This window comes from Dipteris shenzhenensis, chromosome 23 (genome assembly GCF_047967505.1).
Source record: "Dipteris shenzhenensis isolate YYH24624 ecotype China chromosome 23, Dip_SZ_1.0, whole genome shotgun sequence".
Classification (NCBI taxonomy): Eukaryota; Viridiplantae; Streptophyta; class Polypodiopsida; order Gleicheniales; family Dipteridaceae; genus Dipteris; species Dipteris shenzhenensis.
In genome coordinates this window covers 12,075,088-12,219,266 of record NC_141618.1, presented here as the reverse complement: position 1 = coordinate 12,219,266, position 144,179 = coordinate 12,075,088, and the positions used below count along the sequence as shown (strand labels likewise).

Here is a 144,179-nt window from a genome sequence, read left to right as displayed (position 1 = left end):
TTACAACACAATAACATAACTTGTAGCCCACAAGGTTCTAGCTTTCAAGTACGAAATGAGACGAGATGGATACGAGCATATGCACTCTTCCATCGCTTGACATATTCTCCTATCCATCCCCTCACATACAACATACCATCCTATATATTTAGAGCTTCATCCACCACTTCCATGTACAACACAACAACATTACTTGTAGCCCACAAGGTTCTAGCTTTCAAGGACAAAATGAGATGAGATGGATATGAGCATATGCGCTCTTCCATCGCTTGGCATATTCTTCCATCCATCCCCTCACATACAACATACCATCCCACATACTTAGAGCTTCATCCACCACTTCCAAGTACAAAATGGGATGAGATGGATATGGGCATATGACTCTTCCATCACCTCTCATATTCTCCTATCCATCCCCTCATGTGTAACATACAACACTCTATAGTGCATTTAACATAGGCACAATATCATCTATCTCTTCGACTTCACTGTTGTCACTGAGTAGCTCAAGCTCATCTTCTTCTCGCTGCATGCACCCTTGGCAACTAATTCTATAGTCAATCGTTGTCTAGCAATTCTTATTATAGTAGCTTTGCTTACTGCCCTAGCTGCAAAATTAAACCCTTTTAACAATTGTAGATTTCCAAAGAAAAATACTAAATCTGTAGCTCTTGATGGCTTTAAACGATTGTCTCTTAGAATGAATAAAATCGTATGCACTCCAATTTCGCTCACATGCACTCGATGATGCAACAACAGAGAGCACATGAGTTGCAACATGTTGCAACTCCAATGTCTCTCCACCATATTCCTTCCACCAAGTAGGTGTAATAGTCATCTTAATAGCATCAAGATTCTAGGGATCTCTAAAAGAGCCTTTGCGATTCGTATACCTCACTTGTTGGTAGGCCAATTTGCCTTGATCTCCCGGAAGCAAGTTCTAACAAACCTCTTGAAAGTTACTTATGACTTTTGGATTCTATGATTGAGCATATATTTGATATTGTGGATGTATTGCAAACACAGCTCCATGCAAAGGAGTGTGCATTTGCTTCCATCTCTTATCAGCCAATATACCACTTGTTGCTTTTCCCTAGGTGCAAAGCACACGAATTCTTCAACCTATTGTATTGCTTCTGACATCTTTCAATACACTTTACCCATAACAAAGGCATCAGCGTCGACCATCCTCAACACTGTCACAAATGGCTCCACAACTTCTTTTATTCTTTCTACATTTTTCTAGAATAATGATGATTATACAAGATATACACATTTACTACCTGGTATTGTGTACTACGTCTTTTTCTCGAGCCAATTCGCCCATCGTCTATCAACAACAGTCTCGACTAAAGCTTGACGCACTTCCAACAATCTAGCAAGAACTAGAAAAGAAGTGGCATATCTATTTTGACTTAGTTGCTTCACAGAGTGCTCTCTGAATACTGCATGCAAGTATTCATGGCTCTTTATAAAATTCACTATGGTGTTAGCATCTTGTAGCACTAGTTGCACAAATGGCTATTGTCCAATATCCTTCAACAATAAGTTGAGAGTATGAGTGCCACATGGCACCCATGTTAGGGTGGGATACTTTTCCATGACCATCTCACCCGTGGACTTGTAATTCGATGCATTATCTGTTACTAATGCATTAACTTTTTCACTGCCACCAGCTTTACGAATTGCTCTTTCGTATATTTTTACAATATATGTTGAAGTTTTTCCTTTTATAGATATATCAATACTCTCCAAAAACATTATTCCCTTGGAAGTAATGCACATTAGATTTATCAAGGGTCTGGCTTGCTTGCTAGTCCATCCATCAAAAGCAAGAGTGCACCCATATGTAGGAATAAAATCCAATATCTTTTTTTTCAAGCAATCTGCCACAATTTGTTTAACTCTATCAAGATGATCTATACGCATTTTATTATAATCCGGCAAAACAAATCCTGGTCTAGCACATGACTTCAAGGCATTATGAAATGTCTCATCTCTCATGGCATTGAATGGTATACCATTTTTTACAAATGCTTCTATCCATCTTAAGTTCTCTTCAAGAAATCCATCCTTCATAGATGATTGTTCTCCCTTTTTTCTCTTCTTTATCAGATAGACATTAGTCACATCAAAACTCACGTGTGACCTACTTGCTAGCAAATCTACATCACCTTCATGTATTGATACACCCCTCGCATTTATTGGTGCTTCTCCTTTAACCATCTCATCAACCTTAGTGCTCACATCTTGTTGACTTGGACGATTCCTTATCAGGGTCGAATTAACCACTTTCTTCACTTTCTCTTGCATAATGGAAGAACATCAAACGGAGTGCATGAGCAAGCTTCAATGTCACTACCTATTTCGAGAATATTTTGCTTGATGCGAGTAGAACCGCCTGTGAACTTGTGTCCACAATAGTTTACATTGCACGAAAGAGATTGAGGCATGTACTTTTCGTATCTCCATCACATATGACCAAATCTTGCCACCCATGCTTTTGAAGTTGCCCAAAAAAAAATCCAAAAATATTAATTTGTGTATGCAATAGAAACATATTGCAATACACATTTTGTCAAAAACAAGACATATACTTTAAAAAACACTTTTAAAAATGCAATATATTAATTATCATTCATTCACATTCTATTGAAAGAATATTAAATATTCATTCAGAAGAAACTGTAAGAACGAGTAATGAAAATTAAGAGACATGGATTCATTTCTATTGAAAGAATACACTCAAACTGTAAATCACATTCTATTGAAAGACTATTAAATATACATTCAGAAGAAAGTGTAAGAACGAGTAATGAAAATTGGGAGACATGGATTTATTTCTAATGAAAGAACACTCAAGCTGTAAATCATTCATTCACATTCTATTGAAAGAATATTAAATAATCATTCAGAAGAAAGTGTAAGAATGAGTAATGAAAATTGAAAGACATGGATTCATTTTTATTGAAAGAGTATACTCAAACTAAAAATCATTCATTCACATTCTATTGAAAGAATATTACATATTCATTCAAAAGAAAGTGTAAGAATGAGTAACAAAAATTGAGAGACATGGATTCATTTCTATTGAAAGAATATACTCAAACTGAAAATCATTCATTCACATTCTATTGAAAGAATATTACATATTCATTCAAAAGAAAGTGTAAGAATGAGTAATAAAAATAGAGAGACATGGATTCATTTTTATTCAAAGAATATACTCAAATTGAAAATCATTCATTCACATTCTATTGAAAGAATATTAAATATTCATTCAATGAAAGTGTGAGAATACAAACACAAAATAAAATCATATTTCTCACAAGAGATCTAAGAAACTCAACAAGGAGATCCTAGAACTCCCACAAACAAATTTCATAGACAAAAAACAAGTGCATTTCTAAGAAGATGTCTAAGGAATTCAACAAGGAGATCGTAGAACTCCCACAAACAAATTTCATAGACACAAAAACAAGCACATTTCTCACAAGAGATCTAAGGAACTCAACAAGGAGATCTAGAACTCCCACAAACAAATCTCATAGACATAAATCCAAGCACATTTCTCACAAGGGATCTAAGGAACTCAACAAGGACATCCTAGAACTCCCACAAACCAATTTTCTCACAAGAGATCTAAGGAACTCAACAAGGAGATCCTAGAACTCCCATAAACAAATTTCATAGACAACAAAACACCAAAAGCACATTTCTCACAAGAGATCTACGGAACTCAAAAAGGAGATCCTAGAACTCCCACAAATAAATTTCATAGACACAAAAACACCAAAAGTACTTTTGTCACAGGAGATCGAAGGAACTCAACAAAGAGAACCTAGGACTCCCACAAATGAAGGCACAAAGACCAAAACCACAAATCTCATAAGAGATCTCAGGAACTCAAATAGAGATAATAAAGCTTCCACAAACAAAATCCATCTTATTTCAGACTTCTAGATTGCTTTCACAACCTTGAAGGCTCTTTCTTCTTTCTTTTCCTTGTTTGATCTCTTATGCTTGGCTAGGGAACCAAGCGTGAGATAAGAGAAACTGGCAAATAGTGACCTTATATACAGAAACATAGCCACATGTTCGTCCTAATACAAGTTTATTCGCACGAATAAGTTATTTGTACGAATAGGTATTCGTACAAATAAAATCTATTTGTACGAATATAGAGGGATGATGTGTCGATTTATGTAAAAAACATGACGTGTCGCCACCTTTCACCTAATTTTTTTCTTCATTCAAATCATTCGAGCGATTTTCCTGCATTTTTCAAATCACGAATTTGAATTTTTCTACTTAGAATTTGAGAACGGTGAGGACACTGTAATTTGGTTTGAACATGAGGAACAAGATTATTACTTGAATGTAGCAATGAGTATGTGGAGTATCATTTAGGGAGTATGAAAATTTATAGATCAGCCTTTAAAAACATTCATAGCTTGGGGAACGCAAGGCTTGCACATGTACAAAAGAGAATAAGATGTTTTAGGAATCCACATCTAATTGGGCCTATTTTACATATGGCTATACCATGGATGGAAAGCTATTTTTCTTTGAATGCAGAAGTGATGCCCACAATAGGAAAACTACACTTGATGGATAATTACACAAGATTTGAGGTTCTCACACTCTACAAGGAGAAGATGTTAGAGACCAATGAGCCGTTTGCTACCTATAGTCATTTCAATAGATTGTGGAAGAACTTCTTCAATAATGATAAGATCCCCAAAAATGTGAGAATGGGGGTATGTAGTGTATGTGCAAAACTCAAGAGTTGATGATAAAGGGCAACAACCAATTCTCTAAAAAATTTTGGGTTTTTGTAATAATATTTGTATGTTTTGACATGCATATCAAATCAATAGTGCTCTTAAGCACCATAGAGAGCAACATGCCCAAGAATGATCAAAGTTGGCAAAGCTAGCCTGTTTCACAAAGAGTTTAGCTGGATGGGCAATTCATCTATCTTTCCTATCCCCACACCAGCTAAGGACATGGGAGAGATATTGAGGACCCTAAATGACAGATGGTCATTACAGGACTACAAGGAAAGATGGTATGAAAGATTTGGCAAAGTTTGGATTAAATAAGTCCCTGAGAAAATGTCCTACCTTGCATGGCTTATACTTCACAATATAGTTTAGACTAATGCCAGAGGATTCAAAATTGGCAAGGGGGATGGAAAGTGTAGAAGATGCCCAGGAATGCTGGAGGACATTTTTCATTTGTTTGTTTCTTATCCACATGCTAGGAACGTTTGGAAGTATATTGAGATTGAGTGTGGGGAGCTAGTCTCAACTGGAAGGCCATACTTTTAGGCGATGCACAGGAGCTTTGGTTTCTCATATGGGCACATGCATTATGGTTTATATGGATCTTTAGGAATAGCTTTTAGTTTAATGAAGTTGAAATGTGTTTTAATTCTCTTTTTGTTGAATAGGCAAAAAGGAGGCTTGATTTTCAAATAATGCTTACAATGTTGAACATTCCAGGTTATGTGCTAAGTTGGATGTCCATAAGTGTAGATGTAACATTGATGATGAACATGTTAAGCTACCACCCTATATCTTATCAGAAGACCTCCATCTCAGGAGGGAGCTAGTCACCCAGATGCTCAACTTAGAGCTAGTCATGGAGGTGCTGAACAATACCCTGCCTCTCACAGGCAGGGCTTAAAGATTTTTCTCAGGACATCTCACTGGATCCTATGTAGGGAGTCCCCATGCAGGCTGCTATACGGATTCTTCCTCATAGAGACATGATGCTTCTAGGGAGGAGGATGAAAAGAGCTTCTCTTTTCATGTTTCTTCACATGTTCACAAGAATTGTTGAAGTGTTTTAATTGGTAAGCAAGGTCTACTGTTTTATGTTCAGCTTATGTTATTAATTTTTGGAAGGATGTATGTCTTGGTAAGTAAAATCTAGGGGCTTCTCCAAGTTTTTGGGCTATATTTAGAGCTTCAAATTTGATAAATTCACCTAAAAAGAATGGTAAAAGAATATTGATGCACCATCCATTGTTGAAAATGGAAATGTCCCACCATACGTACGATTTATAAAGTTTAACGAGTATATAGATTAAGGAATAATTAGGGGTGAATTTAACCCAAATGGAAATTAAGAGGCTTCTCGAAGTTGTTGGGCTATATTTAGATCCTTAAATTTGATAAATTCACCTTAAAAGAACACGTGGGTCTATAGACCCATAAAGTTGATAAATTTTCCCTACGAATGCTAGCAATGCTAATTTAGTAAGTCTATATTGGGGAAACATTTGCCGATTGATCAGCTCTTCCATAACTAAGAGGCTCTATTATTTTTAACTTGATATGGAATTTTACTTAATAAATTATCCATGCAATGGTTCATGACCATTAGAAACATACACCCATGGTATAACAATCTTGCCCACATGCCAAACTTACACAATAATCAAGTATGTCCATAGCTATAGAAACATTGTTTGAGACATAATATGAGATTTAATAAGTTGGATTAGCTCAAAATAAGGCCTTGTAAATTTCTATGACCATGATCTATATAAAAATCAAACTAAAAGAAATGAATTATAATATTTTTATAATAAGTAAGCAGATTATTGAGTCTTGAGAGATTTTTAAATAATTCTTACTATAGCTCACAAAGGAACCTTAGGAAGGAAATGGTGCCAGAGTTTGTTCACAAGATAGAAGTGATTTTATGTTGTAAAAAAGAGGTATTTGCCTTTTCTAGAATCCATGATAATGACATTTCATAATGCTTAACAAAGAAGACTTACCAATTATGGTATCAAAGATTCTAAGCCCCACATGTTGAGTTGATGGAATTTAGGGATGTGACCTTCCGAACTTAATTTCTAACATTGGGGAGCATCTGCCACATGTTCCATAGGCCTTTTTTCCCCCACTTGAAAGACATTCATCAAGGATGGCTCCTTTAAGCTCCCCCAAATTTCTAGGCTTCCAAAAACACCCCTTTTTGTAGCCCAAGACCCATTTTTATAGCCCATTCTTTGTTGTATTTTTTTTCTCCCAAGAAAATTGTTATATCTTTTTGAACCAAGAAACCTTAATTTCTTTGTAACATTATGTCCCTCTATTTGAGAGATGTTGAAGTGACAAAAGCTGGTTTCACCAAATTTCTCTTTGAACTTAAAAGTCTTTCAAGAATCCAAAAAAATGATATTTTTTAAAAATTTAGGTAGTCCAAAATTTTAAAATATATTTTAAATCTAGAAGGAATTTTGAAAATCTATCAAAAAGAGGTTTCTTGGAGACTTACGTAGTCAAAACTTCAAAACTTTATTTTAAATCTAGAAGGAAATTTGATTTAGATTGTTTGATTCTCTAATTTGCAAGCCATGGAAGCAATCTTGAGAAGTGACAGTATGCCTCGTTTTCACATTGCCATTTTGTTGGCATTATGTTTGTTCATTACAGTGTGGGACACAATCTGAGAGAGGCATTCGATGGTCTGATGGGTGATTGCTTTCCAAAAGGAAGAGTAGGCTTAGCTATTGATGTATCTAGCAAACTTGAATAGATGACTTTTTGCTTTTTGAGCTTGTATGGGTTTTTGGGGTAGTAATTGTAGGCTTGATCCAAAACTCCACCTTTTTGGTGGTGCTTTGCACAAAGTCACCCATATGCATGTGCCTCAAATTGTCAGGCACAAATTTTCCTTATGTAAAATTTCAACTGGCCAACTCAGACGACACGTTGCTAGAGAATCTCATAGACAGGGAGAGGAAATGGATCGAGAGCATACAAGATTAGGATTGAATAAGGGGAGAGCATAAGAGATTAGGATCAAATAAGGGGAGATGGTACAGTGTTCTAATAAGCCTTCTTTTCTAGTTATGCTTCCATTTTAATGGTTTGTCAAATTGACTCTTTTGGTATGCTTTCCCATAGAAAATGATTGAGGGGGTCATCATGAAGAGATCAAATTCAAGAAGACCCTTAACGTAAGGGTGTAGGAGTAGTCGACCAAGGCTAAGTGCCCAGAAGAAGAATAAGATGCATACCAAGTGCAAATGAGGAATGTTGAAAATGGTTTTACATGCTTGCAGCCATTGCAAATCTTGCAAATGGAAAAAGTTTATTTTTTAGTACAAGGGCTGGCATGTCAAAGACACTCCAATGATATGGAGCTTCTGGATCATGCCAATCTACCACCGAAGAAGTAAGTGTAAAGGAGAAAAGTTAGCTTGGGCACATGTCTCTTTCATATTGCACTTACAACTCCTTTTTCATAGATAGGAAAAGTTTAGCTTTAGGAACACGTCTCTTTTCATGTGATCTAGGAAAGCAAAGGTTGTGGGAGTGCTTGCACTAGGGAAGAAGGTATTGATAGACAAAGGCTTTGATCACACGAACCACACATTTCACGCTTTCATGGTAGGGTATGTATTCTAGATCTTGCTAAAGGAAAATAATTTGGATACCTTATTGAGCATGGAGCAAGATTTGCAGAGGTGCAAGAGGCACATGAGAATGCCCTATAAATTCAAGGGAGTCCATATCCCAAGGAACGCAAATGTTGGTACTCTTCCCAGGCATTTGGGCATAATGTTTCTATGATCTAGCCTTCATTTTTAGTAAAAGCAGTCCTAGATCTAGTGGTCATGGCACAATGTGTTTTATAATGGTAAGAGACCATATTTAGTTTCTATTCTTGATGCCTCCACCTCAATTTTACCATTTATAGCTCTTTGTTTTTGTACAATTGTCCAGTGATGAAAAAGGCAGTTGGCTGACGATATGAGCCCTTGTTAATAGAATAGATATTAAGTATTTGATGAATGATTGGGTCATGAATGAGGATGAGGAGATCGGGATTTATCTCAATGATTGGTTTCCTAATATAGAATTGATGGAGGAACCATAGCTATGTCCATGGTAGTTGGACTTTGATGAGAACACATATCTACCGGTTGAGGAGAAGCTATGGAAGAGTAAGTCTTATATCTGATTCTCATTTCTTCACTACATAGCATGCTATCATATCATAATAATTATGCACCTATCGTCACAGGGCTTCATCTTGAAATTCCAAGAAAAATGTCCAAAACAAGAAGTTTATCTACAAGCATAGGGAAAGATGTAGGGAAGGACTTGGAGCAAAAGGCATAGGGACAAAGAAGAATTGGCAAAAACCATAGGCAAAGAAGGGAAGCACAAAGAAGATTCTCACTTTAATCTAGTTGTGCCCTCGGGGGGATGTGCAAAAGGTGTGAAATCATGACGTGGCCTCTTTGGGGGATGCACAACTAATTCTAGAACATAAGTCAGGTGTGTGAAAAAGAAAGAGGTGGTTGTGGCTATGGATGTGGGGGATGCAGTGGTTGTGGCTATGGATGTGGGGGATGTAGTGGTTGTGGCTCTGGATGCTGTGGTTTTGGTTGGGGATGCTATGGATGCAGTGGTTGTGGTTGTGGAGGGGGGGATGCAACGGTACTTGAGGAGATGGGAGATGGGGGCATGGGTGCACAAGTAGAATGAAGGATGAGGCAGCTCCCTTTCCCTTGAAGGCTCACCAAGCATTTTTTATGTACAAGACTCTAGCTTCTACGATAGGAACCTCCCACTTTGTGTCACAGGAAACAACATCACGATATATTTGACCAAGACATCTCTGACTCTCCAACACAAATTGGTGCATGAATTGATCTCCATATTGTCATGAAAAAACGTCTAAAAATCATTCACGCAATGTCCTCACTCCACCCTCAGCCATCATCCGTGCAAGATTTTGCATGCTTCTTTCACCATAGTTCAAAGTAGTCTCAATGGTGTCCTGATCGACATTCATTCAGAAGTGCACGTTCTCATTCTTCAGCACATTCTTTTGAAGTTTAGTGAGATCAGGCCTTATCATCTCTCCCGCATGAGCCATGGAGAGCAATACTAAAGCTACAACATAGAATTCAAAACCGATTCAATGCCAGCAATGACATAACAAAGCATGCAAATTCACAAATGCTCAAGCTACATTTTTATTCATCTAAAAATACAATCAAATCATAAAAAATATATTATGAGGCCTTATGAATGTGTTGACTAACCATTCATGTACATCTAATACTAAGCTTGCAACACACAACTATTAAGGAATAGTTGAGTGCTAGACCTATAGTGTCTATGAACACATGGCATCATACCAACCTTAGAATGCAGCACACAATTCTCAAGGGAGACATGAGAGCCAAATTAAGCATCTATGAAAACATCTCTAAACTTAGACTTCAACACACAAGTCTCAAGATCAAAAATTGAGAGTACAACACAATTCTTGCAAGAGAAATGAGTGCCATCCTTAAATAAACAACAAACATTAAAATCAAAGGGGAGACTACAACACACAACTCTCATGAAAGAGATGAGTGCTAGCTCTGAATGCAAACATGCAAATATGAATTTTGAAACCGAGACTGTAATACACAACTCTCACAAGAGAGATGAGTGCCAGCCTTAGGTAAAAAACAAACATTAAAATCAAAGCGGAGACTACAACACAAAAATCTCATAAAAAAGATGAGTGCTAGCGCCGAACACAAACATGCAAACATGAATATTGAAAGCGAGGCTACAACACACAACTCTCACACAATCTCGAACATGGAAGATAAGTTTACCTGTGCAAGAGGAAAATAGGTGCATTTGTAGGTAGGTGGGGGAACTAGTAGGTAGGCGGGCAGGAAGGAATTGATGGAGTATTCATCTGAATATAGGCTGCAAATGAAGATTTATTGTGTTATACTGCTTTTATTCATACAAATTAATTTATTCATACGAATACTAGGTTATTTGTATGAATAAAAGTATTCGTATGAATAAAATTGGATAATTCGATTGCTCCATCTTAAATCGAAAAAAGCGTGAATGGCCCATTTTTTCGAGTAAAAAAAAATTCAAATGAATTAATGCAACTAAGTCACCAAGTTTGTAGGAGAAGGAGACCAAGTCTCCCATGTTGAGAGATTTGAACAAATTTGTGAGACCTTTGGAGAGAGAGAGAGAGAGAGAGAGAGAGAGAGATTGCATGCAACAAAATGTGTAGGGAAACACGATTCAAGAGGTTAGGGCCTACCCTCCCAAATTGCATTCTATTGCACACTAACCATTGGTAATGTCACCTGCACGTGCTGATGAATCTAGAACTGAGTATCTCTTAGACACGGTGATCCAAATCTCCCTAGGTAAGGTCCCAATATCCATTTTGAATACTAGATCTAGAGGCTTGAAGGTGAGCTTCTAGATTTTTTGGGCACCATGATGATGACTAGCTTTAAATAATTGTAATCCGTGCACCATGATGCTGACCTATGCAAATGTAAATACCATTTCCAATTTTTTTTCTCACCTCTTTGTCATTGTGAGAAGTGTTTCACATTTATTGCTCATTGTCATCTCCTCATCTCTTGGTCGTTGCTAGAATCATTTCATTGTCAAGCACTTTCCCTTTGTCTTCTCCTCATCATCTTTGCTGCTTACTTCCACTTCAATCTCACCTTATATTTTTTCCCTTCATTGTCTCCACATTCTCCACTCCTTATGGTTGCTTTTCCTATCAATTGCTCCCTTTTTCCACTCCATATTAGTGTGGATCTAATCACACTCATATCTAAATCTATTGCTCCCTTTTTCTATCAATTGCTCCCTTTTTCCATATTAGCATGGATCTAATCACACTCATATCTAAATCTATCTGTGAGCTCCCTCAAAGGGATTGCTAGCCAACAAAGAGTTTGTGAGGAGCACAAGTGTAGTGCTAAACAATATGAGAAAGAGGACTTCTTTGCTCAGAATTACCAGGACTGAGAGGAGATAGTCAAAATAAAGAATTGCCAAGAGGAAATAAACAGCTTAATTGCAAACTAAGCAAAGGTATATTCATTGCTCTCTATTATAAGAGTTAAGTGCAAGTGAAAGGGGCCATACTCTCAAGCTAAAATTGATGCCATTTTACAAAGAGAGAACGGTGTGTGTGTGTGTGTGTGTGAGAGAGAGAGAGAGAGAGAGAGAGCTTGCAAGACAATGAGAGAGACTACAAAGAGAACGAGAGGAATAATTGGATATAGAGGTTAGCTACAATAGATAATTGTAAAACAACACATCTAATGTTGCCAGATGCGGATGCCCAAATAATACAACTAGAAGCACCAATCTGGGACGAGGAATTAGTAGTGGAAATGCCAATCTTGATGATAGGCGAATGGGACAATGACCCTAAAGAGTCCATAATAGAAGGCTACGGTGCTGACATAGAGTGGGATATGGAAACAGAAGCTGATAATGCAACCTTGGAAGGCCAAGTGTTTAACAATGACTTGGCAATCCTACAAACACTCATGGCCATTGAATACCCCAAGATCGATCCTCCAGCACTATCCCCCAATAGCAATCAGTCCAGGGAAAAAAAGGAGGGAGTACAGTGCCAAAAGGCCAAGATAGAGCACTTGAACCAATTCAAAAGAATGTAGAACATAGTGGTAGAATTGTACTTAAATAAGCCCACAAAAGCACCTGAGTCCCCAAATTTTTAATGGGATCCTAAAGGGCTTGAAGGTGTTTGTATGGCCAAAGAACCACTCCTTGAAAGTGTGACTCCTATTGAAAATCCATCACTGGTCTCACAAAGCAAAAAGCTTAGAAAGTTCAAACCCAATGTGAGAATGAAGAGTGAAATGGTGAATAGTAACAAAAAAGAAGAACAAGGGAACACAGGTGAATTGGACTAAATATCTTCCAGTGGAGCTAGTAGCCAAGCAAGCACCTCAAAGTGCCATGAAGGACTAAGGGAAATTCCCACTTTAAAAACTACACTAGAGGAGAAGCAACAATAGTAATGCCTAGGCCAATCAAGGAATTATCTCTCAAAGAAAAGCTCACTCTAGAAGAAGAAATAGAATTGAAAGCATTGCTGATGAAATATAGAGATTGCATGGCTTGGTCCTACAAAGAAATGAAATGGATTTCCCTAGAAGTTGTAGTACATACCATACCAATAAGGGAAGGATCCAAACTAAAGGTATGTGGACCTTACAGGACAAATCCCAAGTATGGCACCCATGTCTATGAAGAATTAGAAAAATTACTGGATGCTGGTTTCATTTATGAGATCGCGAATACTGATTAAGGGTCACCAATTGTGATTGTTCCTAAGAAAAACAAGAAGCTCAGAATATGTGTGAATCTCAAGAACATCAATGCAGCAACAATTAGAGATCATTATTCCCTACCATTGATAGAAACAGTTTTAGAAAGGGTAGTGGGATATGAAGTGTTTAGCTTCTTGGATGGGTTCAACAGTTACAACCAAGTACAAATTGCACCTCAAGATCATGCAAAGACAATGTTTGCCATAGAATGGGTCATTTTTGCATACAGAGTCGTGCCATTCGTCTTATGCAATGCCCCATCTACTTTTCAAAGGGTAATGTACACTGCCTTCAAGGAATCTATCAACAAGTTCCTAGAAGTCTTCCTCGACGTCTTGTGCATACACTCAGGAAAAAAGGATCACTTGAAATGCCTTGAAGAAGTCCTTAAAAAATGTAGGGAGTATGGAATCTCTTTGAATCCTCTAAAATGCCAACTCTTGGTCACACACGGAGTACTCTTAGGACACATAGTCTCTCGACATGGGATTGCAACTGACGTGGACAAAATAAAGATCATCATGGAACTCCTCCCCCCACTAAATGCCAAGGGAATCCAAGTCTTCATGGGACATGCCGAATACTACAGAAGATTCATACTAAGGTATGCCATGATTGCAAGGCCCTTGGATAGACGAATGCGAACAAGCATTCAAAACCCTCAAGTGGAGATTGATCATAACCCCTGTTCTAATGGCACCAAATTGGGACATAGAATTTCATGTACATACTAATGGTTCCAATTATGTAGTAGGGAGTGTGTTATGTCAACCTTGGCAAACACAACAAAGACTACCCAGTATACTTTGCAAGCAGACAACTAAATGATGCAGAGGTGAATTACACCACAACAGAAAGAGAAGCCTTGGCAATGATCTACAGTGTGAAGAAATTTCGACACTATCTATTGGCTATTGACTTTATCTTCTACACAGATCATCAAGCCTTATTATATCTTATTAATTGGCCATGTTCCATAGGTCGGATCACTCGATGGCTTCTATAGGTATAAGAATTCAATTTCAGAATCATAGTGAGAAAAGGAGCTTAACATTTCATTGCCGATCACATGTCACAATTGAGGACAGAAGAAGAGCCAGAAGGAATAGAAGATGACCTACCAGATGTCGCATTATTTCAAGGAGAAGCTGTGCATGATTGGTGTGCAGACATCATTGGGTACTTAATGGCAGGAAAACCACCTCCTGAAATGAAAGCAGTGGATGCTAGAAACTAATTTTTAAAGCTACACTCATTGCAAGACAACTATACAAGATGGGCAAGGACCAGGTTTTAAGGAGATGTGTGATGCCACATGAGACCATGCCAATCCTTAGTGAAGCACATGAAGGCATTGCAAGTGGACATTTCCAAGGGGAAGCAACATCAAGAAAAGTCCTTCTCGCAGGATACTGGTGGCCAACACTTTGGTCAAATACCTATGAATATGTCAAAAGTTGTGATGTATGCCAACGAACTTCTAAACCACAACACAAATACCTCAATAGTCATTGTAAAAATACCATTTGAAAAATGGGGGATTGATTTTGTGGGTCCCATCCATCTAGCAGCAGCAAAAGGAACACAAGCACGCTACATCATTGTGGCCACTGATTACTTTACCAAATGGGTGAAACTAAAGCTATTAGAATGGTAGATGCCGGAAGCAAAGGAAAGTTCTTGTACGAGAATGTGATTACTCGATTTGGATGTCCCATTGAAATTCAGAGAGGCATACATTTTATCAATGAGGTCATTCAAGAACTCTTGTTTGGCTTTATGGTGATCCATAGAAAGAGCACACCTAACTACCTCCAAGGGAATGGACAAGCTGAATCCACCAACAAAATTTTATGCATTGTCCTCACCAAGGTAGTAGAACCAAAGTCTTCTGATTGGGCAGAGAAACTAAATACAACCTTATGGGCATACCAAACCACACTCAAGGTCAGTACAGGAAATACACCTTTTCAATTGGTGTATGGCTTTGAAGCTATGGTCCCACTAGAATTTGTAATACCTAGTCTATGCATAGTAGTACAAGAAGGGTCGGGAGATCATGCATCGCTAAAAGAAAGAATCTACCAATGAGAGAAGCATACAGAGACGAGATTAGTTGCCTACCATGCCATGACAATAGAAAAATAAAGAAGGAAGGCATGGTTTGATAGAAACCTCAAAGACAAAGACATCAAGGAAGGTGACCTGATTTTGTTATACAATACCAAAGTCCATAAGGGCAAGCTCAAATTTCTAGGTCAAGGACCTTATAGAGTCAAAAAAAAGAATCCCATTGGAGCTGTGCTACTAGAAACATTGGATGGAGTCTAGTTCACAACAACAATAAATGGGAGCCGCCGACTGAAGCGCTACTACATCAACATGCAAGCCATCCTCGACAATAATGAAGATTTGGGGGGCCTAAGTCTTCCATATTTAGATTGTATCACAAGCACTCACTAGAATATGTATGCCTTCGCACATATAGGTATTTTCAATCGATTTCAACTTAGGGCTCAAAGGTGATTATTGAGCCCTATGATTCCCTTAGCAAATTAAGCATATAGGAGGAATGACCACCTCATTAGTCATGCATAGTGCACCCACATGTTTCGAGCACCACAAATAAATTGCACAAATAAAAGCCCCAAGGGATACTTGTTTTGATCCACACACACAGCACCCTCATCACAACAAGAGTAAAATACATTAGTCACTCACAAAAGAAACAGGCACTCTTAGCACATGGCACTATATTGGCACTGTCAAACTGGGACCTGATTCATGTGTGTAGTGCCAGGGTGAAGATAGTCCAATAAGATGGGAAAAATACCTACAATGCCATCGACAAAGTGACACCATGCCAAATGGCCCAAGCCTCAACCTCAGTAGCCCTCCTCAAATCACCAACCTGAAGAAGGACATGGTCCAGAATCACCAACCCAGAGGTCAACACCAAAACGACCAAGGCTAGTGGCCTTGGACAGTGATATTGATGAGCAAACTTTCCTTTCTGTCCCAAACACTCCCCCACCCCCCCCTTCCTCCCCCCTCTCACCTCCACCCCTACCCCCCCCCCATCTCCTCCCTCCCTCCACCTCCACCACCACCCCCCTTTTTTTCCCTTTCCCCCCCAAACACCCCCCTACCCCCCCCCTTTTTTTTTCCTTTTTGTCTCCCTCTCCCCCCCCCCCCTTCTCTCTCTCTCTCTCTCTCTCTCTCTCTCTCTCTCTCTCTCTCTCTAATGCTACCTATAAGAGGCAAGACCCTTGGGGCCTTGGCCTTCGCTACAACCAAGTGCAACGCCCATGCCTACTAGCCATTTTCAGGGAGGGGTCATTCAAGTAGTGATTGACGTCTTGAATAAATGGGTGCTACTCAAATGTCTTATCAAAGGTAATGAATTTTCTCTATGCTCTTTGTATGCCCCAAACATTGCAAATGACACAAAATTATTGTGGGATTCATTAACTTGTGCAGAAGGGAAGGGAGGGGTTGCTATTGCTATAAATTTTTAGGGAGGAGCCATTCAAGTAGTGATTGATGTCTTGAATAGATGGGTGCTACTCAAATGTCTTATCAAAGGTAATGAATTTTCTCTATGCTCTCTGTACGCCCCAAACATTGCAGCTGAAAGAAAATTATTGTGGGATTCATTAACTTGTGTAGAAGGCAAATGTTTTGCCATGGGGGACTTTAATATGGTAGAAAGGAAATGTGATAGATGGCTAGAAAAGGGCACATTAATCAGAGGGACTAGGTTAACATCTTGGGAATAACTCAAAGAACATTGGCAGTGGGTCAGAGGGTGACTTTACTTGGTGCAACAGTCAAATGGGAGTATTTAGACGAGAAGCCAGATTAGACATATTTTATCTCTCTCAAGGATTATTGGGTAACATTAGCTCTATGAAGGCTCGGACATTTTCTTCTCTTTCCTTATCATATCACAAACCTATTCGTCTTACTTGTGATTTTGGTAATCCTTAGAGGGTCTTCTTGGTTCAAGGTAGACCCAAAGTTGTTTGCAATGAAGAGTGTTCAATGCATGGTGAAAACAATTTGGGATGTTGCTTTTGGTGAGGGTAGAATTATTGCAAACACTTGGGATTTGGCAGTAAAAAATACTTAGAATCTAGTGAAAATAGCTAGAAGGAGCAGGGCAAAAATTAGAGCTCAGAGAATAGATAACATCCAGGTTAGAATTAAAAGACTAGAGGAACCTGCCAGGCTAGGGGATGAAGATGCCCAAAGGGATCTGTTGAATGCCAAAAAGGATCTTAGGATTCAGGAACACTTAAGATTAAATGACTCTAAAGTATATTATAGAGATTGGTGGGCAGGAAAGATTGATAGAACTAGAGAGCAAATGAGGGAGTCCATCTCCTTAAGAAGGTTGATCATACTACAGTCTCCTCTACTTAGGAAAATATCAGTTTGATTCAAGATCATTTTCAAACACTCCTATCTTCTAAAGTGACACTAGATGAGGAGGTTCAGAGAGCTAGGGAATTATGCCATGTGGTTAAAAGTAGAGCTATGGAGGGATTTAATATGGATTATCTTGAGAAGCCTTTGACTCTTGAAGGACTAAAGGAGGTAGTATCAGTAATGGCTGATGGGAAAACACTAGGAGAGGATGGGTTGCCTATGGAATTTCATAAAGTTTTTTGGGACACTATGGGGCCTTACCTGCTTCTACTATAGCAAGAAAGCATACACAATGGAGCTCTTCCCTCTCATGTTAATGGAGGAATTATCAAGCTCAAAAGGGCTCCAAAGAAGAGCTCAAAAGCCCTCACAATGCTTAATTGTAGTTTCAAAATCTTTGCTAAAGCTTTGGTCCTTAAAATACAAGGGAAGATGAAAGACTGGATCTTGCCAAAACAGAAAGGATTTATAAAGAGTTGTCATCTCCTTGAGACAATTATAAACATATGGGAGGGGTGTGAATATGCCAAGGAGACAAAACAAGACACTTGTTTTCTAAAGCTAGACTTTGACAAAGCTTATGATAGGCTAGAGTGGGACTTTCTTATACAATCTCTATAGGATATGGGCTTGGGGCCTACTTTTGTTTCTTTTGTTCAATTACTACTTACAAATGCCGTAGCCAAAGTCTACGTTAATGGAGTAATGAACCATTCTTTTCCTTTGAGGAGGTCAATTAGACAAGGTTGTCCCCTTGCCCCTCTGCTTTTTGCTATTGCTATTGTTGATTCTCTTGGCTGGTTACTCAAAAGTCAGGTCCAAGAAGGAAATATCAGAGGGATAGAACTAGTGTCTAGTAAGTAGTTGTTGTGCTTGATGACACAACACTCACTCCCAAAAACATAGATCATGATATGGGATGTATAATGCACTGTTTGGATATCTTCTATCAAGCATTTGGATCAAAGATTAGCCATGCAAAAATAGGGTATGACACCCTAAGTGGAGAGGAGCATTGTGTTTTAAAGAACCTTGGTTGTCACAAAATTGAAAAGGGTCCTGTGTTCAGATTACTGGGTATACCTATGGGATTTGCAATAACCATGAAGTAGAGGTGGGAATGATTTATGGAAAGATTTTAGAAAAATCTTGACAAGTGGAGAGGTTTACAAGCAAACCTGGTAAGGAGAAGGTTGGTGCTTAACCATTGCATTTACCCTATATACATCTTTTATTTGTGGATCCTTCCTAAACCTTCCTGGAAAGATTCAATAGAATGTGCAAATCCTTTCTGTGGGGAGGACACTCCAAAATTTCAACGGTTAGATGGTCCTACTACTTGGAGCCTAAAAAGGAAGGAGGGCTAGGAGTTATAGATATAGCTATTACAGCTAGAAAGCTCTCTGCCACCTAGATTATTAAATCTAGAGAGTGATTGGGCTCAACTTCTATTAAGAAATGTGAAACATGCTAGGCCAATAAGAGCTTCCAAATGGACAAACTACCCTCTGCTCTTTGCTATTTGTAATTTTGAGCCTATAAAACTAAGGGTAGTCCCCTTTGGCAGTCTGTTTGGAAGGCCTTTGAGAAGATCAAGGCCTTCTTATGTTTCTCTGGTAAAGGTTCTTTTATGGACTTAGATTCTATTTGGGTGTCTTCTATTCACAATTTGAATCATATGTAGCTCACCATTTTGTATATATGGTGAAGGTGACTCATGACAAGGAGCCGAAATGCTTTGAAGAGGTTGTTGGAGATGCCAAATAGGAGGTAGCTATGGATGAGGAGATGGCTACTATGGATTCCAATGAGACATGGGAGTTGGTTCCTTTACTTGAGGGAAAGAAAGTATAAGTGGGTGTACAAGATGAAGCATAGTCATTCAGTCGGTATAAATTAAGATTGATTGCAAAAGGCTATGCACAATTGTGTGGGATTGACTATAAGGAAATGTTAAGTGTGGTTGCAAGGATGGCAACTGTGAGGTATATTGCTATGGCTATTGCAAAAGAATGGTATTTACATTAGATGGATATAAAGAATGCCTTCTTACATGGAGGTTTGTAGGAGGAGGGGTAGATGATGCAACCACCAGGTTTTAAAGATTTGGATCACCCTACTTTTGTGTGCAAGATGTGCAAATCCTTGTATGGCTTGAAGCAAGCACCCCAAGTATGGTTGGACAAGATTGCGGAATAGCTTGTCACTCTTGGATTTTTTTTTTCACATGTGGATCACTATCATTGATAAGAGAAATCGAGGGATTGCAAGTGACCACTATAATAGCTCTTGAGTTCACAAACATAATAAGAGTAACATAGATGAACCCATAACGCATATATTTTATCAAGCTCTCAATCGCTTGCAATATCCCATGTTCTTTACACTACGCTATGCTGTAAACATAATATTCATAAATATAATATAGGAAATACTTCAAGTTTATTTCCCATAAAGATAAGAATACATATTGACAAGATGATCTGCACTGATGTTAGGGAATGCTTCTCCATAGGTCTAATCTTTGCTGCAAGATAGGAGCAACCTATCAATACAAAACTACTTGCCTATCATATTCTCAAATTTTAACCTTTTCTCTATAAAGTTAGGCCCAAATTTTAACCTTTTCTCTATAAAGTTAGGCCCAAATTTTTCTAGAGAGTCATAAATATCAATATTATCTTCGCAACAAAAAAAATAGCTTTTAAATCTGAGTTATGGATCGAATAATTATTGTAAATAGTAACTGATGCTTTTTTAATCTCTCCCATTTCCTAGTCTTCATACTCTAGCTCTCCATGCCCATAGGTAAAGGGGTGGACTCTCATCTCCATAGCTGTAGTATGTCTATGCTTATCCCAAATTCATGAGGAATCTAATTTAGTGGTCATTCCATCTAAGTATCCTTTATTTAGGGGCTAACCTCTCTCATAGAGGGTTCCTTCAATTTTTGTTCCATTTTTAAGGACCACCTTCCTATTACTTCCCATACATATATGGGTAATAATTTTCATAAGGTCCAATGTGATTGTAATGTTATTAGTTGTATCTCATTGGTATAATACCTCAAGGCAAAATCAGGATTTGATGGTAAATGAGGTATAATCCATTATTTTATCTTCCAAGTTCTATCTAGTACAACCCATGAGGGTTCCCTTTAACCATGGTTCTCATTCTAATCTCTATGGTATACCAAGGGGCACCCTAAATTGCCATAGTGCTTGGTTTAAAGGTCTCATTAATTGATTAAAATCAAGTTTCTCAACATCTACACGTTTATGTGTATTGAAGTATAATTATCCCAATAATTATTTCTCCATAGATAGTTCTAATATGTAAGGATTTTCATTGATCAATATTCATAGGTAGCTCTAATATTTGAGGGTTTCCATTGATCAGTAATCCATTAGGGAACATTAGGTAGCTCCTTTATGTGAGGGCTTCCCTTTCCTAAACTACTAGAGTTAAAGTTCCAGGGGATTATGACTAATCCCTTCTTATTAAAGGCTCCTTCTCATGATGTTCTATTAAAGGATCCTTCTTTATATATACCAAGTTTTTGAGAGTAATTATTTAACTTTTTGTGGTAGATATATCTCAAATATCATATTGTAGGGTCCAGGGCAAATTTTCTTATTGCATTACGTGTCCAAAGCTTTTCCCAACAATTTTTTAGGGGAAGAAAGCACCTTTATTTTAGGTTCTAACTATACCGTGTCCATTCGAGATGTGTGTGTGTGTGTGTGTGTGTGTGTGTGAGAGAGAGAGAGAGAGAGAGAGAGAGAGAGAGAGAGAGAGAGAGAGAGAGAGAGAGCTTTTAGAGGTAGAGAGTGAGATCAAGCATCCTTGTTGTGCAAGGGAATGATTGGAGATCACACAATCCTCAATGTGCAGGGGGATGGATTTTGTCTTTTACATGATACTACTATACTATTTAGTATTATATATATTCTTAGAACTCCATTGTTTTTTGCCCAAAAGAGTACTTTTCATATACACCATAGCATGGACCCATTTCCAAAAGGGCAGCCGATGTCTCCCCTGTTTCTTGCCTTATATTTTAAAGGACATCTAAAGGCCACCTTATTTCCTCTACATGTTGCATGGCCACCCTTTAAGTGGTTCAATAGGGAAACCTATCCAAATACTAGCTTTGTCTGGCCCTTTCAGACCATTATTCTTCTAGTGAGTATCTACAAAATGTCAAAGAGGTTTTTAATGCTCTCAGTGGTGGCCTCATGAACATTTCATTATCATCAGCAAAAACCTAAGCACACTGCTTGGATCCATTTTGGAGGGTGAGCTCTTTGAGAATGCCTTCTATTGGAGATGATCTAGCTTTTGAAGCAAAGGTAAATTGATGATAATGGTAAACATCAAGGTACTAAAGGGTAGCCTTGACAAACATATCTATACAAAGAACAAAGCATCCATCATGCTAGCCATTTATGCACATCGAGGCTATGCCATTGGTGAATAGAGCCGTGGTCATGAAGTAGAAGCCATTTCTAAACAAGAGCTCAATGTGCATAATTTGCAAAATGAAAATGCTGTTAATGTTAGTTGAGATATTTTTTAAATTGCTCAAGTTTCATGTAATTTTGGCTTTGTAGGTAATAAAAACTTTCCTTTTCTCAATGGGAAAAATTTGATGCAAACAACCCCTTTCTCTTAGCCCATGTATTGTGAAATAGAAAGTCAAAAGTCAAGCATGAGGAGAGAAAGGTGAAAGGGTTAAGTTTAAACCTTCAATTACACTCAAATCATTAAAAGTGTTTTTTTCAAAGACAAAAAATAACATCCATGGCATAGCTTTGCTTAAGGCAAGGAAAAACAAGGCAAAAAATTTTAACTTTTAATACCACATTTCTTGGATGTGATTTTCTTATAAGAGTGTTCACATCTATTAAGCCACACACTTTAACTATCTTGTTAAAGAATGTCAATAATAAGCCTAATAAAAGAAAGAAAGTTCAAAATCATTTTAATGGTTGTGACTGATGTGCTTTGCTATATAGCATGTTACAAGCAGTGTGTATCAAGATTTAGCCATTATTGGACTAATACATCATGTCCTCTAATAAGGCCCTTTTCATGAGGGTAGTGGGTGTTTGATATAATAATTCGAGAGATTTTCCAAAGAGTATCATTCATGACATGTGTCTAATTGGGAGAAATTTAAAACCCTATCACCATTATAACTATGTGAGAGAGAGGCAGATGTGTTAAAGACTGCTCATTCATACATGGGTGCGTACAAGTGATTTGGTAGGTTTCATTATTACAATCTTGAATTATCATGTAGGGAGATTACTATTCATACAATACACGAGGGCTTACCATTATCAAGGAGAATTTTGAATCCAACAGCAAATAACCATCTAAGGTTGTCGATAGAGTTGACCACTCCATGTTTACTATAATATTGATAGGCATTTTTAAGCATTCCATGATGACTTAGATTCATCTTATCTATGACATGTGTGACTATGTTGCTGAAATAGTTTACCATTACTTGTGTTTTAAAAGTTGAACACCCTTCTAAGAATCACCTTCAAGAAATGTGGTTCTTTTTGCCTTTCCTGTTGGAAGAAACATTCCATTCCCAATAGATTTCGATATTGGTTGGCAAAAGTTAAATTGTTTTGCCTTGTTTTTCCTTGCCTTAAGCAAAGCTATGCCAAGGTTTTTCTTTCTTATCGTTAAAAAATCACTTTTAATGATTTGAGTGTAATTCAAGGTTTAAACTTAACCCTCACTTAACCCTTCCACTTTCTCTCCTAATGCATGACTTATGACTTTTTGTTTCACAATACTTGGGCTAAGGCAAAGGTATTGTAATGCATCAAATTTTTCCATTAAGAAAAGGAAAGTTTTTATTACCTACAAAGCCAAAATTACATCAAAATTGAGCAAATTAAAAAAAATCTCAACTAACATTAATGACATTTTCACTTTGTGTATCCCCTTCTATGGGCTTTAGTACATTGGTAGGTACAGGGGATGCATGACTGGTGGCTGTAGTGGAAGAACTATCTTCAACATTTCTAGGAATAGTGGGTTTGATTTCCCCTATTCCCAGATTTATCTTGACATTGGTTTCTCTATTTTGGATAGTGATCCTATCGGTGCCCCAATCATGGAGTACTGACACTTCCCGAAGCCATTGTCTTTTCAATAATATCTGGTATGCTATGGCTCCCTTGGGAAGATCCAAGATAGTAAACTGGAGTGTGAAACTTACTCCAGCAATTTTTGTTGACACATTGTCAATGATACCTAATGGCTTCATTTTCGTGTGATCAACTAGGCGGATGTTAAATGTGGCCTTCTGCATTGGAGGTAGGCCCCATTCTTCATATAGCTCTCTTGCCAGAATGTTTACTCCGCCTCCGCCATCTACTATTGCCGAGTATTGACCAAAGGCTTTATGCTCCAGTAGGATGGTTACATTTTTTATGTCATCCCTAGCACCAAATTTTACTAAAATTACCTTTTCTTCTTCTTCAGATGGGGGGAAATATTGTGAAGATTCGATCCATCCCTTGAAACTCTCCCACATTGTAGGGAAATTTCTTAGTAAGGTCCCAATTGGCATCGTGACAGGGTAGCTTATCAAGCTTGCTAGTGCAATGCCATCCAATTGGGGATGTTTTGCATGTTGCTCTATTACCTGTTGGAAGTTGTTGGGATCAATCACCGTGTCAATGCTGGGTGCTGATGGTGGTCTGACCTCTGTTGCTGCCATCCTGTCTGCCTCAAATTTGTCTTGTTCTTGTTGTACCCATTACTTCAAGGCTTGGTAACGTGTCTTTTCATTTTCAGCATTGGGGTATGCTTCCTTGGCTCCTTGGGTGGCACTTTTCGTGGATGTGCTGGGCATGGCCGCACTGTGTTGTGGGATTGGCATGGCTTGTTTTGCTAGATGGCTCTTTGCTTTTTGAGCAAAAAGGATTTTTTTTCGTGCCGCTTCTTTCTACAGTCTTATTATGATCAAGGCTATGATGCCACACTATGATTTTTCACACTTATCATCCCCAGGGGTACATGAGATTTTACTTTTGTGGTTAGTTGAGGCCTTGTTCTTAGTGGACAATCCATGCAAGCATGCCCAACTTTGCATTCCCTGCTCACAGGTTGGAATGTAATGGGGTTATCCTTGTGTGGGCATTCTGCTATGTGGTGGTTTTCTCCGCAACCAAAACACTTAATGGGTGTTCAATATGTGGTGGGCCATACTTGATTAGCATACATGAGTCCTTCAGCACCATCCACGTTATACATAGGGTATTCTGTTTCATACTCATAGTGAGGTTCTAGCTCTTCAGGTTGGAGTTATTGCACCAGAACTACTGTAGCAAGATTGGGAGCCCGTGGATATTGCGAAGGATTGGGATTCCTTGTTCTCATCGGAAGTGGGTTAAGACATGGCACTTGTGCATTAGGTGCCAGTGCCGGTTGTCTATACAATAGGATTTGTGGCTGTTGGTATTGTTAGGATCGGGGTTATGCTATCCTCATATTGTAGAAACAAGTATTTACATCATGCCCTGCAACATTGCAAATGAGACACCATAACCATGGGGGTTGAGCCACTTCTTGTGGGTTTAGTCTGTTCCTTAAGATTGGGCATTCATTGGATGTATGGTTGGTTATACAATGTGGGCACCAAACATTTTCTCTCCGTGGGTACTATGGTGGCTGAGAGACATGCAGCTTTTGCTCGATGGCCTGCATCATTTCATCTTTTATCATTAGGGCCATGGCTTCCACTCTGTCCTCGATGGTGCGATCTTTGTTGGAAGTGCTTTCCTTCTTCGAAGATTTCTTGTCGCGTTGACTTGATTTATAGCCATCATTGTCGCTGTCAGAATCAGTCATGCCATCCTCAATGTCAATTGCAGCTTCATGAGCATCGTTGAAATGTGCATAGCAGCTGACTTTTTTCATGTCCTTGCAAATGGATTTTTTCAAGCTAGAGATGAACCATGCTATGAGGTTTTTGTCGTCCATTTGCTATTAATATTTTCATTCTTCCTAAGTATGTTCTGACCTTTTCTTTCTTGCGCATATATTGCCTAGTTGTAATGCAGGGTCATCTTGCAGACTTTCTGTTTGGAATCTTCTTCTGAACTGCTCAGATAGCACTATAGCTCTTTCCCTTATGAGAAGGTCGAGATACCATTCCAAAGCCTCATCGGTTAGGGCCATCGGGAACCAGGCGGCTGTGGTTTCATTTGATTGGTCACCTCTAGCACAACATGCTGCGTTGAAGAGTTGAAGGAACCTGGCGGGGTCCCCTCATCCAATACTTTGGCATTTCTAATTTGCCAAAGTGTCGTCTACCATTATTGTTGTTGTGTTATTCTTTAAGGTGTTCTGAAGGATTTTGATCGTCGGTACTTATTTCTTCAATAATTGTCCTCCATGCTGCTTGTCGATGGTGAGAGGTTGAATTCTTGAAGAGCGTCAAGGGCCGAAGAAAGCTCGCGAAAGTATGCAGGGGCTAGTCTTCTTCAGTTCTGAGGTGCATACACAATGCTTAAGTGTATCCTTCAAGTGAGTGTCTTTGACTTTGAAAATTTGCAATTGATTTCGATCTTCGTAGCCCGATAATGGCAAAAAATATGCAATTGACAAGTTAAAATCAATGCCTAGGTAATGGCGACTACCGAGATTTAAAACGATGGTAAAAAGACTTGAAAATTATCGTTGGAGATTGGATTTTGCATGAGTGAATCTTGGCGTCAATTGGGTGCCATTTGGTCTTCAAACGGCCATGACACAAGCTTCTAAAAGAGTAAAAATTATTAGGAGGGTTACAGATGCGTTAGTGTCGTAGGGACTGTCGTGTTAAAAATGTGTCTAGGAATGTTCCACGTGAGTGGGAAAATATGCCGGTGCAGACGGATTGTCAATCGGAGCTCATGGTGGAATCTTATCAGCGAAATAGTATGCAAAAGGGGTCCACACGGGGGCGCAATTCGACGAGTGTTATGGATGCCTAAATGGTGTGGCATTGGCAAGAAAAAGTTTTTGTAGCTCAATGGTTTCATGTGTGAATTTGTGGGTCAATCTGGGTCCAATTCGGGTCCCAAACGGATAAGCTACGAGGGGTTAAAGTAGGGGTAAAAATGGTCCTTTTTTGTGTGTGTGTGGGGGGGGCTTGGCCTTAAGTATGGTGTGAATGCTCCTAAACTATAACTGGGATGGACTAACTGAACTAGAAAAGTTAAGCTAATTGCTAGTTAGGCTAACTATGTAGTTACAATAACTATCCTAACTAACTACAGCTAGACCACTAAATGGAGTACAGTTAGTCTAACCTAACTAGAACCTAACTAACTAAATCAAGGTTTTCCTAACCTAACAAGAGTCTATCTAACCTAACCCTAGGTTAGGCTATGGTTAGGATTATGGCTTTTTTCCCCCAAAAAAATCGGGAGGGAGGGGGTCGCGTGGCGACCGGTGGCATGAGAGGGGGGGGTAGCGGTTGAAGATGCAGGAGGGGGGGTTTTGCGAAAGGACGGGGGGGGGGGGGGGAGGAGTTTTGAAAGGAGGGCCATATGGCCTTTGGTGGCTAGGGCATCGGGTGTCACTTGGCTGGCTGGCGTCGCCATCGTCGCGTGGTGCACAAGCGTCGCACCTGGCTACAGCCAAGGCCAAGGCCCCAAGGCCTTGCCTCTTATAGGTAGTGTTTTAGAGAGAGAGAGAGAGAGAGAGAGAGAGAGAGAGAGAGAGAGAGAGAGAGAGAGAGAAGGGGGGGGGGGGGGAGACAAAAAGGAAAAAAAAGGGGAAGGGGGGGGTTTGGGGGGGAAAGGGACAAAAAGGGGGGTGGTGGTGGAGGTGGAGGGGGGGAGGAGATGGGGGGTGGAGGAGATGGGGGGGGGTGGAGGTGGAGGTAAGGGGGGGGAGGAAGGGGGGGGTGGGGGAGTGTTTGGGGGGGAAAGGAAAGAAAAAGGGGGGTGAAGGAGATGGGGGTAGAGAGACGTAGAGAGATGGTGGAGTGAAGGGTGATATAGATTGGTGGATGGAGGAGATGAAGGGGGGTGGAGGGGGGGGGGGGGGGAGGGAAAAAAGAGGTGTGGTTGTGGAGGTGGAGGGGGAAAAGGGGAGATGGGGTGTAGAGAGAGATAGAGAGATAGTGGAGTGGAGGGTGATGGAGATGGAGATGGGGGATAGAGAGAGGTAGAGAGATAGTGGAGTGGAGGTTGATGGAGATGGGGGGGTGGAGGGGATGTGGGGTGGAGGAGATGGGGGATAGAGAGAGGTAGAGAGATGGTGGAGTGGAGGGTGATGGAGATGGGGGGATGGAGGAGACGGAGGGGGCTGGAGGGGGAGGGGTGGAAGGGAAAAAAGGGAGGTGGTTGTGGAGGTGGAGGGGGAAAAGGAGAGATGGAGTGTAGAGAGAGGTAGAGAGATAATGGAGTGGAGGGTTCCGAGGGTTACCCAATTGCAGGTTATAGGGGTGTTGGTCACCTACAGTTGTATTGCTGCTCGTTGTAGCATAGGTGTTAACAAGTGTAGCATAGGTCCTCGGGTCGTGTTCCAGTTAGAGGTGTAGGCTAAAGCATGGAAAGCAGATCTCATGCGTGTGTGAATGAGAAAGAGAGATTTATCATAACAATTGATGGAGGCTCTCACCTCCACGGGAGTTCAAGGGTTTAGAAGGGGATTTCAAGGTTCGAAGGGGAGACAGGGTTGAGAGAGCTAACTAGGAGTTCAAGGGTTCAGAGGGGGTTGTAGGGTTTAGGAGGAGTCCAAGTTGAGGAGTCGAGAGCTAGTCTCCTTTGTGGATTCGAGGGGAAAGGGTTAAAGAGGAGGGACAAAGAAGGAGGAGGAAGAGAGAGGTGAGGGGAGAAGGAGAGAGGAGGAGGGAGGAGGAGGAGGAGAAGAGAGGAGGAGGAGAAGGGAGGAAGGAGGAGGGAGGAGGAGGAGAAGGGAGGAGGAGGAGGGAGAAGAAGATGGGAGAAGGAGGAGGAAGGAGGAGGAGGAGGAGGAGGAGGAGATGGAGGAGAAGGATGAGGGAGGAGGAGGAAGAGGAGGGAGGAAGGAGGAGGAAGGAGAAGGAGCAGGGAGTACAAGGGTAAAGAGTGCAAGGGTAAGGGCATGCTAGAACACATGAGAGTGTAAGAGAGCATGGACGCAATGGAGATCAATCGCATGAACACAATAGTGAGCTTGAACATTGAGCCCCAAAGAGTGGGAGCTTCATTCCATTGAGAGATATTTATACATGTTGGTCTCTACACAATCTGTAGGTACCTCCGTGGTGGGACCTCTTTTGTAGGAGACCGTTTGGACAAGAGTCCCTCCACTTTTGCAGGGGATCTTTTGGGTCTCTACACAAAGTGGAGGGACCACTGAAAGTATAGGCTTTTAGTCTTTCTCTCTCTAGATTTAGTATTTCTCTCTCTAGATCCTGATTTTGCAAGTATGATTAGATCTTTTCTAAAGAGGATTTTGGCTATCCTCATCCTTTCAGATTTATCATACCATCTTTTAGGCTCAAGATATAACAAACGGAGCTTTGCCGCTACTCTACACAGTGCACACACAATGCTCTCATAGTTGTTGTCCTAGATTGCACTTCTGGGCTTTGTTGCCATAGGCTATCCTCATCCTTTCATATTTATCATACCATCTTTTAGGCTCAAGATATTACAAGCGGAGCTTTGCCGCTACTTTACACAGTGCACACACAATGCTCTCATAGTTGTTGTCCTAGACTGCACTTCTGGGCTTTGTTGCCACAAGGTTAACATCCACCATAGGCTCTTTCTACTTCCATGCCTTGCCAATCTCGATTGACATCTTTTTTTCTTCTTTCTAGTAGCGAATCCCTGGATCTTTTGGATTTTGTTGGTTCATGTAGTCCTATTATCGTGTTCCTTGTGACCTTGTGATCAAATTCATTTCCATTTGTGTCAACACCAATCCTATAGTTGGTTCCTCCTCATTTTGATCACTCGCTCTTTGCAACATATCTAGTTGCTTTTTCCATGGTCTGTAGTCCTTATGGTGACCTTCCTTCTTACAAAACAAACATGTGGTATTGGCATTCATGGGTTGGTCGGTCTATTTGATAGGGCCTTCTACACTCCCTTTCTTCTTAATGGACCTCTATGGTCCACTTGGTTTTGTTAAGCCAACACTCCATAATCATGTGGCACAAACGATTGCAGATGCAATATCATCATAACTGACATCAGTGCAGGTATGCTGATCCAATTTGCACTTGATGCACCAAAGTCCTTTTTCATTCCCACCTCTTTGGGGAGATTTTTCAGCTCCTACTTTTCTATCTTCGCTGTGTTTTTTAGAATCAACTCATATTTATCTTCTTCATTGTCCACATCACTTATGATCCTCTTCTCGATTGCATTTACAATTCATCGTATTGCTTGACACATTTGTGGTCTCCACGTTCCTCAACGCTGACAACCACTTTGCAACAATGAATGAAGAAGAGATGCTTTGTCATGAGCTATCGCCAATTGACTAGTGAGCACCCTCATTCAAGACACAAGGTTATGGAATGATTCTCCAACCTTTTGCTTCATTCAATTTTCAGCATGACCCATGGACCATCTCTTAGCAATTGCATTAGTCCTCGGTAATTCATTCAAATGCAAGTGATTCGATGAGTCAATGTAACTCTAGAACTCAATCTTCCCAAGGTGCAGGCTGGAGTCGAGTGGATGGAGAGACATTTGGCCCACGCTAATTTTCTAAATGGCTATTTGCTCACGAACTTCCATGTTGGCCTCACGAATTCTTTTGCCTTAATACTGTTGGCCTTCTTTCCATTAGGCTTCTTCAACAGTGTTGGGCTCTTTCCACCATTCTCGCATCTTCCATCCCAACAACCTACATTTTTGGTAATCCGGTTGGAGAACGTGTTCGCTAGTGTGCCAATAAAGGATTCGGACAAGCATTCAAATCATCTGTGCTATGGGCTTCTACAAAAGCAATATGTCTATTTCCAAATTGCCTAAGGGAACATTTGCTTAGGACGATTCCTCATGCAATGTGCTTATTCATAGGTGGAGAGCGATGGAAAATTGCAAATTGAAATGATAGTAGACAATGCATTAACTGCCCAAAGGTCGAATAGCTGGAACTGTTGGAACCCCTCTAGAGTGGACCACTACTCCTTTTGTACTCTTTGCCCTTGCGTGCAGTTGATCTTCCACCGTTGGTAGATTCTCCCAAAAGTTGGGCTAGACTTCTACTGAAATGAGCTGCGCAATTCCTCCATGTGCGTTTCATTCGGTGCGGTGCCTTCCTCTTGATTCGCCCTCACTATACATTTGGTGCAAATGACGTACCTTGGCAAATAGGTTGCCTCGTTCCACATTCGCTTCGTTCAGGGCTAGTTCAATGATTCTAAACTTTGGCATGCCTTACTACTTAATCTAACCCTCCATCAGGTGACCCCCATTGACCCTCTCACGAAGCATGCACTTTGTCCTAAATTGAATCAACCATCTACATATACCCCGAGGTGCACCAAAGCTCCTGCTCCTCCGTCTAGTGCTATAGTCGATTGTCTTCGTAGGCTGATTATCTGCTACTTAAATTGAGGAAAACAAACCATGGGTTATCGACCGAGTTGACCCCTCACACCAACATGAGGGTCAACCCAACCCATAATCCCTTGTTCGCTTCAATTTTTCCATGGCTCATAATAATTGAATATCATCGATATGACTATTCGATCGAATTCGAGGCTTTGATTGAAACAATATGCAGGTGTTTAATAGTTTCCTAGTTTTACTTGGATCTGTGCCATTGCGCCTTCATTCAATCATTAGTAATTTGTGTCAAGTTGCAAGGCTCAACGGTGATATTTTCTAAGGTCTAGGGTTACGAGTTTGGCCCCAGGCTAACGATGATAGATTCTAAGGTATGGGGTTACGAGTTTGGCTCCAAGCACACGGAGTTGGGTTCTAAGGGTCAAGTTCAAGGTCAAGGATTCCAAGTTTCGAGGTATAGACTCAATTGAATAAATGATCAAAACGAGAATTTGACTACAACTAGATTCCTAATTTTTCTTGGATTTGTGCCATTGCACCTTCATTCAATCCTTAGTGATTTGTGTTAAGCTGTCCAGGCTCAATGGTGATAGATTCTAGGGTCTAACATTACAAGTCTAGCTCCTGGCTCACATATCTAGGTCCCAAGGGTTGAGTTCGAGGTGAGGGATTCCATCAAACCATGGAAGCCCTTGAACGCCGAACCATAACCTTGGACTTGAACCCTAGAATCCTTCATCTCGAACCCATCGGCCTAGACCTATGACCTTGGACCTCGGACCTAGTTCTAGGTTACGGATACAAGCTGATGCAACGGAGCTAGAAAATTTTGGGGTCAGGTCTACGGTTATTGGTCTAGGGTCCGGAGTTAATATTCAATTGATCCTCATGCTGGTGTGAGGGTCTCCTTGAGCAATACAAAGGTAAAAGGTACAAAACAAAAGCATTCCTCTTGCCCAGTGTGAGGGTCTACTCGGACAGTGAAGATTTAGAAGCAACGTTTGGGATGATGGATTTTGGGGTTACAACTCCAAGGTTACAAGTCTTGAGGTCTTGGGATATGGATCTAGAGTTCGAGGTGACAAGGTGATGGGTCTAGGTTGATCAGTGCAAGACCTATGGTTCAATCTGAGGTGACGATTTGTAGCTTGGTTGATACCTTCATAGCTTGATTGGCACGTCACTTCCATAGCTTTGTTGGCAACTTCCGTCGCACTCCTCTCTTCCCTAGCATGCCCTACAATTCAATTCGCAATCTGCTTCTCCCAAAAACAACACGAGTTGTTAGTTTCCATGTTAATCAATCTAGTGGACATTCATGTTGGCATAAGGCCCAAGGGTCAACTTAGTAGAGGTAAAAGGTAGGAAAAAGTATTCATCTACGATCGACTAAGTAGACCCTCGGGTCGATGTGAGGGTCTGCTCGAGCGATGAAGACAAAGAAACAACATCCGAGGTGATGGATTCCAAGGTTGGGTCCAGGTTACAGGGGACCAGGGTGACAAAACCAAGGTTACCAGTGTGACAAGTCCAAGATCTAGGATTATGAAGTGATAGGTCCATGCTATGGGCCCAAGGTACAAGTCCAAGGTGATGGATAGTGTATGCTTGAAAGAAAATTAAACACCTCCATGCTAACTATAGTGATGATGAGCACTTCTATTTTGCGATTAGATTATCATGATTGAAGAAAATGAAGGGTTGTTTACTGAGATGCAACAGTGGAGCTCCACAACAATCTTGTTCAAGCTCTTGATAAAAACCAACATACCTGCACGTCGACCTTAAGTCCATTGTAGTTTGCTTTGTTATACAACATGTTCTTCAAATTGGTTGCAAAGGATTATAGAAGAATAACATTCTAGCATCCCACTTGCTCATACTATAGTGCAAGCTCATCACCAACTTCTTGATGCTTTTTTTATGGAGGCATAGGCAAGTTTGAGTCTCTTGAACTAGTAAGTTGCGTTGACCTGTGCTGAGTGTTGATAATTTGACCATGGTAGCTGCATTAACAAAGAGGGTTGAGCATCTATCCCTTGCATGGCATTTTTGGGTTCTTCCTTTAATGTTGTACATTTTTGTTTTACAACTCTTATACTTGGGTTGTAGTATGCTTTGGCTATCCTCTTTTCGTAATAACTTTTCATGGAATTGTTGGAGTTTCTTGTTTTGCTTATCGTATGAGAGTTGGAATTGACAGATAAATACATCTTAGATCTTCAATTGATTCTGTTATAGGGTGGTTGTGACATGTTTTGCACTTTCCATACTCTTTGTTGAGCCTATTGCATATGCATTTCATACTTTTTTTTTTCCAAAAAGAGACTTCTTTAAGTATTAAAGAAAACCGTTAGAGCAAGCTCCATACGGGATACACCATGCAATGCATGAAAAGCTCAAGAGCCAAAAAGAAAGAATTGGGGCTGATAGTGCCATCTCAATCCAGTAGAAACCTCCGAGAAAAAGGGAGAACCTTTTCAAACTCGAAGAAAAACAATCCTTCTAGAAGAGGCTGCCCGTGAAGGGCCCTGCATGCTAGCCCAAATGGCTATCAAAGTGTGAATCGTGTCAGTCCAAATGCCCGTGAATACCTGTGAAGGGAGTATCTGGGTGCCATCCAAGGCCTCTGTACATCTGGCTCTCCAAATGTGCCAAGAGGAAATGCTAGCCAAGATCTCCCAAGAGGTGTCCACTGAAGCATGAGCAGCCCTGAAGGGAGTAAGTGGTACATCCTGAAGAGAGCAGGGCTCTATCACCTGCCGGCGGACAGAGAGTGCCCAAGAAGAAGGCTCACCCTCATAAAACACCTAGGGCCCAGTAAGGGATAACCATGCGACCGATCCCCAAGTCATGAAGAAAGGGGAAGTATGAAAAATGCTGAGTATCCTCGCAACCCCTTTCCAAATAGTCCTCACCTGACTACAGTCCCAAAGGGGAAGTATCAAAAATGCTGAGTATCCTCGCAACCCCTTTCCAAATAGTCCTCACCTGACTACAGTCCCAAAGGCAATGTCGCACTCACTCCTCTGCAGAATGACAGCGAGGGCAAGTGGGATCAGCCCCAAAACGTGATCTCCACAGGTTCACTGCAATCCCTCCATGAATAGAAAGCCAAAAGAAAAGAGTGATCTTTCTATTTCTAAGGGATTTCCAGAGCCTCCTCCAGAAATTCCTACGCAAATCTGCAGTGATGAAGAAGCTGTCCCAATGGGGGGCTCTGCTGGAGGGAACCCAACCCCTACTATTCGGCTGAAATCTCCTGGCATTACCAACCGTGAAACGAAAAAAGGGAATTCCCCTCTCTCGGTGCCCATGATCTATCCACTCCCACTCTCCTAGGTCCCACTGCAAGCACCTGATAGGTGCACCTCCATACAACCACAACCTCCAAGATCCCAAGGCTAAAAGCAGAGGGTTGGGGTCTAAGTACCACTCCAAGCCCGCTCCATGGTCCACAAAACCAGCAATCCTGACAGGCTGAAAGACAACCTCTAGAAGAATATCATCCGTGGATCTAGAGAGTATACCTCCATCCCCAACGTCAAAGACCAGTGCATCTTGTCCGAGACCTCGAAGAGCAATCACTTGTAGAGGAACTGCTGTCCTCAAAAAAGCTCCCATCCAAGTGGTGGAAGTAATAGGCAACTGAACTGCCCATTCCACCGGGATGGCTGCATCTATCTGCTGAACCTTGCGTGCTACCCCTCTGAGGTGACTCACGGACTGCAATCTCTGATCCTCAGGTAGCCTGATAAATGCCTTCCAAGTACCTACTGTGTAGGTAGGGCCTCTCTCCCATCTAGACCACTGCATGTAATGGGAAGTGCCCAGTGGTCTGCCATGCTCATCAAGTATACTATCATTCCAAATGACCGGCTTCCTATCAATCTCTTCTAGGGTAGAGGACGGAACCCTTCGAAGAGTGTTCCTGAAGCTCCCCCAAGCTTTTAGGATGGCAGACATGAGAGGAGAGGTAGGAGATCTGAGAGGGGCTGAAGTAAAAATCCATCTTGGGTTGTCCACCCAATCATCTCCCAAGATTGGTGTGCAAGCCTAAATGCATCCAAAAAAGAAATCCTTCCAAGGTTCCTGCACAGGCATGAGTCTCCTCACCACCACCTTACAAAGCAATGCCCTGCATTGCAGATCCGGGTCAATGATGTTAAGGCCCCCTTCAGATGTAGGGAGAATAATGGTCTCCCAGGCCACCCTCGCTGCAACATCTACTGTGCCATCAAGTCCACTCCATAAAAAATTCCTGACTGGTCTAATGAGCTGAGTGATGCAATCCCTAGACCGGCATCAGCAAGAACACACAAACCAGGCAGTGGCCAAAAGAACCTCATTCACTACCACAACTCTAGAGGCAAGGTCGAGTTGGGCTGAGCTCCAAAAAAGTAGCTTTTTCCTTATACTTTCTAGTACTGGGGCAAACTACTGTGCTGGAGAAATGCCCAACCCTACCTCGCATCCCAGATATCTGACAGGAACACCCCTCTGAATCTAGGAAAAGCCAAGGTCAACTCCCCAGTCTGGAGTTTCCTCATCACTGATCCAAAAGCCGAAGGATTTATGCCTGTTAATGTGTGCCCCTGCAGCTGAGCAAAAAATATTCAAGGCTGTCCGGAAAGAATCAAGTGACTGCGAAGAGGCCTCAATAAATATAGCAGTGTCATCAGCCAACTCACAGTCAAGAAGCTCCTGCTCCTGTCTCAAGGGCAATCTCAACCCAAAAAGCTCAGCCTGAGATCTAAGGAAGATACTCATAGCTTCTGCCACAAAAAGAAAGAGGAAGGGGGCTAAAGGGCATCCCTGACGAACTGATCTGGAAATCTGAAATCTGTCACCCCTTACCCCTCCAATCAAAACCTGGCTGTGAGCTGATCTATAAAGGGAGGCCACCCCTCTAATCCATGCATCTGAAAAACCAAAATGTAGAAGAGTGCCCTCAAGAAAGCCCCAATCTACTCTGTCATAGGCTTTCTCAAAGTCCAGGATTAGAATTGCCAGCTTCTGCCCGCTCTGCATAGCGCACTTAGTGGCTTCCCAAAAGGAAAAGATATTGTCAAATATGCTCCTGCCATGCACAAAGCCTGTCTGAGTATCATGGATGAGGTCTGGAAGAAGGGGCTGCAATCGGATGCTGATTGCCTTGGCAAGGATTTTGTATAAAGTGCCCAATAGAGTGATGGGTCTCCAATGGGATACAAAATTCATGTTGCCACCCTTCGGGATAAGGTGTATGAGTCCCTCGGTCAGTGAGTCAGGCATCTCATCCGAGTCCCAAATGCCCTGCAGGGCTGAAGTAATAGGATCACCTATCATATCCCAAAAGGCTATAAAGAAAGAAGGAGTAATACCATCGGAACCAGGGCATTTCCCCTTATGAAGGGCGGAGAGGGCAGACTTGAATTCTGTGTTGGTAAAGCGTGCATCAAGTAAGCATATCATCTCTGGTGAGACCAACACAGGTAAACTCTGCCAAACTTTCTCTCTAGCCACATCTGTGGCCTGTGTGTCGTGATCTGCGGAAAGGAGGGAGGCATAAAATGCTGTCGCTAAGTGCAAGACGGTATTCGGATGAGACTGCAAAATGCCGTCAGAGTCAATAAGCTGCCTGACACTCTCTCTACTATGTCTGGGACCAAGTGTAGAGAAAAAGTGTTTATTGACTCTCCCTCCCATTTGTATCCAAAATGACTCCCGTGCATGGAAGGCATACTTTGCTCTCTGATCAAGCAATGTCTGCAAGTGAGCCCTTGCCGCAGCAAGGCGCTCTTGTATCCAAGCATCTGATGGTCGTCTCTGCTCCTCCCTCTGCAAGGCTGCCAACTGCCGGCGGATACCAACCTCCCACCTGAGTACCTCACCTCGCCGAGCACTAGCAACGGAGTGATAAAAGTCGCTGATACTGGCAAGTGCTGTGGCCACATGTGAAGGACTGATCACCCCCCCCTACATGTGAGAAACCCAGATCTCCAAGACTGCCTTTGTGAGAGTCTCATCCGTGTATAAGGCATCCGGGATATTGATACTGTGACACCGTCCTCTCAGATGGGCCTTTGAGATGGACAGAACTACTGGAAAATGGTCAGAAGTGGAAACACCAGGTGCAATGCAAACTGTCCCCCCTCTATCAAGAGCCCAATCATCCACATAGAATCTGTCAATCCGAGCATGGATAGGCATATGCACCCTATGGTTCGACCATGAAAACTAAAGTGACAGAGACTGAATATGAAATGCATCATCTGACCAAACATCTCTGCCACTGAACCTGAATAAGAAGGCATCCCAAGCTGCTCTCTCGAGGGAATGAATACCACCTTCTCTGCCCCCTTGCTTATCAGAAGGTGCCTCAACCATGTTGAAGTCACCTCCAATAATCCATGAATATGCAATGTCAGCCCACGAGAGCAACTCTTTCCAGAATAGAACATGGTCCCCTCTGTTGTTCGGAGCATAGAGGTTGAGGAAACCAACCTTACGTCCATCAATCAGAAGTAAAACCGACTGGGCCTGGAGGGGGTTATGGTGCCGTGTCCAATGATCAGAGGGAGAATAGAATCTGAAACTGATATGCATGTACCTCCTCTGGTTCCCAAGGCAGGAAGCCAAAAAGTCCGGCCTGAAAGCAGCTTACCTGACTTGGAGCAATCTCTGACATCCAATTTGTGTTCCTGAAGAAAAAGAATGTGTAGGGAACCACCTGAAACACCTGGATGGAGCTGATTCCTGATCAGCTGTCTGCAACGGCGATGAGGGATGCCGCCCAATCCCTGTATATTCCAATTGGCTATCCTCATTGGTGGGAGGAAGTGGGTTGGAATACCTTATCCGACCTGGTGGCGGAAAAAGAACCCTCTGCCGGAGCTGACCTCTTGCCATACACACGAGTTCCAAGGGGAGGAAAGTCCATAGGTGAAAGAGAGAAGGATCTCTCACAAGGGATGCCGATAACTGGCTCTCCGAATGTAGAAGGTACAAAATCATCATCTGGGAGTTCAGAGAGGTCCTCCAAAGCAGAAAAGGAGTTCCGCTGAGCCAGTCCTGGGGAGGGTGCACGAAGGATTCCTACCGAAGCAGGGATAGAATGTAAGACCCCCTTCCCTCTATCCAAAGAAGGAGGCACCTGTACTGGATCCTGATCAAGTCCTGATCAAGAAGTGCTGCGGACGAGGTGCCAACAACCTGGGCTGCTGAGGAAGGTACAGCCTGATCCAAGGATGGGGTCGAACAAGGCTCCTGAACACTAGTCTCCTCCCGAGGCTTCAAGGGGGTAGCCTCCGAAGCGGTGGATGTGTGATCTGAAGTAGAGGGCCTACCGCGGCCGGAACCCACCATGGGCCAGAGATGGTGCGAGGTGCAGGAGGGACTCGGGTAGCCCTAGGAGGGGGGGGAGCCTATGTCTGAGGCAGAGCCTGTGGAGCGGTAGGTCTTGCTCCAGCTCTCTGTCGTAAGCTAGTACGAGCTGGTTGCTTTCTAGGCCTCTTTTTCTTCTTTGGGCAATCTCTGGCGAAGTGCCCCAAGGATCTGCAAATCCTGCACTCGTCCTGCCGACCTGCAACCTCAAATCTCTGGCGGAAGAAGGACCCATCGGGTCGTTGTAGCATGATGTGGTCATCTGAAATATTGGGGTCTTGGACAATGACCCTAACCCTAGGTACCCCATCCATCCTGACCGCCTCAGCAGCCGAAGAGGGTTCGCTAGGAAGAGGGGGGATCTCTGCTACCACACCAAACCTCTCGCCAATAACTGAAAGTAGCCGGTGATAAACTGAGGGAAGACCAGGGAATCTGATGAAAACAGAAATTCCCTGCTTGTCCTCTTCAACTGGGTCAAAGCCCAGTTGAAAGGGAAACAAAAAAATCCTCCTGAAGCCTAGAAAAAGAAAATCAGCCTGTAGCAGGTCTCTCATGACGTCCGGGGAATCTAGGCACAGCTGAAAGAAACCTCGTCCCAACAAACGAACATCCTTAAGGTGGGGGGCGAGCTCCTGGGGAAGTGCCACAAGCATCCAATCTCTAGCTTGTGACCTGGAGGGGTGGGAGCCATGGATGCGTGCGAAGAGAGTCGTGGAACACTCATGCTCCAAATCCTTTTGCAGCTGCTGCAGCTCGTCTTTTGAGAAAGTGACGGTTCTCGCGGCCGGTGTGGGCGGTAACGGATTGACTGAATGGGAACCCATTCGTCAATCGAGGTGGGAAAGGCCGATTCAAAACCAAAACAAGAACTCCGTCTGCTTTCTTGAAGCCCAGGAGACCCCTAACAAAAATAGGGGTACTCCAGATGAGGGGAGAGGGCGAAAGGAAGGAGAGAGAGAGAGAGGAATGAGCAAGGAGAGGAGGAGTCAGCAAGAGGAAGAAGAGGGGGCAGCAAAGGGAGAGGAAGAAGGAAGAGGAGAGGAGGAGTGGAAGAGAGGGAGGGGGAGGGGCTGGCAGCAGCGAGGGGGGGCTGAATCAGCGCAGGGGGGCGCTGGAAGCAGCGCAGGGAGGAGAAGCAGCGCAGGGGGGAGCAGCAGGCAAGGGGGAGGGGAGGGAGGAGGCAGCACGCAGGGGGGAGCCAGCGCGCAGAGGGGAGGAGGTAGCGCACAAGGGGGAGGCAGCGGGGGGGGCGCTGCAGCAGCGCAGGGGGGAGCAGCAGGCAAGGGGGAGGGGAGGGAGGAGGCAGCGCGCAGGGGGGAGGCAGCGCGCAGAGGGGAGGAGGTAGCGCGCAAGGGGGAGGCAGTGCACAAGAGGGAGGAGGCAGCGCGCAGGGGGGGCTGCAGCAGCGGAAGAGAAGGAGGGGAGTCGAGGGTAGGGGGGAGGGAGGAAGCAGCAAGGAGGGGAGGGAGGGAGCAGCGAGGAGGGCAGCAGGAGGGAGCGGGGAGCAGCAGCAGCCTGTCTCCAGTACAGCATCTTTGATCAGATTTGAGTCTTTTTGTGCATGCATTTCATACTAATTTTGCTTGTCCTAAGCATTAGAATCTCTCTCGGCTTGTTGCAACTTTGCTTGAAGAGATGGGGGTATTCGCCCTTCCATTTCCCTTTGTTGCTCTTCTAACACCAAAAATAACATCTAAAGTCTCAACTATGCCTCGTACGGGAGCTTCACGCATTATAAAGTTCCTTTCATATGTTACATGCATCATGCTCACATCTATCGTTTAACGAGAAAATCATTACAAAATTGTTAAATGTATTGGCCTTTGGCTATGGACATCAATGACTTGATTATCTTTACCCTCATGAGATCTCAAAGAAAAAATCTATTGGATTAACTCAATCCACTTGGTCGTTCAGCCTCTTAGCTCAAGCTAGATACACAAGCGTTTGATACTTTCTCAAGCTGTGATGATCTCAAGCTTAGCAGCATATAAAGAGTATCCCCATGCCTTCAACGCATAGGCAAAATATATTTGTTGTGATGAATCTGTCTTTTACTTTCAAAAACCATCAGTCATTCATCTTGGACCACATTTGCATCTGCTCCTAGCACAAATGGTACATCTGAAATTCCGACCACCATTAAATTGTAGACTGGCTATAATAGTTTTCATTGGCTCTTTTTCAGCCTCTTGCTAGGTGGAGGTCTTTCCATTCTAGCCGATCTCACACTTAGACCTGTGTTAGTAGCTCTTTTATGGCTCTCTTCTAGTCCTATGGTTTCAACAAATTAAGGTTCGACTTTAAAACTTCTAGCAAAACCTTGGAAATTTCCTTCTTTAAATTTTTGTCTCCTTTAAGAAGAAAAGGTCTGTGGGGATTAGGAATAAGGGCAGCTAATCCTTCTAATACCTATAAACTCATAGATCTAGGCATGGCAGCAGATAGCATTTTTAGCTAGTTTCTTTGAATGTTCACTTTGTTGAAGAAGCCTCATATCTTACAAACAGCGATATCCTTGATGATAGCCTGCCAACACACTTGAAACACACAGGCCATAAGACGACGCTGACAAAGTAAAAGTACAGGTAAAAGTGGGAAAAAGGTAAGCAATAAGCGGAAGAGCGATGGGCAAAACAGGGGCAAATCATACATAAAAACCTAAAAACCAGACACAAAAGAGGACTTCACACAGACTTGGAAATTGCGGAGATACTCTACGCCGAGATCAGAATGATGAAAATCATGCACAGCTGAGAAACAGGGTAAAGAGCCAACGGATGACAAAGAGGTGCATGTGGGCTGTAAGCAGCAGGGAGGCTAGCAGAGGAGCAGGATCCTGAGACAATGTTAATACATCTAGCACCTTGCAAGCAAGCCTTTAAAATTTTGGTCATGTAAAAATCACTGCCTGATATGAATCGCTTAAATGCTTCAACCTTCAGAATATGAGAGAGTGGGCCAGATTATTTTTACAAAAATTTGAGCACCGACATGGGAGAGTGGGTGCATCAATAAAAGTGAAAACTGCTTTCAACAACGAGTAATATGGAATGATTGATAAACTGCAGGCTTGACTAACCAATCTGCACAAGATGGAGAGCTCAAAAATGTGTCTTTGGCCTTGAGATAAGGCTTTGACATTGCCTGCCAAAACCCAGCAATTTTAAATAAGGCAGCACAGAATCCATTACAAACTCTGTGCAAAAATTCCAACTGTGTTTTGTGCATCTGTTTCTCTATAAAGAGGCACATGCCTACAGCATATTCAAGTAAATTTCCCCCTGTTTTGGAAGATCTCTTCTCATGCTTGGCTTTTCAGCTCATGAAAATGTTCGGTTTTTGTTTCTATTTAGTGTGGTCGTATAGTTTTGCACATCTCATGAAAAGGCTTCCCAGTTTATTCTCAAGTGATACAAGAGAGAAAATACCTTGATTTTCCCATATGAAACACCTATAAGGTTGACATCAGGTGAAAGATGAGATTGCAGTGACATATACAGCTCGAGAAATGCCCGCCTGCCATCATACAACTCTGTTACTGCCAAGTTCAAGACTAAAACTTGTAATATAGGCTGCTAACAAAAGGAAGAGGGGAGAGAGAGAGAGAGAGAGAGAGACACGAGATGACATTTTTTATTTAAGAGTCCCAAGAGAACCAAAAGGATTTGAAGTTTTGCCATCAAGTATAGAAAGTTCCAGATGATGTACATATTTACAAAAGGCCTAACCTTTATTATCATTATTATAAAAACAAGACGTCTTAATTATTGTGCTTTTTACAATAGATTACCCAGAGAAGTATATTTCCCCGTTAATGGCTTGAGTCAACCTTGGGTGTCGAACTGTACCGTGTGAGATCTTGCAAAGTTAGCCAAGGCACGCAAAGAGGAATTATGTTTCCAATTTACGCAGCCCAAGAACTTGAGTAACGACTGCCCTATGGAGACTAGTAAGACTATCCAGATGATGGAAGTCACTGGTGGTTAGTGATTTCCTCAATTAAAATTTTTCATTTGGAGTCATCTGATGTTGTGATTGTGCACTTAGTCAAATTCTGTTTAGACCTAATGATTTAATTAAGATGAAAAGAACCATATTACGTCATGAAGGTTGTAGGATCAATAGGCAAAAGAGAGAATACAAAGAGTCGATGATAATCAGCCGTCACGTCAACTAGTGTAGTGAAAAAGAAAGAGTACAAAGTACTTGTACCTAGACCTAGGACTAAGTGTCCTAGGTGTCACATAGGACTAAGTGTCCTATGTGGCCTAAAAGGCACTAACACTATAAGTGCCTATATTTATGCCTACAAGGCACATACCATGGCCTATAGGGCATCACTAGAACCACCAAAAGATGGCCTACAAACCCCCCTCCATGGGATGGGCTGAAGTATTCTCGAAACGTCTCAGAATACCTGGTATTTTCTGATCATGGTGGCACATGTTCATCCAAAAAGATATAGCCACCTATGAATGTACAAGGGATGTCAGATCATGTAACAAAGGGAACCAAGTGTAAAACCTGTCGGAAGACTTCGAACTTGGGATGAGGAAGTGCCTTTGTAAACATATCTGCTATGTTGGCCTCTGTGGGAAGATAGGACAACTCTATGTCTCCTGCTGACAACTGCTCCCAAAATAATGATAGTGAACTTCAATATGCTTGGTATGCGCATGAAACACTGGGTTACGCGCAATGGCCAAAGCACTCTGGCTGTCAGTGTAGACCATAGTGGAGGATGTCTGGCGTATACCAAGATCTATAAGTAACTGTCGAAGCCAAACACACTCTATTGTAGCAGTGAAAGCTGCCCTGTACTCAGCCTCACAGCTAGATGTGGCAACTGTTGGTTGCTTCTTGCTAAGCCAAGAGACACATGAATTGCCAAGCAAAAAACAATTGCCGGTATGTGACACTCTGGTGTCGGAACACCCTGCCCCATGGTAAGTGAACCCTGATCACCATAGAAGAGGGCTAAATCCTGAGTGCCTCTGAGATATCTAAAGACTCTCTTCACTGCCTGCCAATGCTGTGAACTGGGCATGTGCATGAATCTGCTGAGCTGAGATACTGCATAGTATAAGTCAGGTCTGGTGTGACATAAATAAATAAGGCATCCAATAGCCTGCTGATAAAGAGTGATATCACATGGTGGGCTCCCATCATGAGCTGAGAATTTGAAGACAAGGTCCACTGGAGTAGAGATTGGCTTGCAATCCTTGAACTGAAAACGATCAAGGAGCTGTCCAAAAAGCAATGAAAGCCCCAAGAACTGCCAATGTCCGGATTCACAGCCAATGCCAGCTAGTACGGATTTTGACAATAGTTTCATACGTGTGAAACTATACGGAATACCTAGAGCATGTACAAGCTGTACCGATTTGTTACGTTGTGCGGAGCGCTGTACGGCAAAAGTACGGAAGTACAATACGGAAACAGATACGATGCCTGTACGGAAGCAGGTACTGAACATGTACTGTGCCTGTACAGAGTGCAAGTACAACTGTACGACGATGCAAGTACACTGTACGGGCAGTACAAAATCCAACGTACGGATGCAGGTACAGGGTAAGGGTACCACACAATACGATGTACGGCGACGCAGGTACTGAATGCAGTACGGAACAGGCACTAGACCTTCAGTACATCTGTACGGAGAGATGTACGGCGCAGTACGAAACGGAGTACAGAGCTGGCAGAGTACGGTCGTCCCTGTGTGCAGGCAGAGTACGGTCTGCACGGCTGCTCAGGTACAAAGCTGTACGGCTGTACGGCTAAGTACGGAGCATGCTGTAGGTACGGTCATCCGTACCGTACGACTGTACGGATGAAGGGGCAGTGAAGCTGAAGGGAGCTGATGTGAGTCCAGGTGCAAGAGAAGACGAGTCAAGCCTAGCTCTAATACCACTGTAGGATCGATAGGCAAAAGAGAGAATACAAAGAGTCGATGATAATCAGCTGTCACGTCAACTAGTGTAGTGAAAAAGAAAGAGTACAAAGTACTTGTACCTAGACCTAGGACTAAGTGTCCTAGGTGTCACATAGGACTAAGTGTCCTATGTGGCCTAAAAGGCACTAACACTATAAGTGCCTATATTTATGCCTATAGGCTACAAGGCACATACCATGGCCTATAGGGCATCACTAGAACCACCAGAAGATGGCCTACAAAGGTTGTAACCTATTTGATCCAGGGTATACTCAAAATTTATTGATCATAAACTCACACAGAGGCTCTAAATCCCAACCACACCTAGCGACCACTTGAATTGGGTGCAGATGGTGTTAGGGGAAGAACAAATTTGGGATCCAAAGATTCCTTCCAGATTCAAAGATGACATGGAAGAGTTGTTGTTCCCTATAATGAATCCAGGTAGGGTAGATCTGATGTTGGGGATAAAGTGGTTTTATCAAAAAAATGGAACTTTGAAAATTGATTGTAAAAGTCATGCCATTCATTTTGTCCGAAATGGCCATTTCAAAGTAATTTTGTTGAACCATCTTCGATTATTATAGATTTGAACCATCTTTGAATATAAGTAATTTTTTAAAACTATCTTCGAATATTATAGATGTTTCAAAATATGTAATGCATCTCATGATCCAAAATTTGAATTTCATCAATGTATAGTCATTACTTTTTCTTTTGAGTATTCTACTGTACGTCATACCAAAACAATTCGAGACTCTCACAAGAAATTATTAATAAAAAGAAAAAGAGTGATTACATGGACGTGCCTTATCGATTATCACTTTCTCGGGGTGTTGACCATAAGATTGATCTACTTTATGGTACAACCTTTTAATGAGCCCACTTTGGTTGAGGAAAAAGGAAGAAGACTAGAAAGCGAGCCAGCTCAAAGATTATTTGAGGATGAAGTAAATCCCCATAGGAGGCAGAGGTGTTATTAGTTGATAAGAAAGATGCTGGAATACACCTGTGTGTTAACTATAAAAATCTGAATAAGTTTACCATAGCAAATAAATATCCCATTTCTAGATTGGATGACCTCGTAGATCGACTAGAAGGTCCTAAGTAATTTACTAAAATTGATCTACTTACAGGGTATCATGCGTAGTGATGAAGGGGATATTTATGAAACTGGGTTTAGAACAAGGCAAGGGCATTAGAAAATTCCTAGTCTTACCTTTCGATTTCACGAAGGCCCAGCAACTGATGAATGATATATTCAAGCCCTATTTGGGCAAGTTTCTGGTGGGTATACAATAAAACATTGACAGAGCATGAAACCCATCTTAGAATTGTTTTGGATACCGTAAGGCGCAAGAAGTTGTATGCCAAAGAGTCGAAATGTGACTCTTTGAAACATCTCCAACGATGGGATTTGTATAGATGATTTTAGGAAGGTACTAAAATGGCCTACCCCTCAGACTGTTAGAAAGATATGGTCTTTTCTAGGCTTACGGTATTTTCCTAAAATCATATTCAAGATTATGCTCAGATAGCTCTGCCCATAGCAAAACTTCTGAAGGGGGTAAAAGAGCAACAACCTTGTAAGTTGGAATAAAGAGTTCAACAATAGTTCTGAGGTTACGAAGGCATTTATGCTAGCTATTGTTGATCCTAACAACCCGTTTGTGATTGAAATAGATGCTAGTGATTTTGCAATAGTGCTGCTCTTTTCCAAGAGGGGAGACCTATTGTCTTTGAAAGTAAAAAGCTGAATGATTCTCAACTAAAGTATGCGGGAATACATGCCTTGAAAGTATAGAGACCTTATTTATATGGTTTGACTTTCAAGGTTATAGTGGATCATGAACCCCTTAAGTATTTCTGTAATCAGCCTAACTTGAGAGAAAGAAAGGCCAGATGGACAAAGTTGATACAAGTGTTTATTTTTCACATTAGATGTAGTAGCAGTGGATGCTTTCAATAGGATTGGAGAGGTAAATGTGCTAAGTTTTGTTGAGATAGGAACTTATTTCTACCATTCTCTCAGAGGGCAAAGAAGTGGATAAGGATCCTTAGGATTGAGAGAATGTTACCTTTGAGAATGAGGCCAGAAATCAATATATAATCCATAATGAATTGTTATTCCACAAGTAAAGTTTGTATATAATCTGATAGGGATGACATAAAGAAAAAGAGTGTATATGAATGTCATGACAATCCTAGTGTTCATCCTAGGATACAAACGACCTATGATTTGGTCAAATGGAACTTTTATTGGATGAGAATGAAAGTGTATGTTCACGACTACATGGTTAAATGCCAACAATGCCAAATCAATATAGTAGAACACTTTAATATTGGAGGCATGTTGCATCCCCTACCAATTCTTGATGCTAAGTGGGAAAGTATTTCTATAGATATTGCCACAAGGTTATCCCAAACAAGTAGAGAACATGATGCAACTTAGGTCGGAATTGATTGACTTACCAAACTTGCGCAGTTTATACCTACTAGGACAATGTAAAGGCACCGAAACTAGCACAACAATTAATAGAGCAACTATTCGACTTTATGGTTTTCCTAGTGACATAATCGGTGACCAAGACTCCCTCCAATGTGAGTTCATCCAGTTTTCCATGTGAGAGGAATCAAGGGGAAACTTGGAGATGGAGACAGTTTAATATCTCCAAAAGAACTAACAGACTTGGAGAGTTTGACCAATGTTCCACAGGAGTTTGACCAATGTTCCACAGGAACCTGAAAAGGTTCTAGATAATAGACAAAAACAACTTAGGAATAGGATTATTATTGAGTATTAGGACAAACACCTGAAGGGGGAAAGAATGTTACCACCTGCATATCCACTTGGTTCAGCAAGATATTTTCTAGATTTTCCACATCCATAGCAAAGATACCATGCCATCTTCCTTTAAGACCATTCTCTCTCATACTTCGTTAAGGAACCATATCAGTTACTAAACAACAGTATCAAGCCTTGCCTTTACCTTGTGGACCCTCTAATACTCTTATGGCTGTAAGGCACTCTATTATTCAGTCTGGATGGCGAACCAGCTTGTCATGGAGCACAGACCTTGTGTGGTTACGCCCACATCCTAGTGTTGTAATCTACAATTGTTCGAAATCTGTTTGCCATGAGACAAACCGTTTTAGTGGTTCCATAATTCTTCTTCTTTCTTATTTTTCGTCCAACCGGCCCAAACACCAAACCCTCCCCCATTTCTCCCCTCCAGTTCACCCGTCTTTTATTCTGTTGGAAGGCCTGAATCACATGGATTGTCCAGGGACAAATGTGGACTCCTTTGTGAAACCCACGGTCCACCACACCTCTACCACACCAGGTCCCCCCCTCCACCCTTCCTCTTCCTTTTCCCCATCAAAACGGCCTGCTTTCAAAGATCTCAAGGCAGCTCTTACTTACTATCCAGTGTCAATCATGGCACATGGACATGCCAATCTTTGTGTTGTAGAAAAATGCATAAACTTATGTTGGCATAATTAAGGAAAATAATATTTGGAACTTTCATGACGAAAATATTAAAGGGAAGGACAATCTTGTGACAAATGGTCTATCTAAAAAACTAAAGTTAATACAAAATTTGTGGCCTATTGTAGTGATTTCATCGCAGCACCAAAAATCAATTCACAACTTCCTGGAACAAACCGCACTTGCATAAATTTTTCATCTGAGGGCTGGAAATCTTGAACAGCAAAGAGAAACTCAACGATTGGGCTTGAATACAATCTATTGTAGAGAGAGTGTGGTAGGAGACTGAGCCCTCCAATAAAGTGGGGTGCCACTTGTCTTGTGCTTTTCCCCTTAAGAAGTGGGGGAATTAAGCACTCTCCAAAGTCCTACACATTGCACAAACAATATCCAACACTTTAACCCATAAGAGTTTAGCCAAATGCATGCATTCTAGTTCTTGGACTAATCCTAGTCCCTTGTGGGCATTCCCACAGTGCTCTTTAACCAATGAAACACAAAGGAAAACAAAACTTGTTCTAGTTAACTGAAGTCAACTTTCTTTGACTAGAGTCAACATGAAAGATTCCTCTTTATTTCTTGCGAGTAGTACAACTTTCACAACATCCCCTCGGCTTCTTATCAATTTCCCTCAACTGAAAAGCTTCTTGGTACAACTGTAAATTTGGGGTACTCTAAGAAAACCTCGTCATCTACCCACTTGGCATCTAGTGCCGAGTAGTTCTTGAACTTGGCAAGATACCTGTGGGTAACCTTGCCTCTGGGTCCTTTCTTCTCTATGTGATACACAATTTGTTCTGGTTGGAGGATCTCCTCGATTTCTTCCACCTCTAGTGGTTCTTCTTAACTGGTTCCATGGGTTCTAGTGGTTCTTCTTGAACTAGCTCCATGGGTTCTGGTCCTTGATATTTCTTTAGAGGAATCACGTGGAAAGCATTGTAAATCTTCCAATTCTCTAGCATGCAACTTCATTGATTGGCTCACTAGAGATGCCTCAACGACCTGCATAGAGCGGTGCATGAGATTCCTCCATTACTCTTCATCCTCATATCAAAGGTCACACACCCGCCCCGATGGTTGTCCTTCAAGTGATACCCATCCTTAAGAGAATACTAGCTGGTTGACTGGCTTTGCTGAATATTCTTCATGATCCTTCTGAAATCTGAGTCTTGTAAATAGTGCTCTTTCATCTTCTCAAGGTCTCTATGATGGGCTATGGTGACGTTATTTGCTTGAGGCCTCCTGGAAAGGGCATCCGTCACTCTAAATATGTGCTCCTGGAGTATGCACAATCTGAAAATGGACTATGGACAGAAAGCTCTCCCATCTCAAATGCTTTTCTGAGACCTTAGTTTGGGTCAAGAAGTATCTAATAACTTTGGTGATCCATCTTAACCATAAAGTCAGCCCCTAAAAGATAGTGTTTCCAGATAGTAAGAGCATGAACTGTATACAGCTAATATAACTTTCTCATATGTCCCCATATGTCTCTTGGCATCACACAATCTCCTACTTTCATAGGCCACCACATATCCATCTTGATGAAAAGCAGCTCCAACACACTCCCCACAAGCATCGCAGTCCACATCAAAGGGTTTTTGTAGATTGGGAACAATGAGAACAGGATCCCTGGTTAACTTCTCCTTGAGAGTGTTAAAAGCGGTCCTTTGTCGCACTCCCATCTAAAAAATGCAAATTTCTTGGTCAAATCGTGTAGCAAGGCTGCAATATCAACGAAATGTCTGATGAGCTTGCTGTAGTACAAACGAAGTCCCAAAAATGGATTGCATCCAAAAAGAATTCGCTTTTCTTTCCATTGATAAAAAGCTTATTGTCTCTGAGTTCTTGGAACATCGTGGCTAGATGTCTCTTATGTTCTTGTTCTCACTTTGAAAATGCCAAAATGTCATCAAAGAAAGTACCTGTTAAATGTATCTGGGGTCCGAAGATCCAATCCATCATCCAGTTAAAGGTATTGGAGTATTTATTAAGCCAAAGGGCATGACTAAGAATTCATATCATCCAAAAGTTGTTCGAAAAGCCATTTTATGGATATCCTCGGGATGAATCCTTCTTTTGTGAAGATAACACGACTCTTTAAATCAATCTTGCTGAAATAGTGGCTCCCTTCAACCTATCCAACACATCATCTATGCATGAAATCGGAAGCCTATTCTTGACAGCCATCTTATTAAGGTCTCTATAGTCAACACACATACGATAAGACCCATCCTTCTTCTAAACAAACAAGATGGGTGAGCAAAAAGGAGAAGAACTAGGTCAGATAAGTCCTTTAGGGAGCACTCTTGTACCAAGGCCATGATCTCCACGAATTGGGCTGCACTCAACCTATAAGGTGGCCAATTTGGAGACTTTCCCTAGAAGTGATCCTAGGGTCATTCTAGATGTACCTCTCCTGGTAACAAATCTGAAAAACAATCTTTAAAAGCATCTTAAAACTGAATTTTTTCTTGATCTTGATCCTAACTGAATTTTTTCTTGAACTGGAGGATCCAACTCAACTTTTGGTTCATTCTCTTTTTCCTTGACAAAGACCATGTAAGCTGAAATCAAAGACTGTATTAATTTTCCAACAAAAACACTGGATACAACTGGAATAGTTTCTCCTCTTTCCTTGGCAACAATCCAATGCTCTCTATTCTATGAGTGAAAACAAGTGTTCTTTTGGGCATCATAAGACGCACTCCTTTTCGATGGAACCAAGGCATCCGCAAAACTACATCGAATTGAAAAAGTCCTTGAGATTCACATAATCCTGGATATGGATCTCTAAGCTTGCCTATAAGAGGCTTCACAAGGAGTGACTGTCCTTTGGAAAATCTACAAGACATCAAGAGGCTGCCCTAATTTGAGTGGGGAGAATGGTGTGTCAATGCTGTACTGGAAGGGAGGAAGTCTATCCATGGGGAGCCAGAGTCGCTCAAGCCACCTCTCTGTGTATGCAAACCAACATCTCTGGTCACCTGCAGCTAATAGTGCCATCAATGCTAGCCATGGTAATTTGCTGTGTCTAGAATTGCAATTCATGTAGCCTCTGACTCGATATAGGGAGGTGATGACCTGAAATGTTGCATCAAGCTGCAGTGGAGATGACCCAAACTCAGCTTGGATGGTCTGGTGAGGAACCGATGGCTTACTACGAATCACAGTGATGACATGAGAACTTGTAGGCGCTCCACACGAGCCCACTCTGTATCTGACAGATCCAGCCCCCAGCATAAGGAGTCAAAAAGTAAGCCGTTGGTCTGAGGGTCCTGAAAGTGTGAGCGGAAGCACTACCCTTTAGTTTGGCCAACGAAGCGACCCCTTGCTCAGGAGATCCTACATCGCCAGTCTCATAGTAAAAACAGCTCTGGAAAAGAGAACCCCCAAGTATGTGTATAAGATCGTAACCTTGGTTTTACCAAGGTTGACCTTCAAATCACACAAAGACTGTAGTGCATCTAAGTGCCTCCGAAGACCCTCTGCCGAGGAAGATATGAGTACCACGCCATCTGCGTAAAGCAAGATCCAAATCAGTGTGCCAACAAGAGAGTATCAGGTCCCCCCCAGTGTCTGCATAATTGTCTCAAGCTCATCAATGAGAGACAGAGAGAGAGAAGGCATCGTGGGCCTATGGGACAAAGTGACACCAAAGAGAAAAACTCATACAAGCCACAAGGGGCTGAGGCAAAGGGTGCGCTAAGACCCTTTGCTGAGTATTGTGCTGAAATAAAAAGAGCTCAATGGCTCAAGCAAAAACAAGTACAAAAAATATCATATCATGTGCTATCTGCTATCGGGGCCAGGTTGAGAACTGGAATTGGAACTGGAAATTCAAAAACCAAAACCGGGCACTCTAATGGCTCATCTATGAGTCGTGAATGTCTCAAATTTGAGTCTGTTTGGCTGTCTCTTACTGTGGCGTCGGAGGGGGCGTGATCTCCTCGATCTTTGAACCCGCTGAGCTATGTTCAAAGTGACCCCTCGTCTCAGGCGGTTTCCTTTGCAGAAAGCTATGATAGGGCGAGCCTCAATCGAGTGTGCTCTAGGCGCTCTCCGTGTCGTGGGTGGCCTCTGCGGTCCTCTCTAGGTAATCCAAATTGCCCGCATAGCAGCTAGCTCCTCCTCCTCCACCCCACTATGTCCTGGAGCTGACTTGAATGCATAAAAATCTGTGACGTGCCGTTGTCTGTGGTCAACCTCCCCATCCTGTGGGTGCGATCGCCTCCTGCTGCTCTCTCATCTGTCGTAGCAAGGTCTCCCCATGTGGGCGCATCTCAAGCAGGTAGAGCCCAATGCAGACCTAGTCATGGAAATGGATCAAGCGTGATAGTGGGCCGAAGCCACTCCCATCTTGATAGAGGCAGTGGTATCTCGTTCCCGGATCTCATAGTAGGCTGGGCAGGTGCAAAGAAAGTGTTCCTCTGTCTCAACAACACTTGTTTTCTTGAACTGAAGGATCCAACTCAACTTTTGGTTCATTCTCTTTTTCCTTGACAAAGACCATGTAAGCTGAAATCAAAGACTGTATTAATTTTCCAACAAAAACACTGGATACAACTGGAATAGTTTCTCCTCTTTCCTTGGCAACAATCCAATGCTCTCTATTCTATGAGTGAAAACAAGTGTTCTTTTGGGCATCATAAGACGCACTCCTTTTCGATGGAACCAAGGCATCCGCAAAACTACATCGAATTGAAAAAGTCCTTGAGATTCACATAATCCTGGATATGGATCTCTAAGCTTGCCTATAAGAGGCTTCACAAGGAGTGACTGTCCTTTGGAAAATCTACAAGACATCAAGAGGCTGCCCTAATTTGAGTGGGGAGAATGGTGTGTCAATGCTGTACTGGAAGGGAGGAAGTCTATCCATGGGGAGCCAGAGTCGCTCAAGCCACCTCTCTGTGTATGCAAACCAACATCTCTGGTCACCTGCAGCTAATAGTGCCATCAATGCTAGCCATGGTAATTTGCTGCGTCTAGAATTGCAATTCATGTACCCTCTGACTCGATATAGGGAGGTGATGACCTGAAATGTTGCATCAAGCTGCAGTGGAGATGACCCAAACTCAGCTTGGATGGTCTGGTGAGGAACCGATGGCTTACTACGAATCACAGTGATGACATGAGAACTTGTAGGCGCTCCACACGAGCCCACTCTGTATCTGACAGATCCAGCCCCCAGCATAAGGAGTCAAAAAGTAAGCCGTTGGTCTGAGGGTCCTGAAAGTGTGAGCGGAAGCACTACCCTTTAGTTTGGCCAACGAAGCGACCCCTTGCTCAGGAGATCCTACATCGCCAGTCTCATAGTAAAAACAGCTTTGGAAAAGAGAACCCCCAAGTATGTGTATAAGATCGTAACCTTGGTTTTACCAAGGTTGACCTTCAAATCACACAAAGACTGTAGTGCATCTAAGTGCCTCCGAAGACCCTCTGCCGAGGAAGATATGAGTACCACGCCATCTGCGTAAAGCAAGATCCAAATCAGTGTGCCAACAAGAGAGTATCAGGTCCCCCCCAGTGTCTGCATAATTGTCTCAAGCTCATCAATGAGAGAGAGAGAGAGAGAAGGCATCGTGGGCCTATGGGACAAAGTGACACCAAAGAGAAAAACTCATACAAGCCACAAGGGGCTGAGGCAAAGGGTGCGCTAAGACCCTTTGCTGAGTATTGTGCTGAAATAAAAAGAGCTCAATGGCTCAAGCAAAAACAAGTACAAAAAATATCATATCATGTGCTATCTGCTATCGGGGCCAGGTTGAGAACTGGAATTGGAACTGGAAATTCAAAAACCAAAACCGGGCACTCTAATGGCTCATCTATGAGTCGTGAATGTCTCAAATTTGAGTCTGTTTGGCTGTCTCTTACTGTGGCGTCGGAGGGGGCGTGATCTCCTCGATCTTTGAACCCGCTGAGCTATGTTCAAAGTGACCCCTCGTCTCAGGCGGTTTCCTTTGCAGAAAGCTATGATAGGGCGAGCCTCAATCGAGTGTGCTCTAGGCGCTCTCCGTGTCGTGGGTGGCCTCTGCGGTCCTCTCTAGGTAATCCAAATTGCCCGCATAGATTGCCCGCATAGCAGCTAGCTCCTCCTCCTCCTCCACCCCACTATGTCCTGGAGCTGACTTGAATGCATAAAAATCTGTGACGTGCCGTTGTCTGTGGTCAACCTCCCCATCCTGTGGTGCGATCGCCTCCTGCTGCTCTCTCATCTGTCGTAGCAAGGTCTCCCCATGTGGGCGCATCTCAAGCAGGTAGAGCCCAATGCAGACCTAGTCATGGAAATGGATCAAGCGTGATAGTGGGCCGAAGCCACTCCCATCTTGATAGAGGCAGTGGTATCTCGTCCCCGGATCTCATAGTAGGCTGGGCAGGTGCAAAGAAAGTGTTCCTCTGTCTCAACAACTCCCAATGTGCATAGCGTGCAGGTCCGTTGCTCTCTAGGTATACGTGCTGCTCTCCCTGTCTCAATCCTCAGCTGATGGGATGAAACCCGCATCTTCCCAATGGCGATCCTCAGTGCATGTGACTCTCTTCTGTCCTCGAGATATGGAGGTCTGACGATGAATCCCTCCTCTGAGACATTCAGGAAATTGTCATGGTATAACTGTGTCTTGGTGGGGAGATCCTAATCTCCCCCCCAAGCCCGAGACGTGTGGAGCTGGAGAAGATCTAACCGTATGATATGGTTAATCTCATCTTGCGGGATCGACTTAGGGGGTGCATCCACACTACACTGAAAGGGGGGGAGCCTGTCCATCTGAATCCCGTGTCTAGAAAACCATGTGGATATACGTGCATACCATGTGTCTGCCCCACCCTCGGCTAGTCGTTTGAATGACTCCAAAGCCAGCCTCGGTAGTCTCCAATGGGGTAAGTCCCAGACTCTATGGATGAAAGTCACTGTCTGAAAGATGGCATCAATCTGTAGTGGTGTCATGGTGGCGAACTCTGCCTGTACTATCTCATGCGGGACTGATGGGTCTATGAGACTATGAAAATCCTGGTACAAATGAGCTATGAGTGTGGAGCTACTAAACGAACATCCACACCAATGCAGAGTGCAAAAAATGCAAAATGATAGTACTAAGTACAACAACATAGTCATGTCAGTGGTGGACTACATATCAATCTCCTCCTCCTCATTATCATCATCATCACCAACATCAAGACATCATGGTGGGTGGGAGCAATGGAGGCATGAAACCGACGATAGAGTGTTGTCGGCTACTCATGGGTGTGGCCTTGTGACATCTCCTTGTCATAGCTCTGCACCTAACAAGGGCTACAGTAACCCCTGTCGTCTGGGCTCTGACTCTGAACAAAGAGGAGATATCCCCAAGGGTAATATGTGCGTCAACCCTCTGTCTGAGTTGTCTAGTCACTGGCACTCGATCACGATCATGTTGAGGCCTCGTATCATGGGGGTCTGTGTGATCTGGCAAGAAGACCTCCGTGATAGAGCACTGAAATGGATCTGTCAAGGAAGAAGTCTGCTCTTGTTTCCGTGATCGAAGTAGCCTCTCGTGGCGCCTGACTACCTCATGAATGAAGGCCGCCAAGCATCTCTGATTTGGATAGGAGAGGAATCGAGACAAAACTGTCCCAAAGCTATCTCTGAAGAGGCAATAGAAACGCCCTCGGATCTCACAGTAAACAGAATACCTAAAGATGAAGTGCTCCTCCACCTCAACCTCCTGTGTGTCACATAATGTGCACATGTGCCTCTCCTTGGGTAGGCCCTCGGCTCTACCGCTCTCGATACAAAGTCTATGTGAAAAGACCCAAAACTGCTCAATAGAATTCCTCAGTGAGTGAGGTAAGTGGGTTTGCGTGTATCCTGGTCGGTCAATGAAACCCTCCTCTGTGTGATATGCAAGCAGTGATCTCTGTAGAAGCTAAGCTTCACAGGAAGCTCACGGTCCCAACCAGGTCCGGAATATGTGTAGCTGTAAGAGATCACACATTACCTGGTTGACATTGTGTGATAGGAGGGGAGAAAACGGAGCGTCCATACTGTACTGGAAGGGAGAAAGTCTATCCATGTGTCACCACAATGTAAATATCCTAAGTCAAAGTACAGTTGACCATTTATTTGATCTTAATTAAAGAATGTTATATGTGTTAATTACGGTCAAAGAGTTATTTTTAATGGTCAAAGGATTGACTTCGGTCAAAGATACTTGACTCCAGTCAAGTAAACCTGACTACGGTCAGAGAATGTTGACTTTGGTCAACAAGACTTGGCATGCGCCAAGAGGGTTAACCCCGGTTAACCAAGATGTGCCAACTCCGGTTGGAGAGACTTGACTATAATTAAGGCGCCTTGACCTTTGGTCGAAGCTCTTTAATTATAATCAAGAGTGTTGACCTCGGTCAACCAGAGAAAATATATATATATATTTATTTATATATATATTTGTTTAGATGTGCACATGTGTTCAGTGGGGACGCCCACCGTGACTAGGATTAGTCCACAGTGTGTTATTTTGCATGCAAAGCGCTAACAATTAATGGGTACCATGGTGGTGCGCTTTAATTAATTGTTGCAGGTACTAGGAAGGATTATTTTCCTAAGCGAGATGGGAGCCTGACAAGCACCTAGGAAGCGGTTCGTGTGACCGAGAGCCTGGAAGACTCCAGAATGGCCCTATGTGGCTTGTAATAAGAGTTAGTCTAGATTTTAGACAAGTGGCATGTTGCCAAATTGAATGGGGCTTGAAGCTCTTGTAAGAAAGAGAGTTCTTTTGACGTTTTTATGAGGGAGAGTTACGAGACAGCTTAAAGCTGAACTTTTGTAACAGACTTTTTTTCAAAAAGTAATAAAGACCTTCGGGGGGGTCCAGCCCGACAATTTGTCCTGGGCCCTAGTGTTTGTCCAGAGAGAGGGAGAGCTTTGGAGAAGGGAGAGCTGTGGACAGTTTTAGATTCAGTTTTAGAGCTTGGCTTCACAGTTTAAAATTCAGTTCCGGTTGTATTGGTATCAGAGCTTGGCTTCACAGTTTCTTCAAACTGTGACGATCCAAGAGACAAGGAGAGAAAGAAAGCATGGACCCACCGTGACCTTGTATTGGTACGGGGTACGTGTGACTTGCAGGCGCAAGTATATCAGTCGCCAAAATTGACGAAAATTAGAAAACCTGAGCGAATCTGATTTTAGTAGTACAAGCAATCGACGCAAGCATTAGTTACGGGATTTTATACGGAGAACTCGTTGTGAGCAGAAGATTTTGTCCATCGCCTGGAGCTTCCGATGCTATGCGTCAAGTTGCAAGTATAAAAAAAAATCAGGAGATTGTGGTTGCGGTAGTAGGACTCCCGTGCCCTTAATTGGCGTAGGTGTAGAAGAAGCGAAGCCAGCTGCTACCTATTGCCTTGGGAAAGGATGTGTAAGCTGCGCTCATGTAAGGCCAGCCAGGTTCTCGGGAGATAACGAAGGACTACTGATTTTGACGCCCAAAGTTATGCTTGAGAGACGCCTGCACCGAACGGGTGTTTTCATCGTTCGTTGCTTGAAGAAATCGAAGGTGGAGGCCTGATGGTTAGGCGCACGTACAAGGTCCTGTTACAGAATTTCCAGAAGGCGCGACGCGCGACGACCAGTGCATAACCAAGGTGCTGACGTGATCAGACAGCTCAGCAGACACGTGGCACACCGGTGACGTGGCGTCCGTATGTGCAGGTGCTGACGTGGTCAGACAGCTCAGCAGACACGTGGCACACAGGTGACGTGGCATCCGCATGTGCAGGTGCTGACGTGGCAGTACATGTGGCAGCCGGCTCAGTAGATGATGTGGCATGCACGTGTGAGATGACCTGGCAATCTGACAGGTGACATGGATGCTGACATGGCTGACCAGGGGTTAATCTAACTCAACCTTGGTTAGTGGACTGGTTAGAGGTCCAGTTAGTTGACCCAACCAGTCTAGTCTGGTCCCTGTAACCAGACTGTGACCAGTCCAGTTGGCCCAGTTGCAAACTAACCAGACCAGAACCAGTCAGTCTGGTTAGAGTAACTAGCCAGTTACTCCATCTGGTTACTGTTCTTTAAAAAAAAAAAAAAAAAAGAACAGTTGCAGAGACTGTTTCTGCTAGTAATTTTCATCTGTTTGTCAGGCTTTTACTGTCAGAAAAGCAGAGAAAACAGAGATTTGCAGAAAAAGGAGAATGCATGCCTTTGAGCAGTAAAAAGAGGGAAAAACAGATGCCTTTTGAAGCCATCTGCAGCAGCCAGAACAGGGCAACATAGTTGATGATGCTTTGGCAACTGTGTGGGTACATGCCTTGAACTGACAGCCAGTACTGGCATAGATTGTGAATGCAAAACACCTCTTGTTGAGGTACCTTTTCTGTTGGAAAAGCAAAGGTAGTGTGCATCAGTTACCCGCACTGTGTGAGAAATCTGCAGATCTCAGAATATGGATCAATCACCTATCCAGTGGGATTCTCAAGATAGGGATGTGCATCCAAGACAGAGGAATGTGCTGCAAACTCAACAAGAATTTGAACAAATGGTACGCACTCGTATACAAGAGCTGGAAAATCTTAAAAGGGATCCCAGGGCTCAGCATTTGTTTCCAGCAGAGGCTATGCCTAATCCAGTATATGACATGCCAATGCCAGAGGCACACTCCCGTGTACAGTCTGAGAGAGAGAGATCTCATAGATCTCATAGGAGACGGTCCCATAGTAAAAAGAGATCGAGGCATCGTCACCGATCTCCTAGTCCATCACCGTCTACCTCGAGTTCGACTTCTGTGTCTTCTTCTTCCTTATCAGATAAACCATCCAGGAAAAGAAGGAAACACGAGAAGTCTGGGAAGAGAAAGTCTTCCAAAGCGACCAGGGAATTTAAAGAGGGAGGAAAATCTGTCAAGTTTATGACCTACAATGGACAGTATGGTCATACAGACAAAGCATTGCAGTTTATCAGACAGTTTGATGCTGCATTTGGTACAGAGAAATTTTCAGAATCCTCCAAATTAAGAATGGTCAGCTTACACTTAACAGCAACGGCTAGTGCATGGTGGAGTGCACTGACTACAGATGGGTCAGCCCCAAGAAAGTGGAAGGGCTTCAAGAAAGCCTTCTACCAGCAGTTCATGCCTAAACAGTTCAGAGACCATGTTCTTCAAGACTGGGACAGCTTGCACATGGATGCAGGAGATACAGTGGATGGGTACAACCAAAAGTTCTGGGATGCTTATTTGCAGGTTGCACCGTTCAAAAAGATCTCCAAAGGTACCCAGATGAGGAAGTACAGAGCAGGTCTCACTCCAAGAATTCAGGCAGTAGTGAATGCTTTGGGGGCAAAGAATATTCAAGATCTTATGCATTCAGCCTCAGTAGCGAGTCTTGTACCGCTACAAGATCCATCTACAGTGCCATCCTTGCATGCAGGACGTGCTGATAAAAAGAAATCTGATTTTCAAAAATCAGAAAAGAAAGAGTCCCCTAAGGCTGAAAAGAAAGGGTTTCAGTCTCAGAAGCCGAGGGGTACTCAGTTCTCAAAGACCTATAAAGGCAAATCTACTTTTACCCCTGAACAGATAGCAGAATTCCGTAGAGATGGGAAATGCTTCAGGTGCGGTAAAGAGGGGCATGTGGCTGCCCAGTGCCCAGAAAAGCCTTCATCATCGAAGGGAAAAGAGGCAGAGAAGCCACGAGGACCGCAAAAGCCAATGGCGGGGGGTATTCCTGATATACTGGGTCATGCTTTGAACCCAGAAGAACGAGAATTGCTGCTATCATGGGGCAAAGTTAGAGACCAGCAAGCGCTGATTTTATTTGATCCAGGGGCTACTGATAATTTCATATCAGAGGATCTAGCCCTGAGGCTGGGAATAAAGACGGAAGAGCTAGGCAGGGCTTTGGATGCCGATCAAATGTTTTGTGGGAATCCTGTGCCAGTTACTCCCTTGATAGGGAAGCTCCGTCTTCATATTCAGAGTTATGTGGATCAGGAAGACTTCTTCATTTCTCCACTGAAACATTATGATGTAGTTTTGGGGATGCCTTGGTTTCACCGCAAGGCAGTGAAGTTGACTCTTCCTGAAAGAGTGCTGGAATTTGTACATAGGGGGAAAAATCAGCGTGTAATTGCCAGGAATAAAGGGGATACTATCCCCATTGTATCTGATGTTTCATGCAGTAAAGCAATAAAGTCTGCAATTTCTGCGTACATGGTTTTTGTAAAAGAAAAAGAGACTGATATGCATGCTGAAATGAATGATGCAGACAAAGATAAGTTTCAGTTTTTGGTAAACTTTAAAGATTGCTTTTCTGATGTTTTACCAGGGGAGTTACCCCCAGAGAGACCAGAAGATCATCAGATAGAGTTAATGCCTGGTAGTGAGCCACCAAACAGACCCCCTTACAGAGTCAGTGCGACTCAGAGAGAGGAGATTATGGCTCAAGTACAGGACTTGCTGTCCAAAGGCTTGATTCAGCCCAGCTCGTCTCCTTTTTGTTCCCCTGTACTGTTAGTACAGAAGAAAGATGGTTCATTCCGTATGTGCGTTGATTATCGCGCACTGAACAAAATGACCATCAAGAATAGATTCCCTATTCCGCGTATTGATGATGTCTTGGATCAGTTAAATGGAGCTTCAGTTTTCAGCAGGATAGACTTAAAGAGTGGCTACCACCAAGTGAGGATACAGCCTCAGGATGTGCATAAGACAGCATTCCGCACAACATTCGGGTTGTATGAATACTTAGTGATGCCTTTTGGATTGACAAATGCTCCAGCCACGTTCAATAGAATGATGGATCGCATCTTCCGGAAGTACAGGCATTTTACGGGTACTTTCTTTGATGATATCTTAGTTTTTTCTAAGACAGAGGAAGAGCACAGAGAACATCTTGCTATAGTGTTTCAAGAGCTGAGAAATCATCAGCTCTATGCAAACAGCAAGAAAAGTGAGTTCTTCTTGGAAGAAATCCACTATCTGGGGCATATAATATCCAAGAATGGGATACAAATGGATCCAGCGAAGATCCGTGCCATTCAGGAATGGCCAGAGCTGAAAACTGTGCATGAAGTCCGAAGCTTTTTAGGCTTGTGTTCTTACTACAGAAGATTTATCAGACATTTTGCTGATATCGCAGCTCCATTACATGACCTCACTAAGAAAAATGCAGCTTTCACATGGGGATTATCACAGAAGAAAGCATTCAATACACTCAAGGAAAAGTTGACTACAGAGCCTATTCTGGTAGTTCCGGATCTGTATCAGTCTTTTGATGTGGATTGTGATGCTTGTGGAGAATGTGTTGGGGCTGCATTGCATCAGAATGGTCATGTAGTAGCCTATGAAAGCAGACGACTTCGCGATGCGGAAAGATATTTAGGAATCTATGAGAAAGAGTTATTGGCTGTAATTCATGCTATCCATACATGGAAACACTATCTTTTGGGTGCAGATTTTACTGTCAAAACAGATCACCAAAGTCTGAAATACTTTTTGACTCAGACTAAGCTTTCAGAGAAGCATATGAAATGGGCGAACATGCTGTCAATGTATCATTTTCAGATTGTCCATACTCCAGGAATTCGGAACAGAGTGGCAGATGCCTTGTCCCGAAGACCCCAGGTCAATAATGTAACTATTGCTTATCATCAGGACCTGGAAGGCATGAGAGAACAATATGCTCATGATTCTGATTTTGGTGAAATTTTACAGCAGATGCAAGAAGGGCAATCCACCAGTCACTATTCCCTGAAAGATGGGTATTTAATGAAAGATGATTGCCTTTGCATCACCCAGGAGATGAGGAAAAAGATTTTGGAGGAATGCCATGCACCTCCCTATGCTGGACATAGAGGAATTACAGCAACAACTCTAGCCCTAGAGAGGTATTTCTTTTGGCCAGGAATGCGGAAAGATATACATCAGTTTGTTACTGAATGCCTTACGTGTCAGAAAATCAAGTATGATAGACAGAAGGCACCTGGCCTACTTATGCCTCTTCCCGTGCCTCAGGCACCATGGGAAAATATTACAATGGACTTTATTTTTGATTTGCCAAGATCAAAGTCAGGGAATGACGGGATTTGGACTATCATAGACAGATTCAGCAAGCAAGCTCATTTCCTTCCGGTTCGCAAAACCATTAAGGCAGATCATATGGCTAAGTTGTTTATGGCACAGATCTTTAAACATCATGGTATGCCTAAGTCCATTGTTAGTGATCGAGATCCCAGAATGACCAGTCTATTCTGGAGAGCTTTATTTGATAACATGGGGACGAATCTGAATTTTTCTTCTTCTTTCCATCCCCAGACAGATGGTCAAAGTGAAGTAGCAAATTCTACCATTTTGGATATGCTGAAATGCTACGTGGGTGACCAAAGTTCAGACTGGGAAAAGTACCTACCGTTAGTAGAGTTTGCTTACAATAATACAGTACATAGCTCTACAGGGAAAGCCCCTTTTGAAGTCATATATGGGAAGGTGATTTTGCCACCTATATTGAGGACTAAAGATGAAATATTTGCAGCTGATCAGTTTGTGAGAGACCTCCAGACAGCTTACAGCCAAGTCCGGACAGCAATAGAAAGGTCTCAAGAGAAACATAAAAGGGCTGCAGATAAACATAGGAGACAGTTGGATCTCAAGGAAGGGGACTGGGTACTTTTAAAGTTTGAAAAAGCTAGGCTCCGCAAGTTTAAAGGCAAACAGAAAGTGTATGCAAAGTTATCTCCCAGATACTATGGCCCTTTCAGGGTTACAGAAAGAATAAATGAGGTTGCATACAGATTAGCATTGCCAGAGCATTGGAGGATTCACAATGCATTCCATGTGAGTCTTCTAAAGAAATTTCAGGGACCAGAGCCTACAGAACCAGTATCAGAGGATCCACCAGAAGTGGATGAGCTGGAGGAAGTCCTTCAGCCAGAGCAAATTGTGTACCATACTGTACGTAAAGGCCCTCAGGGTAAGGAATTTTACAGGTATCTTGTAAAATTCAAGAATTATACGGCATTAGATGCCAAGTGGATGGACGAAGACATGTTATCCGATCATCCACAGCTTTTGGATGTTTACAAGGAAGCTTTTCAGTTGAGGTCAACTGAATAGAAGCCGAGGGGATGTCACCACAATGTAAATATCCTAAGTCAAAGTACAGTTGACCATTTATTTGATCTTAATTAAAGAATGTTATATGTGTTAATTACGGTCAAAGAGTTATTTTTAATGGTCAAAGGATTGACTTCGGTCAAAGATACTTGACTCCAGTCAAGTAAACCTGACTACGGTCAGAGAATGTTGACTTTGGTCAACAAGACTTGGCATGCGCCAAGAGGGTTAACCCCGGTTAACCAAGATGTGCCAACTCCGGTTGGAGAGACTTGACTATAATTAAGGCGCCTTGACCTTTGGTCGAAGCTCTTTAATTATAATCAAGAGTGTTGACCTCGGTCAACCAGAGAAAATATATATATATATTTATTTATATATATATTTGTTTAGATGTGCACATGTGTTCAGTGGGGACGCCCACCGTGACTAGGATTAGTCCACAGTGTGTTATTTTGCATGCAAAGCGCTAACAATTAATGGGTACCATGGTGGTGCGCTTTAATTAATTGTTGCAGGTACTAGGAAGGATTATTTTCCTAAGCGAGATGGGAGCCTGACAAGCACCTAGGAAGCGGTTCGTGTGACCGAGAGCCTGGAAGACTCCAGAATGGCCCTATGTGGCTTGTAATAAGAGTTAGTCTAGATTTTAGACAAGTGGCATGTTGCCAAATTGAATGGGGCTTGAAGCTCTTGTAAGAAAGAGAGTTCTTTTGACGTTTTTATGAGGGAGAGTTACGAGACAGCTTAAAGCTGAACTTTTGTAACAGACTTTTTTTCAAAAAGTAATAAAGACCTTCGGGGGGGTCCAGCCCGACAATTTGTCCTGGGCCCTAGTGTTTGTCCAGAGAGAGGGAGAGCTTTGGAGAAGGGAGAGCTGTGGACAGTTTTAGATTCAGTTTTAGAGCTTGGCTTCACAGTTTAAAATTCAGTTCCGGTTGTACCATGTGGAGCCCTAGTCACTCAGACCATCTCTCTATACGTGCATACCAGCATCTTTGGTCACCTCTTGCTGAGAGTGCCATAGAGAAGAATAATGCTAGCCATGAGAGTCTGTTGCGCCTAGAATCGTAATCCCCGTACTCCCCGACTCGATACAGATACGTGATGACCTGAAATGCAACATCTAGCTGTAATGGGCATGACCCAAACTCAGCCTGAATGATTTGGTGAGGAATGGATGGCTTACCGCGAATCATCTGCGATAGCATGAGAGCCTGTAGCCGCTCCACACGAGCCCACTCTATATCCGACAAGTCTGCCCCCCAACAAGGGCTACCATACATCCCCGTTAGGCGGACCAAGGAGTCCAAAAGCAGCCCCTTGGTTCGTGGATCCTAAAAGTGCAAGCGGAAGCACTGCCTCTCTAGTCTGGCCAATGAAGCGTATCCCCTGCCCAGGCGGGCCTGCATCACGGGTTTCATAGTGAAGATGGGTCCGGCGAAGACAACCCCAAGATACATGTATGACGAAACTATCTCAACAAGTGGCCCATGAAACGTGAACTGCTCCTGGTGCATCGCGCCTCGATATGTATTGAAGATCATAACCTTGGTTTTACCAAGGTTGACCTTCAAATCATGAGACTCACAAAAATTGTAGTGCATCAAGGTGTCTCTGGAGCCCCTCTACTGAGGAAGACAAAAGTGCCACGTCATTTGCATACAGCAATATCTGGATCAGCGTGCTAGCAAGAGAGCATCCATCCCCCCCGATGTCTACATCACTGTCTCGAGCTCATTAGTGTAGAGGCCAATCCGGGTAGGTGATAAAGGACACCCTTGTTTGACCCCAATAGTGCTCATGATCTCATCTATCCACCCAGACTCTGCTTGAGACTCTCTCGTAAAGTGCCATGACAACCCAAATGATCCCCTGGTCATAACCCAAATCCTGTAGGCACCGAAGAAGGTGGATTCTCGACGGCGGAACAATATCAAATGCTTTGCAGAAATCCACAAAGCAACAATTAACCCTCTGCTTCTGTGCCCTCGCCTCCTTGATGATACACCTGAGCATGAGAATGTGATCCATGGTTCCATGATCACGTCAGAATCCAGCCTGTCCTACTGCTCTAAGACCTCTAACACTCTGCAATTCAACTGACCTCAGTATCAAGCACTAATGCATAATGACATGTCCAATCATAATGGTCTTGTAATTCTCCAGGATCGTGGGATCCCCTGTCATGTGGATGGGTGAAATAGTCTTAATGGTCTAGGTGTGTAGAAACCCCAAGCAAACAGCTTCATTAAAAAGCTTTGCTGAGATCGGCGGGGCTAGGAGATTAATCCCATATGCAATGAACTTAGTGCATAGCCCCTCATGATCCTTCGCTCGGCCATTATGAAGTTTCATTACCGCATCCTTCACTCCCCCCTTAGTGAAGAGGGTGTAGGATGTGTGTGGGACATGGCATATGTGAGAGGACATGAACTAGCTGATTTGGGATGTCATAAAGCATGCGTTCATAGTTATACCAAACTTGACTGTCAGTGAGTGGTGAGGGGGACCGTCCCTCTAGAAATCTCAGCCAAAAGTTCTTAGAGTTGTTACTAAACAAAATGTTCAGCAATTCCTCCTTGCGTTCCAGCGAACGAAATCTAGTTTCTTTCTACGTACCAATCGACAATACTCGCGTAGCGATTGGTTCGCTCGGAAGATTGTTTTTGGTTTCAAATCCGAGCTAACAGCGTAAAGCCTTACACTCATCATCGTACCAACTATTACAAGGTATGATCCCAAGTGGTGGTGGGCGGGTGGAGCAAGTGGTGTGAGGGAAAGCGCAAAGGGCAGTCTTGTGTAGTGAGCGAGTGAGCAGGGCAGCGCGGTCCTCTCATAGGGGTATGAAGTCAATATAAGTGAGAAGTATGTACAGACGGCCTGAGTAAATAGGTGAGAGATCATGGTCGAAGCGTATGTCTTAATAGGTGGAGTAAAAAATCAGTGGGGTGGAAGGTGCTGTGTGACGGGGAGTGGATATACTAAAGAATAGGTAGGTATAATCAGCCCCTAGAGGAAAAGGTGCTACAGTAAAATCAGTAATGCAAAAGTAGGACTTTGGAGAATGCTTAATTTTCCCCAGTTTTTAAGGGGAACATCACAAGACAAGTGGCGCCCCACTTTATTGGAGGCCCACTTGAGTTAAAAGCAACTAAAGGCGCCCCACCTTAGGAGAAAGCTGCTTTTGAGAAAGAAAGCGAAAAGATCAACTTTTTGGAAAAGTCGCCCGTTCTAGGAAAGAAAGCAGGCCAAGCTTTCTGATTGCTTGGTCTAGCCTATAAATTAAGAGCCTCTAACCTCTCGATTGTGTTGAGATTTGGTACTCAGCTCTTGCTCCCTCGTGAGCCACCTTGTACAATCAGATTTCTATTGCAATAAAGACCTACAAGAGGGACCAGAGCTTAGGGTAAGATAGGGAGACGACATTGGCATGGATGAGGCGATCCCAACTGGGTGTGGGAGCGCAGGCTGACTGGCCCCTATTGTTGTGTTATCTCTCTCTCCCTCCTCCTACCACATTCTCTCTCTATAGCGAATTGTATTCCAGCCCAATCATTGAGTTTTCTTTCAGCTGTTCACGATTTCCAGCCATTAGACAAAGAATTTCTGCAAGTGTGATTTGTTCCAAGAAGTTGGAAATTGATTCTTGGTGCTGTGATTTGATTTCTAGGTAATTGTGAAAACCCTAAACCCTGGTTTGCAGCCAACGATCCAAGAAATTGGAGGGGCATCGGAAGAGCCGAAGGATATTCAGCCCGAAAGAGAGTTTTTCAATGCCAAGATCCAGACAAGGAGCTCCTATTTCATTGCAATCGAGCTTAGCCTGTTCCGCCTTATCAGATCTCTTCAAATTCATGTGCAAAGTGTGTGTGTTCTGGCCTACAATTAGCCCTTGAATTTCAGCAAATTTGACCAGAGGAGTTCAGCCTTGTTGGCTGTCCTATTATTGCGAATTTCAAGGTCACGACGACCCCAGATCCTGACGATTTGGTTCAGCTTTTGCTTCCTGCTCCAAAACAGTAAGCTATTTGGACAATTTTCCTGCCTGAAGTGTTAATTTCAGTACGAGTTCTTCAAGCAAACTTGATAGCAAATCATCTAGTATAATTTTCTACCCATAAGTGTTAGAAGTTCTTGAAGCAAACTTGGTTGAAAATCAATCTGGTTAGTTTCTTTCAACTATCCAGTCCTAGTTTGGCTCAGCCAAGTTAGAAATCAGTTCAGATCCAAACTTTCTCAACTCTTGAGCACATCATGGCCTTACAGCATGATAGTTTGGCTACCGGACAGCCCAGCAGAAAGGGTTGCATAAGGCCAGATGATGATCTTGATGAAGAATTTGTTAGAGCCAGAAATCAAAAGCTGGAGACTTTGAAGAAGATTCCTTGATTTCAGCACCTCTTTGGGACCGAGCACATGTCCAAGCAAGTAACCTAGCAGTGTTCCCCTAGCCCATTGCCTTCTCTATACCATCATAGCTCAAGGGAAACGGGGAGGAGTCCGTGCTCAAGTGGAAAGAGAAGGAGATGTCCTACTCCTAAAAGTAAGAAATGCACAAAAAAGTCATCTAGTTCTAGTTCTAGTACACAATTCACGCAAAAAGCACTGCGAGAAGCATTTAGAGCCTAAGGAGAAAAAGTTCAAAGGAGGTAAGTTTGTGCATTTTGTCACTTACGATAGAGCTTATGGACACACAGACAAAGCTATGAAGTTTATACTCCAATTTGATGTGGCTTTTGGTATTGAAAGGTTTGAAGAAGCGTCCAAGCTTCGTATGGCGAGTCTCCATCTCATTGATATGGCCAACGCTTGGTGGACTGCTCAATTATTTGCTAGCAAAGCTCCAAAGACTTGGGTAGACTTCAAGAAAGTATTCTATCAGCTTTTTTCTTCCGAAATAGTTTGTGGTCGAGGTGCACATGGCTTGGGAGGGCCTCCACATGGACGAGGACGAGCCTATTGAAGCTTAAAATAAGAGATTTTGGGATGTCTATCTTCAATTTTCTTCTTTTTTCAAAATCTCACATGAAGTATAGCTTCAGAAGTACAAGGTAAGACTATCACCTAAAGCAAGAGCTTAAGTCACTACCCTACCCAATATAGAAATCTAGGATGTGCATTGGGCTTTGCTCAGAGTCCTCTTGTACATCAAAGATCATCCCTCCTTCGAGAAAGCAGAGGATTAGAAAAGAAGAGCACGGTACCAGGAGGAACATGAAAGAAGTCTTCTATGCCACCAAGATTTAAAAAGGAGTCTCATCCACAAAAGCTGAGGGGTAAATCAAAGCCCTATAAAGGGAAGTCTAAACCCACTCCAAAACAGATTGAGACCTTCCAAATGGAGGAAAGTGTTTTGGATGCGGGATAGAAGGACACACTTAGAAGCTGATTGCCCTGAAAGATCCAATCACTCAAAGGACCAGAAAAGTCCAAAAGAACCGCCAAAGACTTGGTGGGAGAGTCCTTGACATACTAGGGAGAGTGGCTGATTCGGACGCCAGGGAACTTTGTATCTCTTGGAGCAAAGTAAGAGATTAGAATATATTGATTTTTTTCGATCCTGGAGCGATAGATAACTTCATCTCTCATGACCTAGCCATGCAATTAGGGATCAAGACAGACGAGGCCAACCTGGTCATACATGAGGATCCTTTGCAGCTACACACATTCCAGACTTTGTTGGAACCGAGTGAGCTCCCAGTGAAGCTCAGCTTCTATAGAGATCATTGCCTATGTATCTCAAAGGAGGGCTTTATTGACCCAACATGAGATACGCGGATTCACCTACCCCATTCACTAAGGATTTTTGTTGGGCAGTTTCGGGTCTCTTTACATAGACTTCGCATCGAGAGTGGCAAGGAAAAGGGTTTACCCAAGGAGAGGCGTATATGCACCTTGTGTGACCTATAGGAGATTGATTTGGAGGAGCATTTTATTTTCAGATGCCCAGTGTACTATGAGATCTAAGGGCTTTCTATTGTCTCTTCGGAGACAATTCCAGATTGTTATCCCCCCTTCCTCTCTTTTCCAGACCAGAGATGCTTGGCCGCCGTCATTCACGAGGTAGTCAGACACCGTGAGCGCCTACTTAGATCACAAAGACAGGAGCAATGCAGCCTGGTAGACTCTTCTCATAGCATGATCACCGAGTTTTTCCAGCTGGACCATATAGACTCCCATCTCACCGGCCCTTGACACGATCATGACCCAAAGCCAGTGACACGACAGCTCAGGCAGAGGGTTGATGTACAAAATACACTTGAGGACATTCCCTCCTTTTTCAGGGTTGGAATGCGACTGACAGGGGTCACTATAGACCTTGTTAGATGCAGAGCCATGACCAGGAGAGAGCGCATAACCGAACCCATAGGCAACCGGCAGCATTCTATCTCTGATTTCATGCTTCCGCTCCCTCATCACCCTTGACACAGGGAGATAGAGGGGACCTTAGCTGTGATATTGGAGCATATTTCACTTTGTATTCCGATGACAAATGATCTGATGATGAGTAGTGATGATGTAGAGGATTATTCTAATGTGTCTATGTAGTGTTTAGCATTATGCATTTTGCATTGGAGTTGATGCTCGGTTAGTAGCTCCACCCTTTCAGCTTGCTTGTATCAGGTTTCTCAATCTCAGAGACCCATCGGCCTTTCGAAGATTTTAATAAACTTTCTTTCTTTCTTTCTCATGATAGATCTCTCCAACTTTCAAGATTAAAGTTTGAATGGACACCCAACATATATATAAAACATGCAAGCAGCAGGTGCAGAATGTACAAGTGACAGTTCGAGAGGAGCAAGCATGGAGCAAAATCGCCCATACCATGCCCGTACAAAATTTTGCTGTAAACTGCTTGTTTCGATCATTCATAAGTGTCCCAAAATGCATTTATCAGTGACCCTGATTACAACAAAATCTTGACTTTCAGGCTCTCTCATGCAACACATGCATGTAAACCCATGATAGATGTGTAGCACATCCTGAAAGCCACCTAGCTTTGCAAGTGGTCATTGTGCTTTCTCTGATAGCATAATATGCTCATTCCCGTAATGTCCAAGTTCATGCTTTCCCCTCTAAAAGAATTGTTCTTATTTCCTCTCCTCTTTATTTATTTTTTTTGTGTACACAAAGTAGACTTCAATATCTCTATCCTCTAGATAGTTTATTGACCACATATTTAAAATTTTCTACACACAAACCAGGAATACAATACGCAAATCCTTCACCTCGAAAGTGATGATTGGGTGGCAGGAGAAAGTGCCCCCTTGGCTGATGTTCCCTGCTTTCTGCCTGTTGTTCCAAGAATAACTTCATGTAAACCACCAGCATTCCAACCTATTGAATACCTAAGATATCATCCAATAACAGTAAATAGTCGGTTCCAGGTTTTGAAAACCAATAGAAATTGGAACTGGCAACCTATATCCCATACAAAAATAGATGAAACACCAAATATGTTATATATGGTACCCGCAAGCTGGGTTCTTTGTATCATTTGCTTGGAGAGTAACTTCTTTTAGCATGTATGAAGACGTCCAAAATCTTGGCTGTAAAATATGACAAACAACTGCCTTAAAAATATTGACAAGCATCCTAGGTAAAATTAAATGTTTCTACTGGTAGCCAAGAACTCAAAAACAAGATAGGTTAATGCATTGTATCAAAGAAACATGAATGCAAGTCTACAACTTGGTGTGATTGTTACGACCTACAAAGCTGCTAGTTTTGCAGAGAAAGAGTACAAAAGACAGACAACAAACAACTAACTTTTCGATTGACCTTGGTAAATTCACCGGTGGCTAAAAACAGGTACTATCTCATAAAACAATGAAATGGGTGCAGCTTGGCAAAAATAATCCAATTTGATGAAAGAGAGTTGCAGCCCAAAAGTTGGTACAATATACTATATATATCTTCTAAAACGAGGGATTAAAGAGGGCTTTGTATCTTACCTGTTACACCACAAACATCCTTTTTACATGAATGTCTACTGTGATATCATGTAATTAGTAATTAGTAAAAAGAAGAAAACCAAAGGACAGAATGGGGAGGTAACATTCAAGGAGAAAATATGCAGAATCAATGACTGCAATGGAGACATTCAAATTAGTTCATGGTGCTTAAAAGTAGTTGCACTAAGTCTATCAAGGTAGAAATGTTTGGCATATCAGTCTACCGAGGGATGCCACCCCTTTGAATAATCATATGTAGGCAGCTTAGGTCTAGGACACTTTATTTCAATAGCGATACAGATGATGCAGCATTACAATAAGAAACAAGAGTGTAGGTCCCCTTATTACTTAAACATGTTAAGTCTGTTGAGAAAGAGAGAGAAGAAGAAGAAGAAGAAGAGAGAGAGAGAGAAAGAAAAGAAAAGAAATAAGGTTTATTAAAGTCTGCTAAAGACCAATGGGACTATGAGACTGAAGAAAAACCTGATACAATGAGCAAAAGGGTGGAGCTACTAAGAGAGCATCCTAACCCATGCTAGAAAACTGAGTAGTCAGTGATATCATAGTACATGTCCACCATAAACCTATGCAACCGTCCTGGCATCATCATCCTCATGTGGAGACACAGTCTGATATAATACAATACAATAGGCATATAGAACATCAAGATACACCCAACGGCGGACTAGGTAGTGTAGGCAAGAAGCCCATAATGGATCACTGTCTACTATCTGGATGAGTAGCCTGCCATGCCATCTTGGCCGCTTACCCGATGTCTGACGAGCGCCACTGTAACCCTAGTTGATTGCACCCCAGGTCTGACGAGAGAGGAGATGTCAGTGAGTGTGATCTGTGCATCTGTCCTCTGCTGGGTGTGTCGTGTCTCGGTCTTAGGGTCTCTGCCTCTCCTACTAACCGTGGCTGAGATAGCAACCTGCTCTGCTTGGAAGAACTCTGTGATCGTACCCTAGGATGACGGTCCCCTGCTCCTGTCTCCTCGATATGATGAGACAGTCTCTACGTCGGACCGCCTCGTGAATAAAAGCTGCCAGGCATATCTGGTATGGGTATAGGAGTCTGGAGAGGCCCTCGAATCTGTCTCAAAAAAGGCTATGGTATCGTCCATGAATCTCATAGTAGACTGGGCAACGGAAAAGGAAGTCCTCCTTTGACTCCACCTCATGGCGCTCACACAATGTGCAGATACAACTTTCCCCGGGTATCCCATCTGCACGCCCACTCTCGATATGGAGTCGGTGCGATGACACGTAATTATCCAAGGGCAATCCTGAGCGAATGTGGTAGGTGGATCTAGGTGTACCTTGGTGGGATGATGAAACCCTCTACTGAAATGTGCAAGCAGTGGTCTCAATAGAAACTGAGCTTCACAGGGAGCTCTACTTGTGCTAGCCAGATCCTAAATGTGTGTAGCTATAGAAGATCCTCCCATATGATTGGGTTGAATTCGTTGCCCCGTGGAGCGTCAATGCTATACTTTAAGGGTGGCAGCTTGTCTATACGAAAACCCAATCTCTCAAACCACCTAGATGTGCGTGCATACCAACATCTTTGATCACCTTGAGCTACTAGTGCCATAGAAGATGCTAGTGCCAACCAAGGTAGCCTGTGTCGCCCTATGATACATGAGCCGTATGCACGCATGCAGTAGAGATAAGTGATAGTTTGGAATGCCGCATCTAACTACAAAGGAGATGCCCTGAACTCAGCCTAGATGATCTCATGAGGGACAAATGGCTTGTTGTGTATCATCCATTAGAGTAGGAGAACCTGTAATCTCTCCACTCGAGTCCACTCTTTAACGGAGAGGTATGGTCCCCAACAACTGCTACCATACATGCCCGCAGGTCGGTCCAACGAGTCGAAAAGGAGAACCTTGGTCCGTGGGTCCTGAAAGTGCAAGTGGAAGCATTGCTCTCCAGTCGAGCCAGGGAAGCGTAACCTCTACTCGGGTGGGTCTGCATGGCCAGTCTCATCATGAAGATAGGTCGTGAAAACAGAACTCTCGAGTATGTGTATGATGAAACAATCTCAATTGGTGCCCCGTCAAAAGTAAACTGCTCTCTAAGTTTGGCTACTTTGGAGGTGTTGAAGAGCATAACCTTGGTTTTACCTAGGTTGACCCTCAAGTCATGAGACTCGCAAAAAGCTAGTAGTGCATCTAGATGTCTCTGGAACCCCTCAGCGGACGAGAATAAGAGCACCACATCATCAGCATACAAAAGGATCTAGAGCAAGTAACTGGCGATAGAAGAACCAGCACCTCCTAGTGTCCTCATAAAAGACTCAAGCTCGTCTATGTAGAGGCCAAACAAGGTCAGTGAGAGTGGACAACCTTGTTTGACCCCAATGGTGCTCACGATCTCATCTATCCATCCGTCCCCCATCCGAACCCTGCTAGAAACCCTCTCATAAAGTGCCATAACAGCCCAAACTATCTCCGGCCCATACCCTAGCTCTTGCAACCTCCTGATGAGGCGTGCTCGAGATACTGTACCAAAGGCTTTGCGGAAGTCCTCTAAGCGGCAATATACCCTCTGTCTCCGTGTCATGGCCTCCTCTATGACGCTCCTAAGTGTTAGGATATGATCCATGGTCCCGTGGTCACGTCGAAAGCCTGCATGTCCATCTACTCTAAGTCTGTGTATCTCTGCATAGCGACTGGCCTCCATATCTAGCACCGAAGCATATATCTTTGACATGATATGCCCGATCATAATGGCCCTATAGTTACTTGGATCCATGGGATCCCCTGCCTTGTGGATAGGTGTGATAGTGTTGAGGGTCCAAGTGTGTGGGAAGCCGAGACAAACTGCTCCATTAAATAGATTTGCCAAGATAGGGACTAGGATATCAATCCCGTATGCAACAAACTCGGTTCATAATCCCTCGTGATCCTTTGCTCGGCCATTATGAAGCTTTATGACTGCATCTTTAATGCCCCCCTTAGTGAAAAGAGTGCAAGAGGTAGATCGTGGTATGTGCAAGAGCTCAAGTGTGGGCTGATCGGGGGTGTCATAAAGTGTGCAGGTGTAGTTGTGCCAAAATTGAGTGTCTGTGAGTAGTGAGGGGGACCGCCGTTCAAGAAACCGTTGCCAAAAGTCTTTGGAATTAATACTAAAAACGATGTTCAATAATTCATCCTCGTTTCGGCGAACAAATTTCATTTCTTTTGGCGAACTAGACGGCGATACTCGCGTAACATGTCTGGTTCACTTGGTAGGCCATGTCGGGATTCGAATCGGAGTTGTCGGCAAAGAGCCTTACACTCATCAACGTACCACCTATTACATGGCACAGACCCTAAAGGCGGTGGTCCTCTACGAGGGGTATGTGGTCAATATAGGTGAGTAAAGTGTAGAGCCGTGCATAGTATATGGGTGAGAGGCTGTCATCAAAGTGTATGTCATGATAGGTAGTGTAGGTGGGAGGTGTGGTGAGTGGTAGAGCAAGGCGGGGAGTGGTGATATTGAAGAAGAGATATGTGTGATCAGCCCCAGGTGGTGGTGGTGAGACGGAGAAGTCTGTGATATGTGGTGTGAAGGCAGGGGATCCCAAGATATAATCAACTATGCTAGATCCCCTTCCATGTGGAAAGCAACTGAAGCCGCTAGAGGAGGGCCATCGCTCAAGACCATTATAGATAATGAGATCGTGTGTCGTACCTAGATCTAGTAGTGCATGTCCGTAAGAAGTGATAGAGCCCGTCTATCAGTAGACACTCGTGATATGTCAACGTCAGCTAGGAAAGTAAAACAACATCCTCTCGAAAATCTAGTAGTGGCACCTGGCGTGCTCCTATCCTCGCGTTGAAGTCCCCCACTAGGAGAACATCTCTGCAGCTCGAGAAATCCATGACATCATGATAGAGGGGTGTATATGGCGATGTCTCAACCTCCTCCCGTACTGCCTTGGCAAAATGTGAGGTCTTTGGTGGGAAGTAGCAAGTCACTATGAAGAGATCACGGCTAGTGGTGCGTCATAGTCGGATCCAAAGAAACCTAGAATGTGGATTTCTCCTCTCCACTGAAATCGCCCCAATAAGAGATGATCTATATAAGACTGCTGCTCCTCCTGATCCCTATACTCTGCCTATCTTCCTTGTCTCGCCCCTATAGGTTGACTCCCAAGTGTATCCATTGACCACTGGTAAGGGGCGCTCTGGGCTCTGATGTGTCTCCAAATGGTGCAAGCAAGGGTCTCAGTATCCTGAGTCTCATAGACCCCACCCCCCTATGTGGAGAAGCAATCAGGTGGTTGGCGAGGTCCGGTAATGAGACGTCCATCCCACGCTACTACCCACTTTCCCTCTTTACAAGCCGCATCACGCAGCTGCAAAAGGGCATGTCTCTCCTCTATCTGTAAAGGAGTTAGGTCCTCATCCATAAATATAGTGGGGTGATCCCGTAGAGCCGATCTACGATGCAAAGCTGCCAAGCATGCCTAAGTGTCCCTGAAGCGTATAGCTCTCTGTTGGGATCTCTCCCCACTCGCCATGCTCTGACAATAGCATGGTCCGGAACCCCTAGTGTGGTCGCCACGAGGTGGTCGCGTCATCTATCGGTGCAGTCTCTGTCCGTGGGATCCCTTGAACTCTGATATTGAGAGCCTTGGTGGACCTCTGCTGCTACTCCAAAAGGGTAGCCGAAAGAGTTGCCTTTGCAGGTTCACGCTTCACCACATCTACTTATTTGGACGTCTCTACTAAGGCCGACTGCATGGTGTCTATCTAAGACTCCTGCATGAGTTCTACCCACCTAGCTTGGCGGCCTCTCAAGTCATGTTGTTACAAAAATGTTTCAGAGTATCATGATCAACATCAACATAAAACTCTGACCCATACAAATAATGTCTCCATGTTTTCAGAGCATGGACAACAGCATACAACTCCAATTCATGAGTTGGCCAATTTCGTTGAGAGGGAGAAAGCTTCTTGCTTTCAAAGGCTACTGGCCTTCCCTCTTGGAGGAGAACTGCTCCTACCGCAATGCCACTTGCATCGGTTTCAAGGAAAAACGGTTTCTGGGAATCAACTATTTTTAACACCCGTCCTGAGACCACAGCTTGTTTTATGGTGTTAAAACTTTCCTGTTGATTCTGTCCCCATATAAAAGGTACTTTATCTGAGGTCAGATCAGTCAATGGCGATACTATTTCGGAATATCCTTTGATATGCCTTCGATAAAATTGGACAAATCCCAAGAATGATCACAAATCTTACTGAAAATTACGGCTCCATGTAATGCATCTAGCAAATCGTCGATCCGAGCCATCGGATACCTATGCTTAATAGTGATATTATTCAATGCTCTGTAATCTATACAAAGGCGAAAAGTATCATCTCTCTTCTTCTTTAATATCATTGGCGAAGCAAAAGGTGAGAAACTTGGTTGAATCTGCCCCAGCTTGAGGTATTCTTTCAGTTGTCTTCGTACCTCCGCCTCTTCAGTAAAACTCAACCTATAGGGAGGTCTATTTACAAGTTCTACCCCCGGGATTAGTTCAATCTTATGCTGAACATTCCGCTTTGGAGGTAACCCTTAAGGTAACTCATCCCTAAAACAATCAGAGAACTCCTCTGCTATTTGATCAGCCAGCTTGGCTATCTCTTTATTTTGAGCAACATCAGTGCTAGCCAAAGAATCATCAATCGGCTCTACCGATGCTGTACAAAGAAACAAAAACTCTTCTTGAGCCTTTCGAATTTCCATTACGGAAACCAACAGTCCTTGAGGTATATCTTTTTCACCTCGTAAGACATACAGCACATCATTCATCTTGAATTGATAAATGTACTTTTTTCAATCTATGGCTGGATTCTTCCTAGAATGCCAAGCCTTACCCAAGGCTATGTATGCATGAGCAAGCTTTGTCATTTTAAAATCAAGCTTCTCAGCATAGTCCTGAATTCAAAGCTCAAACTGGGTAACCCTTTGGTCCCATACTTCAGTTGAACTTTCATCTGCCATTCTGATTGTATATGCATAGTCAGATGGGCTAGTCTTTAGTTTCAGCCTCTTTACAAGCTTGGAGTTAATTACATTGTGCGTTGACACTGAGTCAAACAACACAATGACATCATGATTAGTTACTTGCCCTTTCATCTTAATTAACTCCGTATCATTAAAGGCTGTATACCCCGTTGCTGCGAGCTTTGACAGGACATTATCACGTGTACTAGTTACTAGCTTAGCAATAGACACACATAACAAAACAAGTACTGACCTTTGAGAAGATCCCACTATCTGAATCTGCATCTGTTCTGCTATGGGACTTCCCTTCATTTCCACGTCGCATTCTGAGATCACCATCTCAGCCATCCGACGATCCTTGTTTCGTGGACAATCTTTCCACTGATGAGACTGAAGGCATCCAAAACACAAGCCTTCTCTCCTTACTTTTTCTCTTTGCTCTGGGTTCAAAGAAGACTTCGACCAAGCCTGGGCTGCCATTGGTATTACTTTTCTTTTCATCCCAATGGTAGTACTTGATTTAGGAGTTTCAACTGGTTTCGCCTGCTTGGCTTGACCACTAGGCTGTGAGGCACTCCCTTTGCTAATCCACTTCTTCTTAAACCTAGTTTTCTTCGGGTACTCATACTGAGTCCCAACCTACACAAACCCACTTAGTCTGTTTCCTTTTGTATTCTCATAGTTCAGGGCTATGGCAATTGCTTCATCTAGCGTGTTCGCATACTTAGCCCAAACTTCCATCTTGATCCGATCATTCAAACTAAAGATAAAATCTTTTACTTGGATTGACTGAGGTAGAGGTTCATAAACCTTCATTACACTTTCTCTCAACTTATCAGTGTATTCCCCCACTGATAAATTTCTCTGACGAAGGTTTCGATACCGATCCCAACCTCAGGATGCTTCGTCAGGAGGTAAGAAGTGTTTTCTAAATTCCTTTTTAAACCCCTCCCAAGTAGTGGATGCCACTCCATCTTTCTGCTATTTTATCCACCACCTATCCGCTACCTCATTAAACATATGGGTGGCCTCGCAGATTTTCTTCCTATCATTCCTGATTTCAAAAATGGCAAAGGCCTCGTCCCATTTGTGTAACCAAGTCTCAATGATATTGGAACTACGGTCAGACATCCGACCAGAATACTTTTCTGGCCTATAATTAGCAATATTAGGCACCTTAGCCATCCTAGGCTCGACCGTATGAATACTGGACTCCGGTTCCATTGGAGATTTACCTTTCTCTTCACAAGATGGTCTAGCAGACATACTATGAACCATTTTCCTGAGCTCAGATTGCCCTACATTTGCTTGTAACTGTTGTGTTACAATATGTTGCAAGGCATCCTCCAACATTGCAATTCTGCCAAATAGTGTATGACCTGCTGGGCGCGACACCTGCGGGGTCGTCCGGACTCCCGATTCTACGGGATCCATCCTAGAAGCTTCTCCTTCTACTTCCATTTAGGTCGATTGGTGTTTTTTTTTTTAAATAAATAAATAATAAAACACCGCTTGAAACTGTATTTACAAGTCGAAAGTCCAACCCCCAATTTTACAGCTAACCAGACACCAGAAATCACACTGCAGCGGAGGGTTCTTTTTCTACCACCAGGTCGGGTAAGGTATTCCAACCCGCTTCCTCCCGTAGATGAGGATAGCCAGTTGGAATATACAGGGATTGGGCCGCATCCCTCATCGCCGTCGCAGACAGCTGATCAGGAATCAGCTCCATCCAGGTGTTTCAGGTGGTTCCCTAGACATTCTCTTTCTTCAGGAACACAAATTGGATGTCAGAGATTGCTCCAAGTCAGGTAAGCTGCTTTCAGGCCGGACTTTTTGGCTTCCTGCCTTGGGAACCAGAGGAGGTACATGCATATCAATTTCAGATTCTATTCTCCCTCTGATCATTGGACACGGCACCATAACCCCCTCCAGGGCCCAGTGGGTTTTGCTTCTGATTGACGGACGTAAGGTTGGTTTCCTCAATCTCTATACTCCGAACAACAGAGGGAACCGTGTTCTGTTCTAGAAAGAGTTGCTCTCGTGGGCTGACATTGCAGATTCATAGATTATTGGAGGTGACTTCAACATGGTTGAGGCACCTTCTGATAAGCAAGGGGGCAGAGAAGGTGGCATTCATTCCCTCGAGAGAGCAGCTTGGGATGCCTTCTTATTCAAGTTCAGTGGCAGAGATGTTTGGTCAGATGATGCATTTCATATTCAGTCTTAGTCACTTTTTTTTTCATGGTCGAGCCGTAGGGTGCATATGCCTATCCATGCTCAGATTGACAGATTCTATGTGGATGACTGGGCTCTTGATAGAGGGGCGACAGTTTGCATTGCACCTAGTGTTTCCACTTCCAACCATTTTCCAGCAGTTCTGTCCATCTCAGAGGCCCATCTGAGAGGACGGTGTCACAGTATCAGGATCCCTGATGCCTTATACACGGATGAGACTCTCACAGAGGCAGTCTATCACTCCGTTGCTAGTGCTCGGCGAGGTGAGGTACTCAGGCAGGAGGTTGGTATCCACTGGCAAATGGCAGCCTTGCAAAAGGAGGAGCAGAGATGACCATCAGATGCTTGGACACAGGAGCGCCTTGCTGCGGCAAGGGCTCACTTGCAGACATTGCTTGATCAGAGAGTAGAGTATGCCTTCCATGCACGGGAGTCATTTTGGATACAGATGGGAGGGAGAGTCAATAAACACTTTTTCTCTCCACTTGGTCCCAGACATAGTAGAGAGAGTGTCAGGCAGCTTATTGACTCTGACGGCGTTTTGCAGTCTCATCGGAATACCGTCTTACACTTAGCGACAGCTTTCTATGCCTCCCTCCTTTCCACATTTCCTGACACACAGGCCACAGATGTGGCTAGAGAGAAAGTTTGGCAGAGTTTACCTGTGTTGGTCTCACCAGAGATGATATGCTTACTTGATGCACGCTTTACCAACACAGAATTCAAGTCTGCCCTCTCCGCCCTTCATAAGGGGAAATGCCCTGGTTCCGATGGTATTACTCCTTTCTTTATAGCCTTTTGGGATATGATAGGTGATCCTATTACTTCAGCCCTGCAAGGCATTTGGGACTCGGGTGAGATGCCTCACTCACTGATCGAGGGACTCATACACCTTATCCCGAAAGGTGGCAACAGGAATTTTGTATCCCATTGGAGACCCATCACTCTATTGGGCACTTTATACAAAATCCTTGCCAAGGCGATCAGCATCTGATTGCAGCCCCTTCTTCCAGACCTCATCCATGATACTCAGACAGGCTTTGTGCATGGCAGGAGCATATTTGACAATATCTTTTCCTTTTGGGAAGCCACTAAGTGCGCTATGCAGAGCGGGTAGAAGCTGGCAATTCTAATCCTGGACTTTGAGAAAGCCTATGACAGAGTAGATTGGGGCTTTCTTGAGGGCACTCTTCTACGTTTTGGTTTTTCAGATGCATGGATTAGAGGGGTGGCCTCCCTTTATAGATCAGCTCACAGCCAGGTTTTGATTGGAGGGGTAAGGGGTGACAGATTTCAGATTTCCAGATCAGTTCGTTAGGGATGCCCTTTAGCCCCCTTCCTCTTTCTTTTTGTGGCAGAAGCTATGAGTATCTTCCTTAGATCTCAGGCTGAGCTTTTTGGGTTGAGATTGCCCTTGAGACAGGAGCAGGAGCTTCTTGACTGTGAGTTGGCTGATGACACTGCTATATTTATTGAGGCCTCTTCGCAGTCACTTGATTCTTTTCGGACAGCCTTGAATATTTTTTTCTGAGCTGCAAGGGCACACATTAACTGGCATAAATCCTTCGGCTTTTGGACCAGTGATGAGGAAACTCCAGACTGGGGAGTTGACCTTGGCTTTTCCTAGATTTACAGGGGTGTTCCTGTCATATATCTGGGATGCCAGGTAGGGTTGGGCATTTCTCCAGCACAGCAATTTGCCCCAGTACTAGAAAGTATAAGGAAAAAGCTACTTTTTTGGAGCTCAGCCCAACTCGACCTTGCCTCTAGAGTTGTGGTAGTGAACCAGGTTCTTTTGGCCACCGCTTGGTTTGTGTGTTCTTGCTGGTGCTGGTCTAGGGATTGCATCACTCAGCTCATTAGACCAGTCAGGAATTTTTTATGGAGTGGACTTGATGGCACAGCAGATGTTGCAGCGAGGGTGGCCTCGGAGACCATTATTCTCCTACATCTTAAGGGGGCCTTAACATCATTGACCCGGATCTGCAGTGCAGGGCATTACTTTGTCAGGTGGTGGTGAGGGGACTCATGCCTAGGAAGGAACCTTGGAAGGATTTCTTTTTTGGACGCATTCAGGCTTGCACACCAACCTTGGGAGATGATTGGGTGGATAGCCCAAGATGGATTTTTACTTCAGCCCCTCTCAGATCTCCTGCCTCTCCTCTAGGCTCTCATGTCTGCCATCCTGAAAGCTTGGGGGAGCTTCAGGAACACTCTTCGAAGGGTTCCGCCCTCTACCCTAGAAGAGATTGATAGGCAGCCGGTCATTTGGAAGGATAGTATACTTGATGAGCATGGCACACCACTGGGCACTTCCCATTACATGTAGTGGTCTAGATGGGAGAAAGGCCCCACCTACACAGTAGGTACTTGGAAGGCATTTATCAACCTACCTAAGGATCAGAGACTACAGTCCGTGAGTCACCTCAGAGGGGTAGCACGCAGGGTTCAGCAAATAGATGCAGCCATCCCGGTGGAATGGGCAGTTCAGTTGCCTATTACTTCTGCCACTTGGATGGGAGCTTTTTTGAGGACAGCAGTTCCTCTAAAGGTGATCGCTCTTCAAGGTCTCGGAGAAGATGCACTGGTCTTTGACGTTGGGGATGGAGGTATACTCTCTAGATCCACGGATGATATCCTTCTAGAGGTTGCCTTTCAGCCTGTCAGGATTGCTAGTTTTGTGGACCATGGAGCGGGCTTGGAGTGGTACTTAGACCCCGACATTCTGCTTTTAGCCTTGGGATCTTGGAGGTTGTGGTTGTATGGAGGTGCACCTATCAGGTGCTTGCAGTGGGACCCAGGAGAGTGGGAGGATAGATCATGGGCACCGAGAGAGGGGAATTCCCTTTTTTCGTTTCACAGTTGGTAATGCCAGGAGATTTCAGCTGAACAGTAGGGGTTGGGTTCCCTCCAGAGCCCCCCATTGGGACAGCTTCTTCATCACTGCAAATTTGTGAAGGAATTTCTGGAGGAGGCTCTGGAAATCCCTCAGAAATAGAAAGATCACTCTTTTCTTTTGGCTTTCTATTCATGGAGGGATTGCAGTGAACCTGTGGAGATCACGTTTTGGGGCTGATCCCACTTGCCCTTGCTGTCATTTTGCAGAGGAGTCAGTGCGACATTGCCTTTGGGACTGCAGTTAAGCGAGGACTATTTGGAAAGGGGTTGCGAGGATACTCATCATTTTTCATACTTCCCCTTTCTTCATGACTTGGGGCTCGGTCGCATGGTTATCCCTTACTGGGCCCCAGGTGTTTTATGAGGGTGAGCCTTCTTCTTGGGCACTCTCGGTCCGCCGACAGGTGATAGAGCCCTGCTCTCTTCAGGATGTATCACTTACTCCCTTCAGGGCTTCTCATGCTTCAGTGGACACCTCTTGGGAGATCTTGGCATATTTGGAGAGCCAAATGTACAAAGGCCTTGGATGGCACCCAGATACACCCTTCACAGGTGTTCATGGGTATTTGGACTGACACGGTTCACACTTTGATAGCCATTCGGGCTAGCATGCAGGGCCCTTCACGGGCAGCCTCTTCTAGAAGGATTGTTTTTCTTCGAATTTGGAAGGGTTCTCCCTTTTTCTCGGAGGTTTCTACTGGATTGAGATGGCACTATCAGCCCCAATTCTTTCTTTTTGGCTCTTGAGCTTTTCATGCATTGCATGGTGTATCCCGTATGGAGCTTGCTCTAACGGTTTTCTTTAATACTTAATAGAAGTCTCTTTTTGGGAAAAAAAAAAAGAAATCACACTGCAACCAAAACCCACTTTTCCCTAGGCTAGGGAAACTCCTGCAATCTGAAATAACTCAAACACAGAGGCAAATAAACGAGTACATACTCCAACGAAACTTAGAAGGCATAGAAAGCTCCCTGATCATATTTTTGCTGCACGAAGAAATTAACTTATCCCTGTAAGATTGTTCCAACATGCATTCATGATCTGCCTTGTGACCACAAACATGCTGTACTGTCTACCCCTTTCCCACGAGCTCACGACCAAGCACTTCGTGGCACTTCAGCGCATATGCAGATCAATACCCTTCAATCGGAGTGCATAAGTAATACAAGGCGTTTGCACTGTAAATACTACGAGAACCCAAATCGCAAATATCGGCAATGTTACGCTTCAGCCTTTGTTGTTAACCAAATCTCCGCCAACAAATATCGCAAGCAAGTCCCGTGACCACACAGTAGCTCTCTATAGGTAGTCGTAACTCGAGTAACCTCGCCTGTGAAAAGAGTTACTACAAAGTCTGAGTCATTATGGAAGCAGCTCTCGTTGTGCGCTGCTCATCAACGCTATCCAACTGACAAACTACCAAAATATCACAACAGCTTGCCCCCTCCGCGATGCCAAGGAGTCCTGAAGGTAATAAACTGTGACCAACACGTGCGCCACCCTGATATCCTGTGACCTGATTGTTCGAGTTTGGAGGGTAACAACGTTCAAATCATCCAGGGAAGCATCGACTTTCAGGCTGGTACAATCCTCTCTCTCTGGTTCTTTGACTTTCAAAGGTCCGAACTCGCTTCAAATTATCGTTCGACGAAAATTCGACACCAAAGCCCAAGACCTCTCTCAATTCCCCTTTTCCCAATCGCCTGCAGCTCTGATACCAAATATTATGTACAAATTTCTTAACACCTGATATTTCACATCAATCACGGGCATAGGCACACAGATTATACCCCCAACCAACCTCAATGGTAGCAAGTTGTCAAGAAGATTACGTTACGAGAAAGCTCCTGCTTGCCAAATCCCAACGAGCCCCAATTCCCTAGATGGATCTAGTATGCCACATGTCTTCATTCTAAGGTCCCTCCTAAATGCATCATTTACCCCTCTCTTGGGGTATCATTGAATCATTTGCCCCTTGGCACATTTAATGCATTTAGACCCTTTAGCCTTAGATCCACCTAGTCTAGTGCCATATCACCCTCACCAAGGACCTTGACTTTAATTCCTTTCTGATCATTTACGTAAAGCTCAACAAATATAATACAAACATTGATCCTTTAAAGGAAAATGTCGACCGACCCTTCCAAGGTCATGTTACCTCGACTTGAGCGTAACATTTACCTTTGAGAGACAATAGGATCATGGTTTATGCTTCACATATACACTAACAAGGCCTTCATGGAACTTCCACTCCTGAATCGGTTACGACAGCCTCATTTCTAATATGCATGATTTTGCATGATGTCTTACACAGGATTTTATCCTGCACAGGATTTGATCCTGATACTATGTATTTTGGCCATACTTAATAGAAGCTCACTTGTTTACCCCAGAGAAAAAAAAAAGTGATGGAAATATTATATGAGCAGAGTTTTACAAGGTGAGCATTATTAGCTATGCTTACCAAATCTAGCCTGTAATGAAGAGAAATTTTGCCTGAAACTGGAAGGAATTGCTCACACAATGACCTTCTTAAGGCATCTAGGCCTCCTTTGAGAGACAGTAGGATCATGGTTTATTGTTTACATATATACTAACAAGGCCTTCATGGCTCTCCCACTCCCCGAATCAGTTACGAAAGACTCATTCCTATTCTGCATGATTTTGTATGATGTCTTACACAGGATTTTATCATGATACTATGTATTTTGGCCATACTTAACAGAAGCTCACTTATTTGCCACACAGAAAAAAAAAGTGATAGATTCTACTAACAATATTATACTCAGCAGATTTTTAAAGGTAAGCATTATTAGCTATGCTTACCAAATTTAGCCTGTAAGGGGGAGAAAGTTTGCCTGAAATTGGAAGCAAATGACCTTTTTAAGGCGTCAAGGCCCCTTTGAGAGACAGTAGGATCATGGTTTATTATTAACATATACACTAACAAGGCCTTCATGGCACCTCCACTCCCTGAATCAGTTACGACAGCCTCGTTTCTATTCTGCATGATTTTGTATGATGTCTTACACAGGATTTTATCCTGATACTTTGTATTTTGGCCATAATTAATAGAAGCTCACTTGTTTGCCCCAAAGGAAAAAAAAAGTGATAGATTCTAACAATATTATACTGAACAGATTTTTACAAGGTGAGCATTATTAGCCATGCTTACCAAATTTATCCTGTAAGGAGGACAAAGTTTGCCTGAAACTGGAAGGAATCGCTCATATAATGACCTTCTTAAGGCGTCAAGGCATTGTTTTCTTCCTTCAAAGGCATCAAGTCTGACAGCACAGCAACAATTTGAGAGAGAGGAACATTCCTGTGAATCAGACATGCCTTCATCCACTTGAGCACCAACTTTATTTCCACCCAGAAGAACACCACCCACCGCCACAACAATAGAAGTTAAGTAAACTGGTTCTATCAATAATTGAGAAAGAAGGGATCCTGCAAAAACCACATCCACCATAATCAGTGAAATAGAGAAGCATGCAAAAAAAGGGTTGAAGAGAAAGAAAGGAGGTCTCAAAACAAAAGTGCATAATACATGAACAATTGCTATTTTGTACATGGATGCATGGGTGTCCGCACTTGAAAGAAAATGTATATGTATTAAGTGCACATCCATCAAGGCTATCATTAGTATTTAGTGTATTCTGAATTCTTCCTTTTTAAAGCATGAAACATAGCAGAGTTATATATTACAGCTATTGCACACATAGATCGACAAATACGTACAAAATCACAAAACGCCAAGTTAGTGGATTGATTGTGGTTGAAAGCATATTAAAAGTATTAAAATATATATGATGTCTCCCGAGATAGAAAAAATTAAGCCATTATCCAGCCAATTAAAGAGCTTGACAATGCTTTTTACTTTGTTAGTCATTGCACATACACATTATGCAAGAAAATGAAAAACTAGATTGGTGATTAATTGGATCTATAACATGGCAAGAAACCCATTACTTGAAAATACAAAAGTATTGAAATACAAAGGGACAATCACACATTCCAGACTAGGAGCCTTTTGTAATGAATGACCAGTCTAACATACGCCACGCTTAACATTCAAAGGGTGGTTAATTTCGCCTCAATTTAAGAGATCCTGTATAGCGGTCAACTAAAAACGTAGGACTTTAGAAACTACTGTAGTACAGATGGTAAGAATGATGCTACCACAAGTTGATTTTTCATTTGCTTGAAGGACCATTGCAGAATTAAGTCAAGAACTAATGTGCAATAGCCTACATCTTTAAAATGTACCTTATCATCGAGGATGTGAGCTCAGCTATACTCGAATACCATTTTATTTGCAAGAAGAAGTAAATCTATTAATGCTTGAAAAAACCATACAACCAGCTTCCAATAGGAGCTGTCCATGAAAATAGAGAAAAGAACTGGTTGCCAGCTACAAGAACAACCATTCGTTTCCGGATCTCATGGCTCATCGCCTATAGAGATTTCGAAACAAGAGCTAGCAACCATGTTGGTGGTCTATATGCCCAACAAATACCCTTCGCGGAGAGGGTGTAGAAAACTCCTACCGGCCATGTCTGGCAAAAGCGCTCCCGCCTCTCGACAGTCACTCTCAAGCCTAGAGTACCGCGCTCCCAAATGGCACACAATGTGAAGATGAATCTTGCCAAATGGAGACTAGAGTAGCCGTCGGAGAGATCAATTGGCCCCCCATCACCCTACTGAATCTCGCCACCCAGACGTTCCAGGTAGTGATGCTAGAGAGTCTCCCAAACACCATGCTCCGGGAGAGTTGGTGGGCATGAGCGGGTGGGCTGAACTGCATCATGGATCTCAATCCGGGAGACCTGCTATCCATGTATCCTATAAGCCGGCATGACAGGGTCGATTGAAAAGGCGTGGCCTCCCTCCGTGAGCTAGGCCACCATCCCCCATGTGAAATCCCTGCTCATCCTCTGCATGCTAGCAACAATCCTGAGGGCCGCCAACCAAATCCGTTGTGCAGCAAGGCAGCCCCAAAGACAATGCGGGATGGTCTCCAAAACTCCATCCCCGCAACCAGTGCATCTGCCATCGATCCGCATATGCTCTAGCCAGGGGCCGATGGGCAAACCCCCATGCCCCAACAACCAGAAGAAGTAAGAGATCTTCCGCAAGCGCAAACTTGTCCAGAGGCGAGGCCAAAATCGGCTTATGACCTCTCTCTCGATATCCTACTCTAGCCAGTGACACTCCCTCAAAGGGAACCATGTTGCTGCCTCCAATTGTAGACGACGCCTGATGCGAGTGGTATACAAGAAGAAGGAGACCTCCTCTATCAGGTCCGAGCGCCCTATGCGAGCGGGCCAAAACCACTCCCCTAGGTCCCACTGAATGTCACATAAGGGTCTGCCCTCCCAAATCCAAAGGCACCACACCGCTCCCTCTAGGGTCGATAAGATGATGGAGGGATCGATGTGCCAAGTCCTACCCAAAGCGACCCACAATCCTGACCCTCTGCCACTCCAGGTCCTCTAGTTCCACCTCTGTCTCCTCCTCCACCTCCGACTCATCCTATAATGAGCCTCCCGGTCCGAGTGATAGAAACGAGACTAGGGTGAACCAAGAGACTCCAGAAAAAAGCGTATCCAGAGCGATACCCCTGTCCGCGAGAACTGTCATGACCAGAAATGGGGAGTTCAGGGGCTCCGTAGTCCCTCCCACCAAGAGTCCGAGATCGCCTCCTCAATCTCTTGCATCCTGATATTTGTTCCTCGGAGGTAGGAGAGGGCCCTCAGAGGTAGGAGAGGGCCTGTCTGCGAGCCTCTATCTCTCTAAGAAGTCGTCTCCATGTCCCAAAGGATCTGGCCGATCCCCTATCCCACTATGCCCATCCGATATGAGTCCGTTGGCCTAGCATGCGCCCCTCCATGTCTCTGACATCTAGGTGCCAGATGAGAGGCTACCTCTTAAACTCCTCTCTACAAATCCGCCTAGCCCGTATGAGTCCTCCTGCCAATCTCTGCCACACTCTATAGAGACTCCGCAGCAACGAAGAGCCCTTCCCTGTTAGCAGAGCCTCAGAGAAGATCAACCTGTAGGACTACTCCCACTGTCCCCCAGTGCGAGGCATGTTCCCTAGAAGCCCCCGCTGGAGTGGGAGCTTCCAAGGTTCCGCACCCGGGGTAAGGCCTCTCACAACCAGCTTGCCCAAGAGGGCTCTGCTCAGCATCTCTCGGTCAATAATGCCAAGGCCCCCCTGCGTCTATGGCAAGATCATTGTCTGCCAAGCCACCCTGGCTCTAGTGTTGGGCGTGCCATCCGATCCCGACCAAAGGAAGTTTCGTACTAAGCACTGTAGCCACCCCATGCAGCCCCAATGAAAACACCAACACGAGGCAATGTACTAGGCTGTGGCTAGAGGTACTTGGTTCACCACCAGTGCACGTCCCGCAAGCGAGAGTTTGGCAACGCTCCAGTATAAGAGCTTCCACCTAACACTCTAGGACCGGGCTGAACTACTGCTCTGCTGAAATGTCAATGCCTACTTGGCAGCCCAGGTAACGCGCCATCTCCCCTCTCAGGATCCAACGAAAGCCAAAATCAGCTCCCCAATCTCGAACCTCCTGGGTGACCTCAAAGCCTGTGAAGAAACCAAAAAATTTGGTCCAATTCATGCGAGCTCCGGAAGCCTCGCAATAAATGGCTAAGGCCCATCTGACCCTCTCCAGGCTGACCACAAAGCTATCCACATAGAGCGCTCTGTCATCTATGAGCTTGGAGTCAAGGAGCTCCTCCTCCTACTTGATCGGAAGCCGCATCCCGTGTAATGCCAAGTGTCTGCGAGCATAGAAGTAACCTAAGGCCTCTGCCATGAAAAGGAAAAGCCTACCAACTGTTGGGAACCAAACCTCTGGGCCACTCCCAAGGAGAAGACAGTGACAGCGTGTGATGTCTGCTGCGAAAAACGTGTGCTCCTGAATCAAGAGAAAGTCAACTAGTCCACCTACTAGAGCCCGATGCGGTTCCTGACTGAGAATCAAGTCTGCGGCTGACTGCGTGCACGGTCATGAAGGCCATGCACATTCCAACTCACCACGGTCAAACTCATGGGGAAGGGGTGGCAGTGAACAAGACTCGCCTGTGCATGGGAGCGTGCAGAGGGAGAGTAATCTGCGTCCATGCGCCGATGGACCAGAGTTGCCACTGGCTCGATCCCTACCCAGTACTGAGGTCAGCACACTACTGAAGGGTCCAGTAGTGAGGCTGTGAGAGAACCGTCTCCAATGGCAAGCAGATCACTGCTATAGCCAAGCCTGACCTTGGCTTCATTGGAAAGAAGCCAAGCTAGAAATACGCAGAACCTCCACGAGCGAGCCAAAGGTCCATGACGTGAGGTCCCATCCACTCATCCATCATCTGGTATATCTAGTGCTCCATCATCGCGAGCGACGAAGAGCTCTGGTGTCGACTTCTCCACCCCTGTGGAGGCAAAATGGAGGATCCGAACCGGGTGGGTGCACGATCCTATCGCATTGATTCCCCTTTAAGGGGCTGCAAGACCAGAATGGTCAACTCCAAGGGCATGGGGTAAGAATCTGGAATCTCCAAATAGTTCCAAGGTCCCAACTGCCAATACTCACGCGGAAGCGGCCTCCCAGCATGCATGCAAAGGCCCATGGACTCATCATCGTGACCCCGCTCCCCAGAACTATGGGAAGAAGAAGCTGAGTCATGGCTGCCTAGAGCGCTGACCTATTGCTGAGGAGAGGTCAACGGGGGAGCCTTTTCCTTGTCCTTGCTCGTGGAAGCAAGGTCAGCTTCTGAGCCTGGTGAATGCTCAAGGAAGAGGCCCCAACCGAGGCTGCAGCTAACTGAGGAGAAGGGAAGGGAGATGGAGGGAAAAGACGGGTAGTGAGGGTAATCACTAAGGAAGGAGCAGGCCGAGGGAGCACGGGAAGGGGAGACACGGAAGCAGGCTGCGAAGAGGAGGCTGGCAGGTCCATGGGAGGGGGAGAAGGAGGTTGTGTGGAGTCTACTACTGTCCCCTCGGAAGGGTGCTGCGGTGGAGGTGCCTACATCCTCTGAGGCTCCTCTTCCAAACTCGAAGGGGGTGGGCCAAAGACGCTGTGGGCATTGGTACTCTGGGAGTCTCTGGTGCCGGCTCTGGCTACGAGGTGGGGGTTCTGCGGTGGACGAGAAGTCTCTCCTCCAGATGGGCCTCGGGGATGTCCTAAGGTTGATGTCTCTCTCCGGATCACGTGATACCTGTGGGCCTAATCGGATGTCCCTGTGACTGTGTAGCTATCTGTGCTCGCCTCTTACAGGTGGCACTGTGTCGTTGATTCTCTTTTGCCCACTTACTCTTCTTTTTCCCTAGCTTAGTCCATCTACCCTCCGAAGGCTCTACCCAAGGGGTTTGCGACTCAAGCTATTGTCTCTGAGACTCCTGCTATGTCCGCTTAGGTGGTCTCCGAGTCCCCTCCCCTCTCAAGTCGCTATGCTATCCCTATGTCTCCTCGGAGGAAGGATGAGTCCTGTACTGGCCTCGTGTAGGTGCCCCATCTGTCTACACCTCAAACACTGGCCTGGTAAGCCTGAAACCTCCAAACGCTGACAAAGAGTACCCCCCTCCAAAGTCTCCAAGAGAATCACGTCTGAGAGGCTATTCACGCTCTCTACCACGAGTCTGAGTCGAATAACCCCATCATCTGTCACCACTGCCACCTTCGACTTTGCCGAGTACTCCAAAGTTGTGCCAAACGCTCGTCCAATGGAAGAAAGGATGCACCTATATTCCCTCGGAAGTCTCGAGAAGAAGCAAAGCGCCACTGGGAAGCGAGGAACATGGTGAGTCGAGTCCATGTTCCATCGTGAATCCATGATACCAAGGGATGAGGTAAACCAAATGGGGTTCCAAGAGGATAGGGCTATGCTATGCTCCATGAGAGTCAGAGCGGTATCCAGGGAACCTAGCTAGGGGAGGAAAACACCGCGTCTATAGATAGTGACCTCCTGAATGTGATCATTGTCTAGTGCCAAGCTCGCCTGGATCCAATCCCGAATCTGCCTCCTCGAGGGAGTGAGGCCTACTATCCTACCTATGATAGCCTTGTCCTGTAAGAGATTCATTGCTTGCCGTACCTGTTGCTTATCCGCTAGTGAAGAAGGAACTTTGACAGCTCGGGTAGTCGAGGGTGCTGCCATAGAGCCCCTCTGGCCAGACCAAAGGTTGCCACCAATGTCCCATCACTAGCAATAAGCAATAAACCACACCAACCGACGAAAAAGAGAAAGGGAGAAAGAAGCAAAAGCGCCTGCGAGGAGAAAGCCCCAATGAAAAGAACCGGCCCAGCTCTGGCAAAAGCCCCAAAGTTCTTCCACAGGCAGGCTCCTGAATTCCACAAGTGAGCTGCCACGAAGAAAAACTAGCCCCACAGAGCTTGAAACTGTCCACTAGCTCGGAAGCAGCTTCCAATGTACTTCTTGAGGGAACTGGTCAAGCAATGAAAAAGCCAATGAATGTACACTGCCAGTCCCTAGCGTCAGAACTTTCCTTTGGGTGAAGAAGATTGCAATCGAAGAGCGCCAAAGGGAGAACTAGATGGCCCACAGTGGCTGTGGGTTTTTCTGTGTGTTTATGAGCTGTTGTATCATAGCTGAGCGGCGAGGGTAATGAACAGGTCACGCGAAGTGCCAGGCTAGAGAGGTAGCGCCAAGCAGCAACAGCAAAGCTGTGAGCTGCTTCTGGTGCCTAGAAATGACGTACGGGCAGCAGCAAGCTGCTGGCGAGGCTCAAGGGAGGGCACGAGAGCTGCAGCGGGCAACTTGCAGAGACCCCTAGCGAGGATGTGTCCTGGGCTGGAACACTACGGCGCCATAGCCCATACGATGTCTGTGGCAGCAGAGGCGCGAAGGGAGGGGTCGCCAGATTAGTACTTCCCTTGCCTGTAGTCCACGACACGCAATAGGCCAATGCGACGCCACAGAAGGGCGGGGGGCGCAAGGGGGAGTGGGGGGTGCGAGAGGTGAGCTCACAGGTAGAGGCAGCCGAGAGATCTCACTAGTACACGGTGTAATGCCCTCCTTATACAAAGTATTGTTGCCTCCTCCTTTGATTTCTCTTCATGCCAATTGTATTTGGACTATGATACATAACCCTTGGTGGTGGTAGAAAATATTACAACATATGTGGGATTCAAAACTCCCTCTCCAGTGAGAAAAGTGTTTCTTGCGGAGAGTAATGAAGGGGGTTCTTCCTTTGGACAGATTCTAGCTCACTGTTGAAGGTGCATGGTGGAGAGGGAGAGAGAGAGAGAGGGTAGGCTAGCGACGGAGATAATGATACTCAAAGAGAGACATAATGAAATGGAAATGAAATAGCAGGAGCAATGAACAAAATGAAAGTACTCACATGTAGACCAAAGAGCTTGTAGCTTGATACTTGATTCCGAATACCGTTTTATGATCACCATGGTTAGTGCACTTGCATGTGGATGAAATATATGGAGTATTTTTGTATGCATTTCCAACAGTTTCATCAATGAGCAGCAATGAATTCATCTCCCAAAAGATGCCAAATGTTGCCAAAGGCCACAGCCATCAATCCAAAAGTGGCCAGCATTTCTTCTAGCATGAAACTGTCACTTATGGCACAAAAAAACTATGCCAAAAGTAAAAAATCGTCAACCAAGAAGGGAAAGAAGTCCAATCGAATTTTTAAATAATGATCAAATTGCAGTTCTAAATGATGATCAAATTGCAGTTGATCAGGGCTCTGTTCATGCCAATCGCAATTTGTCTGGAAGCAATCTTTCACGTTTGATCTCAAACAAGTGCCAAACTTCCAAAAAATTGACGACATTTGTTCTAACTACGCCTGTCTTTGAGAAATTGGAAAATGAAGTCTAGAGATCAAAATTGAACCTAGAAAGCGTAGGAACCTACAAAAAACATCAAGCAGAAGAGACTCTTCTCAAATCATAACTGATACATAACTTCTAATGAATACTTTTTAGTGGATGTATGTGTAGAGTTGTTGTAGGCGAACTCTAGTAAATAAATATTGAGTCCAAATTCTAGGCTGATCATGAACATAGGCCCGTACCATACTAACGATAGGTTTATAAGCACTTTCACATTGACCATCAGTTTGGGTATGAAAAGTGGTGGAAAACTATATCTAGTTCCAAGGCTTTTGAACAAAGTGGTCCAAAAATAGTTCGCAAAAGTCACACACATAGGGGGAAAGGGTTCTCGCCACTATCAATTTGCTGAGATATATCATAGGTACTAGAGCAAGTTAAAGAACAAATTAAGACGGCTCCATCTCAATACAAGAGAGCAACCAATAAGAAATAAAGAGATGTGCAGTTCCAAGTAGAAGATTGGGTTCTTTTAAAGAATGATAACCGAAGAATAAAATGAGTTCAAGGTCATAACAAATACATAAAACTAGTCATGAAGTACTATGGACCTTTTCAAGTGAAAGAGGCAGTTTTTAATGGTGGAAATCAGGTTACATACAAGCAAATACTACCAGGTTCTAAGAGGATGAAAGACACTTTGAAGGCTTATAAAGGACAACCCCATCACAACCTCTTATCGAAGAAGAACCAGAGATCGAGGTGCAATTGATTTATTGATACCAGAATAGGTTTTGAACCATCAAGAGAAGGGCACAGTGCACACGTAAACAAATGAGAATCTAGTACTTATTGAAGTTTAAGAACCATCCAATGTCACATGCACAGTGGATAAGAAAGTTACTTTGACGATTACCCAGATGCAATTCAGATATAAGCAAGAAGAAATGTTATGATTGACGACATCCATAAATATAGTTGTATTACTAGTTTGGCATTGATGATGTCACAATTGTGTACGTTTAAGTAGTATTACCATGGCTCTGTGATGAATGTAATTATTGACATTATGATTATCAAGACAGCCTTATGTTAACGCTTAGATCTTGATTTGGAGTTTCTGATGGCAGGTCTTGATGGGACCGAGCTATGGATGGTACCAACGAACAATGTATATTGGCCAATATTTACAAATAAAGATATGCACTCACGTGTCTAGGTCCTAGGGGGTGTTGGAAAGGGTAAAGGGTGCACTGGATGCATGAAATGGTAGGAAACTGATGGCCAGTTGGGCCAGCATGCGAGGTTCTTCCCAAGCAGCCTCAGCCAGGAGGGTTACATTCCTTAGGGAATGGAGGGGTTCCCCCTTTTTCTTAGAGACTACAGCAAGGTTGAGAGAGGGGGGTTTTTGAGGAGTGGAGTGTTCGGGTGACCAGCAAAGGGGTGATTTTGAAGGGTGTTTTCAGATCAGAAAGAAGGTGTTTCCAAGGGACAGAAAGTGATGTGTGAAGGTACATTGGGCTGTCAGCCCCTTCATCCTCTTCTTCCGCCTTCTCCTTTCTACAACCCTCAGTTCCCTTCTATCCCATCCATATTCTCTTTCAGTTCATCGTCCTCTTCACTCCGACATGGCGACTTTGTCCGAGATGGCAAAGAACAAGACTAGAATTCCTGTGTTGCCCACGTTCCCAATTGACCGGCTGTTAGATGGGCTCAATTATGGCGTTTGGCGGGTGATGGTGGAATCTGTGTTACAGTCATACAACATGGCAGATTTCGCCTTGATAGGTGTTACCCGACAAGATCCCCTGACAGAGGACCTTGGCATCTTGGCTCTGAAGGAGGCCAAGACTCTGTCCTAGCTATGGAACCGTGTTATTGCTAGGATAAGATCATTTATATTTCTCAATTGTACTCCTCAAGTGATTAATCACGTGAGGCACATGACAGTGGCCAAAAGTATATGGGAGCATTTGGCGTCCATGTATAACCGAACCTCTCCCATGAAGAGGGTCTAACTGGAGGTCCAGATGAGGTTGTTGGATCCCAAGAAGTCTTCATCGATGCGGGATCACATCAACAAGTTATAGGAACTTCAATAGGACATCCTCCAAGCGGGGAGGCAGATTACATCAGAGGACATGGCCATTACTCTACTGTCCCAATTATCCTCTCAGTATGGGGCCTTCTATTCATCCTTGCTCATCAGTGGTAGGGTGAATGAGTTGACCTAGGAGGAAGTGGTCCCCGTGGTGCTTGACCAAGAGGAGCGCTTCGTCGATCGTACCTATGACAGTCAGCCTGAGGTTTTGACAACTGATCAGAAAGGCAAAAATCAATTGACAGCTGAGAAACGCGAAGCTCTCAAGGCATCATGTACGTGTAACCGATGTGGCCAGAGAGGTCATTATGGAAGTCAGTGTCCCAACAGAATGCAGAGGGGTCCAGTGATCAGGTAGCCAGTGGTGTGACTGTTGCAACCACGTATACTCCAACCTTCTATTAGCACGAGACAAGCGCTGCCAGCAAACAAGGGGTTGCTCGAGAGCTCGAAACACACTGCTCAACAACCAAGTGGAAGGGAGCACAAGGGAGTGGATGAACTCCTCCACTACCCTGCTCCACATTTGCAATACTAGGCTGGCTCTGCTCCTCTACCAGGCCTTGGAATGTGATGAAATGAGAGCTGAGGGGGGGCCTATAAATAGTCCCCAGTCCCTCCCTAGTCGGCTGCTAGACTAGGGCCGACCCCTGCTAGTAGATGGGTTGACTGCAGCACCTAAGGCTGGGCACACAGCCCTATATGAAGGGCGGGGGCGACCAGGCTGCTACTCCCCTGTATAAGGGACTCACCTCCTCCAGCATACAAAGGGGGCTGCCTATGGCCGACATGGCCTGGAATAGAGCCGACCCAGCACCCTATAAGAGGGACTATTGGGGCCTAGTCTCCTGCCCAAAACACCTGCCAACCTACGTAGATCTATCCTCACGGGGGCGGACACATCCATAGCAAAAGCCCTCTCTCTGCTTAGCCTAACCTCACACTGGGCGGGCACACCCACAAACACTAGCCCTCTCTCACTAAAGTGACATCAGGAGATGTTCACCTCCAACAGGTCTAGGCCCTAAGACAATCATAAAAATGGGTTTTTTTAAAGCCTCCCAGACCCGCCGATCAGGTGCACCGAGCAGAGTGTCATTTATCAAGGCAAGCTTTCAGGCAGACCTCGAGCCACAAGGAGTTGTTCCCACTGACTCAAGTGGCAGCATGTTACCAGTTTCTATTTTATTTGGACGTTATGACCTAGTAGATCGAACCCAGACACAGTTGATTGATCCTTGTGAGCTGTTATATGCTCCTTGCCATTGGAGCATTAAATTTCATCAATCTGACGACAGTGTACCAGTTTGGACTTAAGAGGGGGCTTTAGAGGGGGCTATTTCGCTCTACGATACAAGTGCCCATGCAGGAAAGCAAACCTTGCACCGGAGGCAGTATCAGTTGGATTATTGTTCCAAGATCCTCTGATGGAGTAATGTACCAGTACCAACAGTTGGATTGGTGTACCAGATGACCCAGTGTATCATCACCAGACCAAAGGAGTGTACCTAGCACATGTGGCCTGGGATCAACAGTTCCAGGTTTCCAATGATTGTGCTAAGGCGGTTCGTGTCACGAGGGGGCTTCTTCGACAGTACCTATGGCGGTGGAGCATCACACGATGGAGCATCACAAAGTAACTAGTTGATCTTGTATCAATTGTCAAAGTTTAGTATAGAGTCAAAGCTTACTACAGAGAATTTGTTTCCTTTTTCTTTTCCTCCCCCTCTCTTTTTTTTTGGTGGGGGACAGGATGGGGGGAGAGGGGATGTAGTGATAGAGTACAACAGATGTAATGCATAGAATTACACTGCTACATTTGTTAACTATGGGGGGCAAGCAAAATCTTCCAAGCGTCCGAGCTAAAGGAAAAAAAAGCTTCCAAATATGTAAAAATATGGCAAAAATGGATCAAAAGAAAACATAGTTTCCCTTAGAAATATCCAAAGCATTATAGGAATGCCTACTTTTTACATAAATTTTTAATAAATATTTGGGAATGGTGAATAACATAATGGGATGGCTTTTGAAGAAACCCACATGTAGAGTGGATTTCTTTGTGAAATTTCTCTTATAATCCTTCTAAGAATCCTTTTACTTAATAGGACGTAACATTGAAAACCCTCTCTCCAACTATCTTCACAAAAGGGTTTTTCCAAAGAAACTTCATTGAAGCAAGCCATCCAAGGTAGTTTCGCCAGCGAAACCCCTTTGAAGTAGGTCTTTTAAGATAGTTTCGCTGGCAAAATTACTTTGGACAATACTTTTAAAAGTAACATAGCTTTCACATCCAATGTCCAAATATGATCATTCAACCACTCAAATTCACCAAAAAAGGCCATTTAAGCACATCTATGAAGTTATATTTGCAAAATCCTGCATATATAGTTTTAAATCTTACATTTATTTTTAAGAGACTATATAGTTAATCTTTATTTATTATATTGTTAACTTCTTTAGAAGCATCCATAAATATATTGTTATTTATGCTATAATACAATAGAAAGCTCTTGTCATGTTGACATAAATGTGTTTAATAAGTAGTTTTATATGTATAATATTATTACATTGAGAGTGATTGTGAGGGATGTCTCTTAAAGAAATTCTATTTCAATAATCTTGTTAGATAATTATGGATGTCTATGAGTAAGAAAATTTACTTATGTGAAAGTGAATGAGTGACTATTCTATATATTTTTATGATAAATGCATCTAGTTCTAGTGAAAGTAAAAGTGCAAAAACCATGTTTCCTAAAGAAATACTATTTTATGATCTCTTAAAAAACACGCTCAGATAAGTCCTACTCAAAGGGTTTTGCTCATACAAATGACGCATTCATTAGCTATGGGCTACACACAAGCCAAAGGATTTAACCATCATGAGACACTTTTCCCACGCACAACAATCAAGTTACTTTTTGCATGAGTTAAACATCATCAATGGACTTAGGCCTATTTATCACATGGATGTGAACTCTTCTTTCTTGAACTTTAATCTTGAGGAGAACGTTAAGGTTTCAAGGTCTTTGATTTAAAAAAATAATGCTTCGGAAGGCAGTCTATGGGCTAAAACAAGGTCAGATGGATTGATACCAGCGCATTAATGGGTAGTTCTTAAAGATTGTCTTGACAAGGAGCCCTTTAAATGCAACCTCTATCTCTTCAATGGGGGGAAGAAGTATATGATTGTCCAACTCTATGTTGCTGATTTCATTCTCAATAGATATCACATGGAGAAGATTGCACAGAGTATAATCTTAAGTCTGAGTTCAAGAGGACAGACCTTCTTCTTCTTTAACAGCCTCAAGATGTAGCAACGTTCATACAGCATCTTTATCTCTAAGCAGAGATATGCTAAGGAGGTTTGACACCTTTTAGAGTGGAGGAAAGCAAGCCAGTTGCTGTTCCCATGACGAGAGACATCAACTTGTCCATTAAGGACACATCCTATTGCTCAATACCACATTATATCAGAATCTGGCTAACACAAACTGCAGCATTCAACATGAGGCTATTCAAGAACAAAGAACCTATAAAAAAACTGTCACACGAGGCAAAATACTACAAATTGACTTAAATTGTTACATTTGGAGGACATAAGGGCACATAGGGATGTTGACCTTGGAAAGTGACAACTAGAGGTGCATGGCCATCACAAAGAATCCAGTGTTCCATGCTCGTACAAACGTGTCAAAGTTCAGTACCACTTCTTTCACAAGGAGATCCACAGACACATTTAAAAAATAATAGATCACCTAGCACCCTTTGTATGTTTTCGGATACTTGAAAAACATCTTGAAAACCCTCTGTATGTGTTTGAATGTTTTTTATTATTAATATCTTAAAGTGAAAAAACTAGACAGTGACAACCTTGCACACCCAGAATATTCCAAGATGCAATTTTGTCGCTACAACTCATCGAGAGTGTCACATCGCCACGTCCAGGTTTTCTCCGCACCATCTCAAGAGCTTGCAGTCCCTCCACAGCACTGTAGATTGTAGGATTCTGGAAATCGTTTACTACACCAAATTCAGATATATTCCCACTAAAGATTTCTGAAGAAGTATAGTTCTCTGTTATCTCTGTATTCCTCAGAGCCTTCCTATCGATGTGTATAGATGCTTCTTCATTTTCTCTATCTTTTACACTGCATGAGTGAAGCATTGCCCTCTGCTCAGCAGCACAAGTTTCTTTCCAGTTAGCATTTGGCACCAAAGATGCAAGTTTTGCACCTGTCTGCTTTGCATACAGTCGACTAGAATCTGCAATCTTTTCCCCTGTACAGCAACACGTTCTACTATCTTCTTTGCTACACGAAGATTCAATCTTGGTAGTTGGCAGATGGCTTGCGAATTCGATGGTCCCAGTAATGCTATTCACACAGCTTTCACATGGCTCTTTGAAGACATTCTGCAATGCAATATTTGGATTCCTGGGTTTACTCCAACAATCAATTCTCGTCATCTCAGAAGGCTGCAAAATGCATGCATCTCCACCTGATAGTCAAGATGTTAATCGATCAGCATAAGGTGGTTGTTTAAAGACAGGGAAAAGTTGAACTATTTGACATTAGCTTGTTCACTATATGCTACTTTTTCGAATTGAACACCCCATTCATGTACAAGGTGTAAAGCACCTACAAGGAAGTTGGCTGATGTAAAGATGAACATGATGATTTGTGCGTAGTTGGAATTTCTTTTGACCCAAATTTCCCAGGATACACTCAAAATTTGTTCCAAACTGTGCATCATTTCCAGGTTCAGCTCTAGTACCGAGTACATGGACCTCAATTTCTTTGTAGAAGAACCTGAAATAGAGAACAATAAAACCAAAGCATTGAAAGACTCATGTATTTTTTTTAAGAATATTCAGCAGGAAAGTCACACAAGTTTGGTTCCAATGAGCTTCGTCCAGAATTTCATTCTAATAAGGGGGCTGAAAAACAGTAATGCAGAAAATTTGGAATGGAATTACGTCAATTCCCAAAGCCACTTTGATGATCTCAAACGTAATAGCTCTGTTCAACATGTATCTTCAACCTGTTATTACAATGATAACAATATGCCCACATGCAACCAGTGCCACACAAAGTGCTTGTGAAAAGCTGCAGCTTACAAACATCCTACTATACTCATTTCAAATTCCAAAACATATAGAGCGAACTATTAACGCATAAAAGATATTTCCAACTCATGAAATCACACCAATTGGTGCTGCAGCCTTTTGGAATAGTCCAGCTTACTCGATGTGCATGCACGCATGTATGTGTATGCTGTGCATTGCATGCGTGTGTGGGTGTGTGCTTGTGCAAGTGCGTGCAAGTGCACTTGAGTGCGGTGTGCGTATGCATGAGCATGCATGTGTGCATGCGTGGGCGTGCACATGCACACGCTCGCATGTGTTGATCTTTCCACCCATAGTCTTGATCCACCCAATGCTGTCATTCCAAGTTGCCCTGCTTGTAGATCACCCTCTCTAGCATGACATGTTTGAATGATGACAAGTAAACTTCAACTTGCATCATCGAATTCCATTACACTCCTGCCATCATTCACACTCTGTCACTGCACTAAGATCATCTCTTTGCTGCTCAACCAAACCACAGAAACCAATGTTTTGGCTCTCCCTATGGGTTTGTGATTAATGGTCTTGCAGTGGTGTTGATATATAGAGAAACACTTACTTATAGTTCAGTCCGGACCTCAAATTGGTGCCACCACCAGGCTTCCAAGATGATATCCACTACCTTTGTTGGTGCGATCTTGAATAGACGGCTGTCGACCCACCCAAAAATCTGATGGCTGATTTGGCCTCCATGCTGCTTTCAACACATTGGTAGACTGTTGAATGCTCCGTTCAAAGCGACTCTATATGTAGGCAGAAGAAGAAGACAAGTGTGCTAGGCTGCTTTGATGGAAATGATGTCCTCCAAACTCCTAGGGCCTCGGGGTATATTTTGGTTGGAGATATAGGCTTAAGCGTGGGAAGCAATTAGTTTAGTGAGAAAGAATGGTTGTTCAATACAGTTGATGGAGGTTTAAACCTCCGCCTCAAAGCTTTAAGAGTAAGGAGTTCTCAATTTCAGAAAAAGGTTGCAAGGTTTAGAAGGGGCTAAGGTTGACAAGTGGAGAGCTTGTCTTTTTTATAGATCAAAGGGCATAACGGTTGAAAATTCTAATCTATGAGTTTTAAGGTTTGCAAGAGTAGATCCGGAGTGGGAGAGAAGGATTGTGAAAGTAGAATGAGGTTCAGAGTTAAGGCGAAGAGTAGATCTGAGACAGGGAGAGAAGTAGAAGTAGAAGTAGAAGTAGAGTCTATTAACGTCCTCGTGGGGCCAAAAATGACCCATGGGACCCGTCTCAATACAATGTAAAATAGAGTCTCCTCAAGGAGAGGGGTTAGGAGTCTATGAGTTCCTGACGCCAGGTAAAAAGACGAGTGACAAAAGATCCCAATGCTGCCGAAGAGACAGTAGAGAGAATTGATGTCAGCTAAGCAGAGTCCTCCAGTATCTGCTGGTAGTCCTCCCTGATATGTGCATATCGGGGGCACTGTAGAGCCACATGTGCCTCCGTCTCAACTGTCTACATGTCATAAAGGGTACAGACTCTAGCATGTCTAGGCTGATGCATCCAAGCTCCCTTCTCAATTGCAAATGTATGAGATCTGGTACGAAACCTGGCTATGTTTCTGTGATATAGAAAGGGGATAGGTGTGCTAATATAAGGCTGAGCATGAGTCTCTATGGACATGTATGTAGACCAACATGTGGGATTTATGTTGTCTTGGTAATATTCTAGCTTTACTTTCATTTCACTTGTCAGCCAGTGAGTTTGCAAAGTGCTCAGTAAAGACAGTTGAAACTCTTACATGGTGACCTTTTCAGGCGGCATGGTCAAATATGCTTCTACTTTCCATCTGCTGAACCATTTTGTTATGTCGATTGCCCATCCTGTATAGATGATCTTACTTTTGCGGTTCTTTTGAAGCTTTGTGCTGGCATTCCATGCTTTATGATGATGGTTGCATTTGCTGCACCTCTATTAGGTATTGCATAACTCTGATCAGTGCATGAAATTCAATTGGCCTCCTTCCCGTTTCCAACAGAAGTACTGAGTATGGAGTAGTGGGTTTGACACCAAGGAGTTGCCGTAAGAAAGCCTTTTGCATTTTCTCAATATCATTCCAGGTAGAGGCTGAAATACTGCCTCCCCATACTTCCACTCCATATAATACTGTTTGTACTACATATGCATCAAACAATACATTTCGAATTTTCCAGTTCCTGGTGTCAGTGTGCCTGCAGTCATTCTCAAACTGGTAGTACTTCCCCCAGCCAGTGTCCATCCTCTGTGTATACATTGCCACCATCTGTGATCTGCTGGGATATCAACCCCTAAGTATTAGAAGGTGCTAACATACTCAATAATCTGTCCATCAAAGGTGATCTCAGGGGGATGTTCTGGCTGATTGGTACAGACTGCCATCATCTTTGTTTTTCCAACATTCAATTGCAGTCCACTTTCCCTACAGAAAGTCTTGAGCACTTGTAAAAGTTTGTGCATAGAGTCCGGATTGTATGCAGAAAGAACTACATCATCTGCGTATAGCAACAATAGCACTGTCCATAGTCCCAATTGCGGTCCTTGCAACCCTTCCTCTGTTGCAAATTCATTGATGAGTTCCTCCAGTTGATCAATGCATATTCCAAACAAGGTAGGTGATAGAGGGCAGCCTTGCTTCACTCCCATATTACTCTCAAATACATCGGACATACCTTGTGCTTGTTTGAGTCGGCATAATACCTTTTCATAGATACGAGAGATGCCTACTCTCAAGGCCAATGGGACTCCTATTGCTTGCATTCTCTTCCATAGTCCTCCTCTTGGAACTGTGTCAAATGCTTTCTTGAAATCCACAAAGCAACAAAATAAAGTGTGTCCTCTCAATCTGCACTCATCCATAAGGACTCTCAAGGTAATAAGGTGGTCGGCTGTCCTGTGCTTCTTGCAAAAGCCTGCTTATCCAGTGGCCCTTTTCTAGGCCTCTTCTGCCCATAAGCTGATTTTCATTTACCGTACTGAAGAGCTTGGCCAATGTAGAGCTGACCATTATAGTTCTGTAATTTGTGACTGAATTTTTGTCTCCACCCTTGTGTAAAGGCTGGACCCGATTTTCTTGCCATTCCTGAGGAAAACCATGGTGTAGAGCATGTGTTAGGATGTGTGAGAGCCATGTTCTTGCTCGGTCTCCTATCCATTTCACAAATTCAGCCTGTATCTTCATGTGATCTAAGGCTTTGCCATTAGCCATCTTCTTTATTCTAGCTTGAATGTCTTCAAAGGTAAAAGGACTAGTATGTGACCAACAGATCCTCCTTCCCCATTTCAGTGGCATGTGCGTGATTGTACAACTTGGTAACATAATCAAGCATGGTTGCATCTGATATATCCCCTGTTACCTGTTTCCGTCTGCCTTTCACTTGTTTCCAGCCCTTTCTTGGATTTTTTATGAAAGTAATCAAATCATATATCTCTCTTTCTAGAATATATTTTCTTTTCTTTTTCCTTGTGAGGGCATTGTATGTCTTCTCCAATTGTTTCTTTTTCCTTGTGAGTGGGGGAGGATGGGAGATTGCAAGGTGGGTTCTCACATCTCCCCACCTCACCCCCAACACACTTGACAAGCCTTCAAACCTATGATCATCAATCTTTATCTTAAAATAGGTCATCGTATTCTTGTTGTTTCACAACAGTTGCATGGCAAGACGCTATTAGGAACTACAAAACAAAATGGACGCATCGGCAAACCTGCACACTTCTTTGTGAGTATAACACCCCTTCCACAAAATTCACATATTTTCAGGACGTCCATTGTTGATTCTGTATGCTCTCTCATATAACTGGTGACCCTTGAAAGAATACCTAAGATTTTGTTCTTCAAGATAGTTTCAAAGAATACCTAAGATTTTGTTCTTCAAGAATACCTAAGATTTTGTTCTTCAAGAATACCTAAGATTTTGTTCTTCAAGATAGTTTCAAAGACATTTCACATATTCCCAAGGAGTTCATCTGCATGCCCTCTCATGACTGGTGATTCTTGAGGATATGATGAATCCAGACATCGCACCTTATTCATCACAACATCAGATAAATTAACCCAGATTCACAAAATGCTGCTCTTACAAAGCTTGTTAACAACAAGTAGAAAAGGAAGCTAGATATTACGTAAAAGACACATGGTCATGCATACAAAAACTTTCAAGAGACCAAATTTTAAAATAATACACAAAGTCAACATCTCCAAATGCGCTTATTTTCTGTCAATTTGAGTCAGCTGTTGAGACATCCCATGATAAAATGGATGGTAAATACACTATCCCTTGCTTTATATGACTGTCTCAATCTTCTTGAGTGCCAACCTTATCAGAGCTCTCCTTGCTATGATTTCGGCATGAGAATCATTGATTACATCTCCCAAACTACTCAGTCGTGATTGCCCCAAGCACTTCGTTCCGGTGCCTAATGCTACCACTTCCAGATCTAAAATCATAAACAAAACATTAATCAAATTTTCAACTTTGAACTACTTTCCAAAACAAGGTTGGCATCATGGAAAATGTTTAGATTTAATACACAACCATAACATTGATTCCAGAAGCTACATACTTTTGGAGTGGTCACAAATTTATTCAATACAACAGAAGAGAGTGCAAACCTTATCAACTTTGGCAACAAACACATCAAAAGATCATTTTATGTTCATGTTCATGTACTCGTCAAGCTTACTAACAATGTGAGGGCACCTCATAGTATTTCACAAAGGCATTCACCCATTCATTCCAATACCTGTTTACATAAACATATGGAAGGTTGGGTGAAATATTGTTTTGTAGATCATCAACTACAAAAGTTAGAATTAATGATAGTGTTTCAGCTGAGATCCAGCGGAACTAAATGCTGTGGCCCTGGATAAAGACAAATTTTGAGGGTCGCTTTTGAAACATGATGCCCTGCCAATATAGCTGGAATGGTCAGATTCATGCCAATTCTGTGAGCCCCCTGAGGTAATAGTTAAAGTAAGTTAGGGAAGGCATGGCCAGATACAGGCCCTTCTGCTACCCATTCTGAACCCCTTGGCCCAATATGTGCCAGTTTTGGGGAAAATCTGGGCAAGCTTACCTGGCAGGTTAGGGTGAAATCTCAGGCCAAATACAGGCCCTTCTTGAACATCAGGCTGGAACCTGTCATGTGGCCACAGTTCGGGCCAGGCCAAGCAAGCTTACCCAGTTGACCTGCAACTCACTCTAGCTTGGTCAATCTGGTGGGCCAGCTGGCGAACTAGACAGGTAGGCCTGTCAATGCTGGGTGACCTGGGCAGATTGTACGATCATAAGGGCTACCTGGAGCCTAAAAAATAGGGGCTTGTCTCCAGTGTGGAGTCGGGACTGAAGCCCAGGGGCAGATACCTACTACAGTACACTTGCAGAAAAACAATGGTTATTCACCTAGCTGCATGAGCCCACTGCTCTTCATATGGTAGAAGGAGAACCCTTTGACATCCCAAGGCTGTCTTCCTGTATCAGCTATCGGAGTTTACCTTCCCATTTCACCACTTTTTGGCTCTCTCAATGAGCCAAAGGTCCCCTCCTCCCTAGGGGACAATTTCTTGCTGATTTAATGCTGATGTCTTTGTCTATTTTCAGTATAGACATACTGAAGATGTTGGTCTGCTCTGTGCTCTATTTGCTGCACTTATTGCAGCAGCTTTGGCTTATTTGCCAAATCAGCACACACTTGTCGGCTGTCTATTCCACTTGGGCAAGCTTACCTGGCAGGTTAGGTTGAAATCTCAGGCCAAATACAGGCCCTTCTGGAACATCAGGCTGGGACCTGTCATGTGGGCCACAGTTTGGGCCAGGCCAAGCAAGCTTACCCAGTTGACCTGGTCAGTAAACTGATCAAACAATTGGCCCAGTTGGCACAGCAACTCACCCTAGCCAAATCTGGGCAAGCTTACCTGGCAGGTGAGGGTGAAATCTCAGGCCAAATATAGGCCCTTCTCGAACATCAGGCTGGGACCTGTCATGTGGGCCACAGTTTGGGCCAGGCCGAGCAAGCTTACCCAGTTGATCTGGTCAGTAAACTGATCAGACAATTGGCCCAGTTGGCACAGCAACTCACCCTAGCTTGGTCAATCTGGTGGGCACGCTGGCAAACTGGATAGGTAGGCCTGTCAATGCTGGGTGACCTGGGCAGCTTGTACGATCATAAGGGCTCACCTCGAGCCTAAATTGTCTACATTGTGGACTGAAGCCAAGGGGCAGATACCTACTACAGTACACTTGCCGAAAAACAATGGTCATTCACCTAGCTGCATTAGCCCACTGCTCTTCTCATATGGTAGAAGGAGAGCCCTTTGACATCCCAAGGCTGTCTTCCTGTACTAGAAACACTGAAAAAGAATCAGCTATCCAAGTTCACCTTTCCATGTCACCACTTTTTGGCTCTCTCAATGAGCCAAAGGGCCCCTCCTCCTTATGGGACAATTTCTTGCTGATTTAATGCCGATCTTTATCTATTTTCAGCATAGACATACTGTAGATGTTGGTCTGCTCTGTGCTCTATTTGCTGCACTTATTGCAGCGGCTTTGGCTTATTTGTCAAATCAGCAAGCACTTGTAGGCTGTCTATTCCACCTGTTTTTTTATGTCATGTCATTTAAAAAAACTCTAAGGATTGTGGGAAGTGCCCACTCAGGCGGAAGAGCATTTGATGGCCATTGTTTGGTTTGATCTTGGTAGCGTTTGAGGAGTGCTTTACAGCAACTTCCTCATTCCCTATTGTCAAAGGCCAAAAGTTGGATAATACCAAGTATCCGATACAGTAAAACATGGTCAAAAGCCAACGTGTAACTCATTAAGAAAACCCATGAGGGATAGGTCCACAAAGCAAATTAGTAAGATCGTCGGTTCTACGTTGACAAAGGAAATCCAAAAGCCGTTGAAGAATGAGAAGAGGATGATCCAGAACCACTTATAATCGTGATCATGACAACAACAGGCTCAATCATTCCACTCGTTTAGATGGCCACAATAGCCCACGAGATTTGGATAACCATGAAGGGTAGGTATGAGACATTGATCCCACAAAATTTCAGAACCTTCTGAGAGCCAATGGCAAAACTTTTGACAAACATCAAGGCTGATTGTAATTCGCAATGCTTGAACAGACAATCGAACAAACCATCTTCTACATGCTGTCAATGTATCATTTTCAGATTGTCCATACCCCAGGAATTCGGAATAGAGTAGCAGATGCCTTGTCCCGAAGACCCCAGGTCAATAATGTGACTATTGCTTATCATCAGGACCTAAAAGGCATGAGGGAGCAATATGCTAGTGATGCAGATTTTGGTGAGATTTTACAGCGAATGCAAGAGGGGCAATCCACCAATCACTATTCCCTGAAAGATGGGTATCTAATGAAAGATGATTGCCTATGCATCACCCAAGAGATGAGGAAAAAGATTTTGGAGGAATGCCACGCACCTCCCTATGCTGGACACAGAGGAATTACAGCAACAACTCTAGCACTAGAGAGGTATTACTTTTGGCCAGCGATGCGGAAAGATATACATCAGTTTGTTACTGAATGCCTTACGTGTCAGAGAGTGAAGTATGATAGACGGAAGGCACCTGGCCTGCTTATGCCTCTTCCCGTGCCTCAGGCACCATGGGAAAGTATTACAATGGACTTTATTTTTTATTTGCCAAGATCAAAGTCAGGGAATGATGGGATTTGGACTATCATTGATAGATTCAGCAAGCAAGCTCATTTCATTCCGGTTCACAAAACCATAAAGGTAGATCATATGGCTAAGCTTTTCATGGCACAGATCTTTAAGCACCATGGTATGCCTAAGTCCATTGTCAGTGATCGAGATCCGAGAATGACCAGTCTATTCTGGAGGGCTTTATTTGACAACATGGGGACGAATCTGAATTTTTCTTCTTCTTTCCATCCCTAGACAGATGGTCAAAGTGAAGTAGCAAATTCTACAGCATTGGATATGTTGAAATGCTACGTGGGTGACCAAGGTTCAGACTGGGAAAAGTACCTACCATTGGTAGAGTTTGCTTACAATAATACAGTACACAGCTCTACGGGGAAAGCCCCCTTTGAAATCATTTATGGAAAGGTGATTCTGCCACCTATCCTGAGGACCAAGGATGAAATATTTGCAGCTGATCAGTTTGTGAGAGACCTCCAGACAGCTTATAGCCAAGTCCGGACATTGAAAGGTCTCAAGAGAAGCATAAAAGAGCTGCAGATAAGCATAGGAGACAGTTAGATCTTAAGGAAGGGGATTGGGTACTTTTGAAGTTTGAAAAAGCTAGGCTCCGCTAGTTTAAAGGCAAACAGAAAGTGTATGCAAAGTTATCTCCCAGATACTATGGCCCTTTCAGGGTTATAGAAAGAATAAATGAGGTTGCATACAGGCTAACTTTGCCAGAGCATTGGAGGATTCACAATGCATTCCATGTGAGTCTTCTAAAGAAATTCCAGGGGCCAGAGCCTACAAAGCCCGTATCAGAGGATCCACCAGAAGTGGATGAGCTGGAGGAGGTCCTTCAGCCAGAACAGATTGTGTACCATACTGTACGCAAAGGCCCTCAGGGCAAGGAGTTTTACAGGTATCTTGTAAAATTCAAGAATTATACGGCATTAGATGCCAAGTGGATGGACGAAGACATGTTATCCGATCATCCACAGCTTTTGGATGTAAACTGAATAGAAGCCGAGGGGATCTCACGACAATGTAAATATCCTAAGTCAAAGTACAGTTGACCATTTATTTGATCATAATTAAAGAGTTTTATATGTGTTAATTATGGTCAAAGAGTTCTTTTAATGGTCAAAGAATTGACTACGGTCAAAGATACTTGACTCTAGTCAAGTAAACCTGACTTCGGTCGGAGAGACTTGGTTTATTACCAAGAGGGTTAACTACGGTTAACCAGAGAACTACAGAGCTGACTACGGTCAGAGAGTATTGACTTCGGTCAACGAGACTTGGCATGCGCCAAGAGGGTTAACCATGGTTAACCAAGATGTGCCAACTTCGGTTGGAGAGTTGTGCCAACTTCAGTTAGAGAGACTTGGCTATAATTAAGGCGCCTCGACCCTTGGTCAAAGCTTCTTAATTATGATCAAGAGCGTTGACTTTGGTCAACCAGAGAATAAATATATTTTTTTATATATGTTATGTGTGCACATGTGTTCAATGGGGACGCCCACCATGACTAGAACTAGTCCACAATGTGTTGTTTGCATGCAAAGCGCTAACAATTAATGGGTGCCATGGTGGTGCGCTTTAATTAATTGTTCATTATCCACAAACAAAACTCAGAGCATATAACTTCATTGCATAGCATCATTGAACCATTTAAGACAAGGGAGGCTAGAATGCCCCTACTCAAAAAGCATGAAGAGTGACACCTGTTGGCCCCAACACTTGGCGCCCCTTGCGGTATTTATTTAGAAACTGGTTAGCTCAAATACAAAGGGACTCCCTTCAAGAGCTCACCCGCACAGGTGCAACCCAGTACAATGCCAACCCGTGGTTGTGCTAGTGACCAACTCCCAGTGCTATTCTCTTGGTTCCTTTTTCAATAGTCATGCATAACACAAGTAGAACAACCTGACAGCATGCCAAGCAATGCATTCACATATATCCAAGCCATTACTGAGCCCAAGGCTAGCCACTGCACCCCCAGGAAGAGAGTATCACAACTAGTGCCCCAATTCTCTCCCGGGCCAACGGCAAGGCATCCAACCTTGCAGGATATCAGTAAGAATGATAGTAGCATGGGGTACAAAGAGAAGATGAGAATCTAGCCAACAGAAAGAGCCTGCTTCAGCTCGGAACAGCTCCCGAAGTAGGTTGAATAGAAGGCAGAAACTCTGGTAGGAGGGAGCTGCCTATGAGTGACTTCCAAATCAAGGAAGAGAGGGTTCAGCAAGCTGAAACAGATCTGCCATGATTGCGACCACCAGAATGGTGATTCCAGCCCACCAACAACTCCGTTTTCAGTGCGCCTTGCACCAGGCAGGAGCAGGAAGAGAGGCGTCCAAGAATATGACTTCAGAATCAAGAAAGGAAGACTTTTGTCACGAAGAAAGTCGAGAAAAGCTCTAAAAGTGGCCCAGAATGGAGAAGAAAACTGTCGTGAAGAAAGCTAGAAAATCGACTTCAGGCAGCAAGAGGGAGGCTGCAAAAATCCGCCATCTTGAGAATGAGGCTGCTCTCGTAGGGGAGAAGACTCAAAACAGCAAGGAAGGGAAAGGAAGGGCTCCAGGGGCTTCCAGCGGTGACACCTAGGCGCCACAAGGCGAGCAAAGAGGCCACACACAGACACATGTACAAAATGAGGCGTGGGATTTTAATGCCCCTAGGGGAGTCAGATGGCACACCATGACCCTAATGCTTGGGAACCAATGACCCTAGTTTGTAGGATCTCTAGGGGGTCAATTTTTAAAGAATGACCCCACTGAACCAAACCAATGACCTTAGAAATTGAAACCACTCTAATAGCAGTAGGAGTTGCACTTATTGCACATTAAATCATAGGTACCTTTTGGGCATTAACTAAGGCCCCTAGCCTGGTACCCTAGGCTAAATTCAATGACAGTTAGTTTGGACACTTCACCATCACCACCACATCCCCAAGACACATAGTCACTTAGGCTACAATCAAAGAGGTTTTTAAAGGCACGTAAAGACAGCCAGGAGAAAAAGGTGAAGCTGTTGACGAACTCAAAAGAAGAAGCATTCAAGCCAGTTCTATCGCCCTGCGTCTATGCACAGAGAACAAATGAAAAGGATGCTAACAAATCAACATAAAGCAACCTAGAGGCGGCATATGAGAGATGGGACTAGGGAGCTTCTTCTCTATCATTTTGTATTTAGCTCTGGCTCGAATTTTAGTTTGCCTTGGGTTTTAGGTGCAATTTCTTTCGTTGCAGTGGTTTTCCTACTATAGGAGGAAGGTGTACTTGTTTTTGTTTGATCTGGAATTGTTTTTAAACAAACCAAAAAGTCTATATTCGTTGAACATGAGGAAGAGGAACTTAGAAGATGCCTTACAACAACCATTGGCTCAGCAGTTGCAGGTCAATGAGGGACAAGAAGAGTTACGTAGAGCTATTCATACATTGACTCAAGGGAGGATAAGGCAAAAGGGGTAATGGAGCATGAATCCATTGTTCAAATGATGGAAACTAGTAAACAAAAACGGCCTAATATAGCAAACTATAGGCTATAAAAATATGCATTGGAGGATGTCTGATATGAACTCAAATGGTATCGAAGGGTGGCTCCACAATTTGTGAAGTTCACAAATGACATAATGATCTGCGAGGCCACACATATGCTCATGGAGGCTGCAGATAGATGGTGGACTAAACAACAAAAGGATGGTGTGGCTCCAATTACCTGGGAGAATTGAAAACTGGAATTGCAAAAACAATTTATGCCTGCAGATGAAGCTTCTAGAGTGTGGCATGAGTATAAATATCTCAAGATCCATGAACCTTTACCCCAGTTTGTTCGAGTCAAAGACTACATATTTGGCTTGAATGATTATCTTCTGCATTAGGATCACTTATGTTCATATTTGGTGATGCAAGGAGATTGATCCTCCAGATGGTCTGGTCTAGAAACACATGCTTAGACATGTGTTTTCCAACATGACATCAAAACCCAAGGAGGGTTTCTCCTTGGTAAAGTCCACATGGTCTATTTAATAGATCTACTTCTGTAAAACAAAAGGCAGCAGGGGCTCTTGCCCTAAGAGAGGAGGGCGACTTAAATTCACTCAATGTACCCCCAGTGAATTAGAGGAGTGGCTCAGCAAGATGGATGATTATTTCCTATTATATTTGAAAAAGGACCAAGGACTTTGTTGTCCTGCACCTTGAGGATTTTGCTCACTCATGGTGGAGCCATCTTCAGAGGAAAGGCACAATCATTGATACATGGGATGAATTTAATGCAGAGATATTCAGGACTTTTGTTTCACCCCTTGCTAGAGACCAATATGTATGTCGGTGGTATGATCTATCCCAGCAAGGTACAGTGAAGGACTACATCCAGCAATTCTGGAAACTGTCCCTATTTACTCATGGAATCGATAAAGGGGCAAGATGCTCAAATTAATTCATGGCCTTCACCCTAGCCTAGCCTCTGATGTTTCTGCTCAGAGACCCACATTATGAGCCTAAGTATACTTGGAAGGAAAAGGGTATTAGTATGAGCATTTTGGCAAAAAGCCCTAAACAAGGTTAGCAATCCTATGGACCAGAAACCAGTGGTATCCTCATGAATCCCCTCTATTCTCAGGTTTCCCCCTATGTATACTAATGCCATGGGACACCCTAAGACCTATAAAGCTGATGATGCCAAGGCTCTGCCTAAGCCGCTAAGCAAGGAAGATTTGGGGGACAAGAAAGAAAAGTTAGTCTCTCAAACTCTTATGAGGAAAGGAAAAAGAAGAAACTACGTTACCTTTGTGGAGAGAAATTGTCCCCAGATCATAGGAGCAAATGCAAGGCTAAAACTGGAGCAAAAGTTAGCATGATACTTGAGATTCATGATGATTTACTCTCTGATGATCCAGTAGCAGATTCTGAAGTTCATGATTGTAAGAATGATGGCGCGGATGATGATGAGCTTATTCATGGATCCAAAAAGGCGTCTTCTTTCCAATTTGAGAGGTGGTTCTACCTTGGGAAACGCCATGATTAATGGTGACTGCATGTCCAATGCCCAAGAGTACGCCAGTATGGAATGTGGAAATTCTTGATGATTATATTGATGATGGTAGAGAACCTAAGGGTAACTCTTGTGTCGAGGAGGATGAAGTGTTTTGGGAATCTGTTTTGCACAGCATCTCTCCAGAGGCTATAATGGGCTCTAGAGGTGCCCAAAATCTCAGATTGAAGGGCATTATTAATAGTAGACCTGTCCACATTTTGGTTGATAGTGGATGTACCCATAACTTCATCAACTCCGATTCCGTCCAAGCAGTTGGATTGAAGCCATTTACATTGGATCATGGGGGTCGACAATGTTGTCAAACCACTCAAATTAAACTTTCTGAAGACCATACCTCTACTGGAGCTCTACTCGTTCTAGATATGGGGCCTATTGATTTGTATTGGGCTGTGAATGGCTGAGGACCTTAGGAGAGTTCTCTATGGATTTGGACAAGATGTACATGAAGTTTCTTTGTTCTGAAAAAACGATCACACTTTGGGCTTCAAACCTCCTATATTGACAGTTAGATCCTTCAAAAAATTTAGCAAGGGACCTCAAGGGTAAATGTGGACTTTATGCTGTCCATTTACCTAAGACAGAGGACAGCAATGGGCTGTTGGTGAAGGATAACGGCATGCAAGAGTTGCTGCAGCAGTTTTCAGATGCTTTTGCTGAGCTTCCTCATCACTTACCTCCTAAGAAAGATGTGGACCATGCAATTAACTTTGATTCAGGACCAAAAACAGTAAATAAGCCAGCTTATAGGCTTTCCAGGGCCGAAAGGGAGGAGGTAGCAAAGCAAGTCAAGGAGCTTTTGTACAGGGATTTCATCACACACAGTCAGTCTCCATTTGCTTCCCCTGTTCTCTTCGTAAAGGAGAAGGATGGCTCATACAAGATGTGCATTGATTATAGGGACTTGAATAAAATGGCTATGATCCCTAGAATTGATTATTTATTAAATGAGCTGAGAGGAGCCAAGTACTTTACAAACATAGACCTAAGATCAAGCTTCCATCAAATAAGAATGGAGGAGGATGAGCCAAAAACATCCTTCAGAACAGAACATGCTCTATATCAGTTCAGAGTGATGGCATTTGGCCTCACTAATGCTCCAGCACTCATGAGCAATATCCTACAGCCCTATCTCTACAAATCTGTTTGATGCTATACTCATCTAAAGCAAGTCTAAGGAGGAGCATCTAATGCATGTAATGTAACCGGCCTTCAGTTTCCTAAAGGGCAGTATTCATAACTTGCATTGCATATTCATTACTCACAGCCACATTGAATCATTTCCAACCACTTAACTTTAAACAATACCACTTAGAAACAATTTGAGAAATAATTGGATGGAGGCTAGAGTGCCCCTGCTCAATGAAACCAAGTACAAGACACCACACTTGCCCCAAACACTTGGCGCCCCTTCCGATATTTATTTATAACTGGATGGAGGCTAGAGTGCCCCTGCTCAATGAAACAAGTACAAGACACCACACTTGCCCCAAACACTTGGCGCCCCTTCCGATATTTATTTATTTCTTCAGGAATGAAATTGGTACATACAACAAGGGCTCACCCTTGTGCTCTGCCCCACGGGCAATTCCACTGTCCAAGCCAAACTTTGGTTACAACCTGCATTCCATCCTAGTGCACACACTAGTACCCAAGTGCCAAGGCAAGGCTAAGGCATTCACCATTGTCCATGACCAACTGTAAAGGTGTCCAAGCATTCCACAAAGCATCCAACTTACCCAACTAGGACTAGCAATCCCTCAACCCAATGACCAGCCTCTCAGGGTGATCAAGCTTCAAACAGATCTCAGAGTGAACAAGTGACCACAATACAGGAAGATAATCCACACACTGCCCCTTTGATTACACCCTCTGTGACTGGGTGCCCAATCACTGCCTAAATGGCCAGGAGGGGCTTCCAACAACAAATGGAGCAATAACAAGCTTCCAAAATCACCAAATGCAATCAACATGAAAGGGATAGCGACAAGAAAACTCAAACAAGCTTCAACTGACTTCAATCCAGCTCCAAAACACCTCCAAGAGCAACAGATCCAGTGTGGAGGCTAGCAAGAAGAATTGGCAGCTAGGAGAGGGGAAGGAAGAGAGAAAGGAAAACTGGGAGCTGAAAGAAAGAAAGAAAGAAAGAAAGAAATTTTATTAGAGTCTTCAGAAGACCGATGGGTCTATGAGACTGAAAGAAAACCTGATACAAATCACACTAAGGGTGGAGCTACTGAAACGAGCATCATCACCCGTGCTGAACCCTAAGTCTGATCATACATAATCAAATACATCTGAATGTAACAATGAAAAGAAAAGAAAAGGACTGGAGCGGAGCGGAATCCTCCATATGTCATGTCGCCCTGGCTGGTGCATAGCTAGTGATGGGACGCTGGCGCCCGTCAAGGTGTGCCATGCATCTCGGTCTCCTTCGACACAAGACCAGAGCCACCGTGACTCCCATGGGACGTATCCCCCCCCCTCGATGTCTCGTGTGTCATGTTGCGATCGTCGGGTCGGGGTCTCTATCACGTCTGCGGCTAGAGACTGGACGATCAATGTCACTCGATGGGAAGAACTCTGTGATCCTGCTTTGAGAGGTGTCTGATGATGTGGCCAAGCCTCGTCGCCTGAGTAAGTACTCTCTGTGTCGGACCCCCTCGTGAATGAAGGCTGCGAGGCATCTCTGATCTGGGTAGGCGAGGAATCTGGAAAGGAGCCCGGAGCCGTCTCTGAAGAGGCAGTGGTGGCAACCTCGGATCTCGTAGTACACTGGGCACCTGAAAATAAAATGCTCCTCCAACTCAACCTCCTGTAGTCGCACAATATGCATAAGCGATGCTCCCTAGGAATCCCCTCTGCTCTGCCACTCTCTATGCGGAGGCGGTGTGATGATACCCGAAACTGTCTGATGGAGATCCGTAGTGAGTGAGGCATATGAAGCTCAGTGTACCCCAGTGGTGTGATGAATCCCTCCTCCAAAATACGAAGACAGTAATCATTGTAAAAACTCAGCTTAACTAGGAGCTCCCTCGGCTCCAACCAGGTCCTAAAGATGTGTAGCTGCAGGAGATCCTCTCGAATGACCTGGTTGGTGTGTGGCCCAATCGGGATGGTGGGTGGGAGTACCGGAGGGGCATCTAAACTGTACTGAAAAGGAGGTATCCTATCGATGTGGAACCCTAGTCTCACAAACCATCTGTAAGTCCGTGCATACCAGCATCGCTCATCTCCCTCTGCTGCCAACCTCATGGAGGAATCGAGAGCCAACCATGGCAACCTCTGTCTCCCTGATGTGCAGTCCCCATATGATCTAACCCGGTGTAGATATGTGATGGTCTAAAAGGCTGCATCTAGCTGGAGTGGAGAAGCACCAAACTCGGCCTGAATGATGTGATGTGGTACAGACGGTTTCCCCCGGATCATCCGTGAGAGCATGAGGATCTGCACGCACTCAACCCGTGTCCACTCTATCTCTGACATGTCAAGCCCCCAACAAGAACTGCCATACATACCGGCTGGTTGGACCAAGGAGTCGAAGAGAAGAGCCTTGGTCCGAGGGTCCTGGAAGTGGGAGTGAAAGCATTGTCTCTCTAGCCGAGCCAGTGAGGCGTATCCCCTACTCAGTCTGGCCTGCATCGCTGGTCTCATTGTGAAGATCGGGCCAGAGAAGATGACCCCCAAGTAAGTGTATGAGGATACGATCTCAATTGGTGACCCACCAAAAGTAAAAGTAACCTGCTTCCGTTGCATGTTTGCTCGAGAGGTATTAAAGATCATGACCTTGGTCTTGCCAAGGTTGACCTCCAAATCATGGGATAAACAAAAAGCCTGCAGTGCATCTAGGTGTCGCTGGAGCCCCTTGGGTGTGGACGACAAGAGTGCCACGTCATCTGCATAAAGAAGAATCCTGATGATGATCCCGGCAAGTGAGCAACCGGTCCCTCCGAACGCCCCCATGAAAGTCTCAAGCTCATCGATGTAGAGGCCAAACAAGATCGGTGATAAGAGACAACAATGTTTGACCTTTATGGTACTTAGGATCTCATCTGTCCAACCTGCGCCTGTCCGAACTCGGCCTGAGACTCTCTCATACAGTGCCATGACTGCCCAGATGATCTCTTGATCAAATCCCAGTGCCTGTAGGCGTGTGATGAGACGAACTCGAGGTACTGTGTCAAAGGCTTTGTGAAAATCCACAAAGCAACAATATACCCTCTCCTTCCGTGATTTGGCCTCCTCAATGACACTCTTGAGTGTGAGTATGTGATCCATAGTCCCATGGTCTCGCCTGAAACCGGCCTGACCCTCTGCTCTAAGCCCTCTCATCTCTGCGAACAGGCTGACCGATGCATCCAATACAACTGCATAGATCTTGGACATCACATGTCCAATCATGATAGTCATGTAGTTACTCGGGTCCATGGGATCCCCTGCCTTGTGGATGGAGGTGATGGTGTTGAGTGTCCAGGTGCGGGGGAAGCCAAGGCAAACAGCGTCATTAAATAGCTTTGCTAGGATCGGGGCTAACGTGTCGATCCCATATGCGATAAACTCAGTGCATACCCCTCGTGATCCTTCGCTCGGCCATTGTGCAGTTTCAATGTTGCGTCCTTGACTCCCCCTCTGGTGAACAGCGTGCAAGTGGTGGGGCGAGGTGTGTGTATCAGATCTGGAGTGGGCTGGTGTGGGACATCATAAAGATGGTGTGCATACGTGACTCTCGTGTCGGTGAGGGGTGATGGGAACCTACACTCAAGGAATCTCCGCCAAAAATCCTTAGAGTTGCTGCTGTACAAGATGTGCAGCAGCTCCTCCTCATTTCGACGAAGAAATGCCTGCTTCTTCCGACATACGAGATGTCAATACTTGCGTACTGTGTCTACTGTGTTCGAGAGGTGACATCTGGTTTCAAATCGGAGCTGTCGGCGATAAGCCTTGCACTCTGCATCGTACCAATTGTTGCAGGGTACAGAACCAAGAGGTGGTGATCTAGTGGACCGTGTGGTGTGTGGAAAGATTTGGAGGATAGCCTCGTGGAGTGTGCAACTAATCAGGGTAGCACGGTCCTCTATGAGTGGTATGTGATCGATGTAGGTTAGGAGTCTGTTTAGGCGTCCAGAGTAGGCCGGTGAGAGGCTGTGATCAAAGTGTATATCGTGGTAGGTGTCGTGCTTCCTATGTGGTGTGTGTGGTGTGGCTAAGCGTGGGGTGGCGATAGTGAAGAATAGGTATGTGTGATTAGCTCCTGGAGGGAGTGGGAGAGGAATGAAGGGGGGAGGAGATGCATGCATGGGGGATTGCCACATGGCCCCTCATTAATGCTCTAACCCTCCCAAACCAATGGAACATTGGTTTGCCCCTCACGTCAAAGTCCTAACCCCTTCTAACCAATGAAACATTGGTTTCTCCTTGGGCCCAACATTTAGACCCCTCTAAACCTTGCCTTGCCCCTAGCAAGTAGGCCTAGTGTGTGCACCTAGGGACTTCTGGGAAGTGTCGCTTCCCCTGGGCTAGTCCCCTAAGCCAAAGTTAGTCACGGTTCATAACTTCACATCCCCGTGACATGTAAAGCAAGTCCTTGAAGTATTCAGAACCAACCAAGTCTTTGCCAAGGCTAGCAAGTGCACATTCATGGCTAATGAAGTGGAGTACCTTGGTCATATAGTCAGTAGCAAGGGAATAAGAGTGGACCCAATAAAGTCAAGTGTGTGAGACAATGGCCACGCCCTCAGAACACCACTCAGTTAAGGGGATTTCTTGGGCTAGCATCCTTCTACAAGAGGTTCATTAAACACTTTGCAAAAATAGCAGCTCCCCTCACTAACCAGCTCAAGAAGGAGGCTTTTTTCTGGACAGCCACTGCAGAGAAGAGTTTCCAAGACATGAAGGATGCTTTGACTTCAGCACCCATCCTTGTGTGCCCAGATTTCTCTCAACCATTTACCATTGAAGCTGATGCTAGTAGTAGAAGCTTTGGAGCAGTGCTAAAGCCAAGCCATGGTATAATAGCCTATGAGAGCGGAAGCTTGATGACAAGGAGCTACCTACCACATTTATGACCAGGAAATGCTAGCCATATTGCATGCTATCAAGAAATGGAATGACTACATATATGGGAGTCATTTTAAGGTAAATACTGATCATAGAACTCTCAGATATTTCTTATCCCAGTCCAACCTATCTCCCAAATAGAGAGGCGGCTTTCCATTGTGCAAAACTATGATTTTGACATTGAATACAAGGTGGGAAGGAGAATATAATGGCTGATTCACTCTCTAGGATGTAGGCATACACTTTATCCTCTATTACAGAGATCTAAGGAGGATCCATTATATTCAAGAGGAATGCCTGACAGATCTAGCAGCTGCAACTTAATTTCAGCACCTGCAGGAACCCAATCGCCTTGATCATCCACATTACAAGTTACATAATGGGCTGATTTGGTTCCATGACAGGATTTTCCTTACTGAAACTCAGGTATAAGCTGTCGGTGCCGCAATAGCTGCATCCTTCACCAATCGCCAGTCACACAGGGTTATTCAAGACCTATGTGAGAAAGAAAGAAAGAAAGAAAGAAAGTTTATTAAAGTCTTCGGAAGACCGATGGGTCTATGAGACTGTGAAAATCTTGATACAACAAGCTGTAGTAGTGGAGCTACTAAACGAGCATCCATACCAATGCAAAATGCAAAAATGCAGAATAACAGTACTAAGTCCTAAGTACAACATAGTCATGTCGATGGTCGTCTATATATCAGTCTCAGCATCGTCATCAATATCATCATCATCATCGGCAGCAGCAAGATATCAGGATGGATGGGGCAGTGGAGGCATGAAGTCGGCAATAGAGTGTTGTCGGCCACTCAGAGGTGCGGTCTTGGCACGTCTCTTGGTTGTAGCTCTGCGTCTGACCAGGGCTATTGTGACCCCCGTCGGTCGGGCTCCGACTCTAAAGAAGGAGGGGATGTCCCTGAGTGTGATCTGTGTGTCGACCCGCTGTCTGAGCTGTCAGGTCACAGGCTCTGGGTCACAGTCATGTCGAGGCCTCGTCTCATGGGAGTCCATGTGATCTAGCTGAAAGAACTCCGTGATAGAGCTCTGAGAGGAATCAGCCGAGGAAGAAGTTTACTCCTGTCTCCGTGCTCGAAGTATCCTCTCCTGGTGTCTAAGTGCCTCATGAATGAAACCTGCCAAACACCGCTAGTCTGGATAGGAGAGGAAATAGGCCAAAATCCCATAACTATCCCTAAAGAGGCAGTGGAAATGTCCTCGGAACTCATAGTACACAGGACACCTGAAGATGAAATGCTCCTCTGTCTCAACCTCCTGCATGTCACATAGTGTGCATATGCGCCTCTCCTTGGGTAGTCGCTCTGCTCTGCCGCTCTCGATGCGGAGTCTGTGTGAAGAGACCCGGAACTGCCCAAGAGAGATCCTCAGCAAGTGGGGTAGGTGAATCTGTGTGTATCCTGGTGGTTCAATGAAACCCTCGGCTGTGATATGTAAGAAGTGATCTCTGTAGAAGCTAAGCTTCACTAGGAGTTCACTCGGTCCCAACCAAGTCCGAAATGTGTGTAGCTGTAGTAGATCCTCACAGATAACCTGGTTGACCTTGTGTGATAAGAGGGGAGAAAACACAGCATCCATGCTATACTGGAAGGGAGGTAGTCTATCCATGTGGAGCCCCAATCGCTCAAACCATCTCTCTGTACATGCATACCAGCACCTCTGGTCTCCTCCTGCTACAAGTGCCATAGAAGAGGATAGAGCTATCCATGGTAGCTTGCTATGCCCCGAGGTATAATCCCCATATTCCCTAACTCAGTACAGATATGTGATGACCTGAAATGCAACATCTAGCTGTAAACGGGGTGACCCAAACTCAGCCTGAATGATCTGGTGAGGAACGGATGACTTACCACGAATCATCCGTGATAACATGAGAACCTGTAGCCGCTCCACACGGGCCCACTCTGTATCTGACAAGTCTAGCCCCCAACAAGGGCTGCCGTACATCCCCGCTGGACGAGCCAAGGAGTCAAAAAGCAACCCCTTGGTACATGGATCCTGAAAGTGCGAGCGGAAGCACTGCCTCTCTAGTCTGGCCAATGAAGCATACCCTCTACTCAAGCGTGTCTGCATCGCAGGTCTCATACTGAAGCTTGGTCCGGAGAAGATAACCCCAAGATAAGTCTATGATGAAACTATCTCAACCGATGACCCCGCAAATGTGAACTGCTCCTGACGCATGATGGCTCGAGATGTATTGAAGTTTATGACCTTGGTTTTACCCAGGTTGACCTTCAAATCATGAGACTCACAAAAGGACTGTAGTGCGTCTAGGTGTCTCTGAAGCCCCTCTACTGAGGAAGACAAGAGAGCCATGTCATCTGTGTAGAGCAAAATTTGGATCAACGTGCCCGCAAGAGAGCAACCTACACCCCCCTGTGTCTGCATCACTGTCTCAAGCTCGTCAATGTAGAGGCCAAACAAGGTAGGCGACAAAGGACACCCTTGTTTGACCCCGATGGTGCTCATGATCTCGTCTGTCCACCCGGATCCTGCCCAAACTCTGCCAGAAACTCTCTCGTAAAGTGCCATGACAGCCCAAATGATCTCTTGGTCATAACCCAAGTCCTGTAGGCACCGTATGAGGCGGGCTCTCGGGATCGTGTCAAATGCCTTGCGGAAATCCACAAAGCAACAATAAGCCCTCTGTTTCCGTGACCTTGCCTCCTCGATGATACATCTGAGCGTGAGAATGTGGTCCATGGTTCCATGATCACGCCGAAATCCGGCCTGTCCTGCTGCTCTAAGTCCTCGATACTCTGCAAGTCTGCTAACCTCGGAGTGATGCATAAATCTTGGACATGACATGTCCAATCATAATGGTCATGTAGTTCTCCGGGCTCATGGGATCCCCTGCCTTGTGGATGGGTGAGATAGTGTTAATGGTCCAAGTGTGTGGAAATCCCAAACAAACCGCTTCATTAAAAAGCTTTGCTAAGATCGGGGCTATAGGAGGTTAATCCCATATGCAATGAACTTAGTGCATAGCCCCTCATGATCCTTCGCTCAGCCATTATGAAGTTTCATTACGGCATCATTTACCCCTCCTCTAGTGAAGAGGGTGCAGGATGTGGGACGAGGTGTGTGTGAGAGGTTAGGGACTGGTTGATTTGGGATGTCATAAAGTGTGCGTGCATAATCAAACTAGATCTGAGTGTCAGTGAGTGGCAGAGGGGACCGTCCTTCTAGAAATCTCCGCTAGAAGTCCTTAGAGTTATTACTAAACAAAATGTTCAGTAGCTCCTTCTCGTTCCAACGAACAAAGCCTAGTTTCTTCCTCTGTACCAGTCTACGGTATTCACGTAGTATCTGGTGCACTTGGAAGACTGTTTTTGGTTTCGAATCTGAGTTGACGGCGTAAAGCCTTACACTCATCATCGTACCAACTATTATAAGGTACAGTTCCAGGGGGTGGTGGGCGGGTGGAGCGAGTGGTGTGGGGGAAAGCGTGAATGGCAGCCTCGTGTAGTGAGCAGGTGACAAGGGCAACACGATACTCTAAAAGAGGTATGAAGTCAATATAAGCGAGAAGTATGTATAGACGGCCAGAGTAAGAAGGTGAGTGATCCCGATCAAAGCGTATATCGTGGTAGGTGGAGTAAGCACTGAGTGGGGTGGAAGGTGTTGTGCGAAGGGAGATGGAGACGCTAAAGAAAATGTATGTCTGATCAGCCCCTGGGGGGAGAGGTGCTACAGTGAAGTCAGTAATGCGAGATGTGAAGACAGGGGATCCCATGATGTAATCAACAACACTAGAGCCCCCCCATGTGAAAAGCATGTAAAACCACCTGAAGCGGGCCATCTGTCAAGACCATTATAGATAATGAGATGATGTATCCTGCCGAGGTCTAATAGGGCCTGCCCATAAGATGAGAATGGACCTCGCCTGTCAGCCGAAACCTGTAGCATACCTGCCTCCTCAAGGTCAATATCTAGCACTAGGGTGGAATCATCTTTGAAGTCAAGAAGTGGTACCTGACGGGCCCTTGTCCTCGCGTTGAAGTCCCCTACTAGAAGGACTTCTCCGCGGCTAGAAAAGTCAACAATGGACTGATAAAGGGCAGCAAATGGGGATGTCTCATCATCACCTCGGATATCTCTGGGAAAGTGGGAGGTCTCTGGGGGAAGTAGCAAACTGCGACAAACAGATCCCGGCTGTCCATGTGTCAAATCCAGATTCAAAGAAATCTAGAATGTGTATCTCTCTGCTCTACTGAAATGATCCCCCGAAGTGTGGATCTGAAAAGGACTGCAACTCCACCTGAACCTCGAACTCCTCATGTACCCCTCGTCTCATCTCTGTAGGCAGACTCCCATGTATATCCGCCGACTATTGGAAGAGGGTGCTCTGGGTTCTGATGTGTCTCTCTATAAAAGACTATGTCGTGGCCTGTATATGATTCCGAGAAGTTCCCTAGTTCTGACCATAACGTACCATTACAATTCCAAATGGTGCAAGATAGGGTCTCGGATATCTGAGTCTCATAGACCCCGCTTCCCTATGTAGGGGAGGGGGTAGGTATCCTACGGGGGCCTGTAAGAAGTCATCCCTCTCGTACCACTGCCCACTTCCCCTCCTTCCGGGCCTGATCCCGCTGCTGCAGCAAAGAGCGCCTTTCCTCAACCTGTAGAGGTGTGAGATCCTCATCCATAGAGATCGCTAGCTGATCTCGAAGGACTGACCTGCGTCGTAGAGCTGAAAGTCGTGCCTGAGTGTCATGGAACCGTATGATCAAGGGTTGTCGGTGGGGATCTCTCCCCACCCGCCATGCCCTCTCTATCCTGTGCTCAGCCACACCCAAGGTAGCGCCCACAAACGCAGTCGCATCTACCATCGGTGTAGCCTCTGTGCGTGGGATCCCGCGTACTCTGATGTTGAGAGCCTTACTGGCTCTCTGCTGCTACTCCATGAGGGTAGCCGAAACGATTACCCTTGCGGGTTCCCATTTGGCCACATCAACCCATCTGGAAGTCTCCTCAATAGCAAAGTGCATGCTCGCAATCTGTGCCTCGACCACCGGGGTACTCCTTGGGACAGTGTGTATGGCTGTGACCTCCTGTCAGAGCTGCATGATATCCTGTCTGAGTCCCTGAATAAGACCCGCCTGCTCTCAAATGGCCCTAGCCTGCTGCTATGATGCGGCTCTGTTCCTGGTTGAAGCGGACCTGCTCCCATGCGAAGCGAGTCAGCTCCATCTCACGCTCACGAAAACTATGTATCTCCGTGAGCAAGGTCTCACGGGCCTCTGGTGTATCAGCCCACCCATGTCCATGCTGAAACTGTGATGACTGTGGCATGAAAGTGTGGGACTGAGTCCTAAAACTGGACGGTGACTGAGTGATGAACGGAGATGATAGTGGAATGGATGAGGCAGTGATCTTGGACATTGTCTCCCAAACACAATCATCCAGCAAAGGCTGCAGACGAGTGCGGAACGGCGGTACGGCCTCGAGAAACTCAATCTGAAAGACTTGCTCCCAATGAATCCTGTACACCGGAGAGACTGGTTCAATAGAGAAAGCATGGTGTCCCTCTGTGAACCACGCCACCATTCCCCTTGTGAAATCTCTCAGCATCCTCTGTGTCCTGGCCACGATCCAAAAAGCTACTGTCCAGATGCTCTGTGCCGTCGGACAGCTCCATAAACAGTGTGGGATCATCTCCAACTCCCCGTTTGCACAGCGAGCAGATCTACCGTCCACGAGAATCTGCTCCAGCCAGGGACCGATAGGCAGACCCCCATGAGCCACCATCCAGAAGAAGTACGATAACTTCCGTGGTCTCAGGCTGAACCATAGTCGTGGCCAGAAGCGGCTGACCACCTCCCTAGGAACCTCCTGCTCCAGCCAATGTCTCTCCCTCGAGGGGGTCCATGCTGCTACCTCCAACTAAATGCGTGCGTTGAGAAATAACTCCTACTTTTCTTTTCTTTTTTTTTTGCAAAAAAGAGACTTCTATTAAGTATTAAAGAAAACCATTAGAGCAAGCTCCATACGGGATACACCATGCAATGCATGAAAAGCTCAAGAGCCAAAAAGAAAGGATTGAGGCTGATAGTGCCATCTCAATCCGGTAGCAACCTTCGAGAAATACAGTCCTCCTAGAAGAGGCTGCCCGTGAAGGGCCCTGCATGCTAGCCCATATGGCTATCAAAGTGTGAACCGTGTCACTCCAAATACCCGTGAACACCTGTGATGGGTGTATCTGGGTGTCATCCAAGGCCTCTGTGCATCTGGCTCTCCAAATGTGCCAAGAGGAAATGCTAGCCAAAATCTCCCAAGAGGTGTCCACTAAAGCATGTGAAGCTCTGAAAGGAATATGTGGTACAAGAGAGCAGGGCTCTATCTCCTGTCGGCGGATCGAGAGTGCCCAAGGAGAAGGCTCACCCTCATAAAACACATGGGGCCCAGTAAGGGATAACCATGCAACCGGGCCCAAGTCATGAAGAAAGGGAAAGTATGAAAAATGCTGAGTATCCGAGCAACTCCTTTCCAAACAATTCTCGCTTGATTGCAATCCCAAAGGCAATGTCGCACTGACTCCTCTGCAGAATGACAACGAGGGCAAGTGGGATCAGCCCCAAATCGTAATCTCCACAGGTTACTCCTACTTGGAGTACTACATCAAATGGAGATGCCTACCTAATGATAAGTCTTCTTAGCAGCCTTCCTCTACTATAGAACAGCAATTCCATCTCCTCAGCTAATGCAGAATTTCAGAGGTTTGGGTACCATTGTAGCTGAATGAAGCTCATTTCTTCTCCTACTCTTCCAGAAACTATTCAAAATTCGGGGACAATTTTTTTTTGGGGAGGGGTGGCCTGCAACAAAGGGCTAGTTAGTATGGTCTTTAGTTAGCTAGCTAGAAGTTTGTTTAGTAGTCTTTTAGTAGGTTTCTAGGTTGCTGCCACATGGCGCTTGGGGATCTCTCCCATAAACAATATTGTAATCTACAGCTAGTCCTGGAGCTATAAATAGGCTGCTGTACTTCATTTGTACATACCATTGATCATTCATCTATCATTAAAGTGACACTCTCAAGCTGAGTACCTGCTCAAGCTGGAATCTAAGGAGAAAACTCCACCTGTCCTTGTGCAGCCCCTCACAAGTCCTATAGCAGGCCCAGCCTATGACCTGCATTCATTTCAACTAATGGAGGTACTTCTTGCTACTGTTTCCATGCAAGCTACCCTAGGCTAGCTTTCCCTTTGCTATTGTGCATTTTTCTAGTTCAATTCTGGCCAAATTCTGTTCACGAGTTAGGAATGGTCAAGACTTGTTTCAGTCATAGGCCAAACTAGTTACGGATAACCAAAAACAGGGCCACTCCTGTTGCAATGCTCAATAGAGCACTAACCGGGGCATTGAAGACAATTATCCCTATGAGGCATGGACAAGTCGTAAGCCAGTGCTTTCCCATATGAGAGTCTTTGATTGTTTGGCAATGCACATGTACCCTCTCAGTTGAGGCACAAGTTGGACGATAAGGTAGTAAAGTGCATCTTTGTTGGATACAACTTAGAAACGAAAGGCTATGTATTGTATCAGCCTAGCACTGGGAAAGTCATTGTCAATTGAGATGATGTTTTTGCTGAGCAAGCAGCTTTGCCTTGGCTGGACTGTCAAAAACAGCCTTCTTGTTCGAATAGGGTTGGTCACCTCCCCATCTGTGAGCCCCTTTATGAGGAGTGGATCAGGGGGGTGGACCATGGAGCTGCCACATCGGCAGCAGAGAGAGAGAGGAGATACCTGGCAAATCAGATCCACCATGGTGGGCAGAAGTGGTGCAGGAGTGCCGCAGGGCTGTCCATGGATGGAGAGGACAAGAATGTGCATAGAAACCAAACTATGGACTGGTTAGAAGCTTTCCAGGACGTGGAACAGGGCTGAACAGAAATGGAGCAGGTGCAGCAAGCTATGGAGGGGCTATGGGCTTGAAAAGGAGGCTGGAATATGGGCAGGCCTGCGGGCCAGTGGCAACCTGCCACATGGCCACGCAAGGCCAGCCAAAGGCTGGAAGAATGCCCCCAAGGGGGGCTTTATAGGCTGCACAAGGAGGGATTGGTTGAGGCCTGTTTAAGTCGGCTGGTAGGGGGGCAGAAAGTCGGCCAGCATGGTAGGGGCTTGGAACCCTATATAAGGGGGCATTTGCAGCCCCATTCATCATCACTTGGAGCAGCCCTTAGGACAGCACACAAGAGCAGCAAAGGGGCAGCCTTGGGCCTACATTCAAGAGGAGAAGGTGACCCAAAAGAAGCTGCAGACTGAGCTAGAATGGCATCCCACCTAGGCTGATATCCAGACAGTAACGTGGAACAGATCCTTTGGACAGAGAGTCTACATATGCTCAATGGAGCATGCGAGCTCAGAGATCTAGAGGTGCTAGGCATTTAGTAGAACATTTTGGTATTGTATCTTGTCTAGTTCGTGGACGGACGTAAATAAGTAAGTGTTGCTTCTATCTTTGTCTTTTTGCACGGGCTGGCTTGCACTCACATGAATGGTTGTGAAGTACACACATGTTGATAAAGCTTGATTCCATAGTGAAACACTTGTGCGTGTCATTTCTGGGCCTATCTATCAATCTTCCGCTTCGGGATACCCTTTGGTGGGATTTCTTTTTCTAACATGGTATTAGAGCCCTGATGGAAGTTCTCGGGAAGTGGAGCTTGAAGGCAAGGACCTTGCTGAAGGATGGCCTTGACTCATTGCTCGAAGGAAATAGCTTCAATGTCTGAAGGATTGTACCCAGGCGGGAGGCTCAGGTTGAGGCAGGCACCTAAAGGATTGTACCCAGGTGGGAGGCTCAAGTCGGACAAGGGTATGGCACTCCAAAATCCTTCTCTCTTTCACTTCATTATCATGGCCAATAGATACCAGATCTTAAATTTTGATGAGACGGGCAAGCTCGACCGGACCAATTACCCATTGTGGAAAATGAAGGTTCGGAACCACTAGTCGTGGGGGATTGCGACAAGGATGGAGCTGATACCTCAAGCCACCATGACCACATCAGCCTCAGTAGCGGTGCTAATGCCAGCAGACCCTATATTAGTAGTGAAAGCATGGCAGATCCGGGATGCGGGTACGATGGCATTTTTTGTTTTGCCTCACATTTAGATGGTGAGCAATTCTTTCGAGGCCTAGATGACATTGAGGGATATGTATGAGCTCAACAATGAGGCGAGAATCTTGGACTTCGAGACAGAGCTGTACGGCATGAGAATGGATGAAGGGGAATCGCTATAGGAACACACACCGCCAAGATGAAGCTGGTGCGGGATCAATTGGTGGCAAAGCTATTGCTGGGAATGCTCCCCCCAAAGCTACAGTAGTTTGTGACTACGATGAGGCATAGGGCAGCGCCGGTGACTTTCGAGGAGCTAGTTCCATTGCTGCTGCTCAGGAAAATAAGTACAATGGTACGGATAAGGATGACGAGACCATGATAGCTCAGGACAGGAGCAAAGGCAAGGGCAAGGGTAAGTCTAGTAAAGGCAAGCCCAAAACTGACAAAGGAGCGGACTCTTCAGATGAAGACAACAAGAAGAAAGAAAGAAAGAGAGGAAGTGCTTCTACTGCGATGAGCAAGGACATTTTGTGAAATATTATAAAAAGAAGAGGTTGATCAGAAGAAGAAGGGTGCCAGCTCAAAGTCAGAGAAGTCAGCTCAGCTGGTGACAAAGGAACTTTTCTTGGTGGCAACTCCGAGTGCTGCTGAGATTGTCAGAATGTAAGACATTGGGGATTGGTCACAAGAGGAGTCAGGATCCTTTGTGAAGGTGATGGACAGTGATGAGTGCCTGAGCATCTTCATAGACACAGATTGGGATCAGGCCAATGCCGGACGGTGAGAAGAGTGTTCCAGAGGGCTACGATATGAGAGCTACTGAGCATCTTCATAGATGGATTGGATCTCCTGAGCATCTTCATAGACCGATTGGGCTCGGGCCAATGTGGGTCGGTGAGAGGGAGTGTTGGAATAGGATTGGTCACCTCCACACCTATGAGCCCCCATATGAGGAATGCATCGGGGGGAGGGGGGGGCGGGGGGCAGACGATAGATTGAGCAGCAGAGAGAGAGAGAGAGAGAGAGAATACGGGGCAGATCAGGTCCTCCATCGTGGGCAGAAGTGGTGCAGGAGTGCCACAGGGCTGTCCATGGATGGAGAGGACAAGAATCTGGAGGGAAACCAAAGTATGAACTGGTTGGAAGCTTTCCAGGACTTGGAACAGGGCTGAACAGAAATGGAGCAGGTGCAGCAAGCTATGGAGGGGCTGCTATGGGCTTGAAAAGGAGGCTGGAATATAAGCGGGCCAGTGGCAACCTGCCATGTGGCCAGGCAGGGCCAGCCAAAGGCTGGAGGAATGCCCCCAAGGGGAGCTTCATAGGCTGCACAAGGGGGGTCAGTGGAGGCCTGCTTAAGTCGGCTGGTAGGGGTGCAGAAAGTCAGCCAGCATGGCAGGGGCAGCCCTATATAAGGGGGCATTTGCAGCCCCATTCATCATCACTTGGAGCAGCCCTCAGGACAACAGACAAGAGCAGCAAAGGGGCAGCCTTGGGCCTACATTCAGGAGAAGGTGACCCAAAAGAAGCTGCAGACTGAGCTAGAGTGGCAGCCCACCTAGGCTGGTATCTACACAGTAAGGTGGAAGAGATCCTTTGGACAGAGAGTCTACATATGCTCAATGGAGCATGCGAGCTCAAAGATCTAGAGGTGCTAGGTAAGTGTTGCTTCTATATTTGTATTTGGGCACAGTCAATTGGCTTGCACTCACATGAATGGTTGTGAAGTACACACATGTTGATGAAGCTTGTTCCATAGTGAAACACTTCCACGTGCAATTCCTAGGCCCATCTATCAATCTTCCGCTGCAGGATACCCTCTGGTGGGATTTCATTTTCTAACACTTCGGTAAATGCCTTAGATGTATTTGATTCATTACAGATTCAGATCAGCAATTCAAGGTTTAGCTGCAAGCAGTTCTCAGCCTCAGATTGATGCCTCTGCTCAACCTAATATGCTTCAGCATGATGATGTTATTGAGCAGGTTTTTACCAAGGCTGTCATTAGACAGCACAAAACCATCCGTAGATGCCTGTTGGATAATCTTAAGGACAGCAAAAATGCTGAACCATTGGCTGCCCACACTCGAGGTGCAAGAGACAGATGCATGGCAACTTTTTAGATGTTGCATTGATTGCCACCACCCGTAATGAGGAGCCTTTATGCCACAAGGATGGTTTTTGACAGCAAAGAGAGGATGGATGCTATGAAAGCATAATTGGATTCCATTCGCCAAAATGGCACATGGGAGTTGTGCGACTTGCTTCCTGGCAAGAGTGCCATCCGCACAAAGTGGGTTTACAAGTTAGAGCAGAAGGCTGATGGTATGCACAGGCTGATGGCAGCGCATACCGCTACAAAGTCCGTCTCATTGCCAAGGGCTATGCTCAGCAGCAAGGCATTGACATTAAGGATACATTTGCCCCATTTCACACCATTCGGTGTGTCATTGCTATTTTCGTCTGTACATCTCACTGTTCTCTCCTTTCTCAATTGTCTTCTATATACTTTTGTGCACATGCTAAGATTAAGTGGTTTAGTATCCTAACATATCTTCCATGCCATGTGTTCATAGTTGTTGATGCAAGGTTATTGGTTATGTACATGATAGAGACAATTGCTGAACAGATGTGTTTTCCAACAGGTTGTCCTCCAAAATCTTGCGTCTTCCTTACGTAGTAATTTTGTTCTTACGGCTCTTCTCTCTTGCTACTTCTCCCTCTCCTATTGCCATTTCTACTTTTCGATTGCAATTTACAGTCATTATACCAAGCATGGGGTATCCTTTCCCTTCTCCACGATTCTTTCGAAGCAGTTTATCATTGTTTCTACATTGATGTAAGTTACTCGCCCCAAATTTGTCCATATGGTTTGTTACAAGCCTATTCTTCAGTCTCTTCTGTTTGTCTGTGTAGCTAGTCTTGCCTTACTGCAATTTTTTTTTCAGTCACGTTGAACAGTAATGGCATGAAGGGCAGCATATTTTAAATTTGCCGATGAATCATCAGGTGAGTTTGTGGAGAGGTGGTCCACACGCTCGCTATCTTCTTTGTTTGGCATGTGGATCCTCCAAATATTGCTATTCAGGTCACAATAGACCTACATATCGTTCCTGTTTAAGAGGGCATATGGTATCTCACAGCGTTTTGCCAAAACGGGAAGCCCAAAACGAACACAGATCGACGACGAGCATTGTGATGCTGTCATAACCCTGGCAAGGAAAAATACGAAAAAATCTACAGAAGGATAAAGTTCTCAGTTTTGCCGCTGGAAACTAGATGACTACCTTGAGGCGAGGAGACAAGAAATGCTGCCAACACCGTTGATTCAGAGCCCTGTGGCTTTCCCTTCTTAGGAAGACTTTGATACTTCGCCAACACGAGGTCTGAAACCTTTCGTCCCCAATCCAAACCATCTTCTCCCATTTCTTTCATCCACGGGTGAATATCCATCCCTCCAACAGCACTCAGCTCGCTGATTTCGGGGTGGACGAATTTGAAATTGGATCATTGTAACAATTGACTTGAATTATTGTAAATTTTTGAATGAAGGAATGGAAATTTAAATCAAAAATTATTGACGATTTTTGGCCTGCCCCAATGGGGTAGGGCTTGGTGATCGTTTGTGTTTGAAAGGGAAAAATAGTTATTAACGTGCCTTCGAGGAAGCGCTATAGTAACACCTTTCTTAAAAAAGTGTCCCACACTATTTTTCGCCACTGGCTCCTTCTATTTTGGTTCTTTCTCTCTTACTCACACACTCACTCACATAGACTTTCTTTTCTTAAGAACTCTCTCTCTCTCTCTCTCTCTCTCGCTCTCTCTCTCTCTCTCTCTCTCTCATGGAGTTTGCAAATCATTCGAACTTTCCTATACACGGGCTTCCATCACAAGTGTTGCAAATTAATCATTCATTCATCTTGACAATTGTTTTCCTTTGACAAAACCAATTGAAGGCAGTGCTCACAAGTACTTGTACTCACTTGTTTCTTATATTCACTTTTTTTTGTCACCTATTTGTTGGTCCAGTTATTGATGGTGCCTTGTATTTCAGAGAACCTAGTGATGTTTATGGGAATTGCTTAAGTTTCGCAGCTGCCTTCTTTGGCGCACCGACTTCGTCCCCTCCACCCCTCCTCCTTCTTCAAGGTCGCCCTGCGTCACGCTCCTCTAGAGGCATTTCTCCTACTTGCTTGTAACCACAATCCCATCTTCGAACACAGCTTCTGATCCTCACAAACGAGTCGCCACCAACAGCGAGGATCAACGCTCTATCCAAAGACTGTCACTTCCCTTCATGAGAGGTTTTCTTGAGCACTTCAAGACTTCATTATTTTCTTCCTTCTTTCTTTGAATTCTCTTTGGATTTGTGTTTGCAACACATATGGAAATATGAATACATAGGTATTCAACTAGGCAGGCCCGTTGAATGTATTCACCTTGTTTACTGCTTCTTGGAAATATTGTTTCTTTTTTTTTCCCCCAAAGAAAGGAAACTTCTATTAATGCTTGAAAAATCCCCATACAAATCAGTTCCCAAAAAAGGGCTCATGATGGTAATACAATGAGAAACTAGTATTACGCAAGGCGTGGTTTGAATTAGGAGGTGGTATCGACCTAGAGTAAGCTATTTCGTGCCATTTGAATTCGTATTTGAGAGCCCTTTAAATTAGTCATTCACATTCATGCAATTGTAAAATTCGATGATAGGACAATAGTTTTTTAATGTTTCCACACAAAAAAATGATGTAGTTGTGTTTATGTATCAAGGTTGACATTTATATATTGCAATATTCATGGATAGAGGAAGACCCGTTTTATTTTTCCAAAACAAAAAACGATGTACCTGTTAAATAGATCACCTACTAAAATGATATACATATAGGTCACCTGCCAAAATGAATAGTGTATATTATTTTTTATTTTTCAAAAAATAATATTCATTTAATGACCTTGGGTTCACTTGAAGGTAGTTGTATCTTTCATTCATAATTGCTTGCTCCGATTTTCTTAATGCCGATGAGACTGGATCAATAAATTAGACATGAAGTCCCCATGTGAGCCATGCCATCATCCCCCACATGAAGTCTCTCTGCATCCTTTATGTCATGGCCACAAGCGGGATCCTCTCCCTATGAGCTATGCCTCCGAGAAGATCCACCCAAAAGATTGCTGCCATGGCCCACCTGTCCAAAGGGTATTCCTGAAAATTCCCCTACGTAGGAGGAGGTTCCAAGGCTCTGTGCTAGGTGTGAGACCCCGAACCAATAGCTTGCATAGGAAGGCCTGACTCTACACCTCCGGGTCTATCATACCCAAACCACCCCAACAAAAATTCTTCTAGTTAAGCTAGAAGTATTATTGTTTTGTTTTGTAGACCCATGTGGAAAGATGCTCTAAATTCCATGAAGCTTTCATGCACCTGATTGCATTTGAAACTTGAAAGGTGTGCTCTAAAGGGGTGCTTTCAATTTTTGTTGGACTTGTGCGTGGATTTAGATCTATCTTCTTTGATCGATGGGGTTCTGTCTTTTCTTTGGTAAATAAGTAATGTGGCATGATTGGAAATGGTAGTGTTGCATGCTTAGTGCTTCACAACAAACATGTGATAACGATGGCTTAAAAATAACATTGGATGATGCCTAAGCTGCTAGAACAATCTTTGAAGGTAAGATTTGATTCCTTGATGTTTACAAGCCAATCCCTTCAGAAGCTCTTGTGGTGGTGGTAATAAATGGTAGTTTTGCATTGCCATTGCTACCTATCAGTATTCAGGAACTTGCACCTTGACTATGTGTCTTCTTCAACTGTCATTGCTAAAGCTATTAATGTTTTAGTTGTGGTTTGAATAGCAAGTCTTTTATCACCTTAGTGCAACTTGAACATGAGGAATTGTTTGGTTCATTCTAGCAAGAGTTCTTATGCACTCTGTCATACTTTCAATGACTAAATTACAAATAGCATATCAACATTAAAAGCTCAAGTACCTTTCCTCATAGAAGTGAGCATTGGCACCTCTCTCTATGGCTATGCCATAGGTTAATGTTCTAGTCTTTTATATAAGAAAGAAACAATGGAGGGTGTTTTGCTTATGAGTGTCACACATCAATGGGGATTGAATTGGCATTCTAGGCAATGGTTTGCAAATGAGTCACTAGGAGTGGACCATGGGGAGAGTAGAAGTGTTCTTGGGTGATACCATGTGACACAAGTTCTTCTAAGTGTGTATGGGGTGACATCGCGTGGCATAATTTTTACTAGTGTGTGTATGGGGTGGTTTCATGCAATCTATTGCATGCATTTTGAGGGGGTGAGAAGTGTTAGGGCATGCATTTTGAATTGCAAGGAGCCTGAGTGGATTAAATGGTCAGTGTGGAACTTGCACCTTGACTATGTGATAACATGGCTTAAAACTTAATTTGGATGATGCCTAAGCTACTGGAACAATCTATGAAGGTAAGATTTGATTCCTTGATGTTTACAAGCCGATCCCTTCAAAAGCTCTTGTGGTGGTGGTAATAAATGGTAGTTTTGCATTGCCACTACTACCTATCAGTATTCGAGAACATGTGATAACGATGGCTTAAAAATTAATTTGGATGATGTCTAAGCTACTTGAACAATCTATGAAGGTAAGATTTGATTCCTTGATGTTTACAAGCCGATCCCTTCAAAAGCTCTTGTGGTGGTGGTAATAAATGGTAGTTTTGCATTGCCACTACTACCTATCAGTATTCGAGAACTTGCACCTTGACTATGTGTCTTATTCAACTGTCATTGCTAAACTATTAATGTTTTAGATGTGGTTTGAATAGCAAGTCTTTTATCACCTTAGTGTGACTTGAACATGAGGAATTGTTTGGTTCATTCTAGCAAGAGTTCTTATGCACTCTGTCGTACTTTCAATGACTAAATTACAAATAGCATATCAACATTAAAAGCTCAAGTACCTTTCCTCATAGAAGTGAGCATTGGCACCTCATTCTGTGGCTATGCCATAGGTTAATGTTCTAGTCTTTTATTTAAGAAAGAAACAATGGAGGGTGTTTTGTTATGAGTGTCACACATCAATGGAGATTGAATTGGCATTCCAGGGATGTGGTCCTTAAAAGTGGCAATGCAAATGAGTCACTCTGAGTGGACCATGGGAAGAGTAGAAGTGTTCTTGGGTGATACCATGTGACACAATTTAGAACGTGTCTATCCAAATGCTCTGTGCCATGGAATAGCTCCATAGGCAGTGTGGGATCGTCTCTGGTCCCTCCTCTATATAGCGAGCACATATGCCATCAACCCTCATCAGCTCCAACTAGGGACTGATGGGTAAGCCCCCGTGAGCCACCATCTAGAATAAGTAAGACATCTTATGTGGTCGCAGGCTAGACCATAGTCGTGGCCAAAAGTGGCTAGCCACCCCCCTAGGAAGCTCATGCTCCATCCAACGTTGCTTGGTGCATAATATTGCCTCCAATTGTATGTGTCTACCAATGTGGGTTGTATAAGAGACAAAGGGCATGTGCTCTGTCCTGTCTGGGTATCCCAACCACACTAACCACTCTCCCACGTCCCACTGGATGTCCCTATGGGTCCTACCCTCCCATAGCCAAAGCCGCCAAACTTCTCCCTCTGGGTTGACAAGAATAGTGGTTGAATCAATATGCCACCCTTTAACCAAGCATCCAACAATTCTGATCCTCTGCTACTCTATATTCTCTAGGGCTGCCAGCTCCTCCGCCTCTCTCTCTAACTCACTGTGTAATAGGCCACCTAGTCCCACCCTTTAAAACCACGATGGATGAAACCCATGAGCTCTCACAAGAAACGAACTCTGAGAGATACTCCCATCTTGGAGAACTAACTATCCCAGTAGGTGAGGAGTCCAGGGGCTTCCCCTCCCACCATGACTCACACATCGCTAAGTCGATCTCGGCCATCCATATGCATGTGCCTTGTAGGTGAGAAAGTTTTTGTGCCTTGGCCTCTGTATCCCTGGAGAGCCGACTCCAAGACCCAGAGGATCTCGCTAGACCACTATCCCTTTGTGCCCATCTGATATGCGTCCTCTGCCCTAACATCCGACCATCTGCATCTCTAACCTCTGGGTGCTAGCCTCTGGGTGCTAGAGAATAGGTTGTCTCTCTATAGAAAGGGCTAGCCCAGATGAGTCCTCCTGAAACCCTACACCACACCCTGATCAAGATCCTCATGAAGCGGGATCCTCTCCCTATGAGCTATGCCTCCGAGAAGATCCACCTATAAGATTGCTGCCACAACCCACCTGTCTAGGGGGTGTTCTTGAGAAGTCCCCTATGTAGGAGGAGCTTCCAAGGCTCTGTGCCAGGTGTGAGACCCCGAACCAATAGCTTGCATAGGAAGGCCCGACTCTACACCTTCCGGTCTATAATGCCCAAACCACCCCAAGAGCGTGGAAGAATCATTGTCTACCAAGCCACTCTAGCGCTGGTGTTTCGTGTGCCATCCAAACGTGCCTAGAGAAAGTTGTGCGCCAAACTTCTGAGTTGACCCATGCAACCCTTGTGAAAGCACCAGCATGATGCGATGTATCAAGACGTAGCAGAGTAAGATCTGGTTGACAACAAGAGCCCTGCTTGCAAGGGAGAGTTTGGTCGAGCTCCAATATACTAGGGCGATCTGCCATGATATCCACCCCCACCTGACACCCTAGTTATCTCATTGTTTGTCCGTGTGGTATCCACCTGTGAAGTGGACCTGCCCCAGTCACATATCTCCTAGACCTCCTTTATGCTCGTGAAGAAATCTATAGGTTTGGTCCATTTGATCCATGCCCTAGAAGCCTCGCAGTAAATGGCCAAAGCCCCTTAACCATCTCAAGGCTCGCCATCGACCGCTCCACAAACAAAGCAGTGTCATCTGTGAACTCTGAGTCCATCACCTCATCCTCTTGTCAAATCGGGGAGTCGCATGCCTGAAAGACCTGTGGCTTGAGAGCGTAGAAAGTAACCCATGGCCTTTGCCACAAAGAGCAAAAGGAAGAGGGCAAGAGGGCAACCTTGTTGGATCGATCGTGATAGAGGAAATGCCTCTCTTGTGTGGTCATTGATGGTCCACGTGATTGGAACTCCCTACGTCAAGTGCTAAGACCCCTCAGATACAAGGCTCTAAAAAACCCAATCTCCTCATCGTGCCCTCAAGGAAGGACCACTCCACACTGTCATATGCCTTCTCAAAGTCTAAGAGAAGGATAGCGAGAGGATGAGTCCCCTCTCTGGCCCAATCCACCATCTCCCAGAAGGTAAGAATGTTATCCAAGATGCTACGTTCCTGGACAAACCATTCTATGTGTTGTGGATGATATTTGGAAGGTTAGGTTTCAGCCGCAAATTTCAGCCGCAAACTGAAGACCTTGGCCAAGATCTTGTATGTGATGTCTAGTAATGTGATCAGCCTCTACTATCGAATGTCCATCCTATCCCCCCCTTTCAAGAGCAAGCATATCTAGCCATGACTTAGGGACTGAGGAAGAGAGCCTGTGTCAAAAATCTCCAGGCAAGCTCGTAGGAGCGGAGTGTGGATATGCTCCCACAAGAATCAAAACAAAGTCAAAGTCAAACCATCCTCCCCTAGAGGGGAAGGGCCTTGAATGCCTCCTAGAGCTCCTCCTCCATGAAAGGGGCCTCTTATATCTACACATATATCCATATGTATATATGTGTATATAAGAATATATATACCTATATCTATTTATTTACATGTCTATTTGCAAATATACATAGGCCTCCACAAATATGTGTGGTTCGGTGCTCCTCAATCTCCAAGTGTCTTCAACAAATAACAAATAAGGTAATAGGCTTCCTTCTCCCTATAAAAACCCAACTCAAAGGGAGGGTTATGAATGCTTGTTCCATCCTCCCTAACCCCATTGGGTTTATCTCAAATCATCGGACAGTCCATTACCCTAGGGGGCATATTCTATAAATGAAGTCGTTTATACTCTTTTCAAGGGAGGCCAATCAAAATACTCCTGTGTCTTCAATTTAATAAAGAAATATAAGTCACAATTTCCTCCCCTTTTTCTCGGTGTAATTCAGTAAATCCCATAATTTCATCTTGGGAAAGAATGCAATTGATATAATATATATAATCCCCTTGAAGGGCCCCTATATTCCTAAATATCCCCTCTTTCTTATGGAGGTTTGAATGAATAAAATTAAAAGGCGAATTTCTGTATATCCTTCCTAGGTACCTTTCTTCACTTGGGTATATTAATGGGGGGTCTAATTCGACTCCCTAGTTTCAAGTCAAGTCTATCACCTAACTCTTCTCTCATTCGTAGACTGTCACATTCGTAGCCCCTTTTCTTGGGAATCAAAATAGATACTCTCTTGGAATGGAAGTGTGTGTGTGTGTGTGTGTGTGTGTGTGTGTGCTCTCTCTCTCTCTCTCTCTCTCTCTCTCTCTCTCTTCAAAGCCATTCCCCTCAAAGTTTTTGATCAATTTCTTAATTTGGAAGGTATTAAACTCCTTTTTTGTATAAAGGATGGGCATTACTTGGGAAAGGATAAAAGGACATCGGTTTGTTACTGGAGGCCCAAATAAACTTACAGAACGGATAGTCAAGGGACTCGGTTTAATCATATTTATTGGTCATCACTATCACACCATTACTCCTATTTGTGATAATGATGGACATGTTCAGGAAACCTCCATATTTGTGATAATGATGGACATGTTCTCACAAATAATCATGATGGACATGATTATTGACTATATTTGCCATCGAGAGTTTGGAGCTTTGATTTTCCATCTTGGATTTCAATGGGAGTGCTTTATTCAACTTTCTTTTATGCTTCACGATTTAGCTCCTAGATGCTTATCCTGTTGTTTTGGTATTCATAGAAAATTTTGTTTTAGCTATATGCACGAGCAAATGAAATGAGATCATGCTTTGAGTTTTTGAGATAAATAAGTGCCTTGTCATGCTACAAATACATAAAAAGGCAGATGCACAAAAAAATTAGGTGAATTTATAACACAAGCTCTTTGAAATAGCATGCCAAGAGCACTAGCAAAATCTTCCAAAGACACTCAAAGGTGAAAAAAGGCAGGCAACAATCAAAAGCTAGGTACAAGTGTGTCCAAGAAAGCAAAGGGCAATGCTAATAATGCATTTCGATGATATTTGTGTATTTGATTTTAAACTTTATTATACTTGAAAAGGAAGGGGTTTGCACAAGATTTCGACACAAGTGCATAGGGAATTCATTTAGGATACACCATGCAAGCATTTGTGGAATGGAATGGGAGATGCGATGTACTCACTTTTGATGTTCTATTTTTTTTTGTTTTTGTCTGCAATATGTTTCATTTTATGACTCCTAGCTTCTTCACTTTGTCTATAGATGATGACATTCATAGCAACCAACGAATGGATGCATTTCTGCTAAACAAGAGTGTGTGAGTGATAAATGCTAGAGGCAAGCATCAATGAAAGGAAAGGGATATGGATCGCACAACTCCTCAAGGTCCTTAACTAATGCTAAGTGTTAATGCATATCCAAACAAAATGAGTAGTTAGTAGGTAGTTGTGTTTATGCATAGACTAGGAATTAATCTTGAGGATTTACCATGATGAAAAAAGCCCTATGAGAGATAGCAAATCAAATGGCACATACACTGAGGTGTCACATGTGCTCCAAAAGCCAAAGGAATGGTGGGAGGAACATTCTGTTCGGAGTTTTTTTGTTATATCTCCAATCGTAGCTTTAATCCACACTGACCATTTAATCCACTCAGGCTCCTTGCAATTCAAAATGCATGCCCTAACACTTCTCACCCCCTCGAAATGCATGCAATAGATTGCATGAAACCATCCCATACACACACTAGTAAAAATTATGCCATGCAATGTCACCCCATACACACTTAGAAGAACTTGTGTCACATGGTATCACCCAAGAACACTTCTACTCTCCCCATGGTCCACTCCTAGTGACTCATTTGCAAACCATTGCCTAGAATGCCAATTCAATCCCCATTGATGTGTGACACTCATAAGCAAAACACCCTCCATTGTTTCTTTCTTATATAAAAGACTAGAACATCAACCTATGGCATAGCCATAGAATGAGGTGCCAATGCTCACTTCTATGAGGAAAGGTACTTGAGCTTTTAATGTTGATATGCTATTTGTAATTTAGTCATTGAAAGTATGATAGAGTGCATAAGAACTCTTGCTAGAATGAACCAAACAATTCCTCGTGTTTAAGTCACACTAAGGTGATAAAAGACTTGCTATTCAAACCACAACTAAAACATTAATAGCTTTAGCAATGACAGTTGAAGAAGACACATATTCAAGGTGCAAGTTCCCGAATACTGATAGGTAGCAGTGGTAATGCAAAACTACCATTTATTACCACCACCACAAGAGCTTTTGAAGGGATCGGCTTGTAAACATCAAGGAATCAAATCTTACCTTCAAAGATTGTTCTAGCAGCTTAGGCATCATCCAATGTTATTTTTAAGCCATCGTTATCACATGTTTGTTGTGAAGCACTAGGCATGCAACACTACCATTTGCAATCATGCCACATCACTTATTTACCAAAGAAAAGATCGAACCCCATCGATCAAAGAAGATAGATCTAAATCCATGCACAAGTCCAACAAAAATTGAAAGCACCCCTTTAGAGCACACCTTTCAAGTTTCAAATGCAACCAGGTGCATGAAAGCTTCATGAAATTTAGAGCATCTTTCCACATGGGTCTACAAAACAAAACAAAAACTCATATGTCCAAATCTTGGTAACCATCTATTCCTCTAGCTATATTTTTGATGACACAACCAAAAAATGCACTTTAGTTCACTTAACAAATTAGATTAGAGTCACCAGAAGAAACAAATTCAGAGCTTTAACATGTTGCATGGCCGCATTGCTCTCCTAGTGCCACATGGAACAACGACAACCCGTTTCCCTTGGCTCCCCATCCTATAACATGGTTGGTCATGAAGCTTTTCTTTCAAGTCTTTCAAGGAAATTGCCTTCGTCATAGCAACTTCTTTTAAGGCACTGGTGGGGTTATCAAAGAATTGCTTCTTTCAAGGCACCACTAGCAAAGAGAATTCAATAACAACCCGTTTCCCTTGGCTCCCCATCCTACAGCTCCCTTGGTCATGGCTATGGCTGGTGGAGTGTTGCAGGATGGAGAGCCAAGGCAAAAAATGGATCCCATGACTTGGGTAGCATTATGAAGGGGCATCGAGGTTGCAGCAGAAGATTCATCATAAGGGTAGAAGGGGGCTTGGAGAGAGCGTGGAAGGGGGCAGGAGATAAATTTTCCTGGGTGCGGTGAATTGTTTCTATGTCCTTAAGGCCTTTATATAGCTAGACTTGCCATCCTCCCACTCTTTCCCTCTTTGTTTCTTGTGTTAGTTGTGCGACTCTAGGTGCCTATCACTGCTAAGAGCACACAATCCACCAACAAGATTTTGCTGGTAGCCCAACCTAGCATAGGCACTCATCTACATCATCCTCTAGTCATGACGTGCAATTAGATGGTTGCCATACTAGAATTTCTTAGTCATCGAAGCCAAGATCTTGTTGTCAGTTGTGTGAGTCTGGGTGCCTGTCGCTACTAAGAGCACACAATCCACCAGCTGGATTTTGCTAGTAGCCCACCCTAGCGTAGGCAGTCATCTACATCATCATTTAGCCATGACGTCCAATTAGATGGTTGCCATGCTAGAATTTCTTGTTCATCAAAGCCAAGATCATGATAATTCAATAGGATGAGGGGGGAGGAGAATGGCACATACACCCAACTTTGCTGATAGCCCAACCTAGCATAGGCGGCCATATACATCATCAACTAGCCATGACGTGCGATTAGATGGTTGCCATGGGAGAATTTCTCAGTCATCGAAGCCAAGATCATAATAATTCAATGGGATGAGGGGGAAGGAGAGGTGGCACATACATCCAGCTTTGCTAGTAGCCCAGCCTAGCGTAGGTGGTCATATACAAAATCGTCTAGCCCCATGATGCGCGATTAGATGGTTGCCATGGGAGAATTTCTCGGTCATCGAAACCAAGATCATAATAATTCAATGGGATGAGGAGGGAGGAGAGGTGGCTTGTGAACTAGATGCAGTCATTATTATTACAGTTTGATTCCAGCTCAATGCTAATCTGAGTCTATGAATTAGATGGTCCCTCATGCACAGTCATTGTTATTATAGTCTGATTTCGACTGAATGCTAATCTGGATCTATGACTTAGATGGTCCCTCATGCACAGTTATTGTCACCAAAACAAGCTCGGTGGTTGTTTGGGATTTACATTTTTCCTTGTTTGGGATTTATAGATTAAGACTTACTGAAACAAGCGCGGTGGTTATTTGGGATTTACTAAAGGTTATATTTTGTGGGACTTGCAGGTAATCCTAATCCAACACAAATGCATTTCGTTGCCAATGCCTACCTCCTCTAGCCTTAACTAGTGTTTGAGCTGACCCAATCATGATTGCATAATATTCCAACCACCGAGCTGGTTTAGGACAATCACATCAAGTCCAAGCCACCAAGCTCTGATGTTTGAGCTAAACCAGCCACACGGTTGCATGATATTCCAACCATCGGGCTGGTTTAGGACAATCACATAACTGGTGTTTGAGCTGATCCAACCACGATTGCATGATGTTCCAACCACCGAGCTGGTTTAGGACAATCACATTAAGTCCAAGCCAGCCAGGTTTTGGTGTTTGAGATGAACCAACCACACGGTTGCATGATATTCCAACCACTGGCTTGGTTTAGGGCAATCACATTAAGTCCAGGTCAGCCTAGTAAACTATCCCAAAGCTCAATCGCAAACAATCATCGGGCTGGTTTAGGCAACCATTGACGTGCATTGTTTCAATAAATAAAACAAGTAAACTATCCCAAAGCTTAATCACAAGCAACCACCAGGATGGTTTAGGCAACCACTTACTTGCGTTGTATCAAGCATGTGTATGATGTGCTCGTTAAACATCTTGTATCCCATCTGCTTTCTACAAATGTCCTTGTTATTTGGAGAAACTATCAAGAGATGCACGAAGAGTGGAAGCAATGCCTGATTATCCCGATCTGAGTAGTCTATGGGCTTCAACAAAATGCAAGAAAAGGAGAGACAGACTAAGTGCAGAAGTCATTGCAATAGTGGAGACGTTTTTGCACAAAAATACAAGGTATTGGTAGGGTTGTTACTCTATGAACTTTAGAGTGCAAGCTAAAGCTTGTGAAGACTCGAGAATGGTATTTACCTGAATGGCTTAATGTTGCATGCTCGAATGCTACCACCAATCATGACATCACAGCTCGTTTTCTTCACTCTGATGGCAATGATCGAATGTGCATCTACAACAACTACTTTCTGCTGCTGCTTTGCAAGGAGTCTTCTATTCCTTGTGCCCTGACCAATCTTTTTAGCTTTTCTATCTCACAGCCTCTATTTGCTTCTCTTGTAAGCCATGGCGAGCTACATGTTGCCATGGCAACGATCAATGAAAGACAACAATACCAAGCTAAAACAGAGAGAAGCTAGCTATGGTGAGGTAAGCAAGGAATAGAAGACAACTTACTCGAAAGAAGACAATGGCAAACCAAAGTCTGTGCAAGGTCACGTCAAGGTGCGTGCGGGGGTTGCAGGGCATTTGCAGGGTGGGGGTAGGTTGCACGTACTTAATCTTTCAAGACTTGATAGGTGGGAGGTGTGAAAATTCAAAATTCGAGGGAGTAGCGAAATTTCAGCCATCGGCTTTTCCCCCTCTGACGATACACGTCAGCAGAACTGGATATCCTAAACAAGTGCAATGTGGTCTAAAATGCTTGAAACACAAATAGACTAAAGGACACGCTATCGGGTTTGGTGCTATATATTATTAAATGCAATGACCTTTGGCATGCTTATGAGCCATATAGAAAGCAAGTGCATGGAGAAAGAAACAATTCAAAATTGTAAATCGTGTTGGATTTATTAAAATATCTTTTCACGTGCACAAATTGCACTTGTCCAATTCCTTCCATTTTAGGGTGAATCTAGATACCAATACCAACAACTATCAATGTTTTAAGGCTACCATGCACTAGTCCCAATACTTTGGATTTCGAATTTTTAATCCATTTTGATTTTCAACAAATTA

General features: G+C 44.0%; 1 protein-coding gene across 3 annotated transcripts; it reads right to left on the bottom strand.

Moving 5' to 3' along the window:
* Positions 1–41,286: 41,286 nt before the first annotated feature.
* On the bottom strand, positions 41,287–131,522 carry LOC147886988 (denosine deaminases acting on tRNA). Of its 3 annotated transcripts, XM_087394473.1 has the most exons (9): positions 131,303–131,522; positions 104,460–104,580; positions 99,679–99,845; positions 98,908–99,534; positions 85,283–85,560; positions 70,499–70,575; positions 70,255–70,374; positions 41,946–42,033; positions 41,287–41,661 (listed from the first exon to the last, which is right to left on the bottom strand). In XM_087394473.1, the coding sequence occupies exons 1-9, from the start codon at positions 131,466–131,468 to the stop codon at positions 41,548–41,550; spliced, it is 1,758 nt and encodes a 585-aa protein (XP_087250599.1). In that variant the 5' UTR covers positions 131,469–131,522; the 3' UTR covers positions 41,287–41,547. The 3 variants fall into 3 exon arrangements, with proteins under 3 accessions (XP_087250599.1, XP_087250600.1, XP_087250601.1); XM_087394474.1 differs by lacking the exons at positions 41,287–41,661; positions 41,946–42,033 and having other exon boundaries at positions 70,251–70,374; XM_087394475.1 differs by lacking the exons at positions 41,287–41,661; positions 41,946–42,033 and having other exon boundaries at positions 70,478–70,575.
* Between the last annotated feature and the right edge of the window lie 12,657 nt (positions 131,523–144,179).

Bases quoted from the DNA above. Each gene is read 5' to 3' on its own strand.
- LOC147886988 (XM_087394473.1), bottom strand. From the start codon at position 131,468: ATGGATATTCACCCGTGGATGAAAGAAATGGGAGAAGATGGTTTGGAT. The intron at 104,581-131,302 runs GTAGTCATCTAG...TTATGATTTTAG, and splicing joins TCTTGTCTCCTCGCCTCAAG to ATCTGGAAGTGGTAGCATTA. The intron at 99,535-99,678 runs GTAGGTGCTTTA...CTTGACTATCAG, and splicing joins TTACATCAGCCAACTTCCTT to GTGGAGATGCATGCATTTTG.